Genomic DNA, 121,763 nt, shown 5'->3' with positions numbered 1-121,763 from the left:
ACAAAAAAGTTGCGGCAAATCGGCCAGATGGGCTATATAGCAGCTATATGAAATTGTGCCCCAAATAATATGAAACTTGCCAGGTCATTTGGGAGTATAAAAAATGTGTACAAACCATATTTCAATTCAATTGCTTTTAAATTAGAGTTTATTCCAAAAAAAAAAAACGGAGAAAAACCAGTGTGCAGTGGTAAGTTTTTTAAAAATGGGAGATTTTTTTTTTAAATATTTCAATACAACAGAAATTATAGTATTGGCCACTTTTAAGTATCACATTTTCCAATCTTTCTGGCAACATATGAATTCCGAGCAAAATGAACTGATCATCTTTTGAGGCCAATATCGGATAAGCAAGTGAAGCGTATCCCAGAGAGAGCGTTCTGAATCTGAATCAAAACAAAAGGTAGTCGGACGGGGCATGGTCTGGACTATAAGGCGAGTGAATAGATCCCAATGATTTTGCAAGCTATTGTTGTGTTTGACAACAATCTTCATGTCCGTGTCTAAATCACCACTTCTGAACAGCACACACCGATTGAACACATTCACCATAAGCTTCGGTGAACTGAAAATTTAAATTTTTTATTAAAATTTCATTTAAAATGTGTTTTTTGTTATAATTCTAACGTTGTCTCAAATTTCGGAATACACTGTACAACACCAAAAAAAATTACAAGGTCCGACCACTAAATTATAGAGGAGACAAAAAAAGACACGTGTATCGGCGTTTTGAAAGTTTACATCTGAATTTCATTTGAGGGGGGGCTAAAATTTCCCAACTCTGGCACATTCTTATTATTAATCGACATAAGAAACCATATGATCCTTACATTATAGGTATAAAATGTGTTCAGAAAATTTATGTAAAATGTTACGGAGAATATTTTTGTAGAATATGTTAACCCTCTAAATTATAAGGCATTAGTCTTTTTTGTCCTTCTTTTAGAAAAGAGCAACAAACTCCATTAAAACAGGGATTTAAGGGGTTAAAATGTTCCGCAAAAATATTATCCGTGAAATTTTACTATAAATCCCTAAATACACCAAAACATAAAATTCAACCAGAAAGTCTGAAATAAGACATAACAAAAGAGAGCCGAGGGTTTTTTAAAAGAAGGATAAAAAAGACCCATGCCTTGGGGATTTAGAGGGTTAACATATTCTACAAAAATGTACTTCGTAACATTTTACATAAATTTGCTGAATACATTTTATACCTAAAATGTTCTTTAAAATAAAATTCTTAATAAATGCGAAATTAACATTGGGCTCCCTTTTGTTATGTCTTATTTCTGACTTTCTGGTTGAATTTTCTGTTATGATGTATTCAGGGACTTATACAGCCCAATTATGAATAAAAATTCCCCGGGAGTTTTTTCCCTTTTCTCATTTTTCCTATTCAAATTCAATGGGAAAAAACTCCCGGGGAACAAACTCCCTCGGAATTTTTTATTCATAATTGGGCTGATAGTAAAATTTCACGTATAATTTTTTTGCAGAACATTTTAACCCCTTAAATCCCTATTCTAATGGTGGTTATTGCACTTTTTTAAAAAAAGGACAGAAAAGACCCATGCCTTGAGGATTTAGAGGGTTAACATATTCTACAAAAATATTCTCCGTAACATTTTACCTAACTTTATACCTAAAATGTAAGGATCACATGGTTTCTTATGACGATTAACAATAATAATGTGCCAGAGTTGGGAAACTTTAACCCATCCTCAAACGAAATTCAGATGTAAACTTTAAAAACGCCGATACACGTGTTTTTTTTTCGTTTCCTCTATAAAAATTTATTGGTCGGACCTTGTAATTTTGGAAAAAATTTGATTTTGTTGTATAGTGTAATCATTACATAATCCACAACCTTCATTGAATTTCATCTACTATTAATATCCACTATATCCGCTATATCATATAAATACTACTTATGACTTACTCATAACCCCTGTATTTCTTAAATAATAATCTTTATAACTTGGAAAATTATTCATTAAATTAGCAAAAATATATATAAAAAAAAAACTAAAACTAAAGCCCAACTCTAATGTACATTTAAGCACGTACAGTGGTGGCATGTATCCAAGCACAGGCACACACACGCACATAGAAAACTACAAACCCCTGAGACATTCTAAAACTCATCGTTATTATTAAATTTATTTATATATTTTTTTAATTAAAAACTTTCTTTTTTAACTATGCCAATAAAAAAAATTCCAAAAAAAATCAAAAGAAAGAAATCCCTTAAGAAAATATACATACATACATGTGTAGTACACATTGTGTACATTATTCGTACTCGAGAAGAAACAACTTGATTAGGGTTAAAACTAACTTTATAAAATTTAACACATTTTATGTAGCGCTATAAATTTTCCCATTAAATTATCTCTTTATAATCATTTGCCATCTATCCATACATCCATTCAGTCAGTCACTCAGTCAAACAGCCAAGCCAGCCAGCCAGCATCCCCCTGGCTGGTGACTACTTTTACTTTGTGTAGGTTTGGGTGAGAGAGTGTGACTACTAAACATTTTAATGAATGAAAACTTAAAACAATAAACTTTACTCACACATACACAGAAAATCACTCACACCGATACGTACATACTTACAAAGAACTAAACTTTTTACAAGAAATTTTACTAGGAAATTATTGTAAATTGTTTATTTGAGTGTATAAGTACATACATATTTACATACATAGAAACATACAAATACATACATACTTATGTACATGCATATATTCATTAGCTCCACTTAAACCTTGATTTTGTAAAGAACACATAGATTTGTTTTATAATTTTAACAGAAATCTGTTGATTAAACGGTTTTAATAATTGAATTGATTAACTTTGATTTACGCTCAGAAAAATATTTGTTAAAAATCTTAAGCTATCATATCCATTATTTTACATTAAATTTCTAAAGTTATTATTTAATGGTAAAATGTTTACACAAACTTAGAAATTTGCATTTTTCCCCTTGTAAATGTATCTCAAAACTTCAGCGCCTTTAGAACAAGTGAGGTAGCAAAAATCAAAAGTTTCATGTGCTCCTAAAAATATTGAATAAACATATTTTACGGGAAATTGTCCAAGAATTTTAAATATGAATACAAATTGTGAAAAACATAAATATGAATGCAAATAAAACCAAGCAAGAAAGTATGTTCGGTCAAGCCCGACCATATGATACCCCATACTATAATTAGGTCGTTTGATTTATGTCTATATGAATGTTATTTCTGTTGAATTTTATGTTTATACCTGTATTTTTAAGAAATTTATGCTCGTTAAAGTGATTTTCGAAAGCGGGCAATAAATATATGGGATCTATAGCTAATTATGGACCGATCATCAACAAATTAGGTGATATGAATAAAACTTATTTGGATCGAAATTTGTGTGGATACATATATAAATTAACCATTTACGACCGATAAAGTCCAGATATAAACGGTACAATGACACATTATATAATAAAATAACAAAATATTTGTCTTTAACCACAATTATCATTGCCCACAATTACCATGCCCACAATTTCCAATATTTTTATCAAATTTTTTGAAAATCGGCGTCAACGAAATCAATCATTCTCATGACTGATGAGTCAGTGAATGAATGAGTCAGGCCTTGCATTTTTAAATATATAGATTTTTAAAAAATCCCAAAAAGTCGATAGTACATATACTTTAGTAACTGTGTGCATATTCATTCGGGTGTGCCGAATCTTATATACTCTTCACCAAATTATACTTTAAAATACAAATTTTAAATATTTTTTGGTAAACAAAATTTATTTTTTTTTTCAAAATTGTTTTTTAATATTTTTAAAAAAAATGTTCAAAATTTGTTAATTTTTTTTCCAAATTGTTTTTTATTTTTAATTTTTAAAATTTTTTTTTTTAATTTTTTAGTGAAAAAAAATTTATGACAAAAATAATTTTTTGGTAAAAAAATATTTTTCCCGATTCTAGGTCCAAATTACTATAGCCTTACATACATTCATAATCCAGATATAGATCAAAAATAGGCCAAAAAAAAATTCTACCGAGCCGGTAAAATTCACCATGTATTGATGTATTAATCATGTTTGTAAGTTATTTTGTGGCTACGCAAAGTTGATTTAAACATACATACGGACATGGCTATATCGACTTCGCTATATATAACGATCTAGAATATCGAGGGACTATATTCAAAACCCTCTATCTTGAAAAACATAACTTTTCAGGAGAGCCAAAAAACTGTTTTTTTCGCGTATTACTTGAGTTATTAAAATTCGGTATTCTACAATATTTTTTAAAAGTAACTAATGAATCTCACATGAAATTGGTTTTTAAAATTTTACATTATTGTGGCTTTATGAAAGATAGAGGATTTTGCATTTTAATAAAAAATAAATTATTTTGATTTCATTTATGACATCTGTAATTTTTTAACGTAATTTATTTAAGATAACGGCTAATTTAATATTAGTGGTTAGCTTGTTGAACGTTTTATGCTAATAATTACATAAGATAAAAAATAAGCAATATTAAACAAAGAGTTGGTTTAAATTATCATAAAAATAATGGTATGCCGGTGGTTACGCTCTTCAAATATTGCAAATTCTTCCACTTATTTAGCAGAATTGATAGTGGACAAGAATATAGAGGTTTTGTTTCAATATGTTCTGTATAAGGTTGTGATCTGTATCAAAATTTAATTTATATTTCATGGTATATTTCATATAAAAGAGATTTTAAACTAGACACAGTGGGATTGTTCTTTACTCGTCCTGGTCTAATGGAAGAAAAAAACATAAGTTAGTCATCATTGTAATTATTAAAGAAATCATAATTTAAATATTCTGCATCAATCGCTTTTTTTACGATCTCATTGTGAATTTGAACAGTCTTCCTGGCTACTATAGTAATTCTAACTTAATCGATTGACAATTGTATACATTGATTTTAAAATTTAATCTCTATCTTATCTAAGAACTTCTGTTTTTATACCCTTCACCATGAGTGGCAAGGGTATATATAAGTTTGTCATTCCGTTTGTAATTTCTACATTTTTCATTTGCGACCCCACAAAGTATATATATTCTGAATCGTTATAGATAGCGGAGTCGATATAGCCATGTCCGTCTGTCCGTCTGTGTGTTGAAATCAACTTTCTGAAGCCCCCAAATAACTTACTAGTTGGGGCCTTCAGAAAGTTGAAAGTTGCTATTTAAAATCGAGAAAATCGGTACACAAATGGCTGAGATATGAGGAAAAAACCAGGACAACCTCAATTTTTGACCTATTTTTGACCCATATCTGGATTACTAAATCATTAATATAGACGATATGGATATCTAATGATAGATATTTCAAAGACCTGTGCAACAACGTATATAAGACCATAGTAAGTTGGACCTACAATGGATCAAAATTAGATCACCAAAATTTTGTTTCACTAAATATTAAAAAAAAAATTTAAAAACTAAAAAAAAAAAAATTTTAAAATTAAAAAAAAAATTATTAAATTTTAAAGAAAAATTTTAAAAAACAATTTCGAAAAAACAACTGGAAAAAAAATTAAATTTTGTTTACCTAAAAATATTTAAAATTTTTATTTTAAAGTATATTTTGGTGAATGGTATATATAATTCGGCACAGCCGAATATAGCTCTCTTACTTGTTTTTTAATAAATTTGTTGCAATTGAATATTGTTGCAGTCTTAATGAAAATTTATGAAGAAAATTTTTAAGTTTAAAAAAGTAGTCGTTAGTAATTAAAATAAAAAAAAACATAATAAAATTAAAAAAGTATTTTTATTTAAGTTTTTATTGTTTCATAAAAATTTATATTGATGATACGTTTTTTTGTTTCAGAAAATAACAATTGAAAAAAGTGTGCTTTGAAAAAAATATTTTTTTTTTCAGAGTCATTGTAATTCAAATTTGAAAATTTTGTCTCCATATCTAAAGTAGTTTTCATTTTATATCGTTTTTTGCTTCTCCTATACACTTATGAAAAGTGATGTTACGTTATTTTGCATTTTAGGTGACGACAAAAAGGGAAAATATGTTCATGGTAATTCAATTCAGAATCGGCTTTCGGCAGTTATTACTTCATAATAATAACTGCGGACATACTTCAAAATGTAATTTTCAAATAAGGGAAGTATCCCACAAACTTGCAAACAAAATATGAAAGTATTTATATAATTTTCCAGGGACAAAAAAAATTTGGTTTATTTTAGAAATTGGTGTTGGTGCGTGATGCTTTTGATTCCAAATGGCCTAAAAGAACGATTTCCATCACGTGGTGGTGCCAAAAATTTCTTTAAAATTAGTTATATCCCTAATGTACATAAAACAAATATTCGGAAAAAATTAATTGTATAAGATACTTTAAATAACAAAAATTCAAATAAAACAGGAAAAAAAATGTTCGTTATGAAATTCACACCATAATGAGGGCTGTTTTACTGAACATTTTACCATTAAAAAGTCATTTTCGTGAAAATCAAAGATAGACGGTTTTGAATATAGTCCCGCAAATTAAACATGTAGAAATTACAAACGGAATGACAAATTCATATATACCCTAGCCACTCATGGTGAAGGGTAAAAAAATTGACTTTTGGCCGATGAAATTAACTTCATTATTGCCATGAACTAAATTATTATTGAAATTATAATAAAATTATAATTATTTGTGTATGACAACCATATGTATATTGTTACAAAGAACACAGTATAGTTGCAGTAACCATGCTGAACCATGTTTTTTCTCTGCGTTAACACCTCCAATTTTTACTAGATAATTAGATAATTTTTTCGAGTGTAAAATCACTAACGCATTCACGCAGACACATATCAAAATATCTATCCATCCATCTATCTACCTACAGCTGAGTACATTAAATTATAAGAACATAATCATATCATTTCATTTCGTATAATTTTAAAGTAAAATACGTATTCTAAATATTATTATTATCATAATAATAATAATAATAGTGATGATGATGATGATTGTATGTAGTAAAATATTTAATATTTACATAGTATATTTACAACTTAATATTAGAAGAAACATTTACATACCATAATACATTACATACTACCTACATCTTTACATTACTAAATTTCTACATCACTGTGTACATAGTATGTATGTACTCGTATATATAGAGCTGTTTAGTTGTGATATAATGTTTGGGATGTGTGTATATGATTCGAAAGTTGTATGATCTTAAATTGATAAATTGCTTTAGTTTATTATTTTAAATTTTTTTTGTAGAATTATCACTGTACTTAGCCGGTCTTTAGTCTTTCTTAAAATATTACACGGATATGTATAAACGAACATGTGTGATGTTTTCTTATGGGGGGTATTTCGTTTTTGTGCTTATTTCGGCCAACCAGCAGAATGGACACCAAAACCAAATATCCATGGCGCTAAAGTAATGCTCTGTATTTGGTGGAAGCAAAAGATTCCTATGAGTTACTGAAATCTGGCCAGATCATTACATCGAACCTGCACCAAATGCAAACTAATTCGTTTGAAGCGAGCATTGGCCGAAAAACGCTAATAAAAGCTAAAAAAAAATCCAGGGTTAAATTTTTGCATGAAACTAAAATAATTTTTGAACATCCAACAAAATATTTACTTACGAACTTTGTATTAAATTTATTTATAAAAATATAATAAGGAGTACATACAAACACAGCTTAATTAAACAATAATGAAAACGAAAATAAAAATAAACTAAATTGGTATTTAAGAGGAAGTCGTTTTGAATTTTGAAGCTGAAACAGAGGTTTTCGATTTTTCTTTTCTAGACACATTCGAATCAATAACACTCGTCTTGGATGGTTGGCCTGGTTCTGGAATGGAAATGGTTTTGAATTTTGATGTTGAAACAGAAGTTTTTGATTTTTCTTTTCCGGAAACATTCGAATCAACAACACTCGTCTTGGATGGCTGGCCTTGTTTTGAAATGAAAATGGTTTTGGAAACTGAAACAGAGGTTTTTGTATTTTCGTTTCTAGGCAAAAACGAAAAAACAATACACGTCTTGGATGGCTGGCCTGTAAACGGGGTATTCGTAAGAGTATTTGAGTTAGTGCCTGCTGCCTCAACACTATCATAACTATTCCGCGTGCTTTTAAATAGTTCTACAACTTTAAGTGGGGATTCATTAGGCATTTGCTTCAAATTATTTTCATGGTCTTCGCATGGAATTTCATTAATTTCTAAAGGTTGTGTTGGTGAATTATATGCTAAATTCAAATCTGTATTCGAACTCATTGTGGGGCCAATAGACACGGCCTTTTCAAAACTTTGGTCCGAACCACTGTCATTCCCATAATCTCTCATATAGAGGGGTGAAGGTCTTGTCAAGGGATCTGCTAAAGCAATGTTTTTAAAACGGAAATGTTGTCGGGCTTTCGGCAATTCTGTGCTGTGACCAGAGTAATTTAGTTTTTTGTTGTTGGTACGCATACGTTTACGTGAGCGATCGTATTCATCGCCTGACAAAGACTCTTCACTGTCAAATTGAGTGCGTTTGAAATTAGGATTCAATTTACTTCTTTTGCGAGATCCCTGAAATATTTAAGAAATTAAAAGATAGAAAAGAAAAAATTTATAAATAAAACTCACACTAGGCTTAAATATACTACGGTTTACTGTTTTAGGTTTGTTAGGTTTTGGCGCCGTAGACGGTGCATATGAACGACCTATGGCAAATCTTCCAGGTGCTGTTCTATCAATCAAACCAATATCACTTAAATTTTTTAATGATTTTCGTATAACCATATTGATATTGGGTATGGGTACTAAATTTCTCATTTGATATTTAACCTGATTCAATATCATTGAAGTGGACACATCACTATCCGTTTTATCGCTGCTTAAAACATTAAGCGCCTTGAGAACATGACGATTAACTTTTTTTGGCACTTTAAATGCATCCATGTTATCGTTGGTTATGTTTAATTTGTTTCAATGAAATTTTTACACAAACAATTTTTAAAATATTAAACTAAATATTTTGTTATACAAAAATTTGCAGTTTAACTTTATTATGAGTTAAAAAATATATGTATTTTTACATTCAAAATTGAAATAAAATTCAATACAAATTGATAAAGTTGAAACAAGTTTTGTTCTTAAAGTTGCAGTCATAGGGTAACATAGAGACTAAACGTAACTGTCAAAAACCTAAGTCTGTTGTCAAAAACCTAACTCTTGCAACAACAAAATACATGCTAGTCAATGTATTTTGTTGTTGTATCAGACATATGATTTTTTGTATTTTTGTTTGACAATTCGGAGTGTCTCGTCTCTATGTATAATTCTCTATTGTTGCAGTATTATTTGTACTCAGATAAAATAGATTTGTTAATTTCCATAGATTTTTTCCACTGAAGAAATACGATTTGAATAACCCAATTAATCCACGATTTGAATAACCCAATTAATTCATTTACACCTAGAACTCCATTTCTCCACTATATAGCTTAAGTATCAATTGCATATGAAACGACTCATATACAAGTAATGTATAAATTTTATTACACTATCATCATTATGATAAAATATTTTAGCTCTGTTTTGTTTTTTCATAAGTTTTCACTTTTTTTGCGCTCTCTTAGAACATATCAAAGAAATTTGTTTTAGTTTAATCTCGGTATTTGAAGCGATAGTGAGTGACTAGAGAAAAACCCAAAACATTGTAAAAGAAGAACAAAGACGCCTAAATCTTCTAAACATAAATCAAATGATCCACTAAAGATTATACAAAGCCATAAAAAGAACCATAGAAATCCAAGAAATAAAAAAATATTCCATTCTTCCTTAATAAAATGAAATGTCAAAATATTTTTAAATACAAATCATCTTGTAGCTGTTAAGTTTATTTCGATCGTTTTGATTGTGCTGTGTGAATTTATCATTTATCACTTTATAGTGTTTTATCTCAACAAATAGTTATTTGAATATAAACAAAAATGATACGAGACCCATTGCTCTATATGTAGTATAGTGATAAAAAATATAATTGTAATCAGTTGAAGGATTGTTTAGATGTTTAACTGTTTATTTGCTCTATCATCCATCCCACTTGCTCTCCTTAACTAAAGCATCTAGCTACTTAAGTACCTTATTTATTTATCTCACTCTCTTGAAAATAAAAAAAAATAAATAAATTAAATAAAAGCAAAAAACCAAATCAGTTAATTAAATTACGACCCGGCCACCTCGCACACAATTAAATTAAATTACAATTGAAATGAATGATAAAATAAGAACAATGAATTTTTAACACAAGTAAGTACAAGTACATTTCAACATATACAATTACATACAGATACAGATATACAACATCTATCTACGAGTATCTATCTATACATTCTCCTGCCCAGATACATTTATACTATCATAAGTATGTATTGTAGTATCTACTAATTTCAACAATTGAAACAAGTAAATGTTTAAATAACAAATCTACCTGTATAAATTAATAAAAAAATAGAAGAAACGAAAATCTCAAGTTGAAAGTAATTATTATATGTCTATAAGATAAACTAGAGACTGGTGTTATAATTTCAAAGAATTTTCAAAGATTTTAAAACAAAATGTGTTATAAAATTTATAACGCACATTTTTTATAACAATTTAATTTAATCTTAACTAAAGATTGAAAAAATTATAAATAAATATGCCATTTAATATAGTTTTCAGCTAAATACATAATTATCTTTAAGGAATGTAAAAGTTTTTTTGGAAGTAATTTTAACCCATTAACTGATAACCTCTGATTCCATTATACGATTTTAATGGAAATACATTCATTTAGTTAAGTTATTTATATAGATATGGATATTTTATTTGTATCTGTTCACACCAGAACCTGTTGCATCTGGTTATTTTTCTACACACTTCGACATTAAAGAGTTCTAAAATATATCTTTATTATGTAACAACTAGGGTTCCTAATTTCCCGGACTTTTTTCTTTCCCGGGAGGAAATTAAAAAGTCGTTTCATTCCCGGGAATTCCCGGGAATTTTTTAACACTAAATCAAACCAAAAAACCAGACAAATTTTTATGAATAAATTGACTTATAATTTTACCAGGGTTTTAAAAGAAGTATAAAATAACTGTATTTGGTTATTGGGGTTCTGATTTAATAGTGGCATTTGATCGGCAATACAGTCGCAGTTTTAATCAGTAAGAAATCAATAAATTTATTGTTTAACAAGTAAGAAAGTATGATCGGTCAAGCCAGATCATATTACCCTACACTAAGTAAAAGAGCAAAAACCTTTTTCTTTTAAAATTTCAATAATTTATATTTTTGAGTGATTTTCGGAAGTGGGCCTTATATGGGGGCTATGACCAATTATGGACCGATCACCATGAAATTAGGTAGTGTGATTTATGTCTATATGAAAGTTTACTATGTTGAATTTTGTGTGTATACCAACATTTTAAAGCGATTTATGCACGTTAAAGTGATTTTCGGAAGCGGGTCTATATGGGAGCTATGACTAATTATGGACCGATCGCAACAAAATTTGGTGACATGAATTTTGTGTACATAAAACTTATCTGGAGCGGAATTTGTGTAAATACCTATATGATTTAACCATTTATGACCGATAAAGTCCAATTTCGGGAGGACATTTGTATGGGGGCTAGGTGAAATAATGGACCGATTTCAGCTAGTTTCAATAGGCTTGGTCCTTGAGACGAAAAAATAATATGTACCAAATTTCATCGAAATATGTTCAAAATTGCGACCTGTACTCTGCGCACAAGGTTTACATGGACAGCCAGCCAGCCGACCAGACGGACGGACGGACATCGTTTAATCGACTCAGAAAGTGATTCTAAGTCGATCGTTATAATTTAAGGTGGGTGTTAGACTAATATTTTTGGGCGTTACAAACATCTGCACAAACGCATTATACCCTCCCCACTATGGTGGTGTAGGGTATAATTAAAAAACTTAAGAATTTCAACCATGTTTGAGACATTTTTCAAATCTGATTGTAGATAAACAAATTTGAATTATTATTGTTATTATTTCTCTAAATATGAATAATGATCATTGAATATCCCTAAACGATGTAATGTTAGACATCTTAATAATTCGTTTAAGAGCATAAACTTTTGATTCATTCTTAATTTTGCTGTGGCTTTAGTTGAGTGAAAAAATTCGGTTATTTCAATAGTAATACTTCTTTGCCAACTGACTATCTGTTGTTAGAACCGAAAAAATCTATTCTATAATAGAATTATTTAATTAGCAACAAATTTTGTCATCGAAAGATATCTGAATATAGTAACTTTTAGAAGAAAACTTATGAAGAAATTCCCGACAAACATTTCCCGAAAATTAACAAAAAAATATTCCCGGGAATTTTTGGCATGCTGAACAACATTTTAAAATCGAAATATTTTCACTTTTAGGTTGAATTGAAAAGGTTAAAAACAGTTAATAGTTTAAAAATCTACAGAAGTTGAGCTCCTAATCAAGGGACCTTTTTTTGTGAGTAGTTTTTTATCACAGTATGACTTAAAAATGCGAGATTTGCAATAGGTGGCATATCTTTCGAACGCGGTTTTTCTTTCAAGAATTGGAGACATTGCTTCACCAAGATTGTTGTCAAACTCAACAAGAACATGCAAAATCATTGCGAGCTAATCAATTAGCATTTTTAAAACGTTTACGAGCAGCAGGGTTCATACAAAAGCAGGGAAAATGGATACCATACTTGAAGCCGAGAGATCTTGAAAGATTAGTTTTCATGTCGGAAATGAACGCTATTAACGAAAATCATTTTTACACCGAATCATCCTATCTATTATGAGCTGCTGAAATCTGGCCAGAGCATCACAGGGAACCTTTACCGAATACATCTACTTCATTTGAAATGAGCATTGGCCGAAAAATGCAAAGAATATACGGCCAGACATGAAACCGTAATATTACATCATGACTACGCACAGTGGGGCAGAATCAAAATGGATATAAATGTGGTATTTTTAAACGGCTGGTCCGATCGGGATAAAATTCGAAAAACGAATTCTTAGCCAAGGAGTTTTAAGTGATTAAAATGGGCCCTCTGATTTAAAGATTTTTATATTTTGGGAAAGCGCTCGGAGAACATTTTGTTTTTTATACTTTACAGAAAAACATAAAATTGTTATATATTCTTAAAGAAAGTTTTTTTTTTATAAAAAAAAGAGCAAAAATCTACTATTTTTGGATTTTTTAAATTGAAAATCGTTTATTTTTGGATCCATAATCGATATTGCTCTAAAATCTTTTGTATATTATTGGTAATTTAGTTGTCTAAGTAACAAAAAAATCCAAGTCCATTCGATCTGAAAGTACGACCTATATTTTTAAAAAAGCGGACCAAGGTATGGCAAAATTTTAAAATTTAAATTTTGTAATGCTTGGCTACGCCCGCGTCAAATTTTATACCGATCGGACAAGCCATTTAGAAATACCAGATTTATTTACAAAAAATTTTGATTCTGCCCAATTAAAAACTATTTAGAAAGAAGTGGCTTGAATGTTTTGTCTCACCCGTCTTATAGTCCTGACCACCGTCCGATCGATGCGGAACGCTCTCACTTCAGAACAGAGTATCCGAAATTGGCTTGATTTGTTCTTGGCCTCAAATGATGAGCAGTTCTTTTGCCTCGGTAACCATACGTTGCCAGAAAGATGGGATATGACATTTTCCCATATTAACAAACTAATGTACAAATGTTTCAAAATAAAAGCTAAAAATCTTAAAAGACGCGCATTATTAAGTCATACACCCAATAATTAAATCAATTTATTTGGCTTTATTAACTAAATATGGCTAGCGCGTACATGGCGTAATCTGGAGGTACAATTTTCACACATCCTTCATAGAAAATCATGCTGTATTTCGGCAATAATGCATCGAATATTCGCTTCCAAGTGCTCCACTTGAGGCATGAACATGTCTCTATACTGCTCACCATTGCACTGTGGTTCCAAATCAAAATCTAGGTGGACAAAATTAATTGGCGCTCTTTTTATATAGATGGCGATTCCAAAAAAAAATGTTTTAAAGATCAATATAAACTTTTTTCAAGTTACAGTAGGGTCTAGATATACATATAAAAATTGTTAATAAAAAATTTAAAAAAAATACGTTTTCATGTGTTTCTGAAACTAAATTTTTAAAAAGAAATGTATTTACTATATTTCAAGTTACAGTAGGGTCTAGATATATAAAAATCAATAATAAATAAAGAAATATTTCTAAAAATTCCATTCCGTAAAATTAAAAAAAAAAAATTTTACAAAGACATTCCCCAGAAGTTTCTTTAAATGATGTATATAGTCATTGGGCGGGCTTCGACGGTCTTTTGTTTGGCAAGCTATATAAAATTCTTAGAAAAAAAATATCAGTATATTTGAGAACCAAGTTAAAAGGACTATAAGTGGAAAATGGAGAGGCCCATAAATATAAGATATACACTTAATAAAAGCCTATATCAATGTTTATCTATGTTTTGAAGTATGATTTTCTATATGGTAAAACACTTGATATATATCTAATTTAGTAAAGCAGTAAAATATTAAAAAAAATTAACGAAAATATGATTCAAAATTTGTTGAACTTCTGGCGCTTCTGTCGAGAAAACGAAACGTCCAATTGAAAAACCCATTGGAGGAGAGCATATTGTCAGCTTTCAAAAAAACTTAGTTTTTCCAAATTCTGAAGATACCGATTTTCATAATTGTGTCCACCTAGATTTTGTTTTGGAACCACAGTGCATTGTTTATAACGTTCTGACCATCGTTATTTGTGAAGACATATGGACCAGTGATCCACCGAATTTTAAAGAGCCGCAAACAATGACTTTTTCTGCATGTAATGGTTTTTCGCCTATCGCTTGAGGATTATCATCGTCATGTACGCATTTTTACACCCATCCGACGTTAACGTGTAAAAAATTCAATAGTTTAAAAATGTGCTATTTCCCAAGTAATCCCTTTTCTTCAATATTTACGTTTTGAAATGTGTTCTACTAAAAAGATAGCACTTTTACACAAAGATATACATGTTTGCATTTACTAAAGTACATTTATATAGTAAAAATAAGATAAATCTTTACATTACATTTGTATATCTACTTACAAGACACCAATAAACATTTTAGCATTTCATATTTCTCAAGAAAATAGGTTTGTATTCCAGACTTTTATGGTTATTTGTTTGTTGCTTCCAGATTTTAAAAATACTTGAACTACTTATAAAACAACTTGTAAAAAAGATTCTGTTAGAGCGCAGTTTGTATCCATTACACTTACAAAAAGTATTGTAAATTGTAAAAATTGTACACACGTCTACAGTAGGGTGGCCCTTAATAAACGAAAGTTGGATTTTGGCCATTCTCACCCTCCAGTTTGGTGAACATTAGCAAAAAAATCATCCTGAAAAAATTTTAGGTAAATCGGTTGGGGTTAAGACGTGCCGCAAGCCCTCTGAAGTTTTGAGATGCATTTACAAGGGGAAAAAATGCATTTTTTTCAGTTTTTGTAAAAATGTTGCCATTAAAAAATTACTTTTGTAATTTAATTTAAAAGAATCGAAATGTGTACGTAATTGTCGTTCTAATGAGACATAAAAAACAGAAATCGGTCAAAAAATGTTAAAGTTATTAAAAATTCGCCAGGCCATTAACGTGTCTCAGGCCACTAGAACATGAAATGTAGGAACAAAATTAACATATTTTGAGAAATATTAAAATAAAAGCTCATTTTTACTTAAAATATGTCCATATTTACTTGTATATGAGTTTTTGTCTTCGTAGGATACCGTTAACCTATTCTTAGGTATGAACAAAAAAATTTAATTTTTTTACCGGCAGTTTCAAAACTCCATTTTCAAATTTTTAAAAATTTTGTTAAACAAATTTCAGAATTTTTTGATCATCTCATTGGGATTTATTAAGAGTATAATAGGGAATAAAAATGTGAAAAAATTATGAAAATATCTCTTATAGTTTTTCCGTACCTGCGATTTAAATTTTGAAATTTTCGAGAAAAACCAATTATTTGGCAATTTTTAGGCCAATGAGCTCTATTTCCTTACTCTTATGAATTTTAAGTAAAACCTATTCAGAATATTATAGTCCAGATAATTCAAAATATACTCTGAAACTTCTACTAAAATCGGAAGACGTTAACCCTTAAATCGTGAAGGTCAAAGGTAAAATTTTTCAATATTTGGAATTTCTCTTGGAAAGATTTCGAAATGATCGAAATGTTGTATATTTTTGATTTTGATGAAATTTAACAAAAATATAACATAAACTCTAGGGTTTATAATAACAGCACAAGAATGGAAATTAACGCTTAATGGCACTTGGGGTTAAAATGACACCAAACTTTTAAAATCATAATTTTTTATGGTTTTAGAAGTTTGGGGTCATTTTAACACCAAGTGCTATATAGGGTTAATTTTAATTTTTCTGCTGCTTTTGTAAATACTAGGCTTTGTGTTATATTTTTGTTAAATTTCATCAAAATCGGCCCAAAAATATACAACATTTCGAACATTTCAAAATCTTTCTAAGAGAAATTCCAAATATTGAAAAATTTGACATTTGACCTTCACGATTTAAGGGTTAACGTTTTTTGATTTTAGTAAAAGTTTCAGAGTATATTTAGAATTATCTGGACTATAATATTCTAATTAAGTTTTGCTTAAAATTCATAAGAGTAAGAAAATAGAGCTCATTGGCCTAAAAATTGCCAAATAATTGGTTTTTCTCGAAAATTTCAAAATTTAAATCGCAGGTACGGAAAAACTATAAGAGATATTTTCATAATTTTTTCACGATTTAATTCCCTATTATACTCTTAATAAATCCCAATGAGATGATCAAAAAATTCTGAAATTTGTTTAACAAAATTTTTAAAAATTTGAAAATGGAGTTTTGAAACTGCCGTTAAAAAAATAAAATTTTTTTGTTCATACCTAAGAATAGGTTAACGGTATCCTACGAAGACAAAAACTCATATACAAGTAAATATGGACATATTTTAAGTAAAAATGAGCTTTTATTTTAATATTTCTCAAAATATGTTAATTTTGTTCCTTCATTTCTTGTTCTAGTGGCCTGAGACACGTTAATGGCCTGGCGAATTTTTAATAACTTTAAAATTTTTTAACCGATTTCTGTTTTTTATGTCTCATTAGAACGACAATTACGTACACATTTCGATTCTTTTAAATTGAATTACAAAAGTAATTTTTTAATGGCAAAATTTTTACAAAAACTGAAAAAAATGAATTTTTTCCCCTTGTAAATGCATCTCAAAACTTCAGAGGGCTTGCGGCACGTCTTAACCCCAACCGATTTACCTAAAATTTTTTCAGGATGATTTTTTTACTAATGTTCACCAAACTGGGGGGTGAGAATGGCCAAAATCCAACTTTCGTTTATTAAGGGCCACCCTAGTCTACAGTTGCACGGTGCTTTAAAGTTTTAACATTTTCAGATAACAATTTATTGATCACTTATTATTTTCTGACATAAGCGCTCCACCATCATGATAAAATACCATAAAATTATTTCATCATTTCTTTAAGTGTATCACATTTCTTTATATATGGTTTATTTACCTTTTCCCTATAAAACTAGTATGGCCATTGTGAATAACAAAAAAAAAAAACGTTTTTCTCTGATATAAAAATTAAACAAAAATATATAATTTATTTTAAATGAGTGCGTATGTATGTTAGTAAAGTGGTTTTATGATTTGCATTTAACTTAATGTTTACTATTTTATTAAAACTTTTTTTTTTCTTAATAATAAGTGTTTCAGTTTCAGTTTTTGTTTTGTATTTGAATTTGTTGTTTTATTTAACTGTTTATACGTTCAAATATAATCAGATCGTTAAACAATTAGAAAATATACACAAGTTCTTATCTCTGTTAATATACTCGTAAAATAGACAGTTTTTCTACTTTTTATTCGAAATTGTTGCTGTGATACGTTTAATTTTACTACATTTCCCTACAATCACTCACTCACTCACTCGCTCGACTTAATGAGGGCTCTACGGCAGGCACCAACACCAACTACCGGCGATACAGTTGACTGTTGACAGAACAGCAAAAATAATGTGAAAATAGTTGAGACCACTGACAGATTAGATTTAAACGTTGAAGTGAACAAATCAAGAAAAATTTTATAATAATTTAAATAGTTTAATAAAATTAAAAACGTAAGAATTACTACGAGTTTTTTCGGGAAGCAAAAAAAAAATATAAAAATAAAAAAAATGAATGAAATTTTGTATAAATAAATTATTAATACTAGCGCTTAAATCTTTATCTAATTATATGTTAAAGTAGTTATATTAACAAATAATTGAGTGTATTTATTGAATAATATTTATTTAACAAAATACTGAAATAAAATACAACAAAATATGCCAAAAGTGTAAACAATTCCAACACGTGAATGAGTGAGTTTCTTTTATCTATTCGAAACACAACAACAAAATAATATAGAAATACAATAATTTATTGATAAAGAAATTATAAAATTTATGTTTTTTGTTTTACTTTTTTGGCAACATGCTAAATTTTATAGTTTTTTTTAAGGAAAAATGTTAATTGAGTGTGATGACTTGCGGAAAAACAATAATAATCAACTAAAATGTTATAAATAATTTGCAAAAAACTTGTGCCATACAACATTTTCATACCATTTAATAATAGTTTTTATTCCAATGTGTATAATTTAGATATTTGTTTACAGGTATCGGTGCAATGAATAAAATTCAGTTGCCCTGACATTTAAATTCAAATATCAACATGAATTTAAATAAGATTTAGAACAGATCGGTTTAAACAAAGTTAAATATCATCATGATCTTAATTTAATATTTAGTTGATTTAATAGTTATTAATAATCTAAATCATTGGCATTAGAAATAGCCCAGCATAAATCTGACATTTAGTGTAGAGAATGGCTCACATCATTACAGCTGTGATCCACTATAAGATAAAAAATAAAATAGTCAGTACATTTTTTAGGATCCCAAATAAAAATCTTTATTATTTCATAATTAAAACTTCGAATTTTTTCCATTTTTTCAACTTTATTATATTTAGAATCTTGATTAAATTTATATATTCTCACATTTCACTAAACATCATATTGTTGCTTATTTACTGTTTGTGGAACTGATTACTGAAAAACATTTCGATCACACAACTCTTTCAGATAATTCAAGATATTTTTTAAAATGTATGTTTTTATACTCTACACCACCATAGTGGGGAGGGTATATTGGGTTAGTGCTGATGTTTGTAACATACCCAAATATTATACCAAGACCCACCTTAAAGTATACCAATCTGCTCAGGATCACTTTCTGAGTCGAAAGTGTCCGTCCGTCCGTCTGTCCATGTACATGAACCTTGTAATCAAACTACAGGTTGCAATTTGAAAGATAATTCGACAAAATTTGGTACTAGCTCTTATATTGCCCCAAGGACGAAGTCTGTTGAATTTGGTTAGAATCGGTCCATTATTTCTCCTAGCCCCCATACGATTGCCCTATCTGAAAATAGTTAAGCTCTCATAAATATCTTAGTTATATAGATATCCAAACCAAATTTTGCAAAAATAAGTCTTATATAAGTCAAACTCGCCTCATATTTTATGATTATCGGTCCACAATTAGTCATAGCTACCATATATGCCCACTTCCGAAAATCACTTTAACTAGCATATATCTCTTCAAAATCATGGTATAAACATAAAACTCAACAGAAATAACTTTCATATAGACATAAATCCAACGACCTAATTTTATGGCGATCGGTCCATAATTAGTCATAGCTCCCATATAACCCACTTCCAAAAATAATTTGAATGAGTGTAGATTTCTTAAAAATGTTGGTATTCAAATAAAATTCAACACAAATAGGTTTCATATATAAAGAAGTCATGCCACCTAATTTTATTGTGATTGGTCCATAATTAGATTGGTGTAGGGTATCATATGGTCGGACTTGATACTTTTCTTACTTGTTTTTTTTAATGTGGGATAATTTTGTGATCAGAAACTGGATCTATTACAATTAGTCGAAGAGCAAGAGATTGTATGAGAAGCCCGACCAACCAGCCGAACCGATACCAAAGCAATATTGCGCTAAGGTAATGCTCTGTATTTGGTGGGACCAAAAGGACCTACCTATTATAAGCTGCTAAAATCTGGCAGACCATCACAGAGAACCTGTACCAAACGCAACTGATATGAAACCGAAATATTCATTCATGACAACGCTCGCTCACATGTTGCAATACCTATTTAAAACAAGTTTGAAAGAAGTGGATGGAAAGTTTAGCTTAACTTGCTTTATAGTCCTGACCCTGCCCCGTCCGCCTACTAATTTTTTTCAGTACGATGCAGAACGCTCTCTGTGAGACATGCTTTACATTGGAGCAGAGTTGCCGATATTGGCTTGATTCATTCTTGACCTCAAAAGATGAGCAGTTCTTATAACTCAGAATCCATGTGTTGCCAGACAGATGGGAAGATGTCATAGCTGCCAATGCCCAATATTGTACAAATATTTCAAATGTTTTTTTAAAAAATATTTAGGATGCTCTCCAACTACACCAAAATACTGCCACTATTTTTTCAAAAAAAAAACGAAGAATACACAAGCATTTGTATGAAAAGACCTAAAAAGTCACTCACTGATTTTTGAATTGATTTTTATTTTCTTACGTATTTCAGCGTTCATTTTCAATAAAATAACAAAAATTCACTGTTTTACGATCAACTTAAGAAATGAAGAAAATTCAAATTTGTTGAAAAAGTGTATTTTTGGAAACTCAAATCCTAACTCAGCCATTTTACAACAGATTCTCAAAAAGTCTCTTCTATTTTAAAGGTTTTTTAATTTGTAACTCATGAGAATTGTAGCTATAAGAATAGGTCTCTGCAAATTTTTTTTTTAATTTTTTTTGCAAAATCTTTTTAGCTTTTTATACCCTTCACCTTCGAAGGGTATATATAAGTTTATCATTCCGTTTGTAATTTCTACATTTTTCATTTCCGACCCTATTCTGTATCCTTATAGATAGCGGAGTCGATTAAGCCATGTCCGTCTGTCTGTCTGTTGAAATCAATTTTCTGAAGACCCCTGATATCTTCGGGATCCAAATCTTCAATAATTCTATCAGACATGCTTTCGAGAAAATCAGCAAAATCGGTCCATAAATAACGGAGATATGAGCAAAAAACCGGGACAACCTCGATTTTTGAACTATTTTTTATTTATATCTGGATTACTAAATCATTAATATAGACAATTTGGATATCTAATGATAGATATTTCAAAGTCCATTGCAACGATGTAGATAAGGCTATAGTAAGTTGGACCTACAATGGGTCAAAATCGGGAAAAATATTTTTTAACCTGAATTTTTTTTTCATCAAAAAATTTTTTTGTCATACATTTTTTTTCCAAAAAAAAACTAAAAAAAAAAAAATTTAAAAAAAAATTTTTTTAAAATTTGGAAAAAACAATTAAAAAAAATTAAATTTTGTTTACCTACAAATATTTAAAAAAAATTATTTTAAAGTATAATTTGGTGAAGGGTATATAAGATTCGGCACAGCCGAATATAGCTCTCTTACTTGTTTTTATTTGGCATTAAAAAATACATATAATTTTTAGTCGAGATTTTAATATTTTGTATGAGCAATTTTTTTGAAATTTTTATTGAACAAATAAATGGTTCAAGATTTTTTTTACCGGCTGTCATGGATCCACATGTCCCACACACTTAGAATACATTTGTTATTTTTTATGTAACAACCAAAATATTCACTAGATATAATTTGTATTATAATAAAAAAAGTATTATGCCCAGTGATCGAACCTTGGCCGACAATTAATCATTCAAAGTAAAATTATATTAATTAACCCATTTCGCTCCGCTGTTCGATTTTTCGAACCGTAAAAATAAAATTTTTCAAAAAAAATTTTATATGTGAAAAAGGTGGAATTTCTGAAAAATTTTGGTATGAATATTAAGTCAAATCTTTTAGCTAATAAAAAACTATATCCCGACTTGACCATCCCCCTCCCCTTCGTTGCTAGGGGCAAATTTCTGCAATTACATTAAATTAAATAAATTGTCTAAAAATATAAATTTTTTAAATTAATTTTTAAAAATAGTAAAAAAAATAAAATTAAAATAATAAAGATGAGGAATTATTGCCAATATATAACTGTTTTATAAAACATAAAAACAATGATTTACATGCAAATGCTGGATATCACATATGTGCAAACTTAACTGTTCGAAATTTTGAACTGGCTTTTCTGGGAAAACGAAAAATCGCTAAATTGCCCTAAAAAAGTTTCTTTTGTTTAAAAAATAAATAAAAATTTTATCTCGGAGCAAAATGGGTTAAGGCTCCTCAAAAATTAAATTATTATATCCACAGCCGAAACTTTAAACAAATTTGAAATGTAGAATTAGTGAGAGCTCCATATAAATAAAAAATCAGCAAATTAATTTGCAATTAATAAACGAATCTTATCGTTTGAAAATCTAAAAAAAATATGTTTATCAAGCACCAAACTAAATTAAGGTTGCATCATAAATTAATCATAAATCAAGGTGTACTTAGACTAATTGAAGTGCTAATGTGAACAAATAAGTTTGATAAAAAACACAGCAAATACTCAAAAATACTATGTTCCTTATTAATGATGACTTTTATCAATTTCATTTACTTATTTTAGGCAAAAACGAAGAAATCTCTTAAAATTTCATCAGCAAATCAACTAAAATTAATTTGAATAGAAAATCCCACCTACAACCATAGTTTTAACAAAATGAAAGACAGCAAGCTGAGCAGTAAAAATGGTTCCATTGAGATGGTCGATTCCAGTACAAATGATGATCCCTTCCAGCACATCATTGAAAAGGCTGGCAATCATGGACGATTTCAATTGATCTACAATGTTATATTTGTTATGGGTCTAGCAATGGCGGGTGCCATGTGTTACATGAATATAATTTTAGCATTAAATATACCGGATCATTGGTGCTCAGTGCCGGGGAGAGAGAAGACGAATTTTACACTGAATGAATGGCGAAAATTGACATTGCCCACGTAAGTATTACAAGCGTTTACATGGGAATGTAACATGGAATTTACCTGGGAATTTATGAAAAGCACATACTGATACAGCCATGCATATATGAAAACATACATTCATACGTTTATACATTTGAATATTCCAGCAGTTACGCAAGTAGTCATTGTATCCCTTTTAGGGATAATAATGGTTACTAATGTCCAATTTATATATTTTGAGTCAGTTCACACGTATGTGCTCTTTATAGTGTAGTGAGAAGTCAATTGGTTACTTTATACATCTCAGGTAATCTAGCGTGAAGACAATTGTAACTTAAGTATCTCTAAGTAAACTAAAGTGTAGTTTTGTGAATAATCCAAACTGGTTTTATACAAATTGTTCTGATATAATTGTCATACAGTTTATTTTAATTTTGATGAAGTATACTGACATCCCATGCAATGAGCGTGAAGTCAATTGTCACTTTAGTGTCTCTCACTGTTCTATATTTTAAACTTTAGAAATCAGTTATTTCACCCACTTGAAGTAATCTAATGGAAAGTTGTAGAAGGAAGTTTTGTTTACAAACAATCGGTTATGGAATGAAATTAAATGTTTTTCAATTGACTATAACTAGTTATGTAGCTGATCAAGTAACCAGTTAGGTAGCTAGTAAGGTAACTGACTCTATGAACTTTAGGCCAGCTATCAGACAGTCTTATTGTAATGTAGCTGGTTATTTAACTAGTTGCTACACAAAATTATAGGTAAAATCACTAGTTGGGGACCGTCTCCTATAACTGCTGGGATACGAGTATGAAATTGAATGTGTGAATATTTTGTGTACGAATGTGTATGCTAACGCAATATGAATGATAAATATTTGATACGTTTATTCCCGTAATTTTTTGACAATTTTTGACATTTTACGCTACTATGTAGAAGTATGTATGTTCAGCATTAACAGCCAGGGATAAATAAATAGCACAAGTCTAGTGACTGTAATTTATGTTGGATTTAAACTGTAAGCTAGAATTTTTTTAAAGCTTTTTTTAAATGTTTAACTTTTCAATGACCATATTATTATTATTAGTGGGGCTCTTGGAGTCCACAAAACCTGCACAGTTCATCCTCAACGTTAGAGTAACTTCGGGTAATGTGGACTACCGTTTTGTTTTTTCTAAATTTTGGCCACAATATATATGGATATTAAAAAAGTTGTGAAGCAATAAATTAGCTAATGTATTCTCTAATTGTTTTTGCAGTTGAAAATTTTTTACGTCAAAAGATAAAAAATTTATGTGAAAATATTGAAAGGAACCCAAAAACCAGCATTAAAAAAATTGGAGGGTAATATGGATCACTATATGAGGGTAATGTGGACTAGTATTTGATACATAAAATTCATGAATCAGCTGATCATGAATGATTAAAAAATTTAATTTTAATATATTACACAGTACAACACATGATTTTGGGACTCAATTCCGACAATTGCACGTGAAAGTAGCCCCAAAAATAAGAACTTCTGCATCATTAGTTTTGTCAAGTTGGCTGCCGTAATAATTTAATGGCCATACGAATTTTTTTCCTCAAGGTGGATTTTTATCACTTTTTCTATATTTTAGCACGGTTATATCTCGTATACCATACGGAATATCACTTTTGTGGCTGAAGCAAAGTTGTAGATATTGAATAGTAGAAAAAAAGTACGGAACATACCTATCCGAAAAAGGTGCATCCAGTGCCTTAAAAATCGCAAAAATGCCAATTTTTTAAAATTTTTACCAATTTTTCACATTTTTTGCTCTATAACTGGATTACAAATCCAATTATGGACCTATTACCATGAAATTAGGTCGTGTGATTTGTGTCTATATGAAAGTTATTTATCATGAATTTTGAATGTATACCATCATTTTTAACGGATTTATGCACTTTAAAGTGATTTTCGGAAGCGTGTCTTATATGGAGCTATGACTAATTCTGGACCCATCATAAACAAATTTGGTACATATAATTTGTTCGGCCCAAGAACGAACCCTGTTGAAATTGGCTGAAATCGGTTCATTACTTCACCTAGCCCCCATATAAATGTCCACCCGAAATTGGACTTTATCGGTCATAAATGTTTAATTTATATATGTATCTACACAAATTTCGCTCCAAATAAGTTTTATATATACAAAATTCATGTCAAAAAATTTTATTATGATCGGTCCATAATTATTCATAGCTCCCATATAAGACCCGCTTCCGAAAATCACTTTAATGTGAATAAATCTGTTAAAAATGATTGTATACATACAAAATTCATGATAAATAACTTTCATATAGACAAAAATCACACGACCTAATTTCATGGTGATCGGTCCATAATTGGATTTGTAATCCAGTTATTGAACAAAAAAGGTGAAAAATTGTTAAAAAAATTTAAAAAATGGGCATTTTTGCGATTTTTAACGCACTGGATGCACCTTTTTCGGGTAGATATGTTCCGTACTTATTTTCTACTATTCAATATCTACAACTTTGCTTCAGCCACAAAAGAGATATTCCGTACGGTATACGAGATATAACCGTGCTAAAATATAGAAAAAGTGATAAAAATCCACCTTGAGGAAAAAAATTCGTATGGCCATTAAATTATTACGGCAGCCAACTTGACAAAACTAATGATGCAGAAGTTCTTATTTTTGGGGCTACTTTCACGTGCAATTGTCGGAATTGAGTCCCAAAGCAATGAACTGAAAAATGTTGTACTGTGTTATTATTAATACAAACTAAAAAGTCGCGTTCTTGGCTTAGATAGATGGCATACAAAGTACATAGTTATTGTCGGGTAATGTGGACCAGAAGTACATAATCAAGTAATTTAAGTGGTCCACATTACACGAACTTGGGCTACAGTGGTAAACAATTATTTTTACCTAATAATCTAAATGTGCTTAAATTCTTACCAAATATATGCAAAACTACGTGTCCACTTTAACTATATAAAACAACCAAACATTAAATTCTGCCAAGTAACTGTACCAAATTTTGTTTCTTACTTGAGCCGAAAAAAATGTTGAGCACGCGATTTACAGAATAAAACAACTTTAGTTGTTTCTGGTTGTTTAAAAACTGCCTTTATTTAAATCTTAAAAATAACTTAAAGCTAAGAATTGCAGCTAATCTGCAATTCAGCATAAACTTATGTCTACATTATTATATGGATATAAATGTGTATGTAGAGCATTCCCACAGCTCTGATATTGCGACTATCCACAATAACAAAACTATCAGGTTGCTCTGACATACAAACAAATAACAAAGTGTATGGTTGTACATATATATACAACCAGACAGTCTGTATATTTGGTTATATGTAACTCCTCTACCCTTTGTTAAAAAATTCTCCTGAATTTAATTGTTTATTCTTCTATCTCATATTTTTTTTCAATTTCTTTTATTTTAGGAGAAGGTTCATTTATATTAATTTTTACTTGATTTTTCTTTCGAAAACAAATTAGTACAATAATTATAATAATAATTATGATTATCATTGAAAAACTTATTCCATAGCTTATATTTTTATGTAACTTCAATTCTTTTATTTCTTTTATATTTTGATAATTGTTTTCATATGGTATATTCTGAAACGATATATTGAAATCTTCTGTAAAGACATTTATACTAGTTTCATAATTAAATTTGTCAAATGTCATTTCATTTTTGTTAAGATATACATAATTATCAATTTGGATTTCACAATTATAATAGGATATTAAATAATTTCCATTCAAAATAAATACCCTATCGTCACAATTTTGAATCAATTTTTTTTCTTATGGCATTTTTTATTATTATCGTTTCATCATCGACATTTATTATTTGAAATTTTTTGTTTTGCCTTAACTTGCAGTTTCCTATGAGTATACAGTTTGAACTTATGTCCATGTATTTTAATGGGGTATTTTCTCTGAATTTGTATGTTGTGTTATCAACATTTACAAAATATTCTATATTATCATCTATTTCATAAAAGTTTGAATTTGGCATTGGGAATATTGCCTTTAAATCAGTGGTATAAGAATTTAAAGGTATTTTTAGGGCAATCACTAATAAATCGTCTTTGTAGTACATAACGTCTAGTTTTATAAGTTGAAGTTTGTAAAAGTCAATGTTGTAAGTCATGATTTCGTCAGATGTAAGTATATTTGGGTGTAATATGTGGTTCTTGGCTGAAGCAATGCTGTTCTGTATTTGATTAACTTTATCTTCAATGTAATTTAGTTTTAGCATAATGTCTGCATATAGTACTTGAACTGCTATATGATTATTTTTCGTTTTTAAATCTTTGAAGGCAGTATTGATTGTATTGCGATCTGATTGCATAGTAGACTGAAGCAAATTGATACTTTTCTGAAAGTGATCATTTATTATGATTTGTTTGTTGAGGTTTTCTATAGCATAGTGATTATTTTCAGATACCAAATTTAAATGGGTTAAAATGTCATTTCTATCTTCGTTATCCATAGTACCAAACAAAAATTTCTGTGCTGAACCAACAATATTTAGTAATCCTCTCTTTTTCCTGTGAGTGGAGTTTCGGGGGCTAATTGATTTAATTTTAGTTTTTAGTCTTTGTATTTGACTTTCGATAAGACCATTTGGGGGTATATGTAAATTTGTTATTTTTAATTCTATATCTTCTATTATTTTATAATATTGATTAGTGTCTATTAAGTGAAGTACAGTAATGGTTTGGTTAATTATTTCCACTGGTCTAATTCTAATTATCTCAAATCCTTTGTTCTGATGAAGTGTGTTCACTTGAAGTGTACCTTTAGTCGTTGGGATGATTGTCAGGGCAATTATTATCCATATGAATTTCTGAAAATTTAAAAGGACGTTTGATATTAGTATTTTTCAAATTTGGGCCGTTTCAGTTTCTAAAGCGTCTTTTGAGATTTTCTAAGCGTTTGGACAAATATTCAAAGTCAATATCATCGTCAGCATTAATAGGATTCATGTTATCGGTATTTGTATGAAGCCCTAAAAATTTGAAAGGTCTTTTAATATTAGACACATGGACATTTTCCAATTTTTGTTTCCTAAATTTTGGTTGTTCTTTATGTCTTAAGCTTCTATAGTTTTTTATATAGCCCTCTCTTCTGTTTTCGATATATTCTTCTCTTTTTTCGTTTTCTTTTTCTAGTACTCTTTTTTTGTTTGCATCAATTCTTTTTTTTATTATATTGTGATCTATTTTATGTTGTTCCACTTCAAAGGGAGTACATTTAATTGATGAATGGTAAGTATTATTATAAAATTTAATTGCTTTTGCCATTTGTGATATAATTGGTATATTGTCTTCTAGGTTTAATACTCTAATTTTTTCGGTTATAGTATTATTAAGTCTTTCTATGTCCGAATTTCCTGTGTGGCTATTTGGTTTTGTTGCATGATATAATATATTGTTATCATCTAGGAATTTTCGAACATTGACTGTGTTGAACTCGTTGTCGAATACGAGTTTTTTTACATTGCCTTTAATAGCTAGAAATTCTCTTAGTTTTTGAATTATGGTTTGATTGTTTCTGTCAGGAAGGTGAAAATGAATTGCGAACTTTGAGAATTTATCTATGAAAATAACAAACGATTGTTTCGTGTTTACGTATGTATCGACATGTACTATTTCATTAGTGGTGGGGGGACTTTCGGTAAGGTGCAATTTCGGTTTTATTGGGTTTCTATCATATTTTGCGGATGTGCAATAATCGCAGTTATTTATTACTTCATGAATCGTTAATTTTAACTTGGGGTTATATATTTTGTGTCTTATTCCTTCGTATGTTGGGTTGATTCCGGAGTGACCTGTTTCATTTTTATGATACAACGATATTTGTTTTTTCAGTTCATTAATATCTTCAATATCTTTAGCAAAATATGAACATTTAAAGAATTTTACATCGGTTCTATTCTGGTATAAATTTTCTATAACTTTTTGAAATTGATAATATTTTCTTTCATTGACATTTGAAAACACTGCAACCTGTCCCTTAAGTGGAAATTGTTTGAGATAATTACCTATTTCCGGGGAATTTAGATCATCGTTATCTAGAAAGATTCTGATTTTGTCAAATATACACATGGAGTCCATAGTTTTTCTTTCAGTTATTACTATTTGAAATTTAAAGCGATTAACAACTGTGGTTAAAATTTTGAAATTGTCGTTTACATTTTCCTCTTGATAATGCATTGTTTCCACTTCTAATGATGATGTGGATCTATTTTCTATCAAATTTTCACCTACATTTATATTTTCTGCTGAATCTCTCTCTTCGATACGACTAAGAAAATCTGCAATATGATTTTCTTTACCCTTAATGTATTCAATTTTGGCATTATAGTCCATAAGGAGGACAAGCCATCTTTGTAATCTGGGGTTAATATTTTTGCCATTATTTTTGGCTTGTAGCCACTTAAGTGGTTGATGATCTGTACTGAGATCAAATTCTACCCCGTATAAATAAGGTCTAAAATACTGAGTGCCCCAGACTATAGCTAAGAGCTCTTTTTCGATGGTTGAGTAATTTTTTTCGTGGTCGTTAAGTGTTCTGGATGCATAACAGACCGGATGGCCATCTTGTGTTAAAACAGCCCCCAGTGCATAATTGCTAGCATCTGTTATTAATTTAAATTTTTTATTGAAATTTGGGTACCTTAATATGGGAGGGTTTATAAGAATGTCTTTTAATTTTTGAAAAGCTACAATGAAATTGGGATCATTAACATTGACTTTTTCATTTTTCTTTAAAAATTTTGTCATTGGGAATGCGATTTTGGCATAATCCTTTATAAATTTCCGATAAAACCCCGTCATCCCCAGGAAGGACTTAATTTTCTTTTGAGTATTTGGAATTTTCAAATTTTGGATAATTTTAACTTTTTTTGGATTAGGTTTTACACCTTGAGGGGTGAGAATATGACCTAAAAACTCAGTTTGGCGTTGTAGAAAACTACATTTATCAATTTGTATTTTTAATTTAGTTTCTCGGAGACGATTGAAAATTTTTTCCAAGTTAAGTAAATGCTCATCTAAAGATGTGCTAAATATTAGAATATCGTCTAAATATACGACGCAAATTTTATTTATATAATCTTTCAACACGGTATTCATCAGCCTTTGAAAGGTCGATGGTGCATTTTTCAACCCAAACGGCATTCTTACGAATTCATAGTGACCGAATGGAGTAGAAAAGGCGGTTTTCTCCCTATCCTCCGGTTTTACCAAAATTTGGTGAAAGCCTTTTGCTAGGTCGAGGGTTGAAAAATACTGTGCTCTACCTAATTTATCTAGTATAGCTTCCATATGCGGAATAGGGAATTTGTCTGTTTTTGTAAACTCGTTGAGTTTTCTATAATCCACAACGAGTCTCCACTTTTTGATACCAGAATTGTCGATTTTTTTTGGAACTATCCATAGAGGACTGTTGTAAGGAGAACTACTTTCCTGGATGATATTTTGAGAGAGCATCTCCTGTATTTGATTTTGGATTTCCTTTTCGTGAATTTGGGGGTATCTATATATTTTTGAATAAAGAGGTGTATTAATAGTTGTTGGGATTACATGTTGTACCTCTTCTGTACAAGTTAAAACATCGCCATCTTTATAGAATAAGTCGTTGTATTCGTTTAATAACTTTGTTATTTTTAAGTATTCTTCGTTATTTAAATTACTTAAATTTAATTCGTTGATATTTTGAAATTTAGTATCGTTAATAGTTTGGATACTGTTTATATGATATGGAGAATCTTCATCAAATAGGATTTTCTTTCCGAATATGTCAATATATTTTTTTTCTAAATCTATTTTGGCTTTCAATGGAATAAGAAAATTTTGGCCAACAATGGCATCATATTTTCTGCCTGTAAAGTTAATTATTTTCCACGAAAGTGTACCATGAATATTAAACTCTTTAGGTATTGTAGTTATTATGCCTTTTAATGTTGAGTTGATTCCATTTAATGTTCGGAACATGAAAGGTTTATTTAGTTGTGTTTCAAAAAATTCATTTGGGAACAAATTTGGTTTTATAATACTAGTTTCTGCGCCGGTATCAATTAAGCAAATAACTCTTTTATTACCTATTGTAACCGTTATTAGGGGTAGCAATCGTTTTGTGGGCTTGAAAGAAAATTTACTTCATTCTCTGCATTGTCTTCTAAATTTCCTATATCCATAGGTATGGGATTATTTCTATGTTGTTGAGACTGAGGGTTACCGGCATATTTATTTTGAAAGTTGTTGGTTTGAAAATTATTTGAAGATTTCTTATTAAAATGTTGTTTATTATTAAAGTTCCTGCCAGTTTCTTTCTTTTCGTTATGGATGTTTGTGTTGTTTTGTGCATTAGTTATTTTTTTTGATTTAAAATCTATAGCCCTTTTATCATATAGTAATTTTAGTTGAGAAAATCGTTTATAAAGTGAGTCCAGTGTTGGTTTTTCGTCTATAATGCAAGATCTAAATTGTCCGTCTATTTTATCTATTAATATTTCCGTTAAGTCTCTGTCAACGTTTTGTGGAGAGTATAAGTCAGGTTTCGATTCGTCGTATAGATAAGTGTCATTAAGCATATACTTAGATTCTATAAATACTTTAAATAATTCATTTAAATTACTTATCCTTATACTTCTACAATAATTAATTACCGAAGAGTAAGATGTTTTTGGTCCTAAATCCTTTATTAGTTGAGTTTTGATGTCTTCCCAGCTGGTGTCGTCTGCTAGAAGGTTAATTGAATCTGCCACCTTTCCAGAGAATTTTTGGTTTTTTATAATCTTTATTCCAAAATTTTTAAGTTCATAGTTATTGCCACATAATGCAATCAGATTTTCGACGGTTTTTATAAAAGATGATAGGTTGTTTTTTGGGCCAAATGGTTTTATTTGGTTAAATTGATTTATTATTTGATTGGTATCTAAGCCAAATGTTGTGTTGTGTTGTGACTGTGACTGATATTGTTGTTGATGCTGTTGTAAAATAGCTTCGGCTTGTTGGATTCTCATGTCATACTCCGTTCTCTGTTGTTGCATAATTTGCAAGTGAGTTTCTATTTGGTTTTGGAGGGCAGCATTTTGTTGTTGCTGCTCTTTTATTGTGGTGTCCTGTTTTAGGATAAGACATTCTAATTGTTCGATCCTTTGTTGTATCACTTCAGGATTCATTTTGAAATTTTTTGTTATTTTAATTATTATTTATTAACAGGGAATTATATTTTTTTCTTTTAAGTAAAAGAGTTTATTCAGTTTTGCTTATAAGTTTTTATGTTCTTTGGAACACTTTTTATATTTATGGTTCGATTTAATTTTATCTTTAGATAAAATCACCGCGACTGCGCCATTTACAGAATAAAACAACTTTAGTTGTTTCTGGTTGTTTAAAAACTGCCTTTATTTAAATCTTAAAAATAACTTAAAGCTAAGAATTGCAGCTAATCTGCAATTCAGCATAAACTTATGTCTACATTATTATATGGATATAAATGTGTATGTAGAGCATTCCCACAGCTCTGATATTGCGACTATCCACAATAACAAAACTATCAGGTTGCTCTGACATACAAACAAATAACAAAGTGTATGGTTGTACATATATATACAACCAGACAGTCTGTATATTTGGTTATATGTAACTCGCGCATTGATTTCAATACAAGAATAAAAAGCCAATATATCAATTACTCATGAAAGCAGATGTGCAATTGTCGTTTCAAACAAATTGTAAAATGTACGACAAATCAGTTTTATCATACCTTCAATAGTTTCTGAAAAAAGACACTGGTCCACATTAGACGCATAGTCCACAATACCCGAAGTTACTCTACCTAACAAAAATTGGTGATATTTTAAACCACAGTAAATGTCCGGTGAATAATCCAGTAAGTATCCTCAAGTCACTCTTTCCGAGCGAAAGCAACGACTGGGATCTACGTCTGGATAGGGTTATGAATCGTTTGGACTGTCTTAGTCCTGGTAAATTATCCCAAAATTGGGATTCTATTGTTCCTTAATCTCCTTCTTGAGCATTCATTGGAGCATATAAGGATGGCGCAAATCTCCGCCTGAAATATTGATGGGAATGTACCCATTGGGATACCCCTATGAAAATAGGGACCATAGATACCATTGCCACCATTAGCCTGTTTGGAACCATCAGTAAACCATACTTGATTGGCATTATTTTGCCACCATGTCTGATTTAACTACTCGTACCTTTCAAGTATAAGGACCATAAAATTCCTATTTAACACCAGAGTTGGTGACATATAGTCCGATATTGCAATAGTAGGATCATTTTCAAAGATGCTTAGAATGCGCATGTGCCCAACCAGATCTCCCGGCATTACACGGGATATTCCCGGTAGTCTGGATGCACTCCTATATGCCTCTTCTATTACCAATAAGTGTAAGGGTGGGATGTGTAGGATTGCACCCAGAGCATAAGTGGGACAGGTCCTCATGGACCCAGTAATGGAGACACAGATGAGGCGATATACCTTGTCAAGTAATGCTCTCGCAGTCTCCTGTTCTACCTTCTTCCACCATGCCAATGCAGCATATGTAATTATTGGCCTAATTACCGTAATAAAAGACCAGTAAATCATCTTCGGTTTTAACCCCCACGTTCTACCAAAAAGACGCTGGCAGGCATATATTGCCCTAGTGGCCTTTTTGATAGTGTTGGATAAATGAGAATTCCAAGTGAGAGTCCTATCAAGTGTAACCGCAAGATATTTCACCTTCTTAGAAAACCCTATAGAGGGCGGCTTTCCTACTGGATGTATTGGGAGCTCTTTTGATAATGCTTTCTATTTATTGGCTTTAGAAACATCATGTGGACCATTCCTTCTACATGAAACAGGTTTTCCATCAACGGCAAGTTCTCCCGATACTGTTTGATAACATTGGAATTAACATTGGCCAACCTTTTGTAGGACCAAGTTGGGTTTTGTTTAAAATATTTTTAAATAATTTTAGTACGCAATTTTTTTCTCGTCACTTATGGACATTAAACATAATAACTGACATGCTTTACAAAGGTAATTATCAAAAAAAAAAAATCAAATTAAAAGTTTTAATGAAAAACGTGTGTTAAGGTTTTTTCGATCTCAGTCCTTATACACATATAAGTCTTTATACATATACATATTAAACAAATAAGTTTGCAATTTCGATTATATTATTGAAACAAGTGGTGTAAGCTTGAGTATAAAAGCCGTCAGAATGCATGACCAGCTTCTTTACTGCTGTCAGGGAAATTGATAGGTAGGTATGTATAAAATGAGTAATAAAGTGATCATGCATTAGTGATCTTGTCAATGCTCCTTTACTGATACAAGTTTCCTGCTATATCCCTGCTCCTGACAGCAGCTTTATTAATAGTATACTTTTATACACAATAATACATACAAGCTCACGTAACCAATACACTTTCACATGCACAGACATACGTACATAGTTGTGTAATAAATTGTCAAGAATGGTGTTTAAAATTTCATTTTTCAAATTTGCATTTCATATAAATGTCATCATCACACAACTGTCTGCATTTGTGTGAATGTTTTCTACATATGTATGTATGTAGCAGTGTGTGTCCGTATGTGAAAAAGGATATGAATATTGTACTTATTTCTTTGCTCTCTATTTCATACATATTGATAAATATAAGTAATATATGCTATTTTTTTCATATTTGTTATCCTGCCATATAGAACCAAGGACAATCGAGGTACAGAAAAATATAGCAGCTGTCAAATGTATGATGCGAATTTTACAGAAATTGATGATTGGGAGAATTGGAATTCAACATCAGCAAATGTAACAGGTTAGTTTTTATTTTCATATGTATTGAAAAACACATACATACATATGAACATAAGTAAAATTGTTACGTTTACAACATGAAATATATAACATACTTACATAAATACATATATTCAAAATCCCTATACTATATAATATAATTCCGTCTGCATGTGTGTAATTTTTTTATTTTTAACTTTTTCATTTATGAATATGGAATTTGGCTTTGTAGACTACCCAATTTGCATTTGTACGAATGGATATGTGGAAGTGTAATATTTGACTGTGTTATTATTTTTACTTCCTTTCGTTTATTTCTTCCAATTTTTTCGAAATTTTTTTTTTTTTTTGGTTTATTTAGTGCTTTTTGTTTGATAGAATTGATTTATTAAAAACTGATGTACAAATGTAGTCAATACACAATGATCCATATGACCTGTTTTCTCGATACTAATGGAAATTTTAAAACCTGTGAGAGTTTAACAGCAAAAAAAAATTACGCTGCTGATTGATTGCCAGCAAGTATAGACAGTTAATTATTGCGCTGCACTAGTTGTTGCTTATTGATTGTAATTTGTTAGAAAAACGACAGAAATTTTGTTAACAGAATACAAAGTGTAATAATTGCCATTTAGAAAAGGACCTTAATTGGGTTGGCACCTATAAATTTACAGTACGAAAGGAGGTCAATAAAGAGTTTATGTTAAATTTTTATTTAGCTTTAACTAATGTAAAAATACTAAAAATAGTTGGTGCCTAAGGAATCATGATGTGTTAAATTATTTATAATTGTAATATTTGTCGCGAATTTAGTCAACTTCTCAGGGGATAGTTTTTGTCCACGACAAGATAACCGATCTGCAGGTACTACTAAGCCAAGTAGAACAGGCGAGACTGAATAGTTTTTTTTTTCTTTGAGCAGCACTCAGGGGATGACCCCTACTCATGCAAAACATTGTGTCGGAACTAGGAAAATAGGTTATGGGAGGAAGGATAGAGGGAGTAGTGTTTGTGGGCATTAGATTTGAATTTCCTTGTATTGAAAGTGACAGGAAAGACTTCAGGAAAAAGCTTATTCCACATACGGACAGTACGGCTATAGAACGAATTTTCTCTGTAATGTATTGTGCGATCCAATGTACAGTCGACAACGAATTGATGAGCCCTTTCGGGAAAAAGGTCCGTAATTTCAGCAGAGCACATACCATTGTAGTATCGGTAGAACAGTGAAACGCAACCCGACGATGTTCCAGTGAGTCAATAGAGCTGGATCCCTTACTGTCACCGATAAGCACCTTCATCCTCTCCTGCATGCGGTCGAGTAACTTCAAAATAGACTTCGAAGCACCGGCCTATAGATGAGAGTTGTATTCTATTTTGGGTCGGATATAACTAGTGTAAATAATAAGCTGATTAGATGAGGTGAAGTATTTTTTACACCATCTTAGAAAACCGAGGCACTTGAATGCTTATTTCGACACTTGAAAAATATGTTTTGTCTAGCGAACATCACACTGAATTCTCATGCCTAGAACATCGAGAGCTTCCGATATTTACACCTCCCATATAAACAAATGAAGCAGCATGATCTGCCGTGCGTTTGTGTGTTAACATACAACATTGAGTCTTACGTGCATTAAAATCGACTCTTTTCGCACAACCTCATTCAGAGATGGTCACAGGATCATGTTTAAGTGTATCATTCATGTTTTGCCTCATTGCCCCATTCTCCGAAAGAATTGGCCTATAGTTGAATTAATATGAATGACAAATATTGCTGTCATCTGTAAAAGAATAGATAGGGTAGGAAGTTTGACTTAGAAGGTCATTTACAACAATAAGGAATAGAGTAGGAGAAAAAACGGAACCTTGCGGCACCCCTGAATTAATCTTGAACTCGTTTGATGAGATCCCATCTACAACAGCTCGATATAAATCAAGAGAAGTCGTTACCGATACCAAAAGCAATAAGTTTCGATTAGACCGCACCATGCCACACTCTATCGAACGCCTTGGAAATATCTAGAGTTTATATGAGCTGACATTAGAATTCATTAGATAGCTCAATACTTTTAACGGGGTTTTATACCTACACACTGGAAAAAAATACAGTTGTATTTTTACAATTTTCTTCTTACTGTTTTGATAACAAAATGTGAGCTTTTCACCCAGAGGCTCCGGCTGGAATCGAACCCTTAACCCTCATATTAATAATACAGCTCATTATCGACTAGTCTATCGGAGCACGAAGTACGAAAGTTTAAATAAGAACCCATAAACGGAAAAGTGAGTTGTCGTTAGATTGGATTTATTTTAAGAATTTGATCTTAAATGCAAAAATCCTGTAGTCAATGTCAATTTTTCGAAAAAAGTAATTTTCTCCGATGAAGCGCATTTCCATCTGAATGACTTCGTGAGTACACAAAATTGTCGAATCTGGAGATCAGAAAATAAATTCGAAATCCAACGCGTCATCGGTGAGATACAGCCACATCTCTGTGAAATAGTCATGGACAATTTCATGAAAAGAATAATGGCCTGTCATCAGAGCCTTGGATGAAATTTGACGGATATTTTATATCATACTTAATCGGAACTCAATTATCTAAAAAAATACATGTTTTTATTTAAAATGAAAAAAATGCAGTCTTTATGAGACACTATTTATTTTCACAGGATGAGTCGGTATGACAAACGTTTTCAGATCTATACTTCTTTAAGTTCTTCTCAAGGAAATTTGGTGCTTTTATTATTAAGTGAAGCTTATTCAATATAAATTTCTTAATAATATAGACATCTTCAAACAGTACGTCCACTAAAAGCCACAATTGCTTTATTTGAGTAAATTTTTCTAATAAATAAACTGGTTTTATCTTGCCAATTTCTAGTTCCAATACAATTTATATTACCATAATTTCATAAAGCTTTTAACAATGTTAATTTATATTTTTCTATTTTATTTAAAATCGTTTCGATTTCTCATATATTCAGCATTCAAACCAAATAAATTTAATTTTTTAAAGAATAAAAAATAGAAATCATACAAAAAATAAATTGTAATTCCCTTAATCCCTAATGTAGGCGATTGAAAAGTCAGCAGTAGACAACTTAAGGAATTACTTTCGCCTCAAAGAAGCAAATATGTACATATACAATATTCCAAAAATACAGACCAACCACTGTTCATAAGTAAGAAGAAAAACAAAATTGGAAATTCGTTTATTTGCTTGTCATACAGTTGGAAAAAAACAAGGCAGGAAATACTCATAGTATTACAATTTCAAACATATTTTTGCATATACAGTGAAGGACAAAATGAAAATTAAATTAAAAATTTATAACACATACATAAAAGCTAAATGAAAAAACAACATTTAAAATTATGTTAAAAAAGAAACAGGATACCAGACCCAAAAAAAAGTAAGCTATCCTCAAATACAATAAGGTATTGTTATAACTGTTTAGCTAGGAGCAAGAAACTTACACTTCGTTAGCCATAAAATTCTGAAGGTTTTAATACACTGTATGAATGCTAGCCTTATTCCTTGTAATTGTCTTGTCTCTTTAGAACATGACCAATATTATCCATATGATCCATAGTCTTACAATATTTATTTATTTGGAAATTTATTTCATTATATGATACAGTTTTTTGCCACTTTTACCCCACACTGTTGACCATGTTGAACATAATATTACATAATTCCCACATGAACATGAGTATAAACACTGAAATTTGGTTGTCTAAATTACACCATTGAATTGTGTACATCATTTTAAATGTTCCACTTGAATTGTGGTTAAAGGCAAAATATTGTTGTTATTGTCTTGTTACTGTTGTTGCTGTTGTTTACTTTTTATTATGTTTTTAGAATAAATAAATAAACTAAATTGTTCCTTTTTGCAATTACATTCAAACATAAATATAAATTTGTATAAACATCTATCTGCATGTCTGCTGCTTACCAACAATAAAATGGGAAGGAAAGTTTTAAATTTGCAGAATTTGTGCATCTGTTATGAATTTAGAAAATTTTAGTTAATTAAAATAAAATTTTAAATTCTAAAGTTATTCGTTGATTATAAATTTAATAATGAAAATCTTTTAAGGAAATTGGAAATTAAATTGTTTATAGAAATTTACATATTTCTCTGTAAATTACATTTACGGCCTTGAATGAGACTGCTTGTCAAGTTATTTTAAGGCTTGTCAAGTTATAAGCTAAACTAGAATTCGCCAAGCATATGTTCGCCAAAATTATGTTTTAATTTAAAAGCTTTGCGAAATTGTTACTTTGGAACTAATACTCTTTAGATTGAACGGTTTTGAACTAGTTCTTTATTTAATGGTTTTTGCTTGAAATTATCGTTTTCGAAACTAATTCCCTTGTTCATTAATTTATATTTACTAAAGAAATTCTCTCTTATCGATAATTAAATACATTAAAGAGTAATTTTATTCATTTTTAATCAGCATGATATTGACGATCACATTGCTTGAAGCTCTTATTTGAGTTTAATGGTCTTGTTTTTCTTGATTTTAAATTAACAAGAACAAACTCTCTCTGTTTATATAAGTTCAAAAATCCTAAAATTGTTTGAATTTAGAAGAATTGAGATATATTTTAACATTAGAAATTCGTGAAGTTTAAAGCATACTAAATGAAAACCACCAAAATAGTATCTGCGTGACAGTTGGATTTTCGAAAAGTTAAAAAGAAGTTTCAGTTTAAAAATAAATTTTTGGTATTTCTTTTCATGGAATTATTAACTTAATGAAATATTTCATTATATACTAATTATTGTATACTTTTTCCAATTTTTAGCTTTTATTTTGAAACATTTGTAGAATATAATTTTATTCAAAGTATTGGCCATTGTTAGCTATGATATTTTGCCATCGTAGAAATACTACTATTTTAGTAAAAATATTACATTTTCAAAAAAATTTTAAAAATATTACTTTTTTTAAAAAGAAGTTGAAATACTATAATTTTTAAAAAAAGTAGTAGAAATTGTACTATTTTCAAAAAAAGTTATAGAAATACTACTACTTTCAAAAAAGTAGTAAAAATACTACTTTCAAAAAGTAGTAAAAATACTACTTTCAAAAAGTAGTAAAAATAATATGTACTTTCAAAAAAGTAGTAAAAATACTATGTACTTTCAAAAAAGTAGTAAAAATACCACTTTGATAAACATTGTAAAAATACTACTTTGTTAAAAAGTAGTAAAAATACTACTTTCTGAAAAAGTAGTAAAAATACTACTTTGTTAAAAAGTAATAAAAATACTACTTTGTTAAAAAGTAGTAAAAATACTACTTTGTTAAAAGTAATAAAAATAATACTTTGTTAAAAAGTAATAAAAATACTACTTTGTTAAAAAGCAGTAAAAATACTACTTTCTTAAAAAGTAGTAAAAATACTACTTTATTAAAATGTAATAAAAATACTACTTTGTTAAAAAGTAGTAAAAATACTACTTTGTTAAAAAGTAGTAAAAATACTACTTTGTTAAAATGTAATAAAAATACTACTTTGTTTAAAAGTAGTAAAAATACTACTTTGTTTAAAAGTAGTAAAAATACTACTATTTTAAAACAATTTCTAGTTTCTTTTTAGAAAAGTTGTAGAAATACTACGATTGTAAAAAAGTATAGTAAAACTACTATTTAAAAAAGTAGTAGAAATAGTAAAAAGTAGTAGAAATACTACTATTTTAAAAAAAAGTAGTAAAAAAATATTTCATATAAATATTTTCAAAAAAAGTAGTAAAAATACAACTTTTTAGAAAAGTATTAAAAATATTACTTTTTAGAAAAGTATTAAAAATTAAATTTTTTTTAAAAGTAGTATTATTACTACCTTTTAAAAAAAGTGCTAATAATACATACTTTTTTTAAAAAAAAATTCTAGAAATACTACTTTTTAAAAAAGTAGTAGAAATTTTACTTTTTACAAAGTAGTAAAAATACTACATAGTTGTACTACTTTTTAAGAAAGTAGTTGAAATACTTGTTTTTAAAAAACTAAAGTAAAGGAGTTTTTCAAATGTTTTTTTTTTAAGTTTTATGAAAACATAATTCAAAATCATTGCTGAAAAAACTCTAGTCCAAGTTTTTTTCATTACCCACCGCTTATTAATATTGTTACGAAATTGTACTTGAATTTAAATATAACGATTTTATGGGCTGATTTAAAAGTAGCATAATGCTTTCAAATAACAGTGCTGTAATAGCAAACTGTAACATATCTGCGGGCATTATTAAATAAAAGCTTTCAGTTGACCATTGATCGTAGGTTGGCAAAGCTGTATTCGAATATTCAGTTAAAGAAAATTGTAGAAATAGAGCTTTCTAGATGGTTATGCAGTGTTATAAATAGTGGCAGAGGTTGCAGACGTGTGTGAGTTGATCAGAGACGCTATTTGAATAAACATCAACTGAGTGCCTTAAAGTGTGCTGTATTTTTCAAGTGAATTCGTATACATTATAAAGTGTCTGTATATCTGAGAATTTATAAACGTGTATAAAAAAACATTGATTGACTATTTAATTCTGTTGTTGTACATTTTAAATAAACAAAGAGTTGTTAAAATTTTCAAACTACTAAACGGCTTTTATTCGCAATCAAAAGTATCCGGTTTATTTAAAGGAAATAACCTAACGTTTTAAAATTGTTAAAACGTAACAATATAATCCATTAAAAATCCTTCCTTCTGGTTTAACTTAGCTTTCTCTTTTAAATAAAATTATTTCTTCGCAAATATCGAAATAAATTTAGAATTCTAATGGATAATAATTCTTTTATGATATCCTGTGTATTTCAAGCTAGTTTTTCCAGAATATCAAGATAGTTCATTAATCGAATCTTGTAACCCTATATGTAAATGATGTTTATTAGAAATTGAAAAATACCAGATTCTGAGTGCATTAGGAATTTCAACATTAATATTTATTTAATATACTCATATTAAGTAATAAATATTTACGAGCCAATTCCGGGCATCCATAAATATCCTAAATAGTTCTATGATTATTAAAAATCGAATAAAAATAAAATGCCAAATGCATTGCTATTTCCCTAGCAAACAAATCTTATAAATGCGTCTGCATTATTTGTTTGCAAAATAAATGTTTGCCAAATCACCAACTTACACACATAAATTACTTACTACAAACATTTACCACATACGCAAATGGCATAAAAATGTAAATTGTGGTTGGGGATTTTGCAAAGACGACAACAATAATCTAAAACCACCGAAAAAAAGCTTTTAACAGAAAATTAAATTTAACCAGTTTATTCATATTTTAGTATTATCTGTTTTATAAACGACGTAAATGACAAAAAAGAAAGTAAACTACATAAACAAGACATACATAGACATTTAAAGTTATTCAATAACTTTCAATTATAAACTAAAAAGCAATAATTTGCTACAAAAAACATTTAACAAATACACATACAAACATTAAGACTTATATAGTTGAACAAAAAAAAAAACTCATTCATAGAAATACACTGTGCAAGCAATATACACCCCCCTTTTCAGCAAGCAAGTTGTTCAAAAAAGCCAAGAAAATATTCTAAGAGAAAAACTAACTTTTTCCATTTGCTTAACATTACTTTTTACAACTTTGCACTTTAATGCGTTTCACTTTAACTAACTCGGCGAACAAATTTTCGTACTTCTTTATTTCCAATTCTTTTTGCTTTTTTGTATTTAATTTTATTTAACTTTACTCTCGTACAATTCTGTATTTGCGTTTTAAACTCAGGGAAATTTAATAAGAAGCAGTGTGGAAATTTTTTTTTATATGGAAACCTTGTTGATGTGAAACCCACACGCAGAGAAAAAACATGGTTGGACATGGTTACGACAACTATACTATGTTCTCTGTAACAATATATTGTTGTCGTAAACATATAGTTATGGTTTTAATTTAATTTCAACAATATTATAGTTACTGTAAACGTTTATATTTTCATCGCAATTATAAATATGAATATGGTTTTCGAACAACTAAATAATGATAATTAGGTAAACATATTATTTTTATGTACAATCATTAAATGTTGAGTTTATATACGATTAGTCATAATATGTTTAAGATGTTAACAGAATATGTTTACAACAACTAAATAATAATAAATGTAGTCATAATATGTTTAACATGCAAACAAAATATGTATACTTTTAATTGTCTGTTTTCCCACCATTTGTGAGTATTGGTGTTTGCCTAAGCTATGTTATTTTTACAAGTAAATTTTGAGTGTCTGTAATTCCCATTCGCTCTATAGTTTTATTTGTATATTATCTTTAACTTTTCTAGAGCGAGTAACAATAAATTTGATTTAATCAATAATATTTTAATTGTGAATTTAGTACTTTAAAACTAAAACCTATTAAAATTTTGTTTAATAATAATATGATTATTTTGGATCATAATATGATTTAATTGGGTCATAAATATGATGACTTTGGGTCATATTATGATTGATTTATATCATAATATGATTATTTCAAAACATATTATGATTGATTTTTATCATAATTTGATAATTTCATAACACATTATGATATTTTATGATACTAATAATGATCATAATATGTTTTGGACTACAAGCAAAAATCTGATCATAATATGTTGCTCTTAGTTTATGGTTACCACAACCAAGTTTTTTCTCTGCGTGCTGGTTGATATATTTTAAAAAAAAATCGGCTTTTATCTTTGGAATTCGAGCACATGCAGCTCTTTTTTAAAATAATAAAATAATATTATGAATTATATTTGCAATTTGTTTTATGGTACGAAATTTAAAATAATAGTCAACTTTATGCATCGACTTTAGGGCCTTTGAGGTTAGGCTGAAAAATTTTAAATATTTTGAATTATTTTTTTTATAAATTTTTTGTTTAATTTTCATTTTTTTTTTGTAATTTATTAGTGAGAAAATTTTTATGGGAATTTTTTTCAAAATTTCTTTTTTAATTTTTTTATGATTTTTTTTTTTAATTTATTAGTTAAAAAAAATGTATGACAAAAATTTGTTTTAGTGAAAAAAAAATCGGGTTATAAAATATTTTTCCCGATTTTGACTCATTGTAGGTCCACCCTACTTTGGCTTTATGTACACCGTTACAAAGGTCTTTAAGACATCTATCATTAGATATCCATATTGTCTATATTAATAACTTAAATATCTAGATATAGATCAATAATAGGTCTAAAATCGAGGTTGTCCTGGTTTTTTTCCTTATATCTCAGCCATCTGTGGGACGATTTTTTTAAATGAATATAAGAAATTGTTTATAAAGTAGAAAGTTGTAAAATAGGCTCTTGATCCCTATTTTCTATTTTGGATTGGCTTCGACACTGATACAAATTCAGAAATATTGTGTGTAAATGCGGGACCTTTTCAAACTTTTAACTTTTTTCAGTGTATTGGCCACAGTAGCTATGGCCTTTTCCCATCTTTCTGGCAAAATATGTATTCCGAGCCAAAAGAAGTGCTCATCTTATGATTCCATAAATGACTCAAGCCAATATCGGATACTCTGTTCGAAATTGAAATGTATCTCAGAGAGAGCGTTATGTATGCATTGATCGATACAAATAGTATTCTGGACTATAAAGCGGATAAAGCAAACATGGCTGGGCGTTTTTCGCAAATGCTCATTTCAAATGAATTAGTTGCTTTCGGTGCAGGTTTCATGTGATGGCACCTATTATCTGATATCTTTTTTTAACTAAGTTCAGATATGAGTTTTTATCCGAGTGTCAGTAAAAATGGGAGAAAATTTTCTAAATCTGCTGATAAACAGTTACATTGACAGAATGAGTCTCTTACTGGACCTAAAGATACCAAAAATAATTCCTCAATTACAAAACATTTAAATTAAATTTATTTAATAAGTGCATCTAATAGAATTTCCATTAATTTTCCACAATGACTGCTACTGTCACTCACACTCACAAATACGCATACACACACATAGCCACACTCATACCATAACAAATTTACCACAATAACGACTGCACACCATGACTTCCAATATTTAAACAAACCAACAATCTTATTCCTTTTGTTGGTTTTTTTTTTATTTTTTTTAAGTTGGCTTCTTTTGATTTTTTTATTTATTTTATTTTAATTTTTTTTGTTCCATTATATTGTTTCAGCTTGCAAAAATGGCTGGAGTTATGACCAAACTTGGTATGAAAATACAATACCAACAAGAGAGAATTGGGTCTGCTCGAAGGATTTGTATGTGACAAATGTTTTCGTTGTTGGACGCGTGACAGAAGTTGCGGGTTCATTTCTGCTTGGACAAATGGGTGACATGTAAGTCCAGTCAAAATAAAAAATAAAAAAAAGTATAAAAAATACTTTGTATACTTTCGTAACAACATTGTGCTAAGAATTGAATTGAATTCAATTTAATTTTTATTTTATTTCGTTCTATTCAATGTTTGCATAGCAAGGAAATAAAATTAAAATAAAATAGAATAGAATACATTAAATTTCATTATTTAAGGATAATTGAAAAAAAGAAGTTAATGTTTCCGCTATTTTTTTCGCTTTTTTCTCTCCCTTTTTTTTGTGTATTTTTTCTATTCTTTTTAATACTTATTTATTCATTATATTTTGTGTTGTTTTGTATTTTAGTTTTTATATTTTATTATACTTTTCTTTTCCTTTCATTACGTTTACTTTGCAGTTTAGGCCGTCGTTTTGTTTATTATATCAGCGTGGTGTTTTGCTCCATTGGCAGGCTATCATCAATTGTGACGACATCCCATTATACTTGGTTCCTTATATTTTCCGGCTTGACAGCATTGACCATCAATAGTTTATTTCAATCACCTCAAATTATTGGCATGGAAATATCAAGGGAGTGAGTATAGTTCTCTAACTAAACATACATCCATATAAATTTAATTTTTTCTAAATAGCAAAAAAAGAAAGTTATTTTACGAACGCATTTATAAATTGTGAAAGCAGGGGAAGGCATCCTGTGATTTGATGAATCCTGTGTATTGTGGCAAGTTGTTGATAACAAGTTTCATCATCAATTTCTATTGACTGTATTAAATAGAATACAGTGATTAAATTTGATTTATTTATTGTTGCCTCTTGTTTGCCTTGACTGCTTAGAACTTTTAGCCCTTGCTCAGTTAAGTTTTCTGTATTAAAATGTCCTGCATGGCATGGCCGCTTAACAATAGAGTAATTTAATGTTTCTATTCTTGTTTTGTTTTTTTTTGTGAAAACTGTCTCAAGATATCTATAGAATTTAGTGTGAAATAGATTTCTGATGAGTTTTGACAACAACAGGGAGTTTGAAAAATATAGTGGTAAAGACACGTTGTAATTTTACTATAGTAATACTTTGATTGACTTTAATGGGGTGTTAACAAGAAAATTATTTCAATACTTAATCAATTTTTTCAGCTGAACTGAAACTGTTTAGATAAAACTATTAAATAATGGTTAAATGCTTGATATTGTTTTCAGAAATTAAAAGAAATTTATACTATTATTAAAGATAGAATTAATTTCTTATTTTTGTTAGCAAATTACTAGAGTTTCGAAAAAACTGAAGAAATTGACAACCACAGATTCGGTTTTGCATTCACTCATTTGATATTTGAAAATAGAAACTTATTTTTAAACAAAGCGTTTACTTTACTTTTTTAATTTGAAATAAAGTGCCGCTGAAGCACACCAATTGCTCACCAAATCTTATGGTGAATGTGTTCCATTAGGCAAAAGAGGTTGAATACCAATAATTGGAGGCATTATTCCATGAAGATTGTTGTCAAACTCAACAAGAGCTTGCGAAATCATTGAGAGCTACTCAATCAGCAATTTTAAAACGTTTGCAAGTAGCAGGATTCATCCAAGCAGGGAAATTGTGTACCATACGAATATGTGTAAGCTTGGAGACCTTGAAAGATGATTTTGTATGTCTGAAATGCTGCTTGAATGATATAAAAGAAAATAATTTTTGCACCGAATCATTAATTGCGATGAAAAATAGATCGATTACGATAACCCAAATGAGCTGCTTCGTATCCAAAATTGGTTTGAATCGTCCTTTGTCTCAAAAGATAAGTACATAGTTCTTTTGGCGCGGAATTCATATTTTGTCAAATCTGCTGTTTATTATTCAGTCACTGATGCCAAAACAAAATGTAAACTTACACGATTGAGTAGCATGTCCAAATGATAAACGACGCCCGTCCACACGAGCTACAGCAGGTGGCAATGTATTAACAAGTAAGAATGTGTGGTCGGTCAAGCCCGACCATATAATACCCTACACTAAGTAAAAGAGCAAAAACATTTTTCTTTTAAAATTTCAATAATTTATATTTTTGGTTGATTTTCGGAAGTGGGCCATATACGGGGGCTATGACCAATTATGAACCGATCACCATGAAATTAGGTAGTGTGAGTTATGTCTATATGAAAGTTTACTATGTTGAATTTTGTGAGTATACCAACATTTTTAAGCGATTTATGCACGTTAAAGTGATTTTCGGAATCGGGTCTATATGGGAGCTATGACTAATTATGGATCAATCGTAACAAAATTTGGTGACATGAATTTTATATATATAAAACTTATTTGAAGCGCAATTTGTGGAGATACATTTATAAATTAAACATTTATGACCGATAAAGTCCAATTTCGGAAGGATATTTGTATGGGGGCTAGGTGAAATAATGGACCGATTTCAGCCAGTTTCAATAATCTTGGTCTTTGGGCCAAAAAAATAATATGTACCAAATTTCATAGAAATATTTTCAAAATTGCGACCTGTACTCTGCGCACAAGGTTTACATGGACATCCAGTCAGCCAACCAGACGGACGGATATCGTTTAATCGACTCAGAATGTGATTCTAAGTCGATCGGTATACTTTAAGGTGGGTGTTAGACTAATACTTTTGGGCGTTACAAACATCTGCACAAACGCATAATACCCTCCCCACTATGGTGGTGTAGGGTATAAAAAGAAATAACTGTTGGGTACATACTTTGGTAGGTGCTTATTCGAAAACGACCACAGCCAGCACTACAGTTTAGTGGTAACCAATTCTTTGAATATGATCGATATGATCAAAACCGTCCGATGCCCTAAAATACAAAATTACCCCGTTCCAAGTCAAATTCTCCTGGATCTTGGCGGCATAATTAAGTATGTGCTACCATGCGAAAACTAGTGATATTTAAAATAGGTTATATTCCTAACATAATGGCATACATGTTTTATTAAAATTGTATCTGTTTAGGCATTACATATTTATATTCATTCTTATTAATTCATCTAGTGTACATCAGATATTATAGGAAATATATAATTGTGAAAACCATTTTCGGCAGTAAGAAAGAGTCTCAAAGTTCGGATAGAAGTCAATTGCCATAACTGAATTATTAGGCCAGAATACACAAATCTACATCAATGTTTCCCCAAGTATTCACCAATTTAAATCTTACTTTACCTTATACATATTCAGCCTAACCACAAAAGCTTTAAAGTCGATTTTAAGACCATAAAATTTACTGTTATTTTAAATTTCGTTCCACAAAACAAATTTCAAATATAATTAAAAATGTTGTTTTATTATTATAACTAAAGTTTTTTGCTTAGAACTTTTATGTAGGTACATTTTGTTTTTTTTTTAATTTTTTGAAATTTAATTTTTTTATTTAAATATTTTCATTTATTTGAATATATGAGTTGAAACAAGTTTTGTGATTTTTTTTTTAAATTAAGTCGACTTTAACAAAAATTAACTTTAAAATTCCATTTATAGCTAGGCTGATTAATTTTTGTATTATGAATTTCATATAAATATCTCCTTCACTACAATCTTATTAAACGATATCAATTTTATATTCTCAATTTCAGGGAAGATCGCAGTACTATAGCAATTTATCAAAGTTTTGGTTGGTCATTTGGCACCACATTGATGCCTCTACTGTTTTGGTGGCTACGCGATTGGGAATCATTTATGTGGATAACGACGATACCAACCGCTTTAGTACTGATATTCTCCACGTAAGTTATTTTCCATACTTTTTAAGCATAATATTCTTGTGATTGTTCCTGTTGTTGCTATTATCCAGTTTCCATTTTCATTACGGCAATGAACAGAAGTACTGAATAAAAAAATCAAAAAAAAAAAGGAAAAACTTAAAACAAAAAGGAAAACTAAATTGAAAGAGGACGACTATAAAACTTTAAGCTTAAAATGGAAACAACAAAATAAGAAAATCAGTCTCAACAAGAAAAAAATCCAACATATTGTTTGTTACCCATTTAGTAGTCGGTTCTTATTCCCACACAACTACATACATATAAACAATAAATGCATGCAAGACTACCCAACAGTTACCAAGTGGTTATTGCATCCCTTATAGACATTAATTGTATCTAAGGTCTGTCCGCTTGGCTTTCTCCAATTGATATATTTTGGGTCATTTGACATTAATATTCTCTTTGTAGTTCAGAGAGAAGTTAATTAGTTACTCTATACATCCTGGGTAATCTAGCGTGAAGTCAATGGTCACATAAGTGTCTCTAAGTAATCTAAAATGTAGTCACTTTAAACATTTTTATGAGTAATTCGTACAAACTGCTTTAATACAAATTGAGTTGATTTACTTCTCATGTAGTTCATTTTATTTTTGCTTAAGTATGTTAGTATACTTATACCATGTAACCTATAGTGAAGTCAAAGGTTAAGCAAGTAGTCCATGAATCCCTTATAAACAGTAATTATCTTTAATGTCTGACCACTTGGCTAACAACAATTGATATATTTTTGGTCATTTGTCATGTACTATATGCTCTTTGTAGAGAAAAGTCAATTGGTTACTTTATACATCCCGAGTAATCTAGCTTGAAATCAATTGTCACTTTAGTGGCTCTAAGTAAACTGAAGTGTAGTCACTAAATACTAATTTCATACTGCACTTTTTTATGAGTAATTCGTACAAAAAATCGTCTACATAGTTTCTCTAAGTAACTAAGAGAGTAGTCACTTTAAATGTTTATTTTGTACAGCATAAAGTAGTTATTTTTACCCACATTGAAGTAATCTCTTTGAGAGTTGTCGATGGAAGGTTTTTTTACAAGCAATCGGTTATTGAACTTTCTACGAAAGGCCTTAACAAGACTATTTGATGTTAAAATAACTAGTTATGTTAATGACCAAGTAACCAGTAAGGTAGCTAGTGGGGTAACTAACTCTAAGTGAGCGGTATGTGAATCCAATGCTTTGTCTACTTTGGACCGACACACAGTGGGAAAAATCACCATCTAGTTTATAAATCATCTAGTTTATCATCTAGTTTATAAAAAATTATATCTTTTAAACTATTCATCTGAGGAGTAAGAAATGTATGAAGCGATTGTAGCTAATAGAGTGATCTTTAAATATATTGTTTTTGTAGACACCCTGTTTCATTACAGGGTTCACCAAAAAGAAGGTTTTAGTGGAAATTACAATTTTTCTTGATACTAAAGTTAAACAAAATAAATCAGAATTTTTTGTTAAATAAAACTCAACAAAAAAATCATTTTATATGTTAATTAATCATAGCAATAGCTTTTCGCAATAAAAATTATTTAAAAAGTGAATTTTCATTGAAAAATTTTGAAAACACCTCTTGTTTATGATGGGGTTTCGCGCGTTTTGTTACCTAGAAGAATTATTTAAAAATATGAATTTTCATTGAAAAATGTTGAAAAAAACCTCTTGTTTATGATGGGGTTTCGCGCATTTTGTGAACTGTAAGACACAAACAGCCTTATGAGACAGTAAAATACCATACAATTTTGGAAAAGCCTTAATTGCTTAAAAATCAGATGCACAATAATTTTACTGCCTGTTTTAGAAAATACAAATTTCCATTTTGGAATTTATATAGAAAACAAATTTTAGTTTTTTATTGTCGTTTCAATATAAATTCCGAAAGGAAAATTTGTTTAACATATATTTGTTTAACCCTATTTATATACACATGTAAATATCTCAATTTTAAACACTGTTTTGGTAGTTATTTAAAGCCTGGCCCTATTGTGGTGAAATTAAAGACGGCTACACCAGTGTCCCTAATGGTTGAGTATCCCTAACAATATGATTATATAGGAAATTAAATGTATTATACGAGAAATTAAACGTATTTACAAATGTATATAGTGCCAGGGTTCGTAGAAAAATATTGGTGTAGAGTCAGAGGGTTAAACAATTGCTTAAAATTCTACTTTGTGGCACTTTGTGGCAGCCAATTTTTTGTTCAGTCTTACTTCATTAGGTCTAGTTTCAAATTCAAAAATTAGTTTGGCGGCAATTCGGGGTACTTTTTTCTAATCCCTTTTCACATTAAGAAATTTTGACAAAAATATACTTTTATATATTTAATTGCAAAATGTATTACTGAAATCATGTTCACTACAACAAATCATGTCCTCGTAATCTTTAGGACTTGTTTTATCCAAAAATAAAATGTAGGTTCAATAGCGCAATAAAACTTTTCATAATACATTGGGTGAAACATGAAACCAAAATCCATCATGAATGTACTACTTATTCATTGCATACATTTACGGCCCTGTATTTTCATAATTAACATATCAATCGAAAAATGTTGAATGCAGTTTTTAGTAGCAACTGTCATAGAATTATTCTATGCTATAGGTTTATAAATTTGAAAAAAACAAAATTATAAGCTAGATTAGTCATTTTTTCCCACAGTGCGACAGTCCCATTGTAATCAAAAAGGGTAAAATGGCCCCTGTTTAAGAAATGCACGCGCTTAAATAACTATTCGCGTAGCTAGTTGTCACCCTAAAGAATAGGTAAAATCACTATTGCGGGAAAGTCTCCTAGAACTGCTGGGTACTCACATCCATACATATAGAAATGGGAAATGTAGCCGTGTGTATAAAAGTGTATGTGAATCCCCATCAATTCATTGAAGCATAACGCAATTGCACGATGTCTTGTATATTTGCCTTGTATCTTTTTATATTCTCTATATTATAGGAATATCTATGTATCTATCTACATACATGTGTGTAATTGTATGTGTAACTGTGTTTGTGTGTGTACATCCATTTGTGTTCAAATGTTCAATTTATTTGAAATCCAATCAAATTCATTCGATTGTTTTCAATTTCTTTCGATAAAAAACTAAAAAAAAGAGAAGAATCAAACTAAAAAAAAAAAAATAAAAACCCGGAACCTTTTTACACAATGTTTTGTTTTATGGTCGAATTGTAGTACGTTACGACGACCGTACTAACTACAGTTACTACTGCTCATACAAACACACTACACTATAGTCTGCAATACTATGTATGAACAGGACTCGTCTCGTTGCATGGCAGTAAGTAAGAGTGTGTTGTATCTACTGGTTTCCGTAATTTTTTATGCTGTTTTTCTCGACAGTAACTTTGTTTCAATTGAATTTCCTTCTTTTTTTTAATACTTTGTTTGTTGTTTTATTCATTTTATTTGTATGTGTTTGTTTTTTATTCTTCTTTACTTGATTTCTTTTTTTTTTGTATTTGTTTCTGTTTTCTCGTATGTTAAATGAAAAGATACGTCATTGAATCACCACGTTGGTTGATTAGCAAGAAGCGCTTTGGTGATGCGATTAGACAATTTAAGAAAATTGCCAAAATCAATGGTCGCCAGTTTGAAATGACGGAAAAAGAGTTGGCTGAAATTTACTCTTCAACAAAACAAGAAGTTACCTATGGCATTGCATCATTGTTTAGTGGTTGGCGTTTGGCTAGAAATACTTCGATAATGGGATTCAGTTGGTAAGTTTGTTATGATTTTATAATTTTTTCTTAACTTTATGGATTTAAAAAAGGTATTTACTTACTATTTTTTAAAAAAAATTACTAGAAAAATCAAATATTTTGGAGAAACGTTGAAACTGAATTCAGATTTCTTTTGTGTTACGAAATTAAAAAAACAGTGACATAAGTAATTAGACAAGGGATTGCATTTAATCGAGATTACGATTATAAAAAGCTTCGTTAATCGTTATTATCGATTTATCTCAGTTAAATGTTTCTTATTTCCATTATTTCGGGAATTCAAATGGAAGCCAAAACCTAGTATAGTTTTTCGATTAAGAAAAGTATACATTTTTTTTGGTTGTCCAATATTGGTTAAAGCTTTCGTAAGGGCATATACATAATTTAACTCTTTCGTCCTCGGTTTTATGTGTATTAATGTTAATTTATTATGAAGAATAAGAAAAAAATACAGCTAAAGGTTTTTATGGAATAAGGTGGTTAGTTTATTAACCACCGCACAGAGGGATTTTGGTGTCAAAAAGTAAATTTTTCAAACACTCAATTTAAAAAATCAAATGATGCAATTGTGTAGAGAAATGTTTAAAGATGAAATGTACACTTATAGTTTTAAGAAAAATTTTATTTTATTTTTAAAAAATTTAAGTAAAGTCCGTGCAAGGGTTTTAAGCAAAAATATACTTATATTCAAGCAATTCAGTGGTTTATATATGTATAATGTTCCTAATGATACCATTTACCTTTAACATATTTGAAAAATATAATATTTCTCCATAAATAAAAAAAAAATTATGGGGTATCATAAACCGTTAAGAAGATATGCCCAAATATATAAGTCTCTAAAATTATTTTATTTTTGATTTTCGATGGAAAAAAATGTAGCCCCACTTTCCGCCGAAGCTGTTTCATTAATAAAATTAAAGTTGGGAGTGTCTCGTTTTGATTAAAAGAAAAAATAGTTTTCGGAACAGGATGAAAACTTAAAATTTTTTGTCGAAATATCAAAAAAAATATTATTTATGTATGGGTTTCGTGGGCGGTGGGCATGGCCGATTTTATTGAATCTCGTCATGCGTTCTTCTTTTATTTCAAAAAATTAATGTACCAAATTTCTAGACTTTTGCTTGGATAGGAAAAATTTTATGCGAAAAAATTTATTTGGATTGTATGGGCAGTGGGCGTTGGGCGTGGTCGATTTTGATAAAATTTTATTTTTTTCTTAATGTTGTCCATATAATTCTCGGTGCCAAATTTCAATGCTCTACGACCATTCCTTATAATTTTGGCCAAAAAATGTAAAAATAACTACACAGAGAAAACAGATTCGTGATAGCAACCGAATTTGTAGCCAATCGAATGATTCTATATTAGTGACTGAATTTTACAGTTGTGGCTACAATATTTTGTAAGGCGTAACTAAAGTTTGGTTGCCTCAACTGAAATTCTTCTTTATCAACTGACTTTCTGTTATTAGAACTGAAAAATTCTATGTGTGCAACCGAATCATTCGATTGGCAACAAATTCGGTTGCTATCACGAATCTGTTTTCTCTGTGTATGACTAACATTTTCATAGCGTATACATTTGTTTGAAAGCTAATCATTTAGACAAAATTTTCTGACCAAAACAAACGAACTAGCTGTCTAGGTGAGACAGTCATCAATTTTATTATACCCTCACCTACTGTGCAATCACCCGGCTCTACCAATCGAAAATTTGTGTTCCATTTTGGTTCCACCACAGCCACTAACAGAATTATGAGCCAAACTTTATAGAGGTATGTTATCATCTGAGTCAAAATCACCATAAATTTTTAACTTATGCCCAAAGGTATGTCAACACATGATATAAAACCAATTTCAGTCACAGTGGTTAGTAATCTAACTGTGGTATTACGCCATCTAGGTGTGATTTACCATACAAAACCCTCAACATATGATGCAAGTTGATCATCTGTCAATCTAGTTCTTAAGCGAATGTAAGCATAAAATGAAATAATAAAAACTTACTTATAATTGAACTACTAAACACGATACATCATAGTGGCGACGAGCTCTAAAAAAAAAAAAACCAACAGCGTGGATAGCAAATAAATAAGTACCGTTATTTTTTTTTGTGCTACGCATACCTTTTGTATATAAGGTAGTTTTTATATAATAAATATTATATAAATAAGCAAACTTTTTGCATAAAAAATCGTGGAATTTTAGTGGTTTTATATTTCAAATTGGCATGATGCCTGGACCAAGTGATACAACAATAGCTCACAACGAGAGTCTTTTTGCAACATCTATGGCAACTGGTATAAGGGAATTCCGGCCGGGTGTGGATCGGTGGTGTCATTGGCAAGAGGTGTTAGATTCTCATTTTGTGGAAGCAGCGATAGAAGAAGACCGCATAAAAACGTCGACGTTGTTGAAGGCGGTCGGTCTTGAGGCATATGGTTTGTTAAGGGAATTGTGTTTCCCTGATTTACCAGCCAAGAAGAAGTACAACGAATTATGTGGCATGTTAAATCAATATTATTCACCCCCAGTGATAATTTTTCGAGAGCGTAGAAATTTTTTTGACGCCAAGAAGAAGGTGGATGAATCTGTAGCAGTGTGGTATGCACGTCTAAAGAAATTGGCAATGGAGTGTAAATTCGGATCACAGCTACAACAGTTTGTTTTAAATAAGTTTGTCACTGGATGTGAGGGCAAAATTTTTGAGAGGCTCTGTGAAGAAGACGAAGACCTAACGTTGGAAGTCGCATTAAAAAAAGCGTTGACTATTGAGGCGAAGCTGTATTCACAAAGGGACACAAATGAAGAGGTGTGCTATATACAAAAAAATAATGCAAGCAATGAACGAGGCAACAAAAAGTATAACACCACTAAGAATAAAGAAGAAACTACTGGTAGCAGTAAATACAACAAACAGTTTAACGTGCATGAGAATAACGGCAGTAAGAAAAAAAAGAAGAAGTGTATTCATTGCGGATGGAAGAATCACGCAAGCGAAAGATGCAAATACAAAAGCAGTGTTTGTCATAAATGCAACAAAATGGGACATTTAGCAAGTATTTGTAGCTCTAATAAAATAAATGTACTTCAAGTATCAAATAATGAGTTTAATAACAAAAATATTTTTGAAACGATTAATAATGTTGATGACGACAATTCTTTTTCTATTTATAGTGTAACGGATGAATGTTCTGCTGCTCCATTTCAAGTATCAGTTGAAGTTAATAAGGTAATGGTCGATTTTGTTTTGGATACTGGGGCTGCTTGTTCGTTGATATCAAGTGAAACTTTTCATAAATTTTTTAAAGAAAATCAATTAAATCCATGCGCCAAGAAATTGAGTGCTTACGGTGGAGATGTCATCGATGTTATTGGTGAGTTTTTAGCAATGGTAAAATTTCGTGGCCAAGTTAAAAATTTAAGTTTTGTTGTTACACACACACGTAGCCCACCTATATTAGGACGTGATTTTATGTCGATGTTCGATATCGCCCTCTCAAATGTCAATTTAATAACGGACGTAAATGAGTGTGTACTAAGTATAAGAAAGCGGTTTCACAATGTGTTTAAAGAAGAGTTAGGTTTATATACAGGGGGCACAGTAAAGTTAAATTTAATGGGAATCGTTAAACCTATTTTTTGTAAACCTAGACCGGTCCCGTTGGCGTTCAAAAATTGAAATACAATTGCAGAGTTTAGTGGAAAAGGGCGTATTGGTACACGTAGACAATTCAGAGTGGGGCACACCTTTGGTACCCATTATTAAACCAAATGGTCAAATCCGTATTTGCGGAGATTATAAGTCTACCATTAACAAGTATTTAGAAGATGTTAAATATCCTCTCCCGTTGATTGACGAGCTGTTTGCTTCTCTTCTCTTCGTGGAGAGCTTTTTACGAAATTAGACCTCTCAAACGCTTATAATCAGTTGGCTTTAGACGAAGATTCTCAATTGTTGTGCGCATGGAGTACCCATATGGGTATATTCAAAATGACTCGCTTGCCATTTGGGGTTAAACCCGCAGCGGCTATTTTTCAGAAAACAATTGAGAATATTTTACGTGGCATCCCAAACGTAGTTAACTATTTGGATGATATTATCATCACCGGTCGTAATTCTGAGGACCACGTTAAAACTATTGAGTTGGTATTAACTAAACTATCCTCAGTCGGTTTGAGACTTAATAGTGACAAATGTGAATTTTTCAAAGAAAAGGTATCATATTTAGGCTTCAACATTGATCGTTTTGGTTTAAGTATGAATAAAGATCGTATTTCTTCAGTACTGGATGCGCCAGTCCCTAAAAATGTATCGGAGGTTAAAGCGTTTGTGGGGATGCTTAATTATTATTCAAAATTTATTTATAATTTTGCCAATAAAATGTCACCCCTTTATGAACTTTTGAGAAAGGATGTAGAATTCAAATGGTCGAAATCGTGTCAAAATGCTTTTGAAATGTTAAAAGGGGAGGTAACATCAGATAAAATATTGGTTCATTTTAACCCCAAGTTGCCTATATTACTTTCAACCGATGCATCCAATTGCGCGGTTGCTGGAATTTTATCCCACATTGGCGCAGATGGGTCGAAGAAGCCCATAGCTTTTGTTTCTCGTGCACTAACAAAAACCGAAACAAATTATAGCACAATACAAAAGGAGGCGTTAGCTATTGTTTTTAGTGTAACAAAACTTAGACAGTATTTGCTCGGTGTTCATTTTACTTTAGAATCCGATCACAAACCACTTTTAGCCATTTTTGGAGAAAATAAAGGTCTGCCAGTGATGGCGGCTGCTCGGATCCAAAGATGGGCTTTTATTTTATCCGGTTTTAATTACACCATGCGTTATGTTAAAGGTACTGAAAATTCTGCAGATAATTTGTCTCGGTTTCCTCAACGTGAAGTTGTAGAGAGTAGTGAGGATTTTGGGTTTATTAACTATATTAGTGGCGATAATAAGTTAAATTTAAATTTTAAAGTCGTTGCTAGGGAAACTAGGCGCGATCCTACCTTATCTAAAGTCAAAGAAGCCATCCAGTTTGGGAAAATTATGTCATTGCAAGGTGAAGAATTTGTCCCTTTCATTAATCGTAAAGATGAGTTTTCGGTTGAATACGATTGTATTTTATGGGGTTATAGAGTGGTGGTTCCACACAAATTACGTAATACAGTTTTGCGGCAATTGCATTATTCACATTTTGGAATTGTGAAAACCAAATCTTTAGCGCGTTCATATGTCTGGTGGCCTAAAATAGACCACGATATCGAAAAATACATTTCTAATTGTATTCCGTGTAAGATAAGCCAACAAAGTCCTGAAAAAAGTCCATTAATGCCGTGGAGGCCTACGGATTCTCCTTGGTCCCGGCTCCATATTGATTTTGCGGGTCCTATTAAGGATTTCCATTTTCTTTTAATTATTGATTCGTACTCAAAATGGGTCGAAATATTTAAAACAAAAAGTATAACGTCAAGTTTTACTATCAGTAAATTGCGTGAAGTATTTGGAAGGTTTGGTTTAGCAGATATTTTAGTAAGTGATAACGGGCGACAGTTTACTGCCGAAGAGTTTCAGGTTTTTATGAAGGCGAATAATATTAAACATATTTTGACGGCTCCGGGCCACCCGGCTTCCAATGGTCAAGCCGAAAATTGTGTTAAAACTTTTAAAAAGAGTCTTTTGGCCAATCTGCGAGAAGGTGAAAATCTAGATGAGATTATAAATACATTTTTGTTTGATTATAGAACAACAAAACATTGTACTACCGGTGAGACTCCGGCTAAATTATTATTAGGCAAGGAGATAAAAACACGCTTTAGTATGCTTAGTCCACCTTTAGTAAAAAACAAAATTGTTGAGAGTCAATGGTCTAACATCAAGAATCATAAAGGGGCACGAAATATTAATTTTGATACCGGTAAAAAGGTTTTTGTTCGGGATTATTCGAATCCAAACAAAGCTTCATGGCAAGAAGCTACGGTAAAAGAACGTCTAGGTCCGCAATCTTATCATTGTATTTTAACTCGAAATAACAGAATTATTAAAAGGCACGCTAATCAAATGATTAGTGGCACACAGGACAAAAATGAGAATGCTGAGGTTAACGAACAAGGAGCTCCGAGGACTTCCACTGATAAAAATTCATCAGATCCTGATAAATCAGCTTCTGGGGAGGTTAGCGGAGAGCAGAACGTTACTCCGAGGCATGAAGAGAATATTTATCGAAATTTAAGGCGTTTAAAACGTCCTAATTACAAAGAATAACCATGTATATGATGATGAAAATTTATATATGTAACAGTAAAAAAAGAAAATACTTACAATAAGTAACATTTATATTTCTAGTACATAAAATCAAAATTTAATGAATTTCTTAATTAGTATTATTACTTATGTTATTAGTATTAATAATCCTCCGAAGGGAGTTGTGGTATTACGCCATCTAGGTGTGATTTACCATACAAAACCCTCAACATATGATGCAAGTTGATCATCTGTCAATCTAGTTCTTAAGCGAATGTAAGCATAAAATGAAATAATAAAAACTTACTTATAATTGAACTACTAAACACGATACATCATACTAACCACTCTAAAACTTACGTTATTTATCAAAGAGTATAGTATAAAATATTACTTTGTTAGCTTTGACAACCAAAGAAATCCAATATAATAAAGTAACACTGAATTCGATGTAAAAGAAAGACTCTAAATTTTTTTATTGAAACTGCGGTTTGCAATATTTTCAAATTAATATATTAAACTAATCAGTACCGCAATTCTGTAACTTTTTATACTTTCCTACCGATGTCGTTAAGTAACGAAAACTATCGGTTGCTTTAACGAATTTAATATTCACTATTTGAAGTTAACGATATCTCTCGGTAATAAATTTTAACGAAGAATATTGTTAAAAATATAAATGCCAATATTTTTAAAATTAAAAAATCATAAAAATATTTACTATTTTTTCGTGTTTGCAGATTAATTCGTAGTCGTGTGAATAAATAATCGCATTTATATATAAAAATCAAGCATCAGCTCACCCAAATATGTTCGCGAAACCTACTGAAAACAAAAGAACAAGAGTTTTTTTCTAAAAATAAAAGTAACCCAGTGTAATACATATGTCTATGCCACCACAAGTGATCATTAATTCAGAATTCAGATATGTGTTGTTATAAGGACAGTCGACAAATTCAGATGAATTTCCTTCTTAGAATACTGTCTTAAAAACGATTTTATAACTTTTATATAAGTTTATAATCGTAACACATCGCCAAAAATGGAAATTGAATATAGGGATAAACATTATAAACTCCAGAAATGAGTTAATTATGGATATTATGCCCCTAATAAAAGTTGCTCTTAAATTTCGAATATTATTTTCTAAAATTAATATTAATATTTTCTAATCCTAATATTTCACAGTGGTTTGTATTGCTTTTCAAAATAAATATAATTGGTCAATTCACAAGGTCTCATAATGTCGTAATATTTCACAGTGGTTTTTATTGCTTTTGAAGCTAAAAAAGTCCTAAAATAATACTACTATGTATGCTATGTTTATTGTGTTATCGTAACCAGCCAGCAGAGACCTGCGCCGAATGCCTAATTAAGCCTAGCCGCCGAGACGAGATATGTTAGGACATTATGAGAATTTGACTGATAAGAGACCTTGTGAATTGACCAAATATATGTCCAAATTTATCTTAAAAAGATAATTAAAGCATGTTAATTTTTATATTAAAAACCCAAATCAGTCCGTATCTAACAAACACAAAAAAGTTGACCAACCGTACTTTCAAAAAACAACTTATTTCGAATATTTATGTTACAAAACTAACTCCTAAACAATTATCGTTGTGGCTTAACTAGAACATTTTATTTGTCGTTAACCTACCGACAAATTTCGTTATCTAAAAATTTAATTCGGAATATCTCTTAAGGATAAATATTGTTAACTAACGAATTTTGATTACTTAACGACAAAATTTTGTCGTTAAAAAGTTACAGAACAGTTTTGCAAAAACCATTAACGATGATTTCAGAAAATGTAATTGTTTAGCAAAAATAAATGTTTTAAAGACTCTGGAAAGTGTGGTTAGAAAGGTGATCAGTAAACCGCAAATAGTTAATACTCGTATTGGACAGAATTTGTCACAATCGTGTAATTGATCTGGGAAAATTCAATAATGTCTACAGCATTAAATCTAGATAATAATGGACATTTCGTATTTCCTCCGAAATATATAATTACTTAGTAAACAACATTTTGTTTTTGACACCATTTCAAATTAAAAGTTTGTTGTGTTTTGAATACTTAATTAAGTTATGCAGTATTTTATAATTATTTAAATACATTTTCAATAAACATTTGTTTCTTACTTTATATTTTTTATTTGAAAAAAAGGTGTGTTGTAGCGGTTTCTTACTTTACCTTAGTTTTGTTCAGTTCTCGGATGAGCGGAAATCCCTTTTTGAATTTCCTGTTGCAGAGTATCGTGGAAATTCCAGCTTATTTGTTGGGAAAATACTTGGGTAAGTTAAAAGGATCCTTAATTACTTATAAATATATTTATAGCAAAACAATAAAGATAACTTTAAATTTCAAATATCTACAACATTAAAAAATAAGTAAGAAAGTATAGTCGGCCAAGCCCGACCATATAAATCATATTTCAATAATTTTTTTCCTGAGTGATTTTCGCAAGCGAAATTTTTGAAATATCTTACGAATTGCGACTTTTATTTTGCGCACAAGTTGGCACAGATCGATATATTTAATATAACTCCCAATTTGAAAATGTATTCCTCAAAAACCCAATAACTTACAAATATTTAACAGGAAAATAAAATCATAAATATTGAAACAAAAAAAACTTATTAACTACTTATTATATTGTGCTCTTGCTTGAAAAGATTACTAAATTGTAAATTATCTTTTTGTTTGCTTATTTTACAGTTGATTGCATTCGTATTTTTAACACTTATATATTTTATTTATTTATTTTTTTTTTTCTAATTGATGCTACAGGTGATAAATTTGGACGCCGTTTTACTAATAGTCTCTCATTCTTTATATCATTTCTTACCTGTTTACCGGTAATATTTTTGGCAACGGGTAAGTGTTTGTCTTCCGTTTTCTTAACTTAACTTATCTTAACTTTTAATTTATTTTATTTTCTCTAACATTTTTCTTTTGTACATCATCAACAAACACATTTGCAGAGGAAAAGTACGAGTTTGTTGTAATGGGTTTGGCGGCATTTATTAAGTTCTTAAATGCGGTTACATTCTTTACGGCCAGCTTACAGGGCATGGAAATTTATCCCACGTGTATGCGCCAGACTGGCATTGCTCTTGGCACCATTTTGGCGAATGCTATCGGTGTTTTGGCACCGTATCTTGTCTATTTAGGCACCACCGTCGACATCCGCAGTCCCTATTATATTTTGGGTACATTGTTTTTCTTTGGCGCCGTCGGTGCGCTCTTCTTGCCCGAAACACTGCACAAAAAACTGCCCGACACTATGGAGGAGGCTCGTCAGTTTGGCATAAACGATGTAAGTTTAGCACAAACTAAAAATCTCAGTAAATAAGTGAATGAATAGATGAATGAATGAATCTATTGAATGTGAAACTATCTATCTATCTATTACATTTAAAGTGTGTCTGTGTGCGTCTGTGTAAAAACGTCGTTTAGTTGCTAAATTTATTTTATGTTTTGTATTAAATCCAACAACATGTTTTTTCTCCCATACAGAAATTCTTCAGTCTACCCAAGGCGCCAGCAGCCAATGCCAATTCAACAGCCACAAGACAGGCGGCTGATGCTGCAGCCATGGAAAAGCTAAATCAGGCTCAATATGCGCCCTAAACTTTATATATAAAATTTTATGTTGTTATTTTTTGTTGTAGCTTTAGTTATTGTTGTTGTTGTTCTAAACAACAACATCATCATGATTTTATTTTCGCAAGCATGATTTAGCATTTCAGTATTCAGTTTTTCCTCTATTCGTTTCGTTTCGTTTTGCCGTTGACGTCGTTCCTACTAATTAATGTGTAAGATGTTTTTTTTTCGCTTGGCTGGATGATTGTTTGTCATCCTTTTGTTGCATATAATAGAGCAGGAGTAGAAGGAGGAGTCGGAGGAGTTGGAGGAGGAGGAGGGAAAGAGTCCTTGTTGTTGTTATTCCATACAATGTGTGATGTACTTTAAGTCATTTTCTTAAGTTTTTATTACCTAAATGCATAATAATGTTAAATTAGTTTTATATACAAACAAACCATACAAACATAATAAAAAACAAAACCGAAACAAAAAATGGGATAAACTACTTAATTTAGTTTTATTTCTGGAGGATAACGGGAGACGCTGCAGCGCTTTTGGTTCGTGACTGTCGCATTCCACTTTGTCTTTTGTGTTCAGACAAAACAAACTCTTGACATGTTTAGAAGTACGTCCCTATATACATACATTCTTTCAGACATATGTACATAATTTTAAAGCGAAATAGCATTTACATGCTGGTGCACATTTCGGTAAGTAGTATTTTGGTTAAGGAAATAGAATGTGTTGAATTATTCGTTTCAAAAGCCACTTAAAGTACAAAGAGTTTAAAAATGTTTTTGGGACTATATTAATCCTGAAAGTACTTAATACTTTGTAGTTAATTCATTTTGCAAAAACATGCCGTAATTCTAAAAGGCTGCGTGTTTGTAAAGACGTTTTTTAAAATTCTAAATTACGATGTCGAAATTTGTTAATTTTATTTTGGATGGTAGCCATTTTATGATATTTGAACTATTTCAACTATGTTTATTTTTTTGACACTTTGGACAATAAGAACAGGACATATATCGAAGTCAGAGGTTCAATTCTCATTCAAACGTGTGGTCGGATAAACTTAGATATTTATGGAATTATCTGTAACGAACACGAATTTCGGACCCTATCTATCAGAAGTGGCTACTACCTACAACACTGGCCTGGTACAACTGAAAATGGTTCCATAAAATTTAAAATTTAAGTAAAAAAATCTGGAATGAATTTCTACATACAAACTGTAAGAATTTAACAAGAAAATTTATTCACAAAACTTTTTAATTTAGAGTATAAATTTGTACATACCAGAGCTGTAAATGAATCATTAATTCTTGAATTAATTCGCGAATTATTCATGCACTGAACACCAAAATATTAATTGAATGAAATTTGATTCAATTCAAATGAATTTGGTAAAAATTAATTGCAATTCATTTCCAACTCAAATGAATTTGTCAAAGTGAATTGCAATCCATTTCCAATTCATTTGAATTGATTGATTTTGATGTAATTTAAATGAATTAGAAAAAAGTATTAGCAATTCATTTCTAACTCATTTGAATTGAATTAGTTTTGTATGTAAATCTGCACTGTCCTCATTTGAATTGAATTGATTTTGTAAGTAAATCTGCAGTAAAAACGGGGCCATTTTAGGGAAAAAATTATTATTTTCTCAGACTCATATCTTGCAAACAATTCATCTTCAAGATCAAAATCGCAAAAAACTATAAAAAAGTTCCCCTGTTCAGGCCCATATGTAGCAAACCGTTAAAAATTCAAGGAAACAATCAACTACAGAAATGTACCTAAGATCTTAATAAACAACTTGCTAGAACATATGAACTACCTAAGAATGATTCTTAACACCATTTAGATAGATCAATATAAGTTAGTAAGAAAAAACTAAATGAGTTAAGTGTTTCAAGCCATAAACTATTAAATTATTATAAACTAATGCATACTTTTAGGCAGCTTAAAAAATTTATTTCGATTTTTTAAGTTTTTTCCGAGTTTGATCTTGTAGATGAAGTTTTTTTGTTCCTTATGACAAGGGCTACAACTTTGCCTCAGAAATAAATCAAAATTCCGAACTGTTTGCAAGATATGAGCTAAAAGTGCATGACTTTGGGCAAAACTGAGAAACACGGATCTTTTTTTTTGGTCTTTTGTTACGTAGTGGTGTCCGTTATGCAATGTTATTTTAACTACCCATAAAGTAAAAATTTTCATAAAAACATTTTGATTTTAAAATAAGAATACTTAGTACCAAAAATATGGTAAAAACTATTTAGAAATTTAGGAAAAGATTTTAGACACTGAAGATTTTACCATTTCTTCTTGGAAATTCTTAACCTTTGGGAATTTGCCGAGTATCAAAATTTTTAGCAGTCCTTTGTGGAAGCTGATAAAATATGCATGATTTCATTATAACTATTATCGATTATAAATCACATTTTATTATTTTTATATCAAGTTTTTGTTTTTTCTTCTCACTTCTATAATGACTTTCAAATTGACGAAAAATTCCACTAAAACTGAGATAGCAGTAAATAAAGCATAAACAATAAAAAAATCTAGCTTAGTTTTTATAAAAAATTATTATTTTTTGTCGTTTAAGAAAATCATGCTGATAGGTTTTTTTGAATTAAGCTTATAACTTGGTTAGGTTTGATAACGAAGTTTAACATTTTTATATATAGATAATATGATGAAGTGAATCGTAATATAAAGATTTTGGAGGTGTTTGGCAAATTTCTTAAAACAGGATATTGTTGACCGACAACACCTACCATAAATATAGTATCACTTCCCAGGTATTTCTACTTCATTATTCACAATGAGTGGCAAGGGTATACATAACTTTGTCATTCCGTTTGTAATTTCTACATTTCACAGAAAAAAAAAATTCATAATTGGAATGAATTTTGTAATAAATATTATTAATCGAACTTGACTTTTTTTTCCCAAACTTATTTCATTCAAAATAAGAACATGTTCATAAATATTATAAAATTTTACATGACGAAAATTTTTGCTTTTTTTACTTAATTTTTTTAATAAATTGCTTTATAATTGTATTATATACTGAATTAGTGCAAGAATATTTGCATGATAGCCATATATTGACCAATATTTTAAGATAAAAAGGAGAATATCTGAAACTGAAAAATTATCATTAAACATCCTCTTAAATCAATTTAATAATTTTCGCGCTTTTTATATCATCTTGTAGCTGAAAATCATAAAAAAACTAAAAATTTTCCATGAAAAATTTCAAACATATTTGAACAACATACAAATAAAAATGAAATTGAAATTATATTTTTCAAGCCTTCTAGATTTTATTTCAAAACATAAAATATTAAAAAAATCATACTATTTAAGAAATTATTTATAAATGTTATGAATTGAAATCAATGAATTCGAATCATAATATTTATGTTGAAACTTTTTTCTGTGTTCATTTGCGACCCCACAAAGTATATACATATATTCTGGATCTTTATAGATGAGCGCCCCGATAGACTAGACCCTAGACTGCTGGACTATCAATCTGTGGGTTGTGGGTTCGATTCCTGCAAGAAACTCTGGGTCTATCTGCAGACAAGCAAAACGATTCGCAGTTAGTGTTTGTCTTTAAAAAAAAAGTTGAAATCAACTTTCGGTAGCCCCCAATACATCAATATATCGGGAATTCTTCCGGCTCGGTTTCTATTTAAAACCGAGATAATCGGTTCATAAATGGCTGAAATATGTACAAGAAAAAAGCGGGATAACTTCGATGTTTGGCCTATATTTGATTTATATCTGGATTACTAAGTCATTCATATAGACAGTATGGATATCCAATGATAGATATTTCAAAGTCCATTGCAACGATATATATAGTAAGTTGGTTCTATAATGTGTCAAAATCGGGAAAAATATTTTTTAGCACGAAGTTTTTTTTCCACCAAAAATTTTTTTGTCATACATTTTTTTGTAAATTTTTTTTTAATATACTGGTAGGCCTCCATTTACGCGGTTTGTTGGGCCCAAAAAAATAGCGTGTAAATCAAATTCGCGTAAAACGAGGTTATAATTTAGAACGAAATGCTTTTGTGGGGCCAATAATTTTTTATTTCGCGTAAAACAATACATCAGTCACATAACAAAAAATAAATTGGGTCCTAAAAATCGCGTTAAATAGAAAACACACATGTACATACATACATATCGTCACCTTAAATGAAAGTGGACGTATCTACACAAAAATTCAAAATCGAGTTTTTGATTGTTTGAACAGTTGCCAAGAATACTTTATTATTATTGATTTTATAACATATCCTGTAAAAAACAATAAAAATTTAGTTACATCCGTTTGCATTTAAGACGACGATATATACTTTAAGTAAACTTATTTTATTTGTACTTTTAAAAACTTATTTAAAACAAAAGTGGAGTAAAAACACTCAAATAAAAAAATTTGAAATCTATTTTGAAAAAAAAAAATTTAATTATTAAAAATTTTATTTTAAAATATAATTTGTTGAAGGGAATATAAAATTCGGCCGAATATAGCTCTCTTACTTTTTTTTTTGTATCACTGTGTGATTTTAACCACAAATTTATTGCGTTTCATTTGGAAGAACTGAATCTAAAACTCTTTTCCATATGTTTGCAAATTATGTCTTTCAAATTATAGACTTCAAAATTCTACCTTATCCTCTTTTTTATTGGAGCTTTTATTATAATGTCACAAATATATAAATTCAATAGCTTTTATATATTAAAAAAAAATTACACATAAGTTTGGTATGAGACTTGAAGATCTTTTAAAAAGGCCTCATTACTTTTTATAACCCTACACCACCATATTGGGGAGGGTATTATGCATTTGTGCTGATATTAGAAAAATATTAGTCTACTTTCTGAATTGCTCCCAGCTCCCATAGAACGCCCATCTCCGAAAATCACACATAAAAATAAATTAGTGCAATTTAAAAGAAAAATGTTTTGCTCATTTACTCAGTGTAGGGTATTATATAGTCGGACTTGACCTACCTTACTTTCTTACTTGTTTGTTTTAAATAAATGTTTCTGCAATTAAAGATAAATAATCAGATTATTAAACAATTAGAAAACATACAGACATTCTTATCTTTGTTAATATGTAAGTATGCTCATAAAACAGACTCTTATTGTTCAAAATTATTGCTGTGATATTTTATTTTGACTAAGTACATTGTTCTATCAATCGTATGTAGCTGCCAGATATATTAACTACAAAATCCTTAAGCTTTGTGAATTGAATTTAAAATAAAAAAAAAAACTTCAATCTTTTGAAAATTTTTAAAATTATATAAAATTCAGAAGCACGAAAGGAAAACAAGTTTTAAATTTTTGGTTAAAAAACACTCAAAAAATATTTAAATACTTTGTGATTTTGATACAAAAATTTTAAAATTGTTAGCCTTTCATGTTTCTGAATCAGGCACAAAGTGTTTTATACTCGTCTATTTAGACCTAGAAAATAAATTTATTAAAAATTAAAGAAAATACTAACCCCCATTAACATGATGTCTGGTTATGTGTTAACTAATAGCTATTAGTTAACACATAACCAGACTTCGTGTTAATGGGGGTGAGATATAAATTAAAATAACATTTAACAGCTGCATTGATTTAAAAATTTGTTTGTTTTAAATTTAATTTGAAAGATTTAATTTAACACTGAAAAAACATTTTTAAAATTTTCAAGTCTGGCAACAGCGAGTTCAATTTAATTTTCTCTCAAACAATTGCGACAATGGTAAATAAAACGAAAAAGAAGTGTCGAAAAATCGACAGATTAGATTCAAACGTTGAGGTAAACTAAGCCAAAATCCTAAAAATAAAAGAAAAAATGTTAAGAATGATTTTTAATTTTCCAGTTTATAAATAAATTACAGAATATTTTGTGATTGAGTGAATTAAGTGATTTTATTGAATTTTATTTGTAAAAATACTATAACAACATAAACGTTAAATAATAAATTATGCCAAAAGTGTAAACAATTTCTGACCGTAAGCATGTTTCTCTTATCTATTAAAATCAAAATATTAAAAGTAGAAACAAATTAGGTAGATAACGACCACATAAAACCATATAACTTTATAGGATTAATACAATGAAAGCAAAGCCCGAATACCGGTATAACGAAAATCGAATATAACGAATTATCAAATATTACGAATATATAACATATTTTAAAGAATTTTAAGTGCTGGTTCACACACGTCAAGTTTCCTTGAGCAAGTCTTGAGTTTACAGAAAAAGGTGAAAATCTTTTCAATCTCCTCTACTCTCTCATTTACAAATTTAAGACTTGTGCAAATAAACTTGACGAGTGTGAAGCAGCACTAAGGAAATATCGTTTTAGCTTACTCTTCTTTTAAGATTAACCAATACAATCGTTTTTAATTAAAGTGTTTTAAAGTATGAATATCAAATAAACGTGATTTTGAGAATTTGTTTTGCAAAAAGTTGGAATTTCAAATATTTTTGCAGATAGATGGAAAAGTTGTAATTAAAATTGAGTAGGATTAAAATACAATAAATATTGGTCTAAAAATCAGAAATCCTTCTGACATTTTATAAAAATATTTTTCGATATAACGAATTTAGAAGTTTACCGAAAACGCCGGACATAAATGAGGGTCAAGTGATTCGATATAAACATGTACATTGCTTTAAAAAAAACAATTTGAATATCCAGAGCAGTAATTTTGTTTTGTAGATCTATACCAATATAATTACGTTAATTATCATATTTCCCGACGATATTTGTTTAACTTAAATAATGTACCGACTTCAACCATTTTCAAAAGAATGGCACCGGTAAATGACTCAGAAAATTATTTCAGTCAGCTGATCTTCATACATAATAACAATACGTATGGAACTATTAATTTCCGTCATTAAATACATCAGCACAACAGTACAATAACCTTGTATGTTTGTGTAGGGTATAATAAAATAATCAGTGATAAGAATTTATGGAGCTAATGTATTATTTGTTATTTTGGTAACATGCTCGAATATGTAGTATCGTAAAAAATTTTACAATATTTATATATGACGTTACACATGGTACACATTAGTATTTTTTCTAATAATGATTTCTATAAATGAGTTGAAATGCCAATATACAAGTAGTATAAGTCTTTATACACTACACCACCATAGTGGGGAGGGTATATTGGGTTAGTGCTGATGCTTGTAACGTGGAAAAATATTGTTTCAACACCCATCTTAAAGTATACCAATCAGCTCACTTTGTGAGTCGATTAAGCGATGCCTGTCTGTCCATGTAAACGTCAAAGATAATTCAGCAAAATTTGGTACAAGCTTTTCTGTTGCCACAAGGACAAAGCCTATTGAATTTTTGTGGGTGGTTCCACGCCTACTTGGCGAATTTTCAGCCAAGTTGAGCACAATGGTACCAAAGTAAATTCCGAGAAATATTGCTGTTTTTACAGCTACAGCTCACCAGATATTCAATAATAACTATTTACTTTGTATGGAAAAGTAACACGCCTACTAGAAGTTTAAAAATAAAAAAGTAGGTTATTATTTCTTCCAAATATAGGGGAATATACAGTAAAAATTTCACGGCAATCGGTTCAGTGGTTTAGGCTCTTATAAGTCACAAACTAACAAAGTTGGAAAATAAAAAAAAAAAATAAAAAAATATTGAAACGATCTAGAGTTTTTTTAGTATTCATAATTTGTTTACCAGAAATTTAAACTTTTGGATTTATAGTTGTATAAACGAACATATGTGTAGGACCAATATTGCTATGTGCGTTATTGCTCAACAATCATCCGATAAAAAGTTATAAGGTGCTAAATTTTTAAGTCAACATTTTGGAATTTTTTTTTAGTTTTGCATGTTGGAATTTCAAATCCAACTGTTAAAAACGGATATCATTATGCTTCGATGATTAATTTTGTAACTGATGTGCCCTCATTAATAACAGAGTAAGATCAGTTTAAAAACGTCTCGACTGGTTTATTGTGTGAATTAAGTTTTTATCTATTAACTAGTATTTACAACTTTTGTTCCCCTAATTTTTATTAGCAACAAGTAAGAAAGTATGGTCGGTCAAGCCCGGCCATATAATACCCTACACTAAATAAAAGAGCAAAAACATTTTTCTTTTAAAATTTCAATAATTTATATTTTTGAGTGATTTTCGGAAGTGGGCCTTATATGGGGGCTATGACCAATTATGAACCGATCACCATGAAATTAGGTCGTATTATTTATGTCTATATTAAAGTTTACTATGTTGAATTTTGTGAGTATACCAACATTTTTAAGCGATTTATGCACGTTAAAGTGATTTTCGGAAGCGGGTCTATATGGGAGCTATGACTAATTATGGATCGATCGTAACAAAATTTGGTGACATGAATTTTGTGTATATAAAACTTATTTGGAGCGGAATTTGTGGAGATAAATATATAAATTAAACATTTATGACCTATAAAGTCCATTTTAGGGAAGACATTTGTATGGGGGCTAGGTGAAATAATGAACCGATTTCAACCAGTTTCAATAGAGTTGGTCCTTGAGCCAAAAAAATAACATGTACCAAATTTCATCGAAATATATTCAAAATTGCGACCTGTACTCTGCGCACAAGGTTTATATGGACAGCCAGCCAGCCGACCAGACGGACGGACGGACGGACGGACGTCGTTTAATCGACTCAGAAAGTGATTCTAAGTCGATCGGTATACTTTAAGGTGGGTGTTCGAAAATCGAGCGGCACCTTAAAAAATTTAATTTGGAGATTTAACCAATTTCACTACGAGATTAAATTTTTATTTATTAAAAAAAAAACATTTTTAGGTTAGTTAACCCCCACTGATTGCAAAAATCAGGAAAAAAGATTTTCGGATTTTGAAATAAACAATGTGAACTTTGCTTTGTCAATTAAGGTATACAACAGTAAAATACGTTTATATTTTTGGATTTTTTGTTTTATTTACAATTGACAAATCTGCCCCATTCCTTTGGCATACTTTGGGGTATTTACCCCATGTTACAGAAATGTTAAATATATATGTATATTGAGATGAGGTAGGCAATATTGAAATAAATAAAACGAAAGCCTGGTTTGCGTGGTAGTTCACTACGTGCGAACAATCAAGTAGAGTCAAAGGGACCCCGTTTTGATGAGACCACACCACTCATCAGATGTAATGTCGTTTACATCGCAATGTAACTAAAAAGTGCTAGCTAGACCCAACCTGTAGCTGTGAGATATCTCAGTAGGTCATTGAGTTTAGACCGGGCTACCTCACCAAGGTTGGTCAATGTATAGTTGCCCATGAATTCAGAGCTGGGCATTCGCAGAGAAGGTGGAAAATCGTTTCATCTTTTTCCCTATCCTTACAACTAGACAATGGTCGTTAAAGGGGAGTCCCAGGTGACTTGCGTGCTTGCCTAACGCCCAGTGTCCCGTTAATACTGCCAGCAACCTTGATACTATATCCTTTCTATTCCGGGTTATCAGTTGCATAGTGCGTTTTTCGTTAAAGATGTCTAAATAACGCCATTTATTCTCAGCCTTTGTAAGAAAATGTCTGAAGATGATACCTGTGATGAAACGAAAGCCAACATATCTAAGTATCCGAAACAAAAAAAAAAAAAGAATATGTACTGTGGTTTTAATTTGTGATCGCCTCCAAAAACAAGTGGCACATGGTACAACTTTTACCTAATATTAAAATTTTGGATGAAAATCGTTGTAAAAAAGTATCTCTGTATAATTTCTTTTAAAACTAAAATCGATAAGTGAACGAATATATTTTAACTTATAAGTACTCAGCAAAATTCAAAAATAATTTTAAAAGCTTTTCATCACTTCTAAATTTCGTGTATATAGAAAACTAAATATTTTAAACTTAATTCTTAAAATTAACATAGTAGAGTTACAAAATATATTTTCAAGCTGTGGTGCAAATTTTTCAATTAAATTTACTTAAAATATTTAAAAAAAAACTATTTGTTGTTAGGTAAATGCGCGCCAATGGATTTTTCATTCTGAAATACTTCTTATGATGTGCTAAGAAATAAAAATCATGAAAAAAATGTACACAAATTTAAACCATAAATAAATAAAATCCCAATAATAAAGTTATATGTAAATATACAACGTTACCACCCAAATTATTCTGATAAAGATTAAAAGATCTTGAAAACAAAAACAATAATAAAATGTGTTAAAATAAATTAATGAGGATTGTCTTAAAATCTACATATTTCAGACAACAAAGAAATCTAAATTTTATCAGATTTTGCAGTGAAACATCTTAAAAGTATACAAATGAAATAAAATCCCAAAATATTTTAATAACAAAATGCCAGACAGCAAGTTAACTAGCAAAGCAGGCTCTATGGACATAGAAGTGTACGATTCCAGTACAAATGATGATCCCTTTCAGCACATTCTCGAAAAAGTCGGCAACCATGGCCGTTTTCAATTCATCTACAATGTAACATTCGTTATGAGTCTGTCAATTGCGGGAGCCATGATTTACATGAATATAATTTTAGCTTTAAATATACCCGATCATTGGTGCACAGTGCCGGGGAGAGAGGAAACGAATTTAACACTAAGTGAATGGAGAAAATTTACATTGCCCACGTAAGTATTACATGTATTTACCCAGGGAATGTAACATGGAATTTACCTCGAAATTTGTAAAAGGCATACACTAACACATACAACTGATATACATATAGATTTTCGAATAAAACTGTGTGTGTGAATATTTATTTATTACATATGTGTTAACGCTGTAGGAATGTTACATATTTGATATGATTTTCGTCGATATTTTTGCTGTTTTTAGTTTTTAACATTTTACATAACTATGCTGAAGTAGGTGTGTACTTTAATAACAATCATGGATAAGTAAATAGCAGACTTGCTTTTATTTCCCTATATTGTTAACAGCAGTCAATAAAATTTCAAAAAAATTTTAAAAATAATCTATTTTTTATATAATTTTCCATTGGTTTTTAGAAATTATAAAAGGTTTTTAGGAGTAAACAAAAACGACAAGTCATCGGCCTTTAAAACTTGTTAATTTGTTTAAATTATAATAAACATTTATATAAAAAATCTTAAATGATGGTTATTTTTGCAAAATATTGTTATGTTATGCCTTTTGTTACATTTTTATTTAAACCTCTAATCCAAATATAGGACAATATGTAGCAAATTGTCATCCTGGGTGTTTAAAATTTCATTTTTCAAATTGTAATTTCTTATAAATGTTATCATCACATATAAATGTTATCATTGTCTGCATTTGAGTTCGTCTGTAAAAGTGTAGTTATGAATATTTAACTCATTTTTCATTTGTATTTTGTACATATTGATAATATTTTTTCTGTTTATTATTCATCCGTGTAGCACCCAGGACAATCGAGGTACAGAAAAATATAGTAGCTGCCAAATGTATGATGTAAATTTTACAGAAATTCATGATTGGAAGAATTGGAATTCAACATCAGCAAATGTAACAGGTTAGTTTTGATGCGTATGTGTTGATACATACATATATAATTTTGTCCAACAATGCATATTTATTTGCAGAATTTTTTCAAAATACCACTCAAACATTTTGCAATTTTAAAGTTATTACGAGAACAATTTTCACAATATTGTTTCATAAAAATGTTGGTCAATAAATAGACTTTGGGTGAATTCTGTAAAGGAAGAGTTAATTTTGTAACGGAACTTGAAATTGTGATTTGTTCATAAAATTTTAAAAAACATATTTATAATCAATTTTTAAATTTAATACAGGATTATAAAACAACACTGCAGAGTTTCAGATTTGTATAATCGAGAGGGGCTAAAGTCTGAATTTTAAAAACGGGTTAAGATAATTCAATGATTTTTGAAACATTTGAGGTGGGCGTGGCAATATTACTAATTTTTTAATATTTATATTTATACCATACACCACCATAGTGGGGAGGATCACTTTCTGAGTGTATGTAACGATGTCCGTCCGTCCGTCTGTCCGTCCATATAAACCTTGTAATCAAACTACAGGTCGCAATTTCAAATATAATTCGACAAAATTTAGTACAAGCTTTTATAATGCCCCAAGGACGAAGCTTATTGAATTTGGTTAGAATCGGTTCATTATTTCTCCTAGCCTCCATACGATTGACCTATCTGAAAATAGTTAAACTCTCATAAATATCTTAGTTATATAGATATCCAAACCACATTCAGCACAAATAAGTTTTATATAAGTCAAACTCGCACCACCAACTTTTGTGACTATCGGTCCATAATTAGCCATAGCTCCCATATAATTTGCAAAAAAAATTAACACAAATAAGTTATATATATGCAAAATTCATTTCACCAAATTTTATAACGATTGGCCCATAATTGGTCTTGCTCCCATATGAAGCCGACTTCCGAAAATCAGCAGCAACGACACCCAGACTTTATGGACTATCTAAAATTCATAAACAAAAGTCTACAACTTTGTCGTTTCCAGTCTTTTTGCTTTGTTGAAAGCCAAATTTTGAAAATTTCACAACAAACAACTTGTTTGATGATGCTTTTATGGGTCAAAATTTTCAGGGGGTCAATTGGGGTGGATTTTCTTTTTTGTTTCTAGAAATAGAAAGGATGGTAAACACTATAGTAAAAAAAATTTCACTGAACTCAACTGAACTCTATAACTTTGTTTCTATTGAAAACTTAAAATTAAAAAAAAAATGTTACCTTTAATGGATGACTTGAATATCTTGACTTGAATTTAGCGGGCTTTCTTTTAAAATGCAATGAAACTTTTATGTAGTAAAAATATTGTAGTCTAATATTCCAAAAAAATTTAAAAAATATATAAAAAGCAACGTATCCAGACATTGATTATTTTTGTCATGAACTATTATAAATGTTTAAGGTCAATAAAACATCTTTTGATACCATTATATTGTTGTTGTTTACATATTTAGTTTTCAAACTTGTTTTTGTAAATACCGGAGTTGTTGTTTATTGTAATCAATAAATTTTTTTTCAAAAAAAAGGAGTTTTGTTTTTTAATTAAATCCCGCTAAAACAATGAAATCTGACACTGTGCACTGTATATAATTTTTTGAGTCATGGAAATATAATACGGACAGTTTTGCCCAAAGTCATGCACTTTTTGTATCATTTTCGCAGGCTCATATCTTGCAAACTGTCCGGAATTTTGATTTACTCTCTGAGGCAAAGTTGTAGCCATTTTCATAAAGAACATTGTGAACATATAGAATCAAAAAACTTAATCTTCAAGATCAAAATTGCAAAAAACTTTAAAAATTCGAAATAAATTTGTTTAAAGCTGCGTGTTTCATTGTGTAATTAATAATTGATTATGAATAAGGGAACATAATTTTCAAATAAAATAATGTTTATTATTGTACTTTATATGGTTAAAAAATGCTGTGTTGTTATCTATGTACCCTTTTATAATTTTAAAATCATATTTTTGTTCCGGAAAGGTTGTCAAATCAAAAAGTCCATGCTTTGAGCAAAATTTGCAATAGATATAACACTGCTGTCCGCTTTGGGATGGATCATCCCTACACTCCATTGTATAGTTTTGAAAATTACTACGAAGTGATTTTATATTATTTTTATCTTATTTTTATATATAAAAAGAAATGTACATTTTGATGTCACCACTAACTGCGAAAACGGGTCAACCGATTTCAACCAAAATTTCAGGGTACGTTGGGGATAGTCTGTAGATGGTTTATGTGAAGTTTGCACGAAATCGGTATAGTAGTTCCGGAGATATGGCTGGACGGATTTTTATCAAATTTTCAGTGAATCTTCAGATTTTTACACTATACCGCTAATGACACTATACCTAATGATTTTAAGGTCAGTAATTGTGGCTAAACTTTTGCAAATAAAAAAAAAATCCAAACAAAAAAAATTGTCAAAAAATTATTTTTCATGTTTTCATTCGAGAAATAAATGCTTTTTTTCATTCCCAACGATCAAACAATGCTAATTTTAATTTCGTTGCTTAACATCATTCTAAAAATTTTAATTCACAGTGGTGTAATCTGAAGCGAATGATTTGGTGTAAGATGTACATACCAAATTTTCATATCGTTCGATAAAACAAGTAGGCCGGTTATATTATCAACCGATGATAAACAAGTTTTCCGAAAGTACAACTAATAGTAAACAACGTCGACAAATCAGATTTCGTTCCCGCCTAACTTCTGCCAAATGCAAATGAATATTCAATCCGTTTTCGACAAGGTATTCACAAGTCTTACAACCATCTACAAAAATTCGGATTGGCTGTGGGAACGTGCAATTTTGGTACCAAAAAATTATGATGTCAACAAGCTCATTGAGCGAATTAATTGAAACTGACTGGCGAAACAATGAAATACAAATCGATTGACACAGTAATGAACGAATAACAAGCCTCAATTATGCAACATTGAAGGTTGGATCACAGATAATGTTTCTCCGCAACATAAACGCACCAAAATTATGCAACGGAACACGATTGACCATCAAAAAATGTTCACCAAATTTAATTGAGGTAAATCATCGGTGGCAGATTAAAATGCATACCAAAGATTTCCAACGACAAAGCATAAGGCCAATCCTTGACTATTGCTGGCTTACATTTGGAAAATTCATGTTTTGTATGTGGTTTGCTCCCGAGTAAATAAAAAAAAGAAACGTATATCCCCTGTCCTTAAGATCAATTCATAAATATAATGTCACATTTGCCTTAAATACATCCGTTTCTTTTTTTTAAGGGCATATCATGCCACTGTACTTATAGATATCTGCTACAACTTTGTCAAATGACCACCTCAGTGTTTCGGGTGCGATGTCAGGTCGGGGAAGGCCGTGCTTTTTTTTGTCCGACACTGTATATTCAAATCGAGATGCAATATAAAGCAGAATTATTGTAAGGTCCAGCAACTCGGACCGGGTTCAGCTAGTTTATTAATATATTTATATTATAGTATTATTGCTTTTCAAATTTTTGAGTTAGAGTATATTGTGGAATATAACTTGCAAAAGCGTATGAATTACCGTATTCGTGATAGAATAAAAATTTCCATTTTTTTTTATTTTTTGAATGACTGGATTTCAAAGCTGGAAATGTAACATTCCTTTTTGATTTTAATTCGTTACGAATTAGCTAAATTTTTAATTACAATTCTTTTCACAAAAAAAAAAATAAATTAAATTCGAATTAGGCAGAAATGAATTTCAATTCATTTTCTATTCAAATGAATTTGTAAAAATGATTTGCAATTCGTTTTCAATTCAATTGAATCTTTAAAATATATTGCAGTTCGTTTCCAATTCAAATTAATTTGTTAAAGTGCATTGCAATTCATTTTCAATTTCAAGTCTAAGAATTTTTTGTCTTTGGACTATACTAGGTGATATACAAAAAGTAATGCTTGTTGTCTTTTACATAAAAAATTAGTTGAATAACAAAACGCCAGTTATGCTTACTGGAGATTTACTTACAAAATCTATTCAAATTTCAGTCAATTCAATTCAAAGAGTTGGAAATGAATTGCTAATTGTTTTTTCTAATTCATTTAAATTAATTCATAATCAGTTCAATTCAAACGAATTGGAAATAAATTGCAATTCACTTTGACAAATTCATTTGAATTGGAATTGAATTGTCATTCTTTTTTACCAAATTCATTTAAATTGACTCAAATTTAATTCAATTGATTGTTTTGTTGTAAAAGTAATTAATTCAAAATTTGCTAATTCAGATCATGAATGATTCGCGAATGAATTCAAAAATTAGTGATTCATTTACAGCTCTGCTGGGTTTTTAACATTTTTAGCATTTGTGTTGAACCATTTGTAGAATAAAAAAATATTCAAAGTATTCGCCATTGACAGTTACGACCTTTTCCCATCTTTATAGCAACATATGGATTCCGAGCCAAAAGAACTGTTCAACTTTTAGCCGGTGAAGCAAAACTTTCCAACAGATTTTAAGAGGTATTGCAACATTATGGAATATTACGGTTTCATGTCTGGCCGCGTATTCAGGACATTTTTTAGCCAATGCTCTTTTTAAATGAATCAGTTGCGTTCGGTACAGGTTTCCTGTGATGGTAACTCATAATAGGTAGAACACTTTTTTCCCACAAAATACAGAGTATTACCTTAGTGCCATGAATATTTGACTTTGAAATCGATTCAGCTGGTTGGCCGGGCAACACATACGATTTCTTACGCTTCGGGTTTTCGTAATGGATACATTTTTCTTCGCAAGTAATGAATCGTTCAAGCAGCATTTCGAACATGCAAAATCGTCTTTTAAGGCCTCTCGGTTTCAATTCATATGTTACCCAATTTCCCTGCTTTTGGATGTAGTCGATTGAGTAGCTGCCAATGATTTTGCAAGCTTTTGTTGAGTTTTACAATAATATTTATGGAGTAATGCCTCCGATTCTTGGTCTTTAATATTGTTGCAACCATCTTACTAAAAATAATGTTACAGACACATTTTTCAAATCAACAAATTATGTGAGCATTTTTTCTATAAACAAAACTTTCTGCTGTAGCAACATCATTCGATAGAACCATGTTGCTGCAACATCATGACTGTAAACACTGCCATTTCTCCTATAAACAATTTGCAGAAAATGTTTACTACATTACTTACATTAAAGCAAATGGTCATAAAACAAATCTACAAGGTTTTACTTGCTTTAAATAGATCCATTTGAGTAAGTTTTAATTAAAATTTTTGACCAATAACGCATTTTTGCTATCCTAAATGTATGCACTACTAAATTTGTCAATTGTCTGTTAATTTTTACTTTTTGTATTTATTTAATTTTGTTTTTCGTTGCATCACTTTTTCCTTTCAGTTTGCAAAAATGGCTGGAGTTATGATCAAACTTGGTTTAAAAACACAATACCAACAAGAGAGAATTGGGTCTGTTCAAAGAATTTGTATGTGACAAATATTTTCGTTGTTGGACGCGTGACGGAAGTGGCAGGTTCATTTCTGCTTGGACAAATGGGTGACATGTAAGTCTAGTTAAAAAAGAAAGAATAAAGCATTTTGCATGAATTTCTTGTTGTACTTTGGAAACATGATTTTAAAGAATTGAACTTTATAGAACTTAATTTTGAAATTGAAATAAGAAATACACAACATATTTCATTATTTAAGTATAATTGAAAAAATGTTAATGATTCCGCTGTTTTGAATTTGCATTTTTTAATGCTTATTTATTCATTGCTATTCAACATTTTTGTTTTCATTTTATTTTCAGTTTTGGCCGTCGTATTGTTTATTACATCAGTGTTATATTTAGCTCTTTCGGCAGACTTTCAGCAATTCTAACGACGGCTCATTATACTTGGTTCCTGGTATTTTCCTGCTTGACATCATTGACCATCAATAGTCTATTTCACTCACCTCATATTATTGCCATGGAAATATCAAGGGAGTAAGTATCTTTTGTATTATATAAATTTAACTTTTTATAAATAGGAAATAAAAAAAACAATGATTCTTCTAACAACAGATATAGTACATTGTTAAAGGTAGTCGATATCTAGAGATTTGATGAATGCTGTGTGACATGGCAAGTTGTTGGAAAGTTGTTTTATCGCCTACTACTATTCACTATATTAAACAGAATACAATGATTAAATTTGATTTATTTGTTGTTGCCTTTTGTTTGCTGCAACTGCTTAGAACTTTTATATCCTGCTCATTTTTGTTTACTTCTGCAAAGTTCTGCTCTACATGGCCTTACAACAGTAAAGTAATTTAATGTAGCTATTTCTTTTATGAGATAGATATCTATAAAATTTAGTGTGAAAAGATTTCTGATGAGTTTTGACAACAACGAGGGAGTTTGAAATAGTAGTGCGAGAAATGAAATGTAGTTTCACAACTCTGGGTGAATTACGGTTTTTTTGAAATTAATGCTAAATTTAGGAAATTTAATAATTGTTCAGTGTTTAAAATTTTTTAATAGCGAAAACGATATCATAATTTTCATGGAAAAAATTTCATAAGGAAATGTATCGGCGACGATAAAGAAAACGGCATAAAACAGAAACGAAATTATTTTTTTAATTTTGGGTGTCGCACATTAAATAGAATTTCATTATTTATGACAAAATCTATTATTTTTTCCTCTTTCAATAAGAAAATTTATTTTTATACCCTTCACCTTCGTCCTTATAGATAGCGGAGTCGATTAAGCCATGTCCGTCTGTTGAAATCAATTTTCTGAAGACCCCAGATATCTTCGGGATCCAAATCTTCAATAATTCTTTCAGACATGCTTTCGAGAAGTTTGTTATTTAAAATCAGCAAAATCGGTCCATAAATAACGGAGATATGAGCAAAAAACCGGGACAACCTCGATTTTTGACATATTTTTTATCTATATCTGGATTACTAAATCAATAATATAGACAATATGGATATCTAATGATAGATATTTCAAAGTCCATTGCAACGATGTAGATAAGGCTATAGTAAGTTGGACCTACAATGGGTCAAAATCGGGAAAAATATTTTTGAACTCGAAGTTTTTTTTCATCAAAAAAATTTTTTTGTCATAAATTTATTTTCAAAAAAAAAAAAAAAAAAATTAAAAAAATTTTTAAAAAACTTTTTATATAAGATTCGGCACAGCCGAATATTGCTCTCTTACTTGTATTTATTCATTTTGATTTTCTTTAAATTTTAAATAAAAAAATAATTAAAATAATTTCGGTTGTACAGCACCGAAAACAACCTACTTGAAGTTCTTTTCATTTCGGCACCAAATGACAGGTTTTTCGTTACTGATCGGTGCCAATTCGTTGCCGATTTCTGAAACGAAATTTTTTTCGGTGCAAATGTATGGAATTTCGTTTTCGATGGCGATTACTGTGTATGCGGAAATGTAACTTTAGTCCGTAAATACTATCGTTTGCGATACGAAAACGATATCATGTGGTTTATTGTAAAAGCTATATAGATTTGTATTTCTCTTTGATATTATATCTTGGCATTTTATTTTAAAATTTTGAATTAATTGCTACTAATTTCTTTTTATATAAATCAACTTATCCTGGCTCCGAAGAAAACATTTATTTTATTTTTACAATTTAAAGGGATGATCGCAGTCTTATAGCAATGTATCACAATTTTGGTTGGTCAGTTGGTATAACAATAGTGCCGCTATTGTTTTGGTGGCTGCGTGATTGGCAATCATTTATGTGGATATCGTCGGTGCCTGCTGCATTATTCTTGATTTTTTACTCGTAAGTAGTTATGATGATTTTCAAATATCCTTTTGTTAAAGTTTTTATTTTATGCTAAATTAAAGATATGTCGTTGAATCACCACGTTGGTTGGTTAACAAGAAACGCTTTGGCGATGCGATTACACAATTAAAGAAAATTGCTAAAATCAATGGTCGTCAGTTCGATATGACGGCAAAAGAGTTGGCTCAGTTATACTCCTCAACAAAACAAGAGGTTACTTATGGCTTTGCTTCATTGTTTAGTGGTTGGCGATTGGCTAGAAATACTTCGATATTGGGTTTCTGTAGGTAAGTGTTTTGTGTTTAAGCAATAATAAATATTATTAATGAAAATCGGTGTACACAACAACAAAATGGTGCGCCATGTCGTTTTTGTCATAACAAATTTTTCTAAATTATTTTGGACAAATTCTCCAAATTTTTTAGATTTTCATCATATCCCATATCATATAAATTCAGAATCGGGTATTTAAATTAAATTTTTGAAACAAGTCATTCAAATATAAAGAATATCACAAGGCGTATCACTGTGGTTCCAAATCAAAATCTAGGTGGACAAAATTATGAAAATTGGTATCTTCAGAATTTGGAAAAATTAAGTTTTTTTGGAAGCTCACAATCTGCTCTCCTCCAATACAAATGGGTTTTTCAATTGCACATTTCGTATTCTCGACAGAAGAGCCAGAAGTTCAACAAATTTTGAATCATATTTTCGTTAATTTTTTTTAATATTTTACTGCTTTACTAAATTAGATATATCTCAATTGTTTTACCATATAGAAATTCAAACTTCAAAACATAGATAAACATTGCTATAGGCTTTTATCAAATGTATATCTTATATTTATGGGCCTCTCCATTTTCCTGTTATAGTCCTTTAAACTTGGTTCTCAAATATACTGATATTTTTTGTCTAAGAATGTTATATAGCTTGCCAAAAAAAAGACCGTCGAAGCCCGTCCAATGACTATATACATCATTTAAAGAAACTTCTGGTTAATGTCTTTGTAAAAAATTGTAGCCGCCAGCATCCGCCGAAATACTTTTTTTAAATTTTTACGGAATGGAATTTTTAGAAATATTTCTTTATTTATTATTGATTTTTATATATCCTATACTATCCTATATATATACCCTACTGTAACTTGAAATATAGTAAATACAGATCTTTTTAAAAATTTAGTTTCAGAAAGACATGAAAATGTATGTTTTTTATATGTATATCTAGACCCTACTGTAACTTGAACAAATGTTTATATTGATATTTTAAAGATTGTTATTGGAATCGGAGATACCAATTCTATATAAAAAGATCGCCAAATAGCTTTGTCCACCTAGATTTTGATTTGGAACCACAGTGCGTATACGTATTATAATTAATGCTACTTTATAAATATTACGTATTCGTATTTTATTAATAAACCTTTTATAACGCAGTGCAACACGAAAAAAATAAACATATACGGACACCAAAGAAAGATAAAAGACCAAAAAAGACCGGTGTCTCCCAGTTGGGCCCCCAATGATTTGTCGGTGTAATTTTTCGAAAAAAAGTGAAAATTTTCTCAGGCTCATACCTTGCAAACAGTTCGGAATTTTGATTTGCTCTCTGAGGCAAAGTTGTAGCCCTTGTCATAACCAACAAAAATTATAAACATGTAAAATCAAAAAACTTCATATTCAAAATCAAAATCGCAAAAAACTTTAAAAAATTCGAAATCATTTTTTTATAGCTGCCTAAAAGTATGCTTTAGTTTATAATAATTTAATAGTTTAAGGCCCAAAACACTTAATTCCGTTAGTGTTTTCTTACTAACTTATATTGACCTACATAAACGGCGTTAAGAACCATTACTAGGAAGTTCATATGTTCTAGAAAGTTGTTCATTGAAATCTTAGGTACATTTTTGTAGTTGATTGTTTCCTTGAATTTTCAACGGTTTGCTACCTATCTGAATAGTGGAAAAAAGGTAAAAAAAAGTAGAATTTTTTAAAGCTTTTTGCGATTTTGATCTTGAATATGAAGTTTTTTTGATTTTATGTGTTAACAATTTTGGTTTTTTATGAAAAGGGTTACAAGGGTACCATAAAAAAAGTACATGAATTTGGGAAAAACTGGGAGACACGGGTCTTTTCTTTTTTGGTCTTTTACCTTTTTTCGGTGTTTGTATATGGTTATTTTTCCATGACTAAAAAAATTGCACAGAGTGTAATACATATTTCTGCAACATACACAGAAAAAAGAATATTTCAATTCAAATATATGTCACATATTGAACTGGTTTCAATTATTTCATAATTGGATCAAGTATTCATGTGCTCAAAAACAAAATTTTCTGATATTTTCTGTTGAATTTTGAGTTTTGAATTTGATATTTGAATATACAATTTTCGTTATTGGTTGAAATTCAAATACAAAAATTATTGAATAGATAATTTTCGTAATTGAAAAAACAAAAAAATAACAAAAATGTTTTTTCAATTACAAAAATTATCTATTCAATAATTTTTGTATTGAAGTTCAACCAATAACGAAAATTGTATATTCAAATATCAAAATTATCAAATTCAATAGAAAATGTCAGAAAATTTTGTTTTTGAGCACATGAATACTTGATTCAATTATGAAATAATTGAAACCAGTTCAATATGTGACCAATATTTGAATTGAAACGGTTTACGGAATAGTTTTTTCTGTGTATGAACTGACTTTAATAATACTACAAAAAACTTAATAATATTTTAATAAATTCATTTTTCTTCTTAAAAAACTAACATAAATATTAATTAACATTTCAATAAATTCCCTTTGATTCTTCAAAAACACAGGTGCGTTGTCGGCATTTCTTACTTCACCATAGTTCTATTCAGTTCAGGTATGAGCGGAAATCCTTTTTTAAATTTTCTCCTTCAAAGTATAGCGGAAATACCGGCCTATTTTATGGGAAAATATATGGGTGAGTTAAAACTAATTGCACTTCTATGTAAATTTAAGCAGCTATTAAAAATAGAAAATTCAGATTTCACTTTGCTAAATGCATTAACTCACTAAAACTTTAAGTTGAACAAAAAAAGAGTAAGGAGTTTCTTTTTATTAATCTGCATTATTATAAGAATATTTCTTAAATATTTGTTAGATAATCAAATGATTTCGATTTAAAATACTTAAAAACTAAAAGTGGAGTTAATCAATTTCGCAAATGAAACATTAATCGTTTAACACAATAACTTTTAAACTAAATTTGAATTCTGTTATTCATTAAATATTGTTTATATAATTTTCTTATTTTGTTCTAGGTGATAAATTTGGACGCCGTTTAACTAATAGTTTTTCATTGTTCATCTCATTCCTCACCTGTTTACCGGTTATATTTTTGGCAAAGGGTAAGTGTATTTTTCTTCCATTTTCTCTTTCCAATTATCTTAACTTCTAATTTAATTTAATTTTTATTAAAAAAAACTTTTTATTTGCAGAGAAGAAGTATGAGTTTGTTGTAATGGGTTTGGCGTCGTTTATAAAGTTTTTAAATGCGCTTACTTACTTTACGGCCAGCTTACAGGGCATGGAGATTTATCCCACTTGTATGCGTCAGACGGGCTGTGCTTTTGGTGCTATTTTAGGAAATTCGGCCGGAGTTTTAGCGCCGTATTTGGTGTATTTAAGCATCACATTCGACATACGCTGTCCCTATTATATTTTGTGCATTTTGTTTTTGCTAGCCACCATCGGTGCTTTATTCTTGCCGGAAACATTGCATAAAAAACTGCCCGATACTATGGAGGAGGCTCGTCAATTTGGTGTAAATGATGTGAGTATATGTGTGAGTTATATACTAAAATATGTATAAGTAAATTAGTGAATGACTTGACTAAATAATTTTTTGTTTTTAATATAACAATAAAATTTTCTTTATATTTTTAGAAATTCTTTAGTCTACCCAAGCCTCTAAAAGTTAGTTCAATAGTTGCAATACATGGGAATGATATAGCTGCAATGCAGAAGCTAAATCAGAAACAATATGCACCTTAAACTAACATTAAACTTTATTATATAAATTTAGTTGTTCCAGTTTCTGCACCATTTGATTTCTATGATCAAAATCAAACCATTAGAGTGATTATAGTATGTTATTTTAACTGCAACATATTGAAGAAAATTCTTAGATTTTTGAATAATAAACAATTTCTGAATAAAAGTTGAATACACTAATTAATTTTGGTTTTTTTTTGCAACATGCCAGGTGACAGAAAAGCTTTCTGTTTGCGACTGTCTTATCTTTTTATGTATTTACTATTCAGACAAACTGAAACTTTGGTGGAGGAACCATTGGCCTAAAATTTTAAATTTGTTAATAGGTGGTAAAAACTTCAAATCTATATTAGGGATATAACTTTTGACATTTTTTGCAAATATGTAAATTGGCATAGCATAGTCGAACAGAGCATTAAAAAATAAGAAAAACCACGGTATTATTTTTTCGCGGTTATTAAAAAAGTTCACGCACCAAACGCAATAAAGTTTTTCATTAAATTTTTTCAATTATTTTGAAAAACAATATATTTTATTTTAATAATAACTGCTGCCATACTTCAAAAGATAAAAAGATACTTGCAAAAAAAAAAATATTAAATTATTTATATTATTTTTAAAAGAAAAAAAAAATTTAGTTTATCTTAGAAATTGGTGTTGGTGCGTGATGTTTTTGATTCCAAATGACCTTAAAAAATTATTTTCATTACTAGTACAACATTGGTCATCACGTGGTGGTATGCCAAAAATTTCTCCAAAATTAGTTATATACCTAATCTATATACAGGCCTTCGCTCCAGGCAGTTTGGAGGATTTGCCTCCCTTGGTACAAATACCACATTAGGCCACAAATAAGTGGACACCTTAAGAAGTCTTATGAACGGAAGCATCATATTTTGTAAATATTCTTTGATGTAAATTTCGGTATTTATATAGCGAACAAATGTTTGGCTTTTTTTGCCTTAACTGCATATTGACTGCCATACCAAGCACTTTTTGGGAAAATTTTCTGATTTTGGTTCCTAAACTTTTCTACAATATTTCCTCGTGCAGCAGCACCATAAAAATATTAATCCGGAAGCTGCGAAAAATTTTCCAGAATATACATTTCGTCATCCATTATGCAGCAGGTATATTTATACCCTGCACCACCATAGTGGGGAGGGTATTATGCGTTTGTGCAGATGTTTGTAACGCCCAAAAATATTGATCTAACACCCACCTTAAAGTATACCGATCGATTTAGAATCACTTTCTGAGTCGATTAAACGATGTCCGTCCGTCCGTCTGATCGGATGGCTGGCTGGCTGGCTGTCCATGTAAACCTTGTGCGCAGAGTACAGGTCGCAAGATATTTCGATCAACGGACCTCACGGACCAAGCCTATTGAAACTGGCTGAAATCGGTCCATTATTTCACCTAGCCCCCATACAAATGTCCTTCCGAAATTGGACTTTATCGGTCATAAATATTTAATTTATAAATGTATCTCCACAAATTGCGCTCCAAATAAGTTTTATATATACAAAATTCATGTCACCAAATTTTGTTACGATCCGTCCATAATTAGTCATAGCTCCCATATAGACCCGCTTCCGAAAATCACTTTAACGTTCATAAATCGCTTAAAAATGTTGGTATACACACAAAATTCAACATAGTTAACTTTTATATAGACACAAATCACACGACCTAATTTCATGGTGATCGGTCCATAATTGGTCATAGCCCCCATATAAGGCCCACTTCCGAAAATCACTCAAAAATACAAATTATTGAAATTTTAAAAGAAATGTTTTTACTCTTTTACTTAGTGTAGGGTATTATATGGTCGGGCTTGAACCTTGTATGTTTTCAAACCTGAATTAGCTTTAACTCTTCGTACCAAATAGTAGGTACGAGTACTGAGCTATCCGTACTGCTTTCATACCGGACATATTGGAAACTCTTTTGAAAATGCTTTCTATCTATTGCCTTAGAAACATCATATGGACCATTACTAAACCAGGTTTTATCTCAACGGATAAGTTCTCGCGATACTGTTTAATAATATTGGAAATAGTTTGACGGCAGCCGTATGATTGTTTGGCCAACTTTTTGTAGGATAAAGTTGGGTTTTGTTGAAAATATTTAATAATTTTAATACGATACGATCGTCACTCATTTTAATCAGACAAATGAACAGGTAACATGTGTTAAGGTTTTTTCGATCTCACTCCTTATACAAAACATATCAAATAAATTTAGAGAAATTCTATTTTTACTCATATTTATTACAAAGTTTATACATACATATATGAAGCATCAAAAACAGCCTCTTACAGTTTTCAAAAAACAAATTGAACTAATTTGAATTCATCTCAAAGGTAACAAATTTATTTTCCTGCTGCATAAAACTTAAAAGTTTATATTGTATAAAAAACTTCACTTAGATCTTACAATAGAAAACACAAAGACAACATACTTACATTATTATTTTAAAATTGCATAATTTAAAACCTCTAAAGAGTCCCTTGTCATGAAACAGTTTTTCATAGAAACTAATTTGTGTATAGCTAGAAGAACAAATGTTAAGTTAGTTTATATTCTGGCGTCTTTTGCATCTGCTTCGGGTTCTTGCCACACGGTTTGTGTTATTTCTTCGTTCAGTGTTTCTTTATTTCTGCTGTTGCATACGCGCGATAAAATTGATTCACAACATCACATAAATCAAGAGCTAGAAGAAACTTTTGTTAGAATTTATCAGTAGCAAACACTAAATTTTATAAAAATACTACATACATATATACAGACAATGTGAAATACTTTAATACCGCATACAAACACAGCGAAATACAACAATGAAACACACCTACATACATATACACAAATAGGTATTTAGACAACCACCTCTACATACATTCACATAGACACTAACCACATATACACAAAATACATAATTTTGGTTTATAAAATATTTACAAACCTGTACTCATATGTCGGTGCAACAACAATAATTTTTGTTGTAAGCCATAAAAGGTATGTTCACTCATACAAACGCCCAACACAACAACAACAAAAAAAAATCATCAAATTTTTGTGGTTGTTTGTGTTGTTTATTTTGAAATATACTACTTACTTATACAGACACATACATTTAATATGGAAGTGTGTGTAATTTATAAAAATTTCACCTTTTGTAAAATTAACCCCATTACTGTTGACGGCAAAAGGGAAACACACAGATACACCTAAACACACAAAGCACACGTACATTTTTCGCTTAAAATGTACATCAGCATAAAAAAATTGTTACCGGTGAAAGTTTATTTTGTTGGTTTTTTTTGGTTGGTTTTTTTCCATACAGATTTAAAAGCTACACTCACTAAATCAATTTGTTATTTTTGACAGGGTGTATGATAAACCTCATTTTAAGGCATTTTTATGTATTTAACGTGTAGCGAGAAAAAAAGTCAAAATTATTATGTTCATTCATTTTTTTTTGGGAGGAAAACCATAAAATAAGGTAACAGTTATTTAAAAATTGTTGTGGAAAATATAAATGAAATTTATTATTCTGCTGGAGGTGAAAAGGAAATTTGAAACAAATTTAAATATTTTTTTACGACACTTTAAAATAAAAATAGTTAGATTTAGGAATTATTTGTATATTTTGTTTGATAACCAAATGAGGATAATTCATGTCATTCCTAGGAGTTAAATTTTGAATGATATCTCTCCAAAATGCTTATTGCTGGATAAAAAAAATATTTTAAAGTATAATTTGGTGAAGGGTATATAAGATTAGGCACAGCCTAATATAGCTCTATTGCTTGATATTTATCAAATTTTTAAAATTTTTAAATAAATAAAAAAAATCAAAGTCAAAGTTTGACGTTATAGGCGTAAATATTGAAAACCCAGATGTTTGTAATGCCCAAAAATATTAGTCTAGCACCCATATTAAAGTACACCGATTGACTCAGATTCACTTTCTGAGTCGATTAAATCAAGGCGAATTCATATAAGGTGACTAGTACACCTTATATGAATTCGCCTTGGATTAAATGATGTCAGTCCGTCCGTCTGGCTGGCTGGTTCCATGTAAACCGTTTGCGCAGAGTACAGGTCGCAATTTTGAAGTTATTTCGATAAAATTTGATACATACAGCTGCGGTCAAAATAATAGCACCACGATATTCATATTGTTATATAATAATACTACGTAAAAACTGTTAAATTAATTTTTGTTGTTTTTGTATAAATTTATACTTAACTCAATGAACTTTCAAACCTTAAAAATAATTTTGAAAATTAGATGCAAATTTTAAAGAAAAACTACATAATATATAAATACCTAACAAATTCATCAGTCAAAAAATAGCACCAAGATAGAAATCGATTAAAATAAACAAAAATTAACCAGGACAAAATTTAATTTATTAACAATTATTATGGTTTGTAATGTTCTTAACACGTTATTATTAAAAATAAAATATTGCTGTCTTTTGTTTTGGTATTTTTTGTCAAAAAAGAGACCGACCACCTCCTACCCATTAAGATTCTAAAATTTTGAAAATTTTGTATCGAACTTGTATGCCAAATATATTTGTTTCATTCCCCAAAATAAATTGTTAAATATTTTTGGTTTCCTTTTACCCTTTTTGTGACTCTTGGCCATCTATATTGAATAAAATTCAGTTTGGGGATATCGCATCCTGTGCCACGAAATTGACCTTGTAACTTGAAACTCAAATTTATATCAATTTATCATTCCATAGATCATTCCTAAGGTCATAATTTCTTTGAATTATATCTGAGCATGATTTTATCAAGCATTTGATCATATAAGATTGAATTATTTATTCCACATATTCAATATATTCTTCGAATGTTATAGTAGAAAAACCACGATTAAACTATAATTTTAAAATATGTGTGTTTATAAGATAAGATGAATATATTTTCTTAAATTTTGGTTGAAATTGGATTCGGAGGACATTCTATAAAAGTCGGATATCAAACAATATAATTTGCATGTTGAAAAATGGTAATGCGACTTTGGAAATTTTACCTTTAATAGAGGATGTTATATTGTTATTGGTGAAACTTTTCTAGAATTTAAATAATTAAAATTTTGTTCTTGTAATGGTCAGCGAATAACTGCAACACTAGTCATCACTTTTGACCACCGTGCACAACATAAATAAATGATTTTCGAAACGATGGCCCAAGAGTGTTATGATTAAAAGCGATAAGCGGTTTCCCAACCTAAAATTTATATTTTTATTTCAACGCAATGTTTTTTTAAAATCATTTCGAAATATATGTAAATAGTTTTATTCTCAATTAAGCAAATTTGTATGTTCAGAAATCATAATTTTTTTTACCTAAAGCTACACCATACACCACTTTTTTCGTTACTAAAAAAATTAGAAAAGTAAAATTAATTTTTTTGTTTTTAATTATATTCATTTCGATATAAATATATTCAAATTATAATTTTATGGGGATTTTTTAAAACGAATGGTGCTATTATTTTGACTGCCATATAATTGATTGAAAGGTTAATATTTCTTAAAGAAAACATTACTCATAGAAGAAATAGTGATTAATTATTTATATTATATTTAATTAAAATTACTATGGAAATAAAAATATTTCCCATGTTAATTGCTTTGAGGTTCTGTGGTGCTATTATTTTGACCGGCACTATATAATTTTTTGAAATCGGTCAATTATTTCACCTAGCCCCCATACAAATCTCCTTCTGAAATTGTCCTTTATTGGTCATAAATGTTTAATTTATATATGTAACTACACAAATTCCACTCCAAATAAGTTTTATATATACAAAATTCATGTCACCAAATTTTGTCACGATCGGTTAGTCATAGCTCCCATATAGACCCGCTTCCGAAAATCACTTTAACATGAATTAATCTTTTAAAAATATTAGTATACACAAAAAATTCAACATAAATAACTTTCATATAGACATAAATCACATGACCTAATTTCATGGTGATCGATCCATAATTGGTCATAGCTCCCATATAAGGCCCACTTCCGAAAATCACTCACGAATATAAATTATTGAAATTTTAAAAGAAAAAAGTTTTTGCTCATTTACTTAGTGTAGGGTATTATATGGTCGAACTTGACCAAATTTAATGAAAATTTAATGAAGTAGCTTTTTAAGTTTAAATAAGTAGTTGTTAGTAATTAAAAAAATAACTGCTTTTATTTAAAATAAAAAAAACCTAATTTTATTTAAATTTTTATATTTTCATATAAATTTATATTGATGATACGTTATTTTGGTTTTACAAAACAACAATTCAAAATAACATAAGACACATAGCTTAAAGTGAGCTTTTTGTCTTTTTTATAAAATATATTTCTAGTGTTATTGTAACTCAGATTTGAAAATTTTGTTTCAATATCTCAAGTAGTTTTCATTTTATATAGTTTTTTTCTTCTCCTAAAAACTTATGAAAAGTTCGTTCATCATGATTTTTGATCTTATCTGTGTCACTTGTCGTCAGATACATCCAGAGTCTCTGGCGGGAATCGAACATTCAACCCTTATATAGATAGTGCGGAGCACTTTCTTCTAGTCTATCTGGGCATTATAACGGTCGTAATAGTCAAAAATGTATGTAATATATTTGTGCTACCTCTATTATGATTGAATACAGTTATTGTGTGCCAAAAAACCCATGAATTCAATATGAAATTTTAAGCACTTCTATAAGTTCACATGTTTGAGCCAACCTTTGAGGGGTTTAGTAGTATTTGACATTAAATTTTGTATTATACTCAGAGTTTTTTTAATTTTTGTATATAACCGTCATAATATTCACCATTCAATTGTTCTGTTAATTTTTATAATTTATGCACCAGCAATGATTGTGTTGACAATGATCAAAAAAACTTTATTGCATTTTACTTTAAACGAAATCAAAAGTTTTTATTAATTACAGTACACACTTTTAACTATAGTTTTAATTATTAAGACAGTTTAACATTCATTTGATTAATTACACTAAAATAAATTGTGAACAATATTAAAGTTTTATGTGCAATTATAATTTAATTAATACAAACACAGCAAAAAGTAGACAACATTCAGAAAACATCATAAATCTATATTAAGTAGAATACTAAGAATAAGTATGAGTTCATTTAAATAACAAGCATTAATACGTCATATGAATCTTTACATATTCACGATTAAAACCAAAATTTCTTGGGAATTTCAACTTTTGTTAAGATTTCTACTTAAACCAAGTATCATCTTTAAATATTAACCAAATAACTTTGCTCTTAAATTTGGTTTTGTATAATAAATATTTAAATAATTATTGTCAAAGTTGTAAATCCGCAACAACAGCAAACAAGCAGCTCAGCTTAACCATTGGATTATAATACACAGGTAGTACGAGCATTGAAAACTTTTTACATCACCCACGTTTGACTATAAAAACAACAACAACAACTGAACAAATAATAACAAACAGCTAAATAAAAAAAAAAAACTTAAATAATGACTCGGAATGCTAAAACAAAAACAAATTTAATTATTTATGAAAATGTTAACAGACATTTTGCAATTAATTGTGTTTCAGAGTAAAATTATGTTCACCACAATACTATTTTTAATTACAATAAACAGTGGATGCTCTACAAAAAGGAGAGATGATTAAATTCATGAAAACCTTAAGACTTTGTCATTTGCGCCAGGAGTGTTCTGTTACGTGTCTTGGCCAAATACAGCTTATACATCTTTCCATTTAGTATACGTAAGTACGTGTAGTTTATTTGTTTCTTTGTTGGTGCCATCAAGTAAAAGTGTTTAAATATACAAATCTCACTAGATTCATTATATTTTTTTTGTAACGAATTCACACCCTCACAAATAGAAATTAAACCGAACAAAAACACACATACAAAAGTATTTATTTATAAATGTACAAAAAAACGAAGAAGAAATTTTATTTAGTTGAAGAAACGATAAGAAATGCTTTTCAAAAACTTGTACTCATAAACTTTTATCCATATACTATTATACACTCTACCCTCCAACATACATTTAAACAATTTTCCACAAAAAATACTCATCTACAGATTCACTAAATAAAAAAATCCAAGAAAACGAAACAAAAAAATATCTGAAACTTGTTAGCAACACTGTAAGGTAAATAAGTGAGTGTAAGAAGTACAAGAAACGTGCAACTTTGTGGTAATATGCACATATAATTTTCTGTTTTCACCCCCCATCTTATTCATCAGCTTACCTGTACGTAGTACGAATGGCTACAGTGATGTTAAATGATGCATTGTTTTGATTTGGTACCAGACATTGGTTTCATTACAAAGATGCACAGTGATTCGTTTCCATATATTTAGTGGGCAAAATTAGAAGGAGTTATCCAGATTTTGTTAAATTTCGTCGTTTTGAAAATTGTAATACATTTTTCTTATTAAGAGAAATTAACCACCCACCAAAATCTTGGTAATGTCTTGCAATTACTGAACAACTTACTTTTCAATGACTACCATACCGTCTGCATTACTTAGAAGTAGTTTGGTAATGACTGCGATTTAATTTGATATATAGTACATTTTTTTACCAAATTCATGATCATGTCATTAAAAAACAATTGATAAACCTTTGAATTATTACACTTATGGTAATTCAAATTGATTTGACATACTTTTATACCCTTCACCATATATAAGTTTGCATTCCGTTATAGATAGCGAAGTCGATATATCCATGTCCGTCTGTCCGTCTATCCGTCTGTACATGTGTAGAAATCAACTTTCCGTAACACCCAAATAACTTACATATATGATTCATACATTAATATATTAGGAATTCTTCCGGCTCTGTTGTTATTTACAAAAATTTTTTTTTTTTAAATTTAAAAAAAAACTTATAAAAAAAATTAAAAAACAATTTGGAAAAAAACAAGAAAGAGAGCTATATTCGGCTGTGCCGAATATTATATACCCTTCACCAATTTATACTTCAAAATAAAAAATTAAAATTTTTTTAAGTATAATTTTAAATACCAAACTTCTCGAAAGTATGTCTGACAGAATTATTGAAGATTTGGATCCCGAAGATATCAAGGGTCTTCAGAAAATTGATTTCAACAGACAGACAGACGGACATGGCTTAATCGACTCCGCTATCTATAACGATCCAGAATATATATACTTTATAGAGTCGGAAATGAAAAATGTAAAAATTACAAACGGAATGACAAACTCTTCTCACGAAGGTGAAGGGTATAAAAATTAAATTTTCTTTACCTATAAATATTTAAAAAAATGTATTTTTAAGTATAATTTAGTAAAGGATATATAAGATTCGGCACAGCCGAATATAGCTGTCTTACTTTTTCTTCACTAAATTCCATTTTTAGTCTCTTACAAAATAAATGATGAATACTTTTTTGCTTTTTTTTTAAAAAAAATTTGTACAACATAAATTTATGCAAAGTATTGGCCATTGTTAGCTATGACTTTTTCTCATCTTTCTGGCAACATATGGATTCCGAGACAAAAGAACTGCTCATACTTTGGGGCCAAAAACAAATAAAACAATTCTCGGATACTCTGTTTCCAGAGTGATCGTTCTGCATCGATGGAAACAAATAGTAGTCGGACGCGGCATGGTCAGGACTATAAAGCGGGTGGGACAAATTTTCCAACAACTTCATTATAAATACTTTGTAACAGGTATTGCAACATCTGACCGAGCGTTGTCATGATGGAATTTTATTGTTTCATGTCTGACCGCATATTCTGGACTTTTTTTGGCCAATGCTCGCATCAAACGAATCAGATCGTCTGGACAGATTTCAACCGCTCATATTTGGCTTCCACCAAATACAGAGAATTACTTAATCGTCATGGATATTTAGCTTTGTTGTGGATTCGGCCGTGCTTCATATTCGATCTCTTACGCTTCGGGTTATTGTAATTGATAAATTTTTCATCGCAGGTAATGATTCGTTGCAAAATCGATTTTTTTTATAGCATTCAAGCATCATTTCGGACATGTAAAATCGTCTTTCAAGGTCTCTCGTCTTCAATTCATTTGGTACCAAATATACCAGCTTTTGGATAAATCATGATGCTTGCAAATGTTTTTAAATTGCTGATTCAGTAGCTCCCACTGATTTTGCAAGCTCTTGTTGAGTTTGACAACAATCTTTATTGAGTAATGCCTCCAATTTTTAGTCTTCAAACCTGTGAACCGAACAAACCATCTCTCGCAAGTTGAAACTGATGGAATACATTCACCATCAGCTTTGGTGAGCAATCAGTGGCACTTTTTTTCAAATTAAAGAATTAAAGCAAAACTTCATGCATATGACGCTTTGTTGACATAAAATTCGACATTTATGAAGCACAAAAAAAATTTTGTTGTTTACACTATAAAAAGATATGTCATCTATTGTAAATCCCATATTACCCATTATATTTCTTATGTAAGTCCCTATTTATAAGCGAACGTAGTAAGTATCTCTGAATAGTCAATAGAAATTGCGATGAATTGTTTATCTGTTTAAAGGTAACGCAACAGTTCGATGATGATATAAAACTAAGTCTAGTCTAATCCACTTCCACAATCAGATTGGTAAGCTTAAGTTATATTCTGTCGGTACAGACCATTCAAGCTGCTTGGGTCCAACGCCATTCTGATATTCGAGAGGCAAACAGCTGTTCTATTAATTAGTTAGGTTTTATGTTAATCAGCAGATGTATATAAGATTCGATATCTACAGTTTTTACAAGCAAGAAAGTTTGGGGCACCAAAAATCTCATTCTCATTAGGTAGGATAACTACTATAATTGTTGGACCGCTGACCCAGTCCTTATCAGCTAGCGACAGAAATCAATTAAATTATTTGTCGTGCCAATATCATATACTAGACAAGCAGAGCTCGAAATAATGCAGATGCTTTCATAGGACCACAAACAGTTTATGTTGGATAAGCGATTTACAGTTTGTAAGAAGAGTGTCAAGAAAGTGGTCGATCGCATTAAGTTAAATTTAAAACTGATTTTAAAACCTTAAAATTTTTAGAATGCATGTAATATAGTTTAACCTCACCAAAGTCATTCTCACACCAACGGATTTTACACGTTGAAGTACTACCATTTCTTTATACAAAACTTAACTTACAAAATAAGCTGAATAATAAAAAGCTGACGGAAATGGGAATAGGAAGTTGACGAAATAGAAAAAAGTACTTATTTTTTTAAGCAATTCTAACTTCTCCTGCAGTGAAGTATTTTGACTGCGATTTTGATCGTGCGATCGTGAGTTAAACTGGGGATCTCAAGTTTAGATTTATATTTGACTTAATGAAGATGGCTACAAAATAATTTCTTGAAAGTGAAGTGTTTGCTGGTTATTGATGAGAAATAATGAAGCAAATTTACTAAAATTTTAACAATGATTTAGCCCATATTTTCATTATAATTCCAAGTATTTATGATCACTTGGTAATAGAACTAATTCGTTTAAGAACTGAGGGCGAAACATACGAGTACATATGAGTGAATGTATGAGTAACTGATTGTATGTTGAGTGATTGTATACGTGTTAGTATTTGTATGCGTATTAATGTATAAATATTTATTATAAATTTTTGTATGAATGTTTATTATATGGATATTTTGTTGTTGTTGTTTTTATTTCTTATACTGGTTTATGAAGAAATAAGAAAAAGTTATTTTTATTATGATTTATTTGGCGTTATTTTTTCTGTATATTTCCAAATGAAAGGATTTTTTCCTTTAGCTCAATGTGTAGAAGGGGGAAGAAAAGTTCACAAATAAAGAAAAAGTGTAAATGAGTGCTTACTTAGTTTCGTTGTTGCTATTGTTGTAGCGGTTGAGGCGGTAGTTGTTGTGTTTTTTTATTCATTTTCATCTCGTTTACTTTGAATGAAAAGGAAATTTTCACATTTTATTTCGCCTTCAGTGACATGAGAAGAGACATTAAGTAAATTGTTTATCCGCTCATTTTTGCAAAAAGAAAAAGAAAACAACTGCATATATGTATAAGTAAAGAAAGGTAACGTTGAAAAAGTGCCAAGCCACCAATCTTCTTTAGCCTGAACTGTTTCTTTTCACAATATAATGCTGTTGTCGTTGTTGTTTTTGGTTGTAATATAAACATTATTTTCTTTTCCTTATAGCCTGACTGACTTAAATCAAAATTATGAAAATAAAAGAAACTTTGACAAGCAAAAGAAGTAGAAGGAAGATGCGGATGTAGAAAAGGTGTTTGTATGTATATGAAAGAGTGTGAATGGATTTATGATGATGGTGATAAAAATAAAGATGATAATTCGACACAGATTGATAACTTTGGTAGGATTTATTTGTTCATTTGCTGCTGCTATAAATTCTGTATAAATACACTTTCTTTCACTTTTACTTGCCACCAAAAATATAATCAGCCACACGCACACAATGAATAAGGAATGAAAAACATTTAACCCCAAAAGGAAAAGGACAATATTTTCTTAAAGCTGATGAGATCATAATTTATTCATATGGATTTGTAAAGATCACATCACTTTTACCACTCTCACTTGTCCGAAATACAAAACTAAATAGTATAGAAATCTTCTTTAGTTTTCACTTTATATTTGTTGAGAAACATTGATGAAGATTAGAGAAAATCATTCATTCGTATGTATAGCTAATCAAACATACATATAGACATATATTTGTACACAAAGAAGCTCTATACACAATCCTTGAGTATTAAATTGGTTTTTCCACAAAATCTAGTACATTGCAATAAGAATGTTTTAGGAATTTTAGATGGGTAATAAAAACTTTTAACATGATACGCTACACTGTGTTTGCTGTTAAATGAAATTGTCATAAGAAGTGATTTTTGATATGTTATGTAAAGACGTTATAGTTGTTAGATGAACTGGGTCCAAAATCACCAAATCTTCTAAATTTTGTCAAAGTAACAAAATTAACAATGCTGTAATTTCTATAGATAACATACATTTTGTTAATGTCACTGAACAACTTGGTGTTTATCAATTTAATTTGTCATAATTGTTTTTAAATAAGCTCCAAAAATTCAAGCACTTGCACATTTTGTTGGAATTTGACTTGAATGCAAATAAAAAATATTTTTCAAACCAAAACATATGTCCCGAAATTATGTTTCCTTTTTTCTGGAGAATGCTATTGAAATAAAGTGTAAAACAACTGTAATGCAATTGCTTGAATTACACTTGATTTAAACTTGAATTCCAGCAAAAATTCTTATTGGGAATGAAATCATTTTATTAACAATTTCGCTTATGTTCTTGTAAACGGAAGAATTTCTAATAAATATTTTTGGAAACTTTTTTAAAAAAATTGTATTTAAAATAGAACATTAAAAAGCATTCGCTATCGTTCAAAAATATCTAAAGAATAAAATTTTTTTTTATTGAAATTAAAATATCTCTATCTCTATCGTATTTTCCAGATATTGCAACATGTGGACGAGCGTTGTCATATTGCAATATTACAGTTATATGTCTGGCCGTATGTGGGGCAGAATCGAAATTTTTTGGAATAAATCTGCGCCCTATATTTTTAAAAAAGCGGACCAAGGTATGGCAAAATTTCAATTTTGAAATGCCTATAATTAGGAAATTATAAGAGATAAGTAGCACTCGCAAGCATGTTTTTTCAAGACCTAGCCGAGCGCTATCCAAAAATATAAAATTCTTTGAAAGCGGATGAGAAACAAAAAAATGGCACGTGTTTAAAAATTTTACATGTCGAAGGTACCCTACTTTGAGCCCCCATAGCGCCGCCCATGGAGTATTTGTAGGACCCATTTTAATACCTTAAACTCGAATACTCCTTGGCTATGCCTAGTTTAAATTTTATCCCGATCGGACCAGCCGTATAGAAATGCCAGATTTATTTCCAAAAAATTTTGATTCTGCCCCACTGTGCGATCAAAGTAAATTATATGCGAGATGTTTTTTCTAATATATTTGCCACTTAAGAAATATAAGGTAGACATGTTATATGTCAATGCATAGAGGATTTTGTCTATTTTTTAAGAGTATATACAGGTTTTGATAGTTTGAAAATTCCTGGAATACTTTTTTGAAAAATATGATAAAAAAAGCTGTTTATTGAGTATTTTTCAAATTGAAATTAAATTTTTATTTATGAATAGTTTTTAATGAAATTTTACAGTTGTATAGATTTTTATATTGAAAATGTGAAACTAAAAACAGATTTTATCAGAAATCCCGCAATTTTCAAAAAAGTTTTGAAAAATCCCAAAAATGAGATTTTTTAGTTTTGTGGCTATAATATCCAGACCAGAGTCAACGTTATCGGAACCCTTTACAAAATAATTGAGAACATATTGGGCTATCTAAGATGGGTTACTGTATTTTGATATGGACTATGGGATTTTAGAATTTTTGCCCTAAATTTGAATTTTACATAAAAAATAGGTGTTTTTTGAATAAGCCTGGTCAAATTGATCTCAATAATTTTCAAACTTTTTTTCATAAAAAATATTTGGTACAAAGTTGGCTTTTCAAAAAGTATAAATTTCTTATAAATTTTTTTAAAATTTTTTTAGATAACTTAAAAAAAAAAATTATTTTTTTTCAAAAAATTAGAAAAAAATCGTTCTTTTTAATTTTTTAAATTTAAATGCATATAACTTTGGACTGAGCCATAATTTTTAAACACTTCTTTTTTTATTTGACATAGACATTTGTTGTTAGTCCAAATAAAAGAAAAGTAGAGAAAATCGGGTAATATTTGGACCCGCTGTTATCAAAAATAGGGTGGGAATGTTGAAAATTTAGTTTTCAAATGTGAAACACTAAGAGATAATTGATAGCTACAACGAGATTTTTTTGTAGTGCTCGACAAAGAGATTCTATATGTTTAATTGTTTTGAAATTGGGATACAAACGAAGAAATAGGATCGTTTTCAAAATGTAACATACCCAAAGTTTCCTACTTTGGGGACCCCAAGCCGCGCCCCTGGTCAGCCCATGAGGTCCAAATTCAAATCTTAAACACAACTGCTCTTTATGCGTCTCAAATTTTTTTCAAATCAGACTAACCGTTTAAAAGTTACAGATTTATTTACCACTTTTTTGTTGTATACCACTGTTTGGCAGTCGAGTTGGATACCAAGATACCACATACGGTTTTGTTAGCCTGGTGCTTTAGAAATTGCTATGTCTTTGAACTATAGTTGTCAACTTTATCCCACTGTATGTTCACCTTATTCTTCTTGAAATACTCATTTAGCAAATAATCACACAAATTATGTGAAAGCTTCAATCAATATTATCAGATGTTGATAAACGATCATCAATCTAACTAACTTCGTAGGGCAGACAAAACAAACCGCACTATAGAGATTAACAACCACAAACAATCTAAAGAGTGTAGGGTATTAAAAATAAACAAGTAAAAACAACAACAAAAAAAGATGAAATGAAAGTTGTTTTATTATCTTGCTAAAAATGTATAGTATTAGAAAAAGAACATAATAGAACAGAACAACTCAACAACAACAGTAATAACAAAAAACAAAAACTGAAAATGAAAATAACTTCCTGCTCATTTTCACATAATCTTCCAACAAATATTGATAAACATCCCAAAGGCATTTAGAAACTCATACCGCAACAGCAGCTACAACAACAAATAGATTCTTGCACATACTTTAAGTTTAAATGTAAATGTTTGTGCTTGTGTATGTGTTTATTTAAGTGTATGTGTGTGTATGTGTTTGCATATGTTTGTTATGTACATATACATGTTGAACATTGGTTTATGTATTGAAAACAATAATAAATCGAAGCACAACATTTCATTTTTTTTTCTTCTAGTTTTTTTTACAAAAACCAAAAAAAATTTTTATTAAAACCCAAACAACTTTTGACTGTAATCAATGTAACACCAGAAACTGACCTCTTAACAATAAACCAACTGCACACACACATTCACCTAAACACAAACAAAAAACAAATGATGTATGTATGTGTAAATAGAAAAAAGCCAATACTATTACAACACAAATAAACTTGAATTATTTTTCCTTCACTCCTACAAACAAATAACGTATAGATATTTAAAGGCGTAGAAATTTAAAGATCGACGGAGATTTGGAAAAATATTTAATATTCTTGTTTTGAATGCAAAAGAGTCCTTTCCTGGGGAAAACATTTTCCTTAGTTGACCAAAGTTAAAATTGCATTAGTTTTTTAGTTCAGACTTCACTTTAATATTTTTCTGTACCATGTTCTCTAACAGATCAAAATTTGTACAAACTTTTAATTACTCACTGTAATTATGTATATGATTGCGGTAACCATAATATGTTTAATTTACCACTCACATTATTGTAGCAAATTTGTGGCAACCAACCAGAGATAAAACTATATTTCAATTCAAATATTTATCACATATTGAACTGGTTTCAATTATTTCATTATTGAATCAAGTATTCATGTGATCAAAAACAAAATTTTCTACTGATTTTTGAGTTTTGAATTTGATAATGGGATATACAATTTTCGTTATTAGTTGAACTTTAATTAAAACAGTTATTGAAAATACAGTTTTCGTAATTGAAATCACACTTTAGTTATTTATTGTGTTTTCAATTACGAAAATTATATATGGGCATTTCCTGGGGTCACGAACGTACGTTCGTACGCTTTTGATGTCCAAAGAATATAGAAAACAAAAATTTTCCTACCATTTTTATTTGCGATTCGATAGCATTTTGGTAGCTCTATGTTTAGATGGATTTCATAATACACTAATACCCAGGTTTGCGTCGCTAATACGGCCTGAAGAAACGCGACGCAAAACGAATCGACGCAAAACGAAGCAGATTTTTCATACATTTGTATTGATTTTCATTTAATTGGTTCCGAGATTCATAATTTTAGCTGAAAAAATATTGAATTTTTTGTCAAGTAACAAGAGCATTTTAGATTTTTCGTATTTAGAAATGTACGTTCTTCCTGGCAAACGCTTCCAAAAAAAGTCTCGTTTCATCAGCGTTTAAAACTTGTTGTGCAGAATATCCACCTTTCAATAATTGCTTTTAATTCAAGCTCGAACTTTTCTGCGGCTTAAGTATCTGCACTAGCAGATTCTCCTTTTAATGCAATGATATGCAAATTTCCACGGATTTTAAAACGGTCAACCAACGGTCACTGCTTGCATCAAATTCTTCCGCACTTTCTGTACTTGATAACGGATAATCTCCTTTCAGATCTTCAAATAAAGTTAGTGCCTTCTTTTGAATTACCATTTGACTTAATGGCATTCTTCGCTCCATTTGACTCCATTTTTTCCATTAAAGAACTTCTGATTTTGGTAACCTGTTTATGTTGTAAAGATGTTGCGGTTTCAGCAAATTTTTTAATTTTATCAGCATCTCTGGAACAAATGGATTTTATTGTAGAAGGGGCTAGTCCAAGGTTTCTTCCAATATCAACATCCCTTTCCCCTGATTTAAAACGTTTTAAAATGTCAAGCATAATTGCTTTCTTTTTTGACTCATTGCTGTAAAATATTAATTTCAACTTCACTTCAGCAAATGTAATTTGCAACCATCAGACAACATAAATATGTATGTATATATTTCCATTAGACTTAAACGGGAAATACCCTTTTTCTGTTTTAGCTTTGTACAAACATTTTCATATTAACGACGCAAACTGAAACAAAAACGACGCAACTTCGAAGTCACAGAAATTTTAAAAAGAAACAACTTCGAATTTGCACTAGATTTAAACGGGAAATACCCTGTTTTAGCTTTGTAAAAACATTTTCGAATTAACGACGCAAATCGAAGCACTAACGACGCAACTTCGAAACATGCGACGCAAACTGAAACAAAAACGACGCAACTTCGAAATCACAGACATTTTAAAAAGACGCAACTTCGAAGCAGACGCAGAATGAGGCGACACAAACCGGGGTATTAGTGTAATAGTTTAAACATGTTGTAACGAATTTACGCAAAATAGAATACAACTTTTGCTGACAGTAGTAAAATGTAAAAAATTGCGAAATGGAACTGAATATTTAAAAGCGATTAATTTATTTTAAAAGTGTATCAATGTATGTCTCTATCCGGTATTTACACAATAAAATATCACTATTGGTTTTTGTTTAATTAGCTTAAATACCGGGTGCAAACGTACGGGTCGCGAACGTACGATTTTTCCATATGTTTTTTTTTATTATTATCACCATACATTTTCCCATAAATATCTTCAAATTTCCTTAACAAACAAGTAAGGAAGTATGGTCTTTCAAGCCCGAACATATTTATGAAAAGTGATTTACGGAAGCGGGTCTTATATGGGAGCCGATCATAATGCAATTTGGTGACATGAATTCGGTATATATAAAACCTTTTTGGAGCGAAAGTTGTGTAGATACCTACATAAATTAAATATTTATGACTGATTAAGTCCAATTTGGGAGGACATTTGTATGGGGGCTAGATGAAATAATGGACCGATTTCAACCAGTTTCAATAGGCTTCGTCCCTGGACCGAAAAAATTATATGTACAAAATTATATCGAAATATTTTCAATAAAACACGATGATTATCAACATTTTTTTTCGAAAATGGTTGACTAATCGTAGGAAATGCCCATATTCAATAATTTTTTGTTCAACCAATAACGAAAATTGTGTATTCAATTATAAAAATTAAAACTCAAAATTCAGTAGAAAATATTGTTTTTGATCACATGAATACTGGATTGAAGTTCCGTAAGTGATTCCGTAATACTGATTATAATTATAATAATAACACTGTGCAACACAAATTAAAAATTACAAGGATAACCATCTAACTCAGAGAGTTCTTGACCGATCTTTTTGAAAAATTGTGTCTCGGGATAGTACAAATTTCATCCCGATCGGAAGTCATTGGTTTAAAAAGTTGTGGCACTAGAGATGAAATCCGCCATATACGGATTAAAAAAAACACCTTAAAAGGAGTCACACTATTTATATTCAGTTTTTAGACGGTGGTGATAGTATTCCTCGTGTTGCCAATTACACGACAGCAGGTTCCCTGTTATTAAAAGCCAGTAATACAGACGTCAATGATTCCTTCCAGAGTCTTTAATGAAGGGGAGCAAATTAGCCTACGGTAAATAGCCTTAAATCCTTTCCTTTGAAAAAAAACTACATTATATACTGTCCATATTGATGGAAGATGTACTTGTCTTAGGTTTGATCTAGAGATTAGTAAAATGCATGGCTAACGCATCATTAAGTATACTGACTGTACAGTACAAAACGGATTTATTGTCAATTAAGAAGAAATTACAACAAGATGATAGAATGTGGCGTGAAAGACTCTGTTGTATTCCATATTATTGTTATTGATTTTGTAGTTTTTCCGAAATTTAAATAAACATAAATATTTACCTTTCGCTATTTGCCACATCCTACAAAAGATGCGCCCCTGACTTTCACTAAAATCCAACAATATGGACTTCATCTATAGTTCATTTCATCTAATACAAAGATGAACCTAAAGGTTTTATAACAACCATTGCAAACATATTATAACTACTACCACGACTACTACGAGTATCGCCATAGCCATCATCATCATCTCCACACCAGTACCAGCAGGAGCAGGAACAGCAGCAGCATTACTGCAAACAATTTTCGACTTTACTATCATTGTTTCTTTATCATCAAACAATACAACAAAAGTAAGATGAACCATACAGTAACAAAAGCAAAAACAACAGTAACAATAAAGAAAACTCAGTTGGAAGAGGAGAACTAAGTACAAAATGGTGATGGAAAGAAGTATTTACTTCTTTTTAGTACTTACTTTATTTTTCGGCTGCACATTCCACTTGGGGATTGAATAATAGGATTTGAAGAGCGTAAAATTGGTTCGCTATGAACATGAAATATTTAGTGAATCCTTTATCTTATTTTCTAGCAACCAAACAAAAATGGCATAAAAGAACAAAATCAAGTAGATGAAGAAAGAAAAAAAATATAACAAGAAAATACCAAAATGAAACAACGACAGAAAACCATAAAGTAGCACTTTCTTTTTGGCCAAAAATACAAAAGTCTATTTTCAGACACATTTTCCCAAATACTCGAAGCTAGAAAAGAAATATAAACACAACTAATTGTAAGTAAAGTTTTTCTTCTACTTTTTAACATTTACTTATTTAAGGCAAAATAAAAAAGAAACTAAAAAAAATCAACAATAACTAGATGAATTTTCATGGGTTTTCTTTTGTTATAAAAATGTTCACAAAAAAAAAACTATTTCATTGTACAACATCTCTCTACTGCTTGTATTTTAACCAACTCTGGCCAAATTCTATATTTGAATTATTTAATTTATTTTCTTAGTAATAATAAAGTAATTTTGTTCCCTTCATTCTTTTAGTCTCCTTTCTACCACTCTTACTCCTTTTTTTAGCTGTACACGATTATAAATGAAATATTAAAATATGTGTGTGTGTGAGAAAGATACTGTGTATAAATGTGCGAGTGTATATGTATATTCCCTGCAGTTCATTGAACTAGTTCCGGAAGGTAGAATTAGAGAACTAGTACTAGTTAATTTTCAACCCACTCACAACTTTATTGTAAGGAGAATTTAAAATGTCTTTGTAATAGTGAAGTCAGCATAACACTTCACTATTAAATTCAATAGTACTAATAATCCAGCATTTGAGAAAAAGAGAAAAAAATCATGTTTCATAGAGCGGTGATGAACTCATAACCTCTCATTTTATAGTCAAATGCGCTAATCATCAAACTAGTAGCCACATCAAACTAGTGTGTTGTACAAGTAGTAAAAGTTTTCAATTGTCACTTTTCAAACTGCTGGGTTGTGGTAATATAAAGTATTTATTTAGTAAAATAATTCCTATTTAAATTGGGCTTTGTTTAATTTGTAAGTTTGTGTGCGTTGTTTGTTTTTTTTTTGTTCTCTCTCCAAATTTTGGTTGCAAATTATAATTAAACTTTTGAAATCACAATACATTTTTAATACACTAATCTCACTTTAGAAGCAATCAAATGTTTGCATTTTGCAGTCTTTAGTACTTTGTTAGATAATAAGGGGTTAGTTAATGAAAATGGATTGCAATAGAGTTTCATGTAAAATAGATTTTACTTATTTTAGCATGACAACTATGCTGACAACCAGTGTTGCCAGACAAAGTTTACCTTATGTCCGCAATCTGAAAGTCGATGTCCCCAAAAAATCCCCATTTCAAAATTGAAATCCCCAATTTTGTCCCCATAAAAAAAATTAAATTATATTGTTAATATTAAATTTTACTATGTTGAGTTTAACAAACTAAAGTTGCAATCTGGCATAATAACATACGACAAGCATTTTTACATCTATTTACCTCATTGTCAGTTTTCAAAATGTTGATTCATCGATTTTGGAACAAGTTGTTTGGAAGATGTCATTTTACTTTGAAACCTGCCAAAGAATTCTTGATGTTTATCCGATTTTTGTATGAATTAGTTTTTATAACTCCTTGAGAAATCAAGAGCTTTTATTCCAGAAAAGGAAGTATATTTTGTAAAAAAATGGACAAAATAAGCCCTAATTTTAGTATAATTTAAAAAAAGCACTGACAAACTCATTGTCGTATTAAAATAGAACTTAAAGATAACACTCTGCTACAAAATAAAACTTTTTGTCAGAACTTGAAAAGCGACCCAATGGTGGTTGTAGGCCTAGGTGAGGGAATACTAAAACCGTTTTCAAAGATTTTGAAACTTTCTCAAAATGTTGAGTTATTTTGAAAAAACAGTTTTAAGTAGTACTTTAGTACCTCTAACTCACACATTTTGCATATTTTTTTCGTCGTTTTTCAAATTCAACAAAGTTATTTTAATTTTTTTTCTATGAAAACCTATTTTTTTACACAGTGTTTTAAAGACAATAGAATATATAGAACTTTTTATAAACTTTTTCGAAAAAAGTTACAAAGAAGTTAGAGTTAGAGCTGATGTTTGCAACGTGCAAAAATATTGTCCCAATACCCACCTTAAAGTATACCAATATGTTCTGGATCACTTTCTGAGTCGATTTTGCGATGTCCGTCCGTATATGTAAACCTTGTAATCAAACTACAGGTCGCAATTTCAAAGATAATTTGGTACAAGCTCTTGTATTGCCCCAAGAACGAAGCCTATTGAATTTGAATGGGTACATCATTTCTCATAGCCCCCATACGATTGCCCTATCTGAAAATAGTTAAGCTCTCATAAATATCTTAGTTATATAGATATAAAAACCAAATTCAGCAAAAATAAGTTTTATATATGCCGAACCTGCCTCACCAAATTTACCATATAATGCCCAGTTCCGAAAATCATTTTAATGAGTATAGATTTCTTAAAAATATTTCAAACTCAAATAAAATTCAACACAAATAGTTTTCATATACATATACAGAAGACATGTTAAGAACTAAATTTTCTTTATACAAAAATGTATATCAATGCATTGGTATAAGCTTTCATATCAAAATATGTATTGAAATGCTATTAAAATCAAATTTTGTTTTTTAGATATTCTTAACAAAAACAATACTTATAACTTACAAATGTATCAATGGATGCACGGTATTTTAAAACGTAATCAGTTTTCTTTCCAAACCCGTTGAAAAATATAAAGTCGGACAAAAACTGACTAAAGCTGGCCACACACGGAATGATTTGTTCGCCTGATTTGTGATTGAAAATTTTCAATTACTTCTGATTTTTATCGCGCACATCCCCATTAACAAGTAACAAGATGTCGAACACGAACAAATCATAATCACAAATCAACCGTGTGTGGTCAGCTTAAGTTACAGGTCTACGATAAGTTGACGAACATCATTGAAAACTTTTATTTTAGAATAAATTCTGAATTTGAGGATGTTTCTGAAACATTTAAATACGAAGTCAAAAATTTGCTCCTAGAGAATGATTCACCTTTCTGTGTTTAGCAAGAATTTAAAACAATTTAATATCTGTGAACTTTTGATGAATTCCTTTTTTAATTTTTTTATTATCAAAGTAGTGTCCTGGAAACGAAAAATCTAAAATTTTTGAGTTTTTCATCAAATTCTGAAGAAATGAAAGAAATAAAATATGATTATTTAAACAAAATAGATTAGAAATTTAAATGTTTGTCAATAAATAGCTCTTCTGTTTTATTACTAGGCCAAGTACTCTACATTGTGAATACCGTTAATGTCTACAAATGTAAAATCCCCAAAAATGGATGTAAATCCCCAAATTTTGTTAAAATCCCCAAATCCCTCCCCACGAAATTCTGTCCCCAAAAAAATCTTGAAATCCCCAAATTGGGGACAAATCCCCACATCTGGCTACACTGCTGACAACTATCGAAGATTTGTTTAAAGTGATATGACATAAACTTTATGAAATCTGACTAACAGTTCTAAATTCATTAACAGTTTTACTTTAGGTACATTCCACATTGCTAGAGCATAATGCATTTTCCAGATGTGGGCCTTATATAGGAGCTTTATATATGTATATATAATTATAGATCCATAGTCATATGAGTATTTAAGTGTTTTTTAGAAGTGGTCCTTGTATGAGAGCTATGACCAATTATGGACCGATTTTCATTATATTTGGTATGTCGATTTCTATATAATTATTTTTTGTCGAACTTCAACCTGATATCGATATTTGTAAGAGATTTATATGTACTTAAGGGATTGGGCTACCATATGTTGCTATTGTTAAATATGGACCGATACAAACAAAATTTCGTTTTCTGATTTATATTTATATGGAACTTATTTTTGCAGAATTTTATATTGATAGGTATTTATTTACCAAAGAGCCATATTCCGGAAAATCATAGATCGATTCTTACCATTTTCAACAGAGCTGGATTTTTTTCAAAAGCAAAATCTGTACACATTTTCATGGTATAATTTGCAATAGATTTAGAGAAAATATCAGAACTTTTTCGAAAAATATCCAAAATATCTTTTTTGGAAGTTGTTTCACATTTTGGGCCATAACTCTACCTGAAGGATTTTACCTATTTTCAATACAAACATTCTGATCTACGAGAATATTTAGATATTCACAAAACTCTAGAGAAAAAAATCGAACGGCGTTAAAACGCATAATCTTGGTGGCCAGTTGAGATTATTGATTCTGAATATCGTTGGTGTAATAAATCGATTGTTGCATGAGCGGTGTGGCAGGTGGCACAGTCTTGCGGAAACCACATGTCGTCCAGATCCTTTCGGTCCAGTTGAGGCCACAAGAACTCCGTTATAATGTTCCTGTAACGAATGTCGTTCACAGTCACTGCAATTTCAGTCTCATCTTCAATAAAGTAAAAACCAATCATTCCACCTCAAGACATTCAGAGAAGTTTTTTTTTTTTTTGAAAACCCATTGAACGAATTGAACGGCGTTCTTATTGTGAAACCCTTTATATATACTTTATGGTTCTACCGCCATTATTTCGAAATAAGTCGAACTATTATTTCCTTTAGAGGAAAAAAAATATTAAAAAAGGTCAAAAAAGTTTTTGATTTTGCCAAAAAAATATCAAAAATGTTATGTTTTGAGTTACAAAACTTTTGTTTTGATATATATCCCACTTATATCCCACTAAGTGACCAAAAACCTCTTAAATGAATGGGTTTAAGCTTTCTTTTGAGCAAAAAAATTTTTAAAAATGGGCCCATTTTGGAAAAAAAATTGTATGTCTTGAGTTACAAAATATTTATTTTGATAGATATCCCACTAAGCGACTAAAACTTTCATAAATGAATGGACCTAAGCTTTGTTTTGAGCAAAGAAAAAATTAAAAAAGGTCCATTTTGAAAAAAGTCAAAAAATTTATGTTTTGAGTTACAAAGCATTCAGCCTTAAAATGCCTTAAAATCGATTTTAAGTCCATAAAGTTGACTATTATTTTAAATTTCGTACCAAAGAATAATAACAAGAAGTGAAACGCTGTCAAAAAAAACGTAAGTCGGTTTTCATAAAAAACCTAACTCTTTGAATGTATTGGTAACATTTTGTTTATATGTATTGGTTTTCAAACCACTTTCACCACACTCCTCAAACACACAGAGTTTTAAAAAAGAGACCTTAAAAATTATAACGAAATTTTATTATAATTAAATTTAAAAATTCAAACAATTCTCAAATTATTTAATTTATATTTGACCTGGAAATATTTTATAAATAGAATTTTTTACTTATTATTCCAAAATTTCTGCAAAAATTAAATTTATTTGAATTTTTTATTAATTTTTAATACGAAATTTTACAAATGTGTTTTTTTCAGTTTTAATTTGAACCCCCAAAAATTTAATGTCAAAAAATTAAAAAAAATATTTTTCGTTTGTGCAAAATGTGCATGTTTCGGTTATTTTAATGGTTTAAATTTGTGTAAAATATTAAAAGAATATTATGTGTTTGTGAAAAAGTGTGTTAGAATTGCAATTTTATTGAAATTTTCAAGAAAAAGTTTTGAAGTTTTGAATTCACACACTACCCGTAGGTGAGAAGAGAGAGATGTTGTTGTTTTTTTGAGAGGCTTCCCTTCTTGTTATTCTTTGGTTAGGGCCATTTATTTTGATAGATGGCGACCAAATAGGTCTTCAAGGAAAATATCTAAGCTTTCTTTTAAGAAAAACAAGTAAGAGAGCTATATTCGGCTGTGCCGAATCTTATATACCCTTCACCAAATTATACTTTAAAATAATTTTTTTAAAATATTTTTAGGTAAACAAAATTTAATTTTTTTAATTGTTTTTCAAAAATTTTTTTAATTTTTTTTACAAAAAGTTTTTCCGAATTTTTTTAAAAATTTTTTTTTTTTGAAAAAAAATTTATAGAAAAAAAATTTGTGTTAAAAAATATTTTTCCCGATTTTGACCCATTGTAGGTCCAACCTTATCTACATCGTTGCAATGGACTTTGAAATATCTATCATTAGATATCCATATTGTCTATATTAATGACTTAGTAATCCAGATATAGATCAAAAATCGAGGTTGTCCCAGTTTTTTGCTCATATCTCCGTTATTTATGGACCGATTTTGCTGATTTTAAATAGCAAACTTCTAGAAAGCATGTCTGACAGAATTATTGAAGATTTGGATCCCGAAGATATCTGGGGTCTTCAGAAAATTGATTTCAACAGACAGACCGACAGACAGACAGACGGACATGGCTTAATCGACTCCTTTATAGGGTCGGAAATGAAAAATGTAGAAATTACAAACGGAATCACAAACTTATATATACCCTTCTTACGAAGGTGAAGGGTATAAAAAGAGCTCTCTTATTTGTTTTTAAAATTTTATTAGCAGTTACTTAAGTGCACATAAATGTTCAAAATATAATTTTATTTTGTCTATAAATGAATTTGTTATCATTTTCATTAAATGTGGACTTAGTGACTTTGCACTGTAAGCTAATGGGTTAAGACAGCAATTTAACAAATTACTAGTAACTTCCATGACTTAAGCTTCATGTTAAAGTATGTATTTTCATGTTTTTTTATATCAACTTTTAAACTTTTTCACATACATAAGCGCATACAATATTGTAAGTATGAATGTATAGATGAGTTTATGTGTATAGGTGTTTTGTTATTATTATTGTTGTTGTTCATCACCCTCATCATCATCATCATCGTCAGCAACAGCATCATAAGCAGGAACAACATGATGTATGAATTATATTCAAATTGCTTTTCATAATCATTCAACACCATGTTCAATTTCGTGTAGAATTTTTATATTTTTAAGATTCTTAGGGAAAATAAGAGGATTAAACTTTACGCCCAATCAATTTTAATAATTTTTGTTTTTCTTCTTCTGTTTGTTTATTTTGAATGCGAAAAAAGGAAAATACAAAATTCAAATTCATTCATACTTGCCAGCTGTAAAAATATCTATAAGATAAAGATAATCGTTTAGCATAAAGCTGTTTGTTTAAGATTAATTTATAGAAAAAAGAAATGTTTTTAAAGGCAATACTTTTAAGAAATGTTCTTTTAATAATGGATGTATGGGAATTGTAAAGTTTTATGTAAATAAATTACAATGATTTTAGAAATTTAAAATAGTTTTTCAATTCATATAAAATAAGGCAAAGTCTTGATATTTGTTAAATTACCACTGGCAATTGCACAAATATAAAACTACACAGAAATTATAATTCAATCAAAATATTGAATTGTATATAGATTTATAAGTTTTAATCAGAATTAGAAAAACAAACCTTGTACTGTATCAATGCTATAATTTAACCTTTAATATTTATTAAAATTTAAATTAATATTTTTGAATGTAATGTAAGATTTCCACCAACTTCCTTAGTTAACAACACTCTTCAAAACACCACAAAAGATTTGTTAAGATTCTTCCTGCTCTAACAACATGTTTAGGTATTTATTTCATGGACCCAGCATAAAAAACTCTCAAAGTTATTCCTGCATGAAAATATGAAATGGCATGAAGTGCAGAATAAAAAAAAAGAAAACCATTTTTCTTACCTCAACACATCTTAAATTAAATTCAAATATTTTTCCTGGTTGTTTTGTTTGATTCTATTTTCCATTCTCTCTCTCCATCTCACATGGTGTTTTTACCGGATGTCAGCAAAACTCATTCACTATTTCGAAAATGTTTTATTTTTTTTTTAAATATTTTTTTCTCATTCGGTTCTATAGTTTATATTGTTTTACAAAAATATTTTCCATTCTGTTTCTTTTTATTATTATTGTTGTTTTTGTTGGTGTTTTAGTGCTATTTTGTTGTTGTTTTTGTTTTTTTTTCTTGCAGTTTTTTGTTATTTTTGGTGTTTAATCGTTATACGGCAACAGATTCAACAAACCATAAAACATATGAAAAGAATGAATTTTTCATGAGGTGTTAGCTTTTGTTCATGCCAGAGCGACAACCATATTGCTGATGTTTGCCATACTTTTGCACTTGAACTTAAAACCGTAAAACATCTATGGCACCACCATCAGCTGGCAGCAGCAGCACTAGCAGCAACCGTATCAAGAGTACGAAGCAGGAGTTTAAGTCGATGATGAGGGAGGATATTTAAAAAATATATAAACATTTATATCCATACATACATACATGCAGATGTATGCATGCCTGCACAACTGTATGTATGTTTTCATATGTGTATGCGGAGAAAATTAAAAAATGCTGCATGTTTTTTTTTGGATTTTATGGTTCAGCAAATATTTTGGCGGTCATTGAGGGTTCACATGCTCATACACATTATATTCGTGCATAGAACATAAAATATCACATCACACGATAACCGGCATTATACTATAAACTCTGCAAAGGTTTTTAAGGGAAGCACTTCAAAGTAAATCAGTGCTGTTATAGAATTAAGGATTTAATCGAAGTGCTCTTATAAGTTTTAATATTTTTGTAGTTTTTCTTTTTATTACTTTAGACTTTATGATGTTTTTTTTTACAAAATAGCTTTCTTAAATATTAAGAGAGTTATATTTTTAAGTTTCTGTTTTAATGTATTTTTTTCAAGATTTTCTTAAACAACTGAGATGAATGTTGAAAGTATATCTGTTAATCAGCAGTTTTAGAAAACCGGCTCTGATAAACATTAAATAATGAAAAAATTTAAATAATTAATTCTGAATTTAAAATTAGCTTTTTCAGAATTTTCACAAAATAATCATTTGCTGTAGCTAGTCCATTCGATGGTTTCAATATTCGATCACTCTTTCCAGCATTTCTAAACTTATCTCTACACATAACTTCGCAAAAATCACATGATCCATACGAATGCAACGCGAAATTGGCTGCTCACCAAAATGATTTCTCAATGCTCGAAATGCAGCAACAAAAATCACCAAAAGCGTGATCTGTCTAATAACACCCTAAAATTAATATTATCTTAAATGAAGTTATTTAAATTTTTATTCCAATTTAACTATAGTGGTATACGATCAGCTCAGAATATTTTCAAAACCGTAAACTTTTTTCAAAAGCAAAGAAAACCTTCTTTGCACCAACATTTTTTCTCTATTAAAGCTTTTTGCTCTTTTGACACCAACACAGCTTTTCTAGCAAACAACTATTTTTACCAAAGAAGTTTTTATGCTTAAAAAATATCTTTTTTGCAGCTTTTTCAATAAGAAGCTCTTTACACCAAAACAAGGGGTTTATAGTGTTATTCGATTTGAAAGAAAACTTTTTTGAATGTATAAAGCATACAGATTCAAAGTCTTTTCTTTTTAAATCGAATTTTATACAATAACCCTCACAGGTTTTTTAAAATTAATTTCCTAATTTTGGTCATCCAATTTTTGGTCTTCGATTGCACATGAAAACATATATTAATATCTATCAATGAAATTGCTATGAAATTTATTCAAAAAATTTCATTCAGCTTGGTAAATACACTGTTTTTCATGGTGAAATGTAGCTGGGAACATTTTTTTTAACACAAATATAAATTTTAAACAATTTAGATTTATGTAGAAATTTGACAAATAAATAAAACCATAGATAAATATACATAGATCGGAAACTCTCATCATAGAGAATAGACATAGAGCGGAAACTCTCCTGACAAAGACCTAACTCAGTTGTCAGAAACCTAAGTGATGAGAATGTATTAGTAGAAAAAACTATGTGAAAACAAAAACAACACTCGTATGTGTGATTATTTTGAGTAATTTTTTTGTTTGAGTTTTTTTTTTCTAGTTTCCGCTCTATGTCTCTCTTGACAAAGACCTAACTCAATTATCAATAACATAAGTGGTGAAAATGCATTAGTAAAAAAACTATATGACAACAAAAACAACACACATATGTGTGATTATTTTAAGTAATTTTAGAGCAAAAACTAGAAAAAAACTCAACCAAAAAAATTACTCAAAATAATCACACATACGTGTGTGGTTTTTGTACATTCTCGAAACATAGGTTTTTGACAATTTTGTTGGGTCTTTGACAGGACAGTTTCCGATCCATGTGTATTTCTACACAGAAAAAATTATATTTCAATTCAAACTTTTATCCCATATTGAACTGGTTTCAATTATTTCATAATATTCAAAGTATTCATGTGCTCAAAAACAAAATTTCTTGATATTTTCTATTGAATTTTGAGTTTTGAAATTAAAATAATCAAATTCAAAACTCAAAATTCAATAGAAAATATCAAGAAATTTTGTTTTTGAGAAAATAAATACTTGATTTAATTATGAAATAATTGAAACCAGTTCAATATGTGACAAATATTTGAATTGAAAAGGTTTAAGAAATAGTTTTTTTTTGTGTATGATAGAAACAATTAAAATTTGTGTAGAAGTTTGGCAAATAAGTAAAACAATTAGAAATTTTCAAAAATAGAAATATTTTTTATATTTTTTTGTTATTTTCAAATTTCCACATGCTGCTTACAAAATTAAAGTTATTGTCATAGAAAAATTCACATAGAGAAACATAGAGCGGAAACTAGAAAAAAACTCAAACCAAAAAATTACTCAAAATAATTGCACATAAGAGTGTTGTTTTTGTTTTCATATAGTTTTTTCTACTAATACATTCTTACCACTTAGGTTTCTGACAACAGAGTTAGGTCTTTGACAGGAAAGTTCCCGCTCTATGTCTATTCTCTATGTAAATTCATATAGATCGGAAACTCTCCTGTCAAAGACCTAACTCAGTTGCCAAAAACCTAAGTGGTGATTCTGTTGTCAAAACCCTAATTCATGATATATTATTGCCATGTATTTTGTCATTACATCACCTATATATGTATGTATGTGCAAAGAGAGTAATTTGTTTTATTGGCATTTCTCTGTCCTTCCGTTCCACGAATTTATTCTATGGTACCTACCAAAGTATATACAAGTAGACCGACCCTTAGACAACTCTAACTCTATATATGTGTTAGTAACAAAAATGTACAAGCGTTGGTGCGTTTTTAATTTGCACTATATACACAGAGTTTTATCAAAATGTTTAAATTTTAATTTGTCTAAATTGTTCTCTATTTTCAATAAACTCTGTTCTATAGTTAAAATTCTACCATATACAAATTAAAATATTGAAAATAATTTTAAAAAAGATTTTGAAAAGAAAATTAAGAAATGATGTGTGTTAATCATTTAACATGTGTTGAATCATGGCACAACTAAACTTTCTCTTTTTGTCACCATATTAAAATTCTGAGTTTTACTGGAATTATGAAAAATCATAATCTGGTAATTCCTTTTACAATTTTATTTAAAAACAAAATTTTGAATTTAAATTAAAAACTATCATTTGTTCCGAAAACTAACTTTGTAATAAGCAGGGAAGCAATCAGCAAAAAATACTGTAAAAGAAGAGAGTAAACATTTTTACTATATCTTACTCTCAGTTGCGCTTCTTGTTCTACCCTATTAAGGTTACAAAAATCATTTTCTCATAGTTTATGTTTAAAAAAAACTATTAAATTTTTTTTTTTATTTTTCAAAATCAGTTTTTCTTTTTCAAAAGGTTTTTCTTAAATATTCTACTTACCAAAATGGGATATTACACGACAGCTTTTTTGGAAAAATTAACAAAAAGCTTTTTTAAAATATTATTTTGAAACTGCATTCGTGTCCACACAGTGAAGTTTTTTGTACAGAACGAATATGAACGAATAAATGTGGATGACATACTCAACAAAACCTTCATGTACATGAAACAGAGTACCCTTTTCCATTCCTCTTTCCCTTTTCATCAACAAACACAAGTGTTTTGCTGCAAATGCAAGGCGAATTTATACAAGGTGGATTCAGTCAATCAGCTCATTACTCTTTTTTCGCTTGTTTGGTTCTAACATCTGTCAAAGCTTGTTTTTATACTTCAATATCTATATATTCAAAGATAATTAACAAAATATTTATATTTTGCATAAATAAGTAAAGCCCTCGCTATTCAATTATATACACTATATTTAGTGTTAATACATATTTGTTTAATTTTTAATTTCTGTTTTTTGACATTTGTTAAGACCATTTGTTGTTTTTGTAGAACTACAACCACCTTGTATAAATTCGCCTTGTGCAAATGTTTCACAGTATGGATGGGGACTTTCACAGAAAACAACACTTTTTTAATAAAAACATTAAAAATAAATTTTATCCCATAGTGTGTTGTCAAGTAAAAGTATTTTTATTTGATATTTAAATAATTATTCTGGGATAAATTTTCAAAATAAAAATTTAGATAGTATTTAAGGACATTCTGTACAATTAGACGAAGGCTTACACCGAAATCCCCAATAAGGGGAGAAACCCTCATTTGGTATTTTTACTGATTTCTATCACTTTTATATTTTTCTAAAGCTTATAAATATCAGTTTTCCTAAGAAATTTTAATTTAATATTAAAATCAAATCATTTAATTACTTTAAAAACTGCATTTGATTGAAGTAAGAGCAGTGAGGCATTCGTTAACTTTAGTAATAATATTTTATGGCAAATAAAAACGTTAAAATAGCCTGAAATTATTAAAGTCAACAATGATCCGGAAACAAATATTAGAAGAAGACGTTTTCATATTAATTGATTATTACTAATAAATTTTGGCGAAAATACTAGAGAAAAAACACAAAATAAACTCTACAAATATTTGATTTGTGGATAAATTGGAAAACACACGTATAACCAAAATACTTATATATGTATAGAGTAAAAGGATTGTGCAGTGAAAATGTTTTCATTATTAATTAATAAATATCTATGAAGTTGATGCCAAATATTCGTTTACTATGAAATGTATAGGCACTTGTATGTCTGAATTATGAATTAAGTGAATAAAATTTATTATTTGTCTAACGTTTAATTTCAATCAATATATGGTGTATAAAACGTCTGTATTTAATTTATTTATGCTATACTTTATGTATATAGAAAATATTGTTTAAAAATATTATAGTTGCCGGCAATACTCCAACTAATATCATCATCATCATAATTATCATAATATGTAATAATAAATGTTCAATATTATTTATGTATATTTACTTTTTGTATATATTTATTTTATATATTTATTTATTATATTTATACATAACTAAATACAATAGATTCAATACCAATTCAATAATACAATATTTAATATGGAAAAAACGAATAAATATTTACCAGAAATGAAATAAAAATAAAAATACTAAATAAATGACAGAGGCGGAAAGCTAAAACAGAACAGTAAAGTTGTCGTTACTTAAACTTCATATAGAATTGATGAAGAACTTTTATTTATTTGATTCGTATAGAGATTTGATTGTTTTTGTTTTTGGTTAAGTCCTTGTTTTTGCAGTTATGAAAAAAAAGAGAATCACATACATTATTTTTATTATTTTTTTTATTTATATTTTTTGCTTTTTGAATTGATTATACAGTTGATTTAATTCAATGAATTCAATTTAAATTCGTTACTAATATGACCAATTTTTTCATTTATCGTCGTTATTGTTGTGGCAGTTGGTTTTCTTGTTGTTGTTTTTGTTGCTATTATTGCAATGGATTAAATATTGATCAATATACTATAATGTTTGTAGTATTTGTTGCATAATACTTATAAATACATATTTTTTTGTTATTCGTTGTTGTTTTGTTTTCGTTACTTTTTGTTATTGTAGTAAAATTAAATATACATAAATTGTTACACATTGTGGATTAAATGGTGATTTTTGAATAAATTTCGCTGCATTCAAACCAAAGAATGAACAAACACAAAAAAGGACTGAAAACCGCAAAAACTAACTAAAGTAGTGGCCTAAAAATGTAAACGAACATCATCCATCTATAATTGGAATTATTAAGTGACTTAGATTGGCATGTTATGAAATTTTAAATGAACAACTGAAATAGAGAGCCATTTAATACAGTGTTATTATCGACATATTTAGTTGGTCTTGGTTCATTGTGGAGAAATTTTAAATTTAATCGTTATAAATATGTAATTTCTTAACTACAGGTATAATTCAATTTAAAATATGGATAATGAAGACTACACAGAAAAAACTATTTCTTAAACGTTTCAATTCAAATATTTGTCACATATTGAACTGGTTTCAATTATTTTATAATTGAATCAAGTATTCATGTGATCAAAAACAAAATTTTCCGATATTTTTTATTGAATTTTGAGTTTTGAATTTGATTATTTTGCCAATTGAATATACAATTTTCGTTATTGGTTGAATATTAAATACAAATATTATTGAATAGATAATTTTCGTAATTGAAAACACATTTTTGTTATTTTGTGTTTTCAATTACGATCGCCTCGTGATCGTTTCTCGCTTTAAAAGGACTTGAAGTGAAATTTGAATATCTTCTTTTTTTTAATTTACGCTTTCCCTACTATGGCGATATGAATGTCAAATGAAAGAGGATTATTACTAGTGATATCCTTGAAATTTTCTAATTCATTTGTTTAAAACGGAATGTTTTAAGTCGTGTTAGTTTAGAGAAAATAACAATTGTTATACGTATCATCAAGGAATATAGGGGCAGTGTTGCCAATTCATGGTGAGAAAAAAGGGCTAAATACTTAGAAAAAAAAGGCTAAAAAAGGGCTAAAAAAAGGCTAAAAAAGCGCAAAAATTTTTAATTAAAAAAATACATACATTTGACACAAAAAACAACTTAGAATGTTACATTTGGCTATGCCGAATAGACAAACAAAAATGTATGAATATAACACACGTTCAAATGCAAGAAAATAAGAATATTTATTCCTGTATGTTGATCCTTAACTTTAAAATAACTTAATATGGGGCCACACGTATATCATATGCCGACGTTTTTAAAGCCTCGTATTTATCACCTGGCCTGCAAAATGCTCCTATGCAAATTTATTAATATGAAAGACAAATTATGTATAAAGTAATCCTTTGTGATAACTTCGATGGAGAATATTTTGATAAGTGAATATATGGCAAAGATAAAAATGATCATACCTAAATTATTATCGATAATGAACTGAATTTTTCTTTCTAAATTGTTTGGATTGTAGTCTTTGAAAACGGTATATTACATGTCATGTGTTATAAAATATTTGTTAAAGTACTATATTTACTTCAATACATCGCTCAGATAAAGTTAAAAGTATTCTCTTTAACCCTGATTTTATAAACGCCCGGACTCGCGCGTAAAACATTAACATATTTATTAAAAATTTTTATTTAAATAACGTACATTTTCTCTATATTAGTTATGGCATGTTTTTAATGTATGGAAGGTCCAACCATTTGTATGTGCTTAAATTGTATACTGGTTCAACATTTTTAGTTAATTTTTTACATAATATCCCTGCCAATTTTTTTGAACTGATTTTACTAATTTTCAACAGCAAAAATTTCAGATCATTAGAGTAAATATATAATTTTCATTAGAGTAAATATATATGGCTAAATGAAAATAAAAAAGGCTAGAAAAAAGGCTAAATTAATTTTTTTGTGGCTAAACAAGATTGAAAAGGGCTAAATTTAGTCCAAAAAGGTCTAAATTGGCAACACTGTATAGGGGGTACAT

At 29.6% G+C, this 121,763-nt stretch overlaps 3 protein-coding genes across 4 annotated transcripts; 2 read left to right on the top strand and 1 right to left on the bottom strand.

Moving 5' to 3' along the window:
* Positions 1–7,667: 7,667 nt before the first annotated feature.
* Positions 7,668–9,105, bottom strand: LOC135960306 (uncharacterized). The gene is made up of 2 exons (XM_065511568.1): positions 8,662–9,105; positions 7,668–8,604 (listed from the first exon to the last, which is right to left on the bottom strand). Exons 1-2 carry the CDS (start codon positions 8,974–8,976, stop codon positions 7,777–7,779), a joined length of 1,143 nt encoding a protein of 380 aa, XP_065367640.1. The 5' UTR covers positions 8,977–9,105; the 3' UTR covers positions 7,668–7,776.
* An 8,998-nt stretch (positions 9,106–18,103) lies between these two features.
* LOC135948652 (carcinine transporter-like) lies at positions 18,104–63,244 on the top strand. 2 transcript variants are annotated; one of them, XM_065498025.1, is made up of 11 exons: positions 18,104–18,295; positions 22,851–23,224; positions 34,955–35,067; positions 45,232–45,394; positions 45,771–45,947; positions 48,972–49,121; positions 52,671–52,895; positions 61,318–61,445; positions 61,942–62,028; positions 62,136–62,470; positions 62,671–63,244. In XM_065498025.1, the coding sequence occupies exons 2-11, from the start codon at positions 22,944–22,946 to the stop codon at positions 62,782–62,784; spliced, it is 1,773 nt and encodes a 590-aa protein (XP_065354097.1). In that variant the 5' UTR covers positions 18,104–18,295; positions 22,851–22,943; the 3' UTR covers positions 62,785–63,244. The 2 variants fall into 2 exon arrangements, with proteins under 2 accessions (XP_065354097.1, XP_065354096.1); XM_065498024.1 differs by having other exon boundaries at positions 18,105–18,538.
* Positions 63,245–73,113: 9,869 nt separating this feature from the next.
* On the top strand, positions 73,114–86,175 carry LOC135960298 (organic cation transporter 1-like). Its single transcript, XM_065511557.1, has 10 exons — positions 73,114–73,413; positions 74,188–74,300; positions 79,680–79,842; positions 80,091–80,267; positions 81,937–82,086; positions 82,152–82,376; positions 84,918–85,045; positions 85,386–85,472; positions 85,563–85,897; positions 86,011–86,175. Exons 1-10 carry the CDS (start codon positions 73,127–73,129, stop codon positions 86,116–86,118), a joined length of 1,773 nt encoding a protein of 590 aa, XP_065367629.1. The 5' UTR covers positions 73,114–73,126; the 3' UTR covers positions 86,119–86,175.
* The last annotated feature ends 35,588 nt before the right edge of the window (positions 86,176–121,763 follow it).

This window comes from Calliphora vicina, chromosome 1, assembly GCF_958450345.1.
Source record: "Calliphora vicina chromosome 1, idCalVici1.1, whole genome shotgun sequence".
Taxonomy (NCBI): domain Eukaryota; kingdom Metazoa; phylum Arthropoda; class Insecta; order Diptera; family Calliphoridae; genus Calliphora; species Calliphora vicina.
This window is presented reverse-complemented; position numbering and strand designations above follow the sequence as displayed.

What these genes read in the sequence shown, in the direction of transcription:
- LOC135948652 (XM_065498025.1), top strand. Translation starts at nt 22,944, where the DNA reads ATGAAAGACAGCAAGCTGAGCAGTAAAAATGGTTCCATTGAGATGGTC. An exon ending in CTTGGACAAATGGGTGACAT is followed by an intron (nt 45,395 to 45,770) that starts GTAAGTCCAGTC and finishes TTTACTTTGCAG; the next exon opens with TTTAGGCCGTCGTTTTGTTT. An exon ending in TTAGTACTGATATTCTCCAC is followed by an intron (nt 49,122 to 52,670) that starts GTAAGTTATTTT and finishes TTAAATGAAAAG; the next exon opens with ATACGTCATTGAATCACCAC.
- LOC135960306 (XM_065511568.1), bottom strand. Translation starts at nt 8,976, where the DNA reads ATGGATGCATTTAAAGTGCCAAAAAAAGTTAATCGTCATGTTCTCAAG. An exon ending in GTAGTATATTTAAGCCTAGT is followed by an intron (nt 8,605 to 8,661) that starts GTGAGTTTTATT and finishes TAAATATTTCAG; the next exon opens with GGATCTCGCAAAAGAAGTAA.
- LOC135960298 (XM_065511557.1), top strand. Translation starts at nt 73,127, where the DNA reads ATGCCAGACAGCAAGTTAACTAGCAAAGCAGGCTCTATGGACATAGAA. An exon ending in TTATTCTTGATTTTTTACTC is followed by an intron (nt 82,087 to 82,151) that starts GTAAGTAGTTAT and finishes GCTAAATTAAAG; the next exon opens with ATATGTCGTTGAATCACCAC. An exon ending in TCGATATTGGGTTTCTGTAG is followed by an intron (nt 82,377 to 84,917) that starts GTAAGTGTTTTG and finishes TCAAAAACACAG; the next exon opens with GTGCGTTGTCGGCATTTCTT.